General features: G+C 42.3%; 7 protein-coding genes and 8 non-coding genes across 21 annotated transcripts; 10 read left to right on the forward strand and 5 right to left on the reverse strand.

Annotated features, from left to right (window-relative positions):
- The first annotated feature begins 1,255 nt into the window (after nt 1–1,255).
- Nucleotides 1,256–8,163, forward strand: LOC128760151 (protein shisa-5-like). The gene is made up of 6 exons (XM_053867190.1): nt 1,256–1,321; nt 2,202–2,369; nt 3,461–3,611; nt 3,891–4,042; nt 6,564–6,770; nt 6,985–8,163. Exons 2-6 carry the CDS (start codon nt 2,303–2,305, stop codon nt 7,098–7,100), a joined length of 693 nt encoding a protein of 230 aa, XP_053723165.1. The 5' UTR covers nt 1,256–1,321; nt 2,202–2,302; the 3' UTR covers nt 7,101–8,163.
- A 1,818-nt stretch (nt 8,164–9,981) lies between these two features.
- Nucleotides 9,982–11,771, forward strand: LOC128760483 (protein shisa-5-like). The gene is made up of 4 exons (XM_053867915.1): nt 9,982–10,073; nt 10,237–10,381; nt 11,448–11,611; nt 11,683–11,771. Exons 1-4 carry the CDS (start codon nt 10,013–10,015, stop codon nt 11,769–11,771), a joined length of 459 nt encoding a protein of 152 aa, XP_053723890.1. The 5' UTR covers nt 9,982–10,012.
- A 5,968-nt stretch (nt 11,772–17,739) lies between these two features.
- On the forward strand, nt 17,740–50,209 carry itga7 (integrin, alpha 7). Of its 5 annotated transcripts, none has more exons than XM_053867120.1 (26): nt 17,740–18,163; nt 31,316–31,443; nt 31,519–31,598; nt 31,678–31,933; nt 32,174–32,305; nt 32,701–32,808; nt 35,472–35,679; nt 36,217–36,413; nt 36,484–36,572; nt 39,836–39,963; nt 40,042–40,137; nt 40,214–40,275; nt 40,357–40,526; nt 40,770–40,919; nt 41,102–41,217; nt 41,799–41,985; nt 42,052–42,126; nt 42,400–42,479; nt 42,547–42,624; nt 43,056–43,158; nt 43,240–43,449; nt 43,519–43,635; nt 43,796–43,909; nt 44,017–44,115; nt 45,004–45,129; nt 50,135–50,209. In XM_053867120.1, the coding sequence occupies exons 1-26, from the start codon at nt 17,946–17,948 to the stop codon at nt 50,150–50,152; spliced, it is 3,345 nt and encodes a 1,114-aa protein (XP_053723095.1). In that variant the 5' UTR covers nt 17,740–17,945; the 3' UTR covers nt 50,153–50,209. The 5 variants fall into 5 exon arrangements, with proteins under 5 accessions (XP_053723095.1, XP_053723092.1, XP_053723096.1 ...); XM_053867117.1 differs by lacking the exon at nt 50,135–50,209 and adding an exon at nt 46,718–48,537; XM_053867121.1 differs by lacking the exons at nt 32,701–32,808; nt 50,135–50,209 and adding exons at nt 45,259–45,414; nt 46,718–46,860.
- Nucleotides 37,380–37,452, reverse strand: trnar-ucg (transfer RNA arginine (anticodon UCG)). Its single transcript has one exon. It is a non-coding gene; the product is annotated as a tRNA-Arg (tRNA).
- trnar-ucg (transfer RNA arginine (anticodon UCG)) lies at nt 38,290–38,362 on the reverse strand. Its single transcript has one exon. It is a non-coding gene; the product is annotated as a tRNA-Arg (tRNA).
- trnar-ucg (transfer RNA arginine (anticodon UCG)) lies at nt 39,541–39,613 on the reverse strand. Its single transcript has one exon. It is a non-coding gene; the product is annotated as a tRNA-Arg (tRNA).
- Nucleotides 50,210–50,214: 5 nt separating the features above from the next.
- On the forward strand, nt 50,215–54,118 carry npffl (neuropeptide FF-amide peptide precursor like). Its single transcript, XM_053867214.1, has 3 exons — nt 50,215–50,358; nt 51,640–51,755; nt 54,001–54,118. Exons 1-3 carry the CDS (start codon nt 50,215–50,217, stop codon nt 54,116–54,118), a joined length of 378 nt encoding a protein of 125 aa, XP_053723189.1.
- Nucleotides 54,119–57,899: 3,781 nt separating this feature from the next.
- trnar-ucg (transfer RNA arginine (anticodon UCG)) lies at nt 57,900–57,972 on the forward strand. Its single transcript has one exon. It is a non-coding gene; the product is annotated as a tRNA-Arg (tRNA).
- A 657-nt stretch (nt 57,973–58,629) lies between these two features.
- trnar-ucg (transfer RNA arginine (anticodon UCG)) lies at nt 58,630–58,702 on the forward strand. Its single transcript has one exon. It is a non-coding gene; the product is annotated as a tRNA-Arg (tRNA).
- Nucleotides 58,703–59,405: 703 nt separating this feature from the next.
- trnar-ucg (transfer RNA arginine (anticodon UCG)) lies at nt 59,406–59,478 on the forward strand. Its single transcript has one exon. It is a non-coding gene; the product is annotated as a tRNA-Arg (tRNA).
- A 613-nt stretch (nt 59,479–60,091) lies between these two features.
- trnar-ucg (transfer RNA arginine (anticodon UCG)) lies at nt 60,092–60,164 on the forward strand. The gene has a single exon. It is a non-coding gene; the product is annotated as a tRNA-Arg (tRNA).
- Nucleotides 60,165–60,716: 552 nt separating this feature from the next.
- On the forward strand, nt 60,717–60,789 carry trnar-ucg (transfer RNA arginine (anticodon UCG)). The gene has a single exon. It is a non-coding gene; the product is annotated as a tRNA-Arg (tRNA).
- A 3,839-nt stretch (nt 60,790–64,628) lies between these two features.
- Nucleotides 64,629–85,074, forward strand: LOC128760155 (protein phosphatase 1 regulatory subunit 1A-like). Of its 2 annotated transcripts, XM_053867193.1 has the most exons (8): nt 64,629–64,746; nt 64,825–64,973; nt 71,915–71,975; nt 79,955–79,992; nt 80,114–80,177; nt 80,755–80,937; nt 82,775–82,900; nt 84,164–85,074. In XM_053867193.1, the coding sequence occupies exons 2-8, from the start codon at nt 64,893–64,895 to the stop codon at nt 84,226–84,228; spliced, it is 618 nt and encodes a 205-aa protein (XP_053723168.1). In that variant the 5' UTR covers nt 64,629–64,746; nt 64,825–64,892; the 3' UTR covers nt 84,229–85,074. The 2 variants fall into 2 exon arrangements, with proteins under 2 accessions (XP_053723168.1, XP_053723169.1); XM_053867194.1 differs by lacking the exon at nt 82,775–82,900 and having other exon boundaries at nt 64,657–64,973.
- Nucleotides 85,075–86,171: 1,097 nt separating this feature from the next.
- On the reverse strand, nt 86,172–102,932 carry LOC128760124 (dual specificity calcium/calmodulin-dependent 3',5'-cyclic nucleotide phosphodiesterase 1B-like). 2 transcript variants are annotated; one of them, XM_053867146.1, is made up of 14 exons: nt 102,757–102,932; nt 99,727–99,840; nt 98,032–98,214; nt 97,207–97,273; nt 96,967–97,083; nt 96,727–96,867; nt 96,475–96,575; nt 95,136–95,261; nt 94,005–94,106; nt 93,817–93,937; nt 89,440–89,521; nt 89,192–89,309; nt 87,759–87,895; nt 86,172–86,445 (listed from the first exon to the last, which is right to left on the reverse strand). In XM_053867146.1, the coding sequence occupies exons 1-14, from the start codon at nt 102,807–102,809 to the stop codon at nt 86,342–86,344; spliced, it is 1,566 nt and encodes a 521-aa protein (XP_053723121.1). In that variant the 5' UTR covers nt 102,810–102,932; the 3' UTR covers nt 86,172–86,341. The 2 variants fall into 2 exon arrangements, 1 of the variants encoding a protein (XP_053723121.1); XR_008414782.1 differs by lacking the exons at nt 86,172–86,445; nt 87,759–87,895 and having other exon boundaries at nt 89,240–89,309; nt 89,440–93,937.
- Nucleotides 102,933–108,485: 5,553 nt separating this feature from the next.
- Nucleotides 108,486–128,977, reverse strand: nckap1l (NCK associated protein 1 like). Its single transcript, XM_053867123.1, has 32 exons — nt 128,960–128,977; nt 128,542–128,703; nt 126,957–127,067; nt 126,519–126,611; nt 126,016–126,072; nt 125,790–125,932; nt 124,934–125,024; nt 124,708–124,845; nt 123,887–123,935; nt 123,538–123,694; nt 122,363–122,419; nt 122,191–122,287; nt 121,975–122,084; nt 121,699–121,831; nt 120,862–120,943; nt 120,450–120,508; nt 120,233–120,378; nt 120,036–120,168; nt 119,358–119,477; nt 119,132–119,271; nt 118,881–119,012; nt 117,049–117,267; nt 116,846–116,976; nt 115,763–115,860; nt 114,236–114,329; nt 113,828–113,910; nt 112,965–113,045; nt 112,128–112,221; nt 111,930–112,046; nt 110,372–110,481; nt 108,957–109,046; nt 108,486–108,784 (listed from the first exon to the last, which is right to left on the reverse strand). Exons 2-32 carry the CDS (start codon nt 128,629–128,631, stop codon nt 108,668–108,670), a joined length of 3,372 nt encoding a protein of 1,123 aa, XP_053723098.1. The 5' UTR covers nt 128,632–128,703; nt 128,960–128,977; the 3' UTR covers nt 108,486–108,667.
- Nucleotides 128,978–142,011: the final 13,034 nt, after the last annotated feature.

Raw genomic sequence — 142,011 nt, forward strand, 5'->3', positions numbered from 1 at the left:
GCAACTAAAATAGACATTCAAGGATAAAGCCTTTGACTGTTTTTTGTGGTGGATTAAAAAAAGCTGAGCAAGTCAAAGCTCTTCCTATTGACAGTGGGTGCTCCATAGTAAAGGTAAAGTCGGTCAAACTTTCTTTAGCTGCCCCCTTGATGCCTTCCTGTTGTGGTGTTCCACGTATGTCCAACTGGGAGACATCCTTAAGGCATGATGGGGAGAGAATGTTTCTCGTTTAACTGCCAGTGTTTCTCTGCATTCCCTCAGAAGACCTGTCGGATTTCAACTCTCAGTTCACGTTCAAAGATTGACATGGTTAAGTGCCTTGCTTTTAAGTCATCCATTCATGCACACACTGATGTGTGGAAATTGCTTCACAGTATGCCAACTGATCCACCACGCACTAGGGTTCTTGCTCAGAAACTTGGACATGACGGAACCAACTATCTGAGTCAGTGGACCCTCCACTGCTGCTGTCCCTGTGACCTGTCGGAATCAAAACAAAACAGATCCCCTTACTCATCAAATGGTAAGCAGAGTGCAATTTGGGAATTTTCCTTGCCACGTCTCTCAAAAAATACATCAGGTGGACTGATTTTATGTTTTATCCTGCAATAATTGTGTCCATGTACGCTGTTGTTTCTATGAATAAGAAAACATATTTCATTTAATTTCATTCTTAATATATACACATAAATAATAGAAACAGAAATTCCCTCACAGCAAGCCATGAACTCTGGGTCATGAGTCAGAACATGTTGAAGAAAACAAGCATCCCTGGTTGGTATGGATTATCTTAAGGTGCTTAAAACAGCTGAGGTGGCCCTAGCAACTCGTTTAATGCCACCTGGTCACCTTCTTTCAAAGGATCCACGTGCACTTTGTGATCCAACGTGGTCGGATGGCGAGTGATGTTCAACAGTCAGTGTTGACTGAACTTCTGACATAGCCCATTAGACGTAGTCTCATTCTGTCCCAGGATAAATGAGAACATGTATCCTACAGTTGCTGTAGTCCAATTCCATACGTGTGTCCTATTCATAATAATGTGCAACAGTAAATGGAATTTCTGTTGTGACATTTTGATGCATCTCAATCAATAAAGGCAATCTATCAAAATTCAAGTATTATGTACAAGTAAATCACAATAAAAAGTCCTCTAGGAAGGTCAGTAGGCCTTTATTTTATTTTCAAAGGCATTGCAGTGCCCTTGTTACGGGATGCTTTTTAAAGTGAGAAGACATTTAATAAGGTGTGATATCACAAATGATGGACAGGGAATTCAAGAAGGAAGTGGTGTAATGGTAGGCTGATATAGCTTGTTGAGGTAGGCGTAGGCTATTTTCTTCTCATTTGAGTACGCAAACAATGTTCAGTGTTCACCTTCTGTCAGTCAAACCACGTCATGGTAAAATGACATTGTCGTTGTTACAAAATGAATGAATAAACAAATAAATAAATAATGGTATTTTATTTTATGCATTTCTTTTGTTTGTTCAGTATGAGTGCAATGCAAATTTAACTCCCTTGTTTTATTTTTCTTTTTCTTCTTTTCATTCGTCTTGTATTTCCTATCCCTTAAAATACAATGGAATAAAAAAAAGTTTTAGAAACGTATGAGGCAAGTGACTCTTTAAATTGATTATATTGCATTGCTTATAATTTGTATTGTTACTAAAATGGTTGCCTTCCAAATAACTATTCTGGCTTACATTTGCATTGCGGTGATTTGCTGTCCTCTAGAGGTGATTCTTTTGAATGTCTTTTGTCTGTTACTGTGGGGAAATTCCGCATGTCACTTAAAACCTCCATATTGATAATCTTGAATGTATTTAATCTCGTTCATGAGATATTATGTGATTCTAATGTAATCTAATTACAAGAGAAAGACAATTTTTTTTCTTAAAAGTGTTTTAAATGTGTCTTTCCCCCCCTGTATCTGTCTGTATCCCCTATGTCTTTTCTTCACTCACAGACATATACTGTACAGTACAACTGTTATGTAGAAGTACATTAATAACACAAGGTAATAAGTCTCATAATGTCATCAAGTCACCATGGAAACATTTAGCATTACTCCACAATACTCTATCATAATACGGAAAAGTTCATATTTTGCAAGTGCTCGATGTTTAAGTTAAACCTGTAAGGCTGCATACATTCTTGTGTTATCTGACGTCACTACATTTTTTCGCTGATTTCGATAGTGTTTCCCGGAAGAGGGTGGCACTTCGATGACGTGACGTCATTGATCGCGTAGACCGTTCCTTTCTACGTCCAGACGCGCCGCTCAAGTCCGGGACCAGTCATGGCGTCAGGCCTAACCGCTGGTGTTGTTGTGTTCCTGTGTCTGGTTCTCGTTCCTGTCGTGTCCGGTATGTTCTTTTTCAGATGTTCTTTGTCACTTTTTCTTCAACGTAGTCTCTGACCGACGTCGCGGCGCAGCTCGAACACTCGTTGGCCTTCTTGGCTCACTGACTAGGACACAGTCGGGACAGTCTTAATGATACATTTTTAAGATTCACACGTCTAAATCTTTTTTTTTACAAAGTTAAAACGGCAGAAAACAAAGTAATTGAAGCCATGGCGCAACATGTTTTACACGCCCACCTAGGCAAGCCATTTACTGCTTTTGATAGAGCAATGCACAGTTGAACAATAGCTACAAAATGTGTTGCCGAAATAAAGATAATGCCTCAACAATGTAGGAGTCTGGAAAAGACTCATATATTAGCCCCTCGTCACACTGTAATGTTGTTAGCATCTAGACGGTTTTCTAATAATAGCGCAGAGAAACGCTAGTGACGACTTGTTATTGTTGGCTTGTCAAAACTTGGCTTGAAACCCTTCGCTGTAGTTGGAAAGAATTCCGGGGGGAGGCATGAAGTCTTGATAGTGTCCTTCAAAATCGTATGTTTCCGGCCCAGTCCAGTTTTGAAGTTCCTCCCTCCGCTTATTTTGTTTCAATGCAGAGTGTTCAAACCTCATCTGAAGGGTGTGAAATGTAAATGCTGCTGCTGTTAGTCTTAATGTGTCAGTGTGATCATGATGAGTAGGAATAAAGTATGTAACACATAGGTTCCTGCGATATTAGATCGAGTGATGGGTGTCTACAGCAAATAGCCAACGCGGGTGTCAGCTGATCGTTTTATTTACTGACGTAAATTGTCATCGACAAAATGCAAACAGTGACTTGGCATGGCTTTAAGTCAACATGCGGTAGGCGACTGAAAAAAGGGCCATCACTCGCTCAACTTCATAAAAGTACACTGTCATTTTAACATCTGTGTTGCGTGTGATCAATTTTAACATTATTTGCAGACTTTGTGACACAAGTGTCTGAATTAGAATAGTGTTGGTGGAACAGAACTGAATGCTACACAACGTACCAGCAGGAATGTATTTTGGACACCCCTGACTTGTGCTTTTGAGGTTGACTAACTCTTTGTACTTTTATGTCTTCCAGCTGATGACAGGGATTGTTTAGCCTACAGAGACAGAGCCGACTTTTACCATCACAGGAAGGCATGCCGTCTCTTTTGCTGTGGAACCTGCGAATTCAGATACTGCTGCTCTGATACCTTCAAGATTTTGACTGAGGACGACCAAGAGAATTGGTATAGTATTCTTTGTTTGTCAGTTGAAGTGTTTGTGTCCAAACATATTCTCTTTATGTGCGACTGCAACAGTGATGTGAGGATGTAGCATGATATTACAGGAAACGTTTCCCCGGTGTACAAGGTGACAAGTCCCCGTCTTCATAGAAACATTTAGTGGTTACATTCAAAGTTGTCTTCTTTGCTGATGTATGACGCTCTTTAAAAACCTGCCCCGGGCTGTAAACTTATTCCTCTCTCATGTAACAAATTTCATCCGCTATTTGTTTTTCTTTTCAGCAAAGCAATCATTTCCCCAGCCTTTGAAACGATTGATTCGTCGGTGCCCATCGTCTTGGTTGTTTGCGGAGTCATCACCGTGATTCTGATCCTCATCTGCTGCTGCGTGTGTCCCTGCTGCTTCATCTACAAGAATTGCAGAAAACCACAACGTAGGTTACTGTATTTACCAAGCTCTATGACTCACGCCTCGCTTCTGTACACAACTGACTGAATGTGTTGAGAGTGTGTTGGGAATGAGGTGAAGACGAGTGCTACAGACTTTTGTTCATTTAGAGAATAATGCTGGTTAAAATGTATGTATTTAGGCAGCACATAGCTGGTGAATTTGGGGCTGTATCGAAACATATGGTGCGCGAGATGACATTTTTGAAACTTACATTTTATGTTTGGGACGTCACAGATTGTTCTGTCACTTTTGTTTTGGGGTTAAATTTGGATGCGTCAGATGGTGAGTGAGAACGTGAGCGTGCTCTTGAGAATTATCTCGCTTTATGTTCGCTCACGAAAAACATGTAGGCGGTCACCTTAACGGTATTGCGCTGTGTGATACCCCAAACGCATCCATCCAGGTTGGGGGAGACCCTTTGCCTGGTGGAGGAGCTTGAGTATCGTGGGGTCTCCATCACCAGTGAGGGATAGCTGGAACGTGAGTTTCACAGATGGATGAGTGCAATATCTTCTGACTGAAAACAAAAAAAGAGCCAAAGCCTCTCCATTGACCAGTTCCTCTCACCTATGGTTACAAAAGTTAGGTATTGACAGAAAGGAGTTTTTGCTTTGGAGCTCAGTCAGAATGAAAGAAGGCAGTTGAAATGCCACTTATAATGCAACTGGGCGGAGGTCCTGAGGCATCCCCAGGATTTTAAAAGGCTGTAACCCTCTTCCGATTGGATTAGTATGACCCTGGGATGTGGAGTAAAGTAAAATCTACCTCACATTTCACTGCTGTCTGAATGCCAGCCATCTTTACACTGTGACATCAGTGAAGATAACCAGGACTTTTACCTTTGGTAAATATGATACAATACGAAATACTGTGCGATAAGTGGTCAACGGGTGTAGATTTTAGTCTGTGATTTGTGGTACAGATTTGGATACTAATTGAAGCACTATGGATATTTCCTTTTTTGAAAGAGACATTGTGACATAGTAGCACACTCATAAAGCAACATTGTTCCGTTTTCACTGACATTTGGTAAGCAGTGTGACCGGCGTCCCCTAGTGAAATTAATATTATCGAGAAAAGGCCGGGCCTCTTAAGTTTGGCTGCTGCCCCTGCAACCAACCGCTCGGTTTAGTGTAAAGGGGTTGTACGTTTTTTTTTTTACTTTTGGAAGACTTCACAGCTATTCTAAACCTGAAGAAATTACATGTATCTGGTGTGTACAGAAAGCTTTCCATCTATTTCTGAAAAGCAGCTCAGCACGCAGAGGTCTCTCGTCCTTCTGTGACTTTAATTCAGGCTGAACTTGACTTCCGCTGACTAATGAAATGAGTGTGGTGAAAGGTCGCTATCAGGATTCACATCAGATATTCAGATAAACAGTTTCCCCCAGATGAAGAAGATTTGAAGTCTGCTATTTTGTATGTCAAATGATCGAAACTAGAAAAGCACTCTGAGCACCAACCTCTGCCAAGTAGGGAGTTAACCAGTCCATATCTGAAAGTTAGAAAGCTGCTTCAAAACAGTCATGAGCATGGAGCATCGGTCATTTTTGTGTTCAAGCAAGGCAGCCATTTTGAATTAAATTTAACATTCGAAAAACATGTAAAATTGTATTTGCAAAGCTGCTCATTGAGTATGATAGATATGATTATCTATCATATCTATCTATGATTGACACAATAGGGCTCCTTTAGGAGATACAAATATATTAAAGCAGGGCTGTTGAGAGGGAGGTGGAGAAGCGGTTCACCTTTTTGGAAAGTGAAAAACAAGAGCCACGGTCTTTTCAAGCAAATTCTGACTTTGTTGTTTCATGCGTATGCATTACATTTTGGGCGAAGTTCAAAGGAGTCTTGTTGCTGTGACCGTGGGGTGTTAATATTTCACTCTCCTTGATGTGCTTCCCTTCCAGTGTACATGGATTGTTTTTGCAAATGAAAGACATTTTTAGATCTAGATTTCAACTAGCCTCTTCTCAGGAGCCATTTCAGCTAGTTTGGGTTTAGAAATACAGGCCACAGTTTTTGTCCAAATATCAACAGTGTCTGTCTTTTCTCCCTACAGTTACAGACGATATGTTGATTTATTAAGAGTGATAATAATTGACTTAATCCCTTCATTGTGCTGTGGTTTTCCTTTAAACACAATGAGGGACAATTTTTTTTCTCTCCCTCCTCAACGTTGGAATATCGGAACGACATCTCACACATGACTCAACGTTTCCATGTCAGCCACAGCAGGAAAACATCCAGACTTGCATGTGCCATTCCCAGGAAGTGGTTGGCGGCCGCGACTGACAGTGAAAATGAAACATGGCCTGGGGAACGCTGACACACGCCCATCTGGGCTAAAAAAAAGAGCTTCCTTTCACTCTAGCTCAACTGTTGTTGCAGAGTGTTTCGCAGTGGTGTCTCACTGCACCAGCAGATCATTTCCACCACTCTTTTACGCGCCTATACGATAGACATTTCACAATAATGAATATCCTCTTGTATCTCTTTCAGCCGTGATAGCCACCACCCGCACCACGGTGACCACGTCTCGGCCGTACCCTCTGCAACAGGCCTCTGCTGTGCCCTCCCCTGCCCAGGGTGCACCGTATCCAACCTACTATCACATGCCAGTCCAGCCTGGAATGGGATTAGGACCAATGATGTACCAAGGTCAGCAGCCAGCTGTACATGGACCGCCCCCTTCATATCAGGAAGCCAGTGAGTCAACTTTACTTTCAGTCATGGACATAATGTTAAAAGCTTTCATTTTAGCTTCGGCTAATGTGCTTTACATGAACTGGCAGTGTGAATAGATAGTCTTGGGTTTTCCCCCAGTGGAAGCACAAACCCTACACTGCAGTTAAACATTGTCGAAATGACACAAATTTGAGCGGTTGCGATGTAATGACTGTGTTCATGTGGGTTTTGGCAGCATTCCAACCGGGCCACCAGATGTACCCCGTGCAGCCCAACGCTTCCAGCTCCAGTGACTTCTCAGCACAGCCAGCGTACAACCCTGACTTTGTGCCACTGTCCAAGACTGGATGAGCTCTGCTGTCGCTTCCACCTGCTGTGGTCCTATGACACTCTCAGACTGATGTGGAATCTGTGTGTTGATCAGTTATTTTATGTAGAGCATGTGTTCTATTATTGAGATGCTAAGCAAGAATTTTGGGTTCCAACCACTTGGACTGGTCTGCTCCATCTCTTTCTTGCACGCAACTGTGTGAATTCAAACTAAATGGCATATTTTTGTTGCTGCTGTGATTCATGACCTGTCAAAGGCCATCAAACATGTGGGGACAGTGAAGCTCAGTTGATAGGTAGGGTGACTCAGGTTAGTGAGCTGATCATGTGAGCCCACCAAAAAGGGAACCTCCAACACGCTAACTGCTCAGATATCTATTTTAACTTTTCTAATTTTCGCTCGTTCTATTCATGTCTCTCGGCACACGGCAGCTTCGAATGATTCACCCAAAATGCATATTTTTGTCTGATATGCCTTCACCCAAGCTTTTACACATCCTCATGTGCCTTCGGAGCTTGATGAAGTAATATGTATATATTACTTTATCTGCCTTTACATTCTTTTGGAATATGCTTTCAATTCATTATTACATTTGAGAGTCTTTAGAAAGTATTTGTGACTTGTTTCAAAGTGTCATTTGCTCATGTGCCATTCTGTCTTTGACAGAAAACTCTTCAGACTTTCACCTCTAAAGCGAATTACAGCTTGACCTGTCCACTCATTTCACTGACTTGTTACGTTCTGCCGATGTATCAGAACAATGAACGATTGTTCAACTTCCTCTTAAGCCGTTGTGTTCGGTGTTCTACTCAGGCCCAGTGTTAATGTTCCTGTGTTGCGTTCAAGGCTAGTGAATATTTATTGAATAGAAGATACACAATTCTTCCCTGGCCTACTGTCTTGTATTTGAAGCTGACGCTGTGTGAGATGTTCCCAACTTTCATTTCCTTAAAAGCCTTAAAATGTGTCTTTCAATAAAAAGAAAAATGTTTTTCACAAGGTTCTTTTTTTCAAGCAGACTTTAAAGCCCTGGCTGTACAGAGGTGTTGGACATCAACATGGACTTGTGTTTGTGTTACAGTCATCAAAAAGACAGTGGCCAATCCCCTTCATATTTGGATAAATATTTATAATAATAAAGCATTGTTTATATAAAAATTGACTCATGAAAAGGAATGGATATATCAAGTGTACCCTCCCTTCTCTGATGTTGCTCGAGGTGTTAGACGCCAGGTGGGTGTGGGGATTCTAACAAGCCCCTGGCTGAGCGCCTGTGTGTTGGAGTTCTTTCCGGTGGACCAGAAGGTTGCTTCTGCGGCATAGACTGAAGGGAGGCAAAACTCTTCACTGTTGCATGTTGCAACAGCAGCGTTGCTGCAGCATAGTTTTCATAAAATAATGCTGTTTTCAATTGTTCAGTTTCCACTGGTCCACCAGGAGCTGCACTACTGCACGTTATGTAAAAAAGTTATTTTAACAGCAGTGATTTCAAACAAATTAAAAATCTGCTTTGACTTCATAAAATATGAAACATGATTCTATGAGCTGTGCTGTAAGGAAGTTGATGACATCTTACGCAATGACATATTTTCATATGTCATCTTCGCCTGTGCGAAGGCGCCATAGCTCATTCAGACAACAGTCTGACACAAATGTATTTAACTATGTGAGCTGATATTGCTTTGTAGAAGTGATTCTGACGTCCATGAAAAACAGGGCCAAATGTTTTTGCTCAAGCAAGGTTGCGTTAGTCTTGCGAAAGTATCCCTGCAGTTTTTGCTTCACAAATGTTGTAATTACTGAGGCGATCTCTCAATCTCATCTCTTTCCTCAACGACCCATGCTTCGACTCCATGACCCTGGTGTCGAGGGGCGGGGAATAATAGTAACTGCTCCAATTCACAATGTTTTTGTTGACTACACGAATCTTGGAAACTAACTTTTTCTGTGCTGTGCTGCTCAACTCAACTGTACTTGTTTCTCCATGCGAGCCATGTTCATTTCAATGCTGGTTATACATTCACGCATGTATGAACATGGTTTTAAGTAAAAAAATTGCTCTAACAAACTCTGTTTTGACACGCATACTGAACCCCATTGAAACTGGTTTACCAAGGGCAAAAAGGATTTCACTCACTTTGTCGGATGTTTGGGCAGCGTAAACAAAAACAATGTACCAGATTACAATTATAAACTACTATTTTGTATGTCATTTTGTACGTATATTTGTATGTCATTTTGAGTCAACTCCAAGTATTTAAAGTTCTCATGGGCCAGAAAAATTCACATGGCAGGTTCAAGGTTGTTTTTGGTGATCTGTTATAGTTTCTAGTTTGCTAATTTAGTGTGTGAATGTAATCAGTTTTAATCCCTTCCATAGAGTTTTTCGTTTAGTCCAGTTATGATCCTCAATAGGTCTGAGCATTTCATTCTTGTTTGAGTCAGTCATCCATAGGTATTTTTGTCGTCTTTTTTAGTGGACAAAAATTGTATTTCCATCTGTATCTACATCTACAGTCCCAATGTCTCATTTCCCTCACATGTTAGTGGTATGTTGGCGACGTTTTCTTGACAAAGCAACGTTAGTTAGACAAAAATATGGATATTACTGAGTGCCCTCTTATGACTACACTAAGTACTAAGTCACAAGTTTGCTTTTTTATACATAAAACCAAATTTGGACGGAGTAAATGAAGTTTTCTCTGGCCTGCTGCGAGTATTTGTTATGAGCAAACACCTTTTTTTCACTTATTAATGTAGTTTTCATGAGGAATTGTGGTGACAGTAGCAAACTTGCATGTTCCAACACTCAGTGCTAAGGTCATGGATGCCATTCATCCTGCCTCCTCATTCCCATGCTGTGAGGAATGCTGCCGGGTGGCTCACTTACGGGTGCGACGGTTACGAACACTTTGTTACTGTAAGTGCGGAGATGACGGTCTCGTCCGGCTTCGTGTGTGTCCTCTGTGCGATCCTTCTCCCCAATGTTGCAGGTAGGTTTCCGACTATGGCTGTTCAGCTCTGGGTTGTTTGGGGTCAGAAGCCAAAAGTGCTCAACAAGTCTCTGTCATTATTATATTTGGCTCCACCGTGATTCCACCTGCCGTTTATATTTGAGAAAAGGGTATTTTCTACGCTGTTCTTTTTGTCTTTCAGCGGAATACTGCTATGGATATTTGGACAGCAGCGGTGGATATCGAAGCGTCGAGGACTGTGGAACTGAGAGCTGCTGTGGGAAGTGCGACGCCAGATACTGCTGCAGCTCCGTATACGAAGCCCTCGATCAGGAGTCCTGCCCGATGTTTGTCATTTATTGTTTTTCTTTTCTTTTTAATCACAAGTTCATACATTAGAATCATGATGACATCACAAGTACGTTAAAAAACGATCAGTAATGCGACGCTATAAGACATTTGAGGGAGTTAACTTAAAAAAAAAAAAAACCCAAAAAAACCCAAATAGCATTAATAGGAGGCAAATCAATTACAAATGTAATATATTCATAATAAATGTAATTATTTGGAAACAGAAATATCTGAAAGAGGTAGTTATTAATTCACAAAACAACGACGATGGCTGACGGCGGAAACACAAAATGAAAGCGGAAGTGAAATGGCTGCACAAATAAAGATTAAATGAGCAATTGAAAAAAACAAACAAACAAACATGAGACGTGCGATAAAGTGAGCAATGGGTCACACTGACCTCAACCACTTTCAGGGTTGTAGGAAACAAGTTGCTTGGCGCTGATTCTGATTTAGGGACTGTTTCACCTTTCAATATAATAATCTCTTATATAGACTTACCGACGATTTGAAGGTTTTTAATTCATATACCCGTTACGGATCTCCTGTTTTATTGGAAATCCGCTACTGACATTCTCTTTCAGCTTCTCCCTTCAGGGGTGGCCACTGTGGATCATCTTCCTCCATCTCCCCCTGTCCTCTGATTCCTCTTCTCTCAAACCTACAAATGTCCTCCTTCACCACCTCCATCAATCTCCTCTTTGGCCTTAATCCCATTCTCTTGTCTCTCCTCTTCTCCCTCTGTCTATTGGCACGCCTCCCCCTTCTCATTCTCTGTCTTCCACCTACAGTAGTCCAATGCCATCAGCACCCTGCTGGTTACCAGCACCGATGGCGGTCGTTGCCGGTATGAGATACATTTGTCTGATCCGCATCTTTAGTTTGGCAAGTTTTTTTTTTACGTCTTCCTGGCACAACCCTCTGCATGTATTCAACACACCATATGTCAGTAAAATAGGTGAATCCCAAACCCACATGGTGGGTTAAAAAAAGAAATCCCTGCCTGGAGTAGGTATAAGCTGTAATAACCATTGGATCCACCACTATGACTCTGTTCGACAGGCTTGACTCAGATAGACCGCCGGTGGGAACATCGGCAGAGATTGCGGGCTCTGTGTTGGGATCCATTTTAACCTTTGCCGGCAGTATAATCCCTATCATCTGCTGTGTACTTCTGTGTTGCTGCCTCTGCAAAAAATGCAGGAAGAGACGCCGAGCAAGCCAGAGTGAGCCGCAGCCACCTTTGTGCTACACAAAGTTGACTGCAACACCTGACCTTCTTCTTCTTCTCGTCCAGCCGTGGTGCACACGATCATTCAGTCGCCGCCAACCATATATCGGCCAGATTATCCAGGATACAACTCGGTACCAGTCCAGCTGGGGTAGATGGATCCTCCCATGATGCCAAGCTCTCCACCCACCTACATGGAAGCGAGTGAGTGTTCTTTTGTGACATTACATTAAACTCGTAAAATTTAATTCATATTGTTTGAATTGGGCTTAGTGTGATCAGAAGAGCGCACTCAGAAATATCCATATTTTTTGTGTCTGATGTGAGGGAAACGAGACTGGGAGGCTGTCCGTACAGAAGTTAAACTTTATTGACATGTGTTGAATAGAACAGTGTCACTGAAAAGAAATGGAAGTACAAATTTTGTCCACTAAAACTAAACGAAAATATCCATGGATGACTGACTAAAGAGTAGCATTAAAATGCTCAGACCTATTCTCGACTATAACTGGACTAAACGAAAAAGAGTATTACAGGGATTAAAACGGATAAAAACTAAAATGACAGCTTCACTCAAACACTAAACTGAAGGTAAAACAGATCACCAAAAACAACCTCGGACCTGCCTGCCAAGTCAATTTATTCGGCCCATGAGAGCTTTAAAAAGTTGACTCAAAATTATTACATTACATTACATTTTATACATTTTATAATTATTTTATTTACGTCCAAAAAATTGAGTTGAGATTACAATTGACAGCAATCAATAAGGAAAACTCCATGTGAAAGAGAACATTATCTTAAGGACTGTGTAAGTGTGGTTCCGTCAAGTTCTTTCCAAACACAATTTGTTATGGAAGTCGAGCCTGTAGCTGACGCGTGTCTTCCGTGATGAGAAAATATCCGCAGTTATTCCTTTTGATACCATTTATTGGCTCCTTCATCTGGTGATAACAAAACAACTGCGGTATTCCAAACAAAAAATAACGATAGCACGATCAAAAACTTGTATGCTCCTCACGCTTCCATAACACTGTCTTACGTCAACACGCACACACGTCACGTCACGTTGCATAAGAGCAGTCACACCACTCATCCACCGTGCACAACACACAAGAATGACTCTGACAGACTGTGTTGATGGATTGCTTGTGTGGAGCCAGTATGATGGTGTTTCCATATGATTTATCACCTAGTGACCATCCACTGTGGCCAAAGCCTCTCAGATCGCCCACTGATCGACAACCTGCACTGCAACAAGAGTGCAGTGACTCAGGACTTTATTCCGAGCTGTAGCACACCTTGTGTTGCTGCTAATGGTGGTCACACATGCAAGACGTTTTCCTATTCACACCACATATTTCTTTCATGGCCAGCAGGTCCTGGTGGATTGTTTTTGTTTTCATTCTCCCAAATGTTGGTCAAAAAGTGAGTGAAATCAGGTGGTGCATTTTCAGTTGGGTTACACATACACTGATACATGTCAGCCAAAAATGTCTCAACAGATTTCCTTGAAGTCATTTTTGGCATTACCAGCTTCCAAATGAACTTGACTCGCATCTTGACTCACTGCAACAGTGCTATGTTCGGGAACAAGTTAGTTCCCAAGGTCTGTGTTTGTTGGAGCTGTAATTATAATACTCCCTTGACACCAGAGTCATGGAGTCGAGGCATTGATAGTTGAGAGTAGAGATGAGACTGAGAGATCATCTTGATAATTACAACAAAGCAAATACTGCAGGGATACTTTCGCAAGACTTATGCAACCTTGCTTGAGCAAAAACCTTTGGCCCTTTTTTTCCATGGACGTCAGAATCACTTGCACAAAGCAATATCACATATCACATCTGTTATAATATTATAAGAATAATAATAACATTGATAATAATAACATGAAATGATCTGATTCAAAAGATACCTCTGTCCACTTCTCATAGTTGTGACTTATATTTTATAGCTGGACCTCCGTACGCTTCCGCAGCGTTCACCCCAGGACAGCCCATGTACCCTCTCAGCCCGCCCGCAGCACCACAGCCGCAGCAGCATCCAGAGGAGCTGACCCAGCCTGCCTACAACCCCGCGTATGATCCCAAACCTTGGACTCCTGATGCTGTCTGAGGTTGAGAGGAGTCATTCACGAGTGAAGGCGCATTTGTACAGGCGAAGAAGACATATGAAAATACACATTGTAGTGCAAGCGGGAGTTATTGGGGAGCTGTTTAGTGTTGCTGAATAATACTATGTTTGTGATGTGAGTTCATATATGTATAGTCACTAGGGGTCGTGATCAGTGTAGATCCCCGAGAAGAAAGCCTGTGAATAAAAATACCTCTGGAAACCTCAAGATCGCATGGTGAATTAGAACATTACACACATCATTGTATAAGATGTCAACTTCCCTGTGATTCAGCACAGTTTGTAGAATCATGTTTCATGTTTTTATTTAAACAAAGGAGATTATTTTTGCTTAACGTCAGCTTCTGTTTTCTGGTTTGTTCAGTTACACTTATTGTCTCCAGTTAAACACTAGAGGTCAGCATAGAGTCATAGACAGCACTTTCGAGATATGAGGACCACAAAGCGTCAAGTGACGAAGACGTCTTCTGCTTCGCTTCCTCTTGTCTTCATCTCTCCTCTTTGCATGATGTCAGCTCCATGATCACAATCTCCTGAAGGAAAAATTGTAACCGCAGGTTTGCCAAGAGTCACTACATGGAATGGACCTGTAGAGGGGTGAAGAGACAAAGAGTTATTGACCTGAATATGTTCACTTAGACATCCAATAAGCTGCCAAAGAGCTGAGCTTGAAGGCATAACAGTCAAGCTACATTCCTACTGTCATCCATGACCACAAACTATGGATCGTGACCGAAACACAATGGCAGACGCAGGTTGCCTGAAGGGTGTATCCTCTGCAGGGCAGCTCGATGCTCCCATGCTGATAGGTAGAGCTGACTAGTCACCCAGGAATGACTGAGGTGACTTGGCAATATTTTCCATTGTCCATATTGTCCATCTGGTAGAAGAAGTAGAGAAGGTTTCCAGGGGAAGAGAGACATTAAGGCCTCAGTGTTCCTGATGAGACCTCCTTGTCCCAACCTTGGATAAGCAGTGGAAGGTGGCAGAAAGGATGACATGACCAAACCAGGGAGCAAAGACATGAGCCCATAAGCCTTCGCTTGTTCGGTGGTGGACATTTATGCTGCGATCCCGTTACCTCGGAAGTGGGAAGTTGGAGATGGGTCGGATGTTGGATGAGATCGGAGATCAACCCAAGATAAGGGGTGTGGGTCCTGAGAGGTCCCTGGCTAAACAAGGGCTAAAACACACGGCCGTAAATTCATATCCATAAGCCAGAACATCATATCATCACAATACAGCTACCACTGAAAGCTCTTGTTTCCATCTAGATGCTTGTGTTTAAATAGCCGGAGTGGGAGCGCCGGCTTTTAATCCAATAATAACCGGCGCCACGCCCTCGACCAGCATCCCGCACGGCCCATTAATCAATACAATAATTCTGCTGACTGAGGCTATATCGGTCGTGGAAGTGAGCGGAGGCTAAAACGGGCAGAGCGACCCTGCCTGCACATGCTGCTGTAGCAGGCCGCCGCTAAAATAAGATCTATCCTTGAAGCGTGGCTCAGACTGCTAATGAGCTCCTGTACTGGGATGCTGGAGTCCCAGACACAGTTGCCTTTCTCTTCTTCCATCCATCCTTCCCACTTACTGCTCTTTGTTGTCTCCACTGGCCTTCTGCCCAAGCAGCCATTACAATGTTGTCTCCAGCACCCACATCATTCCTCTTTTTTTTCTTCTCAATCTGCGGAATCTTTCTGGTATTTATATCCCAAATGCCAGATCTTCGGCGCGTGGACAACAGGCCTACTATCTGCTCCGTCTTCATCCAAATTCCTGATGGATATCTGGGACAGTGTGAGCTGCAGTTTCGTGGGAGGATTTGCTGATAAAGGAAGGGAACTCCCTATTTTTTTCCTGCACCGATGCTCCAGAGCGATACAAAGATTCCAAAACTTCCCACATGTTCTCAACAAACAAGGATTAGAAAAGTTAGGCTCAGAAAATGTTAAGCAGTAATGACCCGTCCTCTCATCGGCACTTCAGAGGTGTCGCTGGACTACAACACTTGCACTTCATACTAGCCCAACTTCAATCCAGCTAATTCGTAACGGGTCTGGCTAGAGGGGTTTTAGAGGTGTCAGAGTTAGTTTGTTTAGTCATTTCATCCATTGACCTAAATTGCCTCTTTCATCCCACTCACTGTAGTCATTACCTCCGATATAATATAGATTATCAAGGTTTTCTATTTCTTTATGTTTATGGATGTGAACTGCTTAATATTGACCCCTGAAAACACCACACCACTGAAGTTGTGCAAAACTGCTAGACTTTATGACAACATAGAACTTTCAAAGGCATAAATAAAAGTGTAACATGGCAAAAAAACAAAAAAATTAAAAGAAAGAAAGTAGACAAACCAAATAAATAAAAAAGACAACATGTCAGGCAAAGTGAAATTGAGCATTGAGTCGACGGGTTCTGATAACCATCCTGAATATAAAAACATTTAACATTACTTTCATTTCAATTTCAAGTTACACTTGATCTTAATTAATGGAAACAAATCGAATAAAAATATTATATGTTGCAAAGTGCTGAATTATGAGAAACATCTACCTTAAACAGACACTTTTCAAGCAACCGTTGACCTTGACAGGTTTTTTAGTTGAGTTTCAGGTTGAAGTTTCAAGACTTATCTCCATTGGGAAATTGATAAATTGAGTAAGTCACAAGATAAAAAGACAGTGTTATCAGAACAGCAATATTCAGTAAAAACACTGGGGAACTAACTATAAATACATTCATTACTTACTTAGATACCTATTCTGTACCTGCTAACAATGGTGTTGTTCAGAGTGACTATTCCAGAGCAAAATATAGACAGTATTAACAAGTCGATTTCTGGCTGACAGTTCAGAATACACATATCAATAAATAGATTATTTAGGGTACTGAAAGTTCCTGAATCTAAAGTGTGACCTTTAATTTTCCTCCCTATTTTAGTGCTAAGAGAAACAGTCTTGGCTCTTACAGTGACGTCGTGCTTTCTTGATTTCAGCTGGATGGAACTCTGGGTTTGAGGCAAACCTGGTTTATCCACACATATATGAGTTTTTGGGGACCATTTGGCTGGACCCTACAAAGCCAAGCCTCAATTTGAGGATGAAGATGTCTAAATAACATTGTCATTATCATGATGGTTAAGTTTAGCCGTTTGTTTTGGATGGTTAGGTTTAGGGTGAGAGGCTGGGGAAAGTTAAATTTATTTTCAATCCCTTAAATCTGTCGAGAAATTTCTGTTGTGTTTAAGTATGAAACATGGAATAAATAACAGATTTATTGCTAACTAGTCTCTGAACTAGGCTGCTAATGCTGGTCTATCAAAGTCATCACCTTCATTGTTTTCCTGAAAACCGCACTGTGTTTGACTGTTGTTGATGCACAACTGTTTGTGTTTTATCACGTGAAACAGTTGCGCAGACAGCTGCGCTCAAGAGTGCATCAGCTGGTGCCAAAAGAGCAGCTGGAAAACGCAGATTTTAAACCCTACGTTCTCCATGATTTAAGAGTCGAGGAGCTTCGCGGATACGTCTCCCACCATCTCAGCACTCTGAAGGTCTCTGATAAAATCCTCTAGGTCACTGCGCACATTGCTGCCTCTCCCTGAAGTCAAAAGTTGGAGCGTTAAATCCCAGATTAAGGATTTTTCTCAAGCTTATTTATCTTCAAAGTTTTCTTCACAAGTCGCCTCTTTCAAGAACCAGAAGCACCTGCAAGTGTGGAGGAGAAAAAGGCGCCTGGATGGTGTAAACTTAGACAGAACAGTTTGGTGTTGTTTCACCTCTTTTTCTATTCAAAAGCCTCCAAGTACCTTGACAACCTTGCCTGGTATTTTGGCAGCAGTCCCTTGAGTGTTGATGTCAGCTGAGAGGAGGGGGAGGCGGGGGGGTACTGAGCGAGGAGGGGGAGGAGTGAGCGGGCTATTCAAGGCACTTGTCCTCTGTCTCCCTGCAAGCAGTGGAGTAGGGGGAGGCGCATTAAGAGAGGACCACACTTGCACCAGTAGCCAACATGAGCACATTGTCGCAGCCTGTTCTCCACACTGACAGCAGGAGAGAGCTGTGAGGCAGAAGAGGGACACAAGGAAGGCAGAAGAGTTCAACTGAGGATTTCTCCTTTATCATTTACTCCTTCTCTTCAGGGTTTTGGGTTCTACTAGAGGATTCTGTGCTGAATCGGAACCTGCCATGGCTGCCCCTGTGGGACGAGGGAGCACTGTCCCACTCTCATCTTGCACCAGACACAGCTGGACTATCATTCTGTGCACACTGCTGACTCTTTTCAACCAGGTCTGCTGCTTCAACCTGGATACTACTCACACACTGCACAAACTGGGGGATCCAGGCACCTTTTTTGGGTTCTCTCTGGCTCTTCATCAGCAGCTAACGCCGGAGTCACAGAGTTGGTGAGTGTTGCTACCAGATGAGTTCCCATGCTGCGGCAGAGAATGTGCTTCATCATAGTGAGTGGAGCGGATCACAGAAGATCAGGGCAGAGTCTGAGAGCAGGTTGACTGAATCAGCCGGTGCTTCGCTCACAGGACATGCCAGCATTTTGGGACGTCCCAGCGCAGAATAGCTGTCCAGTTTTAAAGCTTTGACCTCAGCCGCTCGCATCTGACTCGGAGCGAGTCAGGATCAATCGCAAGGCTTGTTCAAGTCCCCCAGATACGATCATGAATAAGAGATGACACTAAATCTGTGTAAAGTGGCCTTAATTCACCTCGCCTGAAGCAAACACAGCTGAGGAAGATATCATATGTCTGAGTTACCAGGAGACGAAAAGTATATCAGATTCTGTTTGTAAAATGTAAAATGTAGCATAAATTATGACACATGAGACAAAGATGCAAAAAAAAGGCAATATGTTTGTGACCAGAATCATCACATATATATATATATATATATATATATATATATATATATATATATATATATATATATATATATATAGCGAAACATAATTTTTCAGTCACCACTGATCAATATTTATAAATATGTACAAATATGTAAAAAGTGAAAATGGATAGTCAAAATATATAAACATGGAATGGATATTCAAAAATAGCTGGTATGAAGAAACCGTATGTATTTTAGTTGTAAAGCAAAGCAAATATATTAGAAATATGAAGACATACAATCAAAACAACATCAAGACAAACTCCAAAATTATGATCATTTGTTCAACATTTGTTTTGACATTAGCACTATGTATTCAGTGAAGAAAATGCCAACAATAATAAAAACAATGAAAATGAATTGAACCATGAATAAACTGAAATGCACTGTGCAGGAATAATGGAGCTTTTTAACAGTGAAACACAGAGAGAAAATAATATTTCATTTATGTATGTCATAGAATTTATGACACTGATGCATTTTCCTCCTCATGAACTCCAAATTTAACTGTTGGCTCCTCCGTTTACATTGCGCCAGTCACACTGTCGCCTGGTGGGACCTGACCTATGACATCACAGACTTCCAGAATAGCCAGCAAAGGCTGAGAAAAAAGTAACTTTTAAAATTGCTCTGGAGCAAAAAGCTCACCAGCAGCATTAAACCCCTCACAGCATATGAAGACACAAAAGCCATTCTGACGTGATTAACTGAAAGTGGCTGCTGATAAACTGTGACATCACACTTATGAGAAGTGAATCATGCTGCCGACATCATCGTGATTTGAGTGCTCTATTAATAATTCAGTCTTTTAGAAGTGCAAGTCATACGATCATAAATGAATATAAGATGCCTCTAACAATGAGTGCACTATATGAGGTGGTTGAATATTACGGGGACTGGCTCCCTTCTGTGACTAAGGTAACAGCTCGCTTGTGTCAAGCTAAGAAGCTACAGACCATGGAATCTGAGTGGTTTATGATTCATTGCAAAGTCGATTTCAGCTTGTATTGGATGACACTTAACTTTCTGTCAGCTTGTGGTGAAGAGTAAAATATGTGGGATAAAACATTAACTCTGTTGAGAATTATTGTGGTCCAGAGCTGTGAGGAAATGGAGGCAAAGATGCTTCTTGGTAAAAGTCATGCAGCAATCTTTTTGTGGTTCGGATGTGTAGCTAGATTTTGAAATCCAAGCTTTTTATCTGGGGTTTATTTTTCTCTCTTTCTTTGTGCTGTCTGGAGCAGGATCTTAGGGGTAAAACCTGTACCATATCTGTGTGATTTTGAAAAATACACACCAAAATCTCTCAAACTTTGGTGCCTTCTGATGCAAGAGTTACAGCACTGGTTTCTTAACAGAAACTTTGGGTAGAATGTTTTCCATTTTTACATGTACTGGCTCAAAAATAAGAAGTCACAACCCACCTTACCCCAGAATGACTGTTTTTCTCTCTGACAAAGTTTCTGCTTTCTAGCTTTCCATGGCTGTGATCTTGTGTTCTTAAAACTCTTTGGTTCCTTGCGGCGAGGAGTTCATTCTCCAGTCTGGAACTTCAAGTAGACCACCCAGCTCTCAACATGGAGAGCATATTCAGATGGTCTACAGGATGGATGCCACACATCAATTCCAATCCATGTGTCTCTCTGAAGTTTCTGAGTCAGAGCTGGACGATGATGAAACATTAGTATCAGTAGGGTTTCAAATATGAATAAAAAATGGGGACTAAAAAAAGCATTTTAAGTTCATTTTAAGCAAAGTCGTGTGAGGCAGACTATGGAATACCTGTCAGTACACAGAGGTACACGTCACCACTACAGTTAAAGCGCTTTCATGAGGGGAAAAATGTTTCATGCATTTGCAAACATTGTCCCCCAGTGAATCGAGGAGTTCCATTTGGCATTCCACCATTGTTCGGTGTTTTATTACAGCAGAGGTCCGATCATCATCCCTGCTCACTTACCGTCTTACCCTCGGTGTCATGAAACGATTTGCCTGAATCTTTTTGTAACAGGATGCTTGTAAGTGACTCTTTGTTGTGAGCCTGACAGTGTCTGCGTTGCCCGTGGACTTCACTGATCTCATTGTCGGCTGTCGCCATTTGACTCAATGTTGAAAACGATATTACGGCTTTGATGATGTGATGGCTGCTTACTCACGACTGCATCACTCCTCGCACCGTGTGAAAGCGTTACAGTAAGAGCGCTCAGCTCCGTCACTGGAGGAGCTTCGCCCTCTCCGGCCTGGGTGTCACATGATTTATTGGAGGCACAAGGAGAGAATTATGAAGGATCAGAGAAGTGCTATGCAATTCATCAAAGGCAGACGTCTTAAAACCTTGCAGTGTTGTGGCAGATAAATGGGGCTTTTCACACAGCTGGAGTGACATGTCTTTGTGGTCGGTCTTACAGCAACCACTCTATACAAGGACACAAGCGAGGGTCAAAATACAGAACAGCTTTTTAGAGGTATGGTGTTGGAATCCAGACCAAACAAAGGTGCAACTTAAGTCTATGGTTGTCTTGGGAAGACAGGAGAAAAGTCTGAGGCGAGATCAAGTCTTTTAAAAGTGACTTGACAACTACAACTACAACTAGATATATTTTGATGAAGGAAAACGCAGAACTCGGCACCGAAGTTGGTCATTTGGTAAGTGGGAAGTGAACCCTTTTGTTTCTCTAAGTCTGTTGTCCCTCATGCTGCGTCCTGACCATTCCGCTATCGCTAGCCCCAGCCCTATGGGTTCTCGGCACAAACCCAATCCAAGTCGCTTCCTATGTCTTCATTGACCTCACTTCTTCTCACTGCATCACACAGAATGGCCTCCACTTGAGACCAGGACGGACTGAATCTGCTTTCACACAATGGGTCCAGACCCTGATGGGCCACAGTCCAATTTACCCCGCCCCATATTTTCGCTGAATGGCCGGGGTTGTTATTTTAACCAACATTCTCCAACAAATGCTTCATCTTCTTCCTGGGGTTCCACAGCATGTCAGCCTCCACCTTTACCTTCATCCTCATGGTTGGTCTCCCAATTCTTCTTTTGCCTGGAACATCCAAGATTCTTCGTCCAACATGCTCCCTGTCTCTCTCTCTCTGACCTCCCTAACCTAGTCTCCAAACTTCTCCACTTGAGGTGTCCCTCTGATGATCTGGTTGCTCCATCACTTCTCATACCAAACTCTTGCTAATGTGGCCAGAAACCTCGGTGTTTGGCTTGCTTTGTCGAGTTACGTTTGTGTTTCCGCCCTCCGCACAAATGCACATTAGACAACTTGTTCACTCAACAGGAACATTCTTTTGCAGCTGACATGTTTTTAAAATACTGCTGCTTACTTCAGCAGTGTTCTGCGTCCGATGCTGAGGTACCAGCTGACACCCACAGGAGTCACGTATCAAATCCACCTCTCCATAGACTGAGGTCCGAGTTGCCTCACAAGTTCAGAGTAAGGTAGACCATACAGAGCCAGTGCTTTCAGTCTCTGGACCTGCATCTTTCGGATACGTGGTCCCAGACTGGACTTTAAACACAGCTTTCACACTGTCTGTACGACCAAAACCAAAGTGTGACTTGTAGCAAAAGCTCAACCGAGTCACCAGTCCGTAACTACATGGCTTGGCATGCACATGTGCATATCCCGTGAGAGCGACTCCACGGTGTCCGGGCATGGGTACTACATCATATTCAATTCTTGTCGGTAATTTCATGTGGCTGCATGTCATGAGTTAAGTTTTGCAAAGCAATGCTTTTGAAAACAAAGGGGAAAGAGATTTGTTTGTACAGTTTGAGGCCTGAAGCATGGGTCTAGGTCCCTTTTAAAAGTGTTGACATCCTAGATTTTGAAGCAAAAGTGACTTTGTACTGGAGTTGTAGAAGATTATCAGAAGCAGTCTGCACACCAGAACCAATGTGAAGAACTTCTAGTCAAATCTGAAGTAGGTGTTGGTATGTTGCTCTCAGGGTGGGAGAAAGCCTCAAGACAGCATCTCTCTGACGCCTGCAGACATTATCTCTCTGGCTCGTTGTCGTCAGGCAACTTAATCTCAGAGTGGATCTCCACCAGGGCATTCGAGTCTGAGTTATGCGCAAACGCTATTAATACCGCGATGAGCGGTGCTTCCTCTAATAGTTCACTGACCTGTGGGGACAGGAAGTCGAGCTGGCTTACCCATCAGCTGTCAATCACAGCAACAGCTTCTGTGTGTTTTCATTAAAGAAATGGAAGCGCTATTATGTTTACTGCACTGACTGTGCTTCCACGTGCGACAGCTCTCGTGCCTTCTCAGAGACACACGGCCTTGTCTCTTGTTTCCTCACAGAAGGATGAAAACATGTCCTTCAAACACACAGGCTGTGTTCCGTCTCTGTTATGACGCTTATGGGAATTATAGTTTCCATGCATGCAGGTGACTTCCTCTTCCCCATCCGCTCTCTCTGGCATTTGCCGTGGAAGACTTGTCCTATCCTCCAGGACGCGGTCAAGAAACCATCAGAAATGAAGTGGTTTCGTAACCAGAATTAAATAGAGGCGTGAAAAAAGATCCTGCTATTTTAACAAGCCACGATAATAGAGAGGTCTGTGGCTCAGCGCCAAGGAGACGGGTATTTTAGGACCATCATGAAAAGAGGCTCCCCTTTTATTTTCATCTCAGGATTCACCGTTGACCACCTTTAGATTGTGACCATGTTTCCTTTCTTGTCTCAGACAGATACTGGTTTTTCAACCTCCGACTGTTGTGTGAGGTTAAAGAAAAAAAGCAGGAAATGTAGACTGGACAACTTGTGAATGTTCAGTCCACATCTGATCATTTGTTATGCCTCTGCATATTGAACGTAGCGACGTGCTGTGACATCAGAAATTGATATTGAGGTTCATTCTTAAGCAACTTTCTGTCTTTATCCAACTCATTAAAATAATTTATTTTCCATATAATGCAAGCACAAGGCACATGACGCATGACAGACATAAAAGTCAGAAAAATAATCTAAACAAAATTATATATATATATATATATATATATATATATATATATATATATATATATATATATATATATATATCTCACATTACTGGGTTGAATTTCTTCAGTAATTCTTTTAATTTTTTTTTTTTTTGTAATTTTCTTTTACATTGTTGCAGTTGAGTAAATGTGATCCATTTGCTTTCTTTTGTCTTTATGTGGTGGGTCATCAATCTAATCGAATATTTGCCACTCACAATTTTAACCACTATTATTTGACTGGAGCCGCTTCTTCACACCATTGCCTTGATATGACCTGTTTACAGATGGTAAAGATGATTCTAAAATTTGACACACTCTCAGATTTTATCATGAAAAATCTTTCTTGTGTATCTGCATTACACAGACAAACAAATACACCCGCCACCACTGTCACATGAATACACTGTCTTGCAATGATCTGCAAATCCAAACCAGTTATTGAGTTTTATTTGAGCTCTTAGGCACATTGTTTTTTTTAATTTAATAAATAAAAATGTGTTTGGCTAAAGTGTGTGTTTTGACTGTAGCCATTTGTGCCGCAACGCCAGAAAAAGAATTGTCATTTCAACCACATGCAGCTGCTACTCGCCCATAGTATCTAGCTAGTAAATGACTTCAGGTTTGTGTGTACTATTGACCTGTACATAGTGAGTCAGTGTCCACTTTCAACTTGCTTATAAAAACGATTAAATAAATGAAGGAAAATGTTAATCCTCAGCTTTCATCAGCTTTCCTAGTTGTTTCTATCACTCATAATCTATTCAAATAGGTTGTGCGTTTGTTTAGTTCCATTCAGCTAAATGTATTTTGTCCATCTCTGCGTGCCAACATGCAGTGCACAGCTCCTCTGCGCACAATGCCACATTACTAAAGGCTGATTTGCATTTAAATAGCCAAATAAAAGACACTTTTCCACCCCGCGCCACAGAGTCGAGAGGAACTTTCCCCCCCTCGCCCTCTCCTAATTCAATTCATGATTTCTCCTGCTCTCCTGGATTGTCCCTCGGGCTGCTGAACCTCTATGGAGGCCATTCACGTGAAAGCCTTGTAAATGCAGGCGCTCTTCAATCGCACTGCTTTTTTTTAAATACCAGAGATCAGTCAGAGCTAAGTGTATTGGCTTTAAGATTGAACTCTCTCCCCCTGGCTCTCTCGCCATTCCGCCACTGCCCGGTCCTGACCAGGACAAAAGCTCGGTGGGAAGCGCTTCAGCCTGGACGGCGGCTTTCAGGAATATTACTCAGTGGACCACGTGCTCGCTGAGAACCTCTAGAGCTGATGGAGAAGCTGCAGACATAAACACATTTCTGCTGCTGGTCGAATGATCCATCCCCTCCTAATATATGTCATTATCATGATCAGCGGAATCTATTTAAGAGTCTAGGGGTGACTCTGCATCACCTCGGTATCATATGGGGGGAGGGCTCGGACACAGACGCAGGCTGGGGGATGAATAAATCTTGGCACGCTGACCCTTAGATTAAATGTGTGTGTCAGGTTGACTGATAAAGACGCAGTTGAATCAATTAGCAGATGGAAAACTCACCACTGGCCTGAGGTCAGCGGACGGCCGTAAATATATCCGGATATTACATGCTTTTCATAACAAAGAAAACAGTAACTTGAATCTTGTAAATCAACGTGTGACTCGAATATATGTGGGATCACGGCTCCGTCGTGTGTGTAATTAAAAAACAAATGGATTCATTCTTATTCATCTGCTGCACCTGTGCTTCCTCAGAGAAAGTGAGGGGGAGGAATTCAAGAGCGAGAGAAGAACCTCAAGATCGATGAGGCGCGGGAGACGCGAGGAAACAGATGTGGATGTGGCTCTCCTTATAACATGGTCCGGAGGGTCAGGCATTACCATACGCCTGGAAATAGCTGCTGACTTGATCAATACTGAGGGAGCGGGCTTAGATGTGGGGTGTTTGGTTTCAAGATGAAGTTGGGTATATTTTTCTGCTTTTAGGGGTTGGTCGCTAGATAAGAAACAGATTTTCATGAAGGAACTGAATTCATGATGACAGGATACCAATTTTTTTTAAAATGGTGGAAGAAAATAATGCGTTAAAATGCAACATATTCACATATATAAAAGGGTTTGGGAGTTGTCTAAGAACCATGAGAACAAAACTGGATGTTTTTTTTTGTTTTTTGTATTTTTTTTTGAGGCATGATTAAAGTAAAATGTAATGTATTATGGTGAGACTACGAATGCAGAGTTCACATCCAGCCATCAAGCGACATTGTCAAGTAAAAAGTGCAGACACTACTCACACAGTCGAGGCCTAAAGTTTGAATCAAACTGCCAAGCGCTTGTATGTATGTATCAATAAAATATGAAGACACATAAAGAATACATGAAGAAAAGTATATCGAATGCCAGCACTTGATTTAAATTCACTTTTTTGTATTGTCTTCCAGTTTCCTGAAACTTTATGCAGAGGAAACACATTTCCCCCAGATAATTTCCCAACACACACTTGGAGACAATGAGCCAAACATTGGGACAGGAAGTTGAGTCATGCACTGTACGCGGGCAATGAACCACGCCGGGTCCCGAGGGCTCCGTGTCCGAGGGCAGCTGTCTCCGTCTCTCTCCTGTTGGCTTCGCCTGGCCAATTTCCACCGTGAGAGAAACTAAATGTTTGTGCACATGATGATTCACCTCATTCTCAGCTGCTGCTCTCTTGTCATAGAGAGAGCCAGGTGAAAGAAGCGTACGATTCTGGGACGTTTTATGAGGCAGGTTGTCTGCTCTGTCGTTGATCCTGCGTTTACACAGTTGCTGCGTGTCCTTCGCGTCTTCGCTCTGCGTCATCAAATCATTTTTCATTTTCATTTCATTTCAAACTATTCTTGACTCTCGCATGCCTGCACGCGTTGTCCTTTTGCTCCTATGTGTTTGTGTGTCTAGGTCAGAGGTCAGTGCTGCACAACAGAGGAGCTCAGGCTTCTCTCCCCCATGCTGATCCTATAGAGCTGCGGTCTGTAGAGCAGTGTGAATGGAATTTCATAACCTGCCGCACCACTGTGACGTCTCAGCGCAGACCTGGGCAAGGTGCAGCCGGGGGGAGCTGTGACTTTGGGTGGCCCATGGGAAATCAGAGTGAAACAATGAAACAATCTATCGTTATTAGTCATTACTATTTCCATTCTAAATATAGCTTGTGAAATTTTCCTTTCTACTTTTTCCTTCAGTGAAAAATAAGATTATTAAAAGACAGATTATTTTGGGATAATGTTCCTTGCTGATATTTACTACTTAGATAAGTAACTGTCACATATGTATTTATTTACAATGGAAAATCTGAAAAATACTATTTAAGTCAAATAAATCATATAACCATTAGTATCTTTATTTTCACTTTTATTTGCTTCAGCATTGATCTCTTTAAATACTTTTTTCTTATGAAGTTCTTGTTCCTGTATATAGTAGTAAATCGACTTCACCCTGTTTCAGACGGCGGTTGGGTTGAGAGTCTTCCCTACAGGCTCAATAAGACCAGCTGCCTATTGAGAGGACATTAAGAGCTTTTAGGATGAAGACATTTTGGTGTAGGTATGAGCAACGCTGTCCTTTCAGTTTCTTGATGATGGATCGATACCCATTTGCGGTATCATATTCCACACAGAGGGCAAGTCACTATAGATTGAAAAAACCTTTTTCCTTCCTATACTTGGGTGACCTTCAAGGCCCTCTCCCACTTTTCTGAGTCATGTACATGTGAGTTTTTCAGGTGCTGAGAACCCACCTCCTATGAGATTTTCTTGTGGTTGTTGCCGATATGTAGTGTGCTACCTAGTTGTCAGCTGTTAAGCAGGACTGTTAAGGAAGTAGGGCACGGTCTGCTTCCCTCTGTTCTACGGGTCTCGTTGAATCACAACATGTGAGGAACAATGAGAACTGAATTGTAAGATGTGAACATTCTTGTAGCAATATACTGAAGGCACTGACTTAACCGTGCATCCATAACACAACACAGGGAATAATGAGAAAGCACCAAACAAAACACAGGATTGCCAGGAGAAGGGCAGTACTGCTGTCCAGGTGATTTCACATTCTGGCATCTGACCTTTGGGAGACCCTTGTTCCTGGTGGCCGGGTGCTGCTCATACGGAATATTTTCATCTGAAAGCATAGATAAAGTGGTCCGCACCTTGTTGGTGTGAGGGTTGCGGTTGAGCAATGCTCATAAACACCCCACTCCATCAGTTTATGGTGATGTTACAGAGTGTAGTAGACACACAGGCTGTCCCTGGAAGAATGGAAAAGGGTCAGAGGAGGCTAGAATAGGTCTGAGAAATCCACAAACCCAGGCGACCACATGATGACAAGGGACTCTTGCTGGGGGCCGGTGCTCGACTTATCAGGAGGAGACTGTGATTTGAAAAAAAAACCAAAACAATGCAGCTAAACAACAAAATACAAATCAAAATAGATTCTGAAAGACAATATAAGGTTGACTTTGTGCTCATGGAGGGCAGACGGCGGGGCAAGTCAAGGGCCACGAAACCCCTGCTCTGATCGACAAGTTCAAAAGATAGGAAGCTGGTAATGTGTGGAAATTGACTGGTGGCATTGAGGAGAGTAACACAAGAGCAAGTTTTGACAACGCTGACCGTAATGCTGTTGCTCATCTCGTGCATGTTTCAGGCATGGATTTGAAGTTCCTCCTGTGTTGTATATTTAATGCACTTTGTTTGAAGGGGTGAGTGGTGGGGGGTCAGGCGGGAAGGAGCACAAGAGAGGGAGTGGGTGGGGGAGGGGAGGGAATGCGTGTTGGGGTCAGTGAACAGACTCCTCAATAAGCACATGCTCTCATCCATGCTGGGGTTATGGAATTATTGGGGGATCCATACAAGATAATATGTATATGATGATGGCGATAATCGATCATTTCTACACAAGAGACTGAGATTCATTAGAAGAAGCTCGCAATAAACTCTCAATTAGATACTTGAAATCTTAAGTCTTGGTGTAAGCTACATGTTTGACACCATATGACCTGTTGGACTTGTGCTTTGTGTCACATGAGGAAAGATGAGCTGGAGAGGAGCGATGACACATTCTGTGACTCAGTGCTACACAATGGTACAGCACAGGCGTTTGTGGCGGTGACGACTGTTCACCGTTGACATTTTATCTGTGTCGAATTGAGGGCATCTCCACAGTTATTCAGTGGTGAGTCACAGTCTATTCCCTGTAAAGTCAAGCAACTGAACTGGTGTATGAGCTGGTGAGGAATGCTAAGCTCTTCTCTACTTAATCTCTGTTGTTGAACTCAGCTCACCATTAATGTCGTATCATAAATATCAAAAGTATTTCACCCAGCAATAAAAATGGTGGCTATGTAAACTAAAGTGAGGGGATACACAGATGACAACTTGTTAGGGACGAGGTGAGAGGAAGGCGGGATTCATGCTTGGCTACAGTGTCGCAAGAGGTGTGTTGTTGAGAAAACGGAGGCAGATACAAAAAAAGAAAAGCTGAAGGTTAATGCATACTGAAGGAAAATATGCATAGTTGAATGGACATTGATGATATACAAACCTGCAGGAAAAAGTTCAAGATGATGATGAAGATTATGATTTGAAACAAAAACAGAAAATAAAAGTTTACATACCTGTGAGAAATGATTTGGATACAAACCTCCTTTTTTCTGTTTCAAAACTCATTCTAAACTTTTGATCCAAAACACGTAAAACATTCAGAGAGCGCAGACCTCCTCCAAACAAGGAGACAGCGAGTCTTTGGTGACTGAACAGACCACAGATATGCTTTCTCCAATTGCAATGAATTCCACTGAAATTCATGATCAATTTCTTGCACCTCGATCATCACCTTAAAGAAAGATGGACATTGGTTCTTACCTCATCTTCATGGTTCTTGAATTCTAGATTCATTTTTAGTTTTTATTTTTATTTTCGGCGAAACATATTTCATTGTCTTGCGATTCGTATGTATATCTAAAATGCTTAAAAGATTCAAGAGACTCCAAATCAGCCCAAATATTTGGGCGGGCAGATGAGCATTCTAAGGTTGCAGTCTGAATAAGCTCCACATAATGCACTGCAGCAATCACAACCATTTCAATCATCAAGCACAAAGGTCACTTGGCTGCTGCTGCTTCCCACTCCTGTTACAGCTGACTGAAAGTTGTCTGACCGCTTGTGTGTCCACATATCTGTTTGGGTTCCTCTGCGTGGCTATCCGCTTGCGTGGCTATATTAATAGGCAAGAATACTTCCCAGCCTCGCGGACGTTGAAAAGTCTTCACATATGAAGAAGGGAGGAAGGGTGAGATGGGCGTTTGAGCCGCCAGATATGTATTTACAATGCTCCACCAGTCTTTTATGACTGATGACTCGCTCCCCCTGGTCTATTCTGTTCCCCCCGGCTCCTGTGCATTAGCCGTGTCCGACACTGTGAGGTGGAATGTTCTGTTTTTAAATAGCATCCTGGTCTGAATCAGCCTCTCCTAATAAGGCAGAGGGCAGCAACTCCGGCCCTAAAATATCAGCAACCACCTCTCTGAGAATAAAGCGTTTCCTCCAGCCTGCATATCGACACCGGTGGTGAAAGCTCCGCTGATGTTTTCTGGAAAGATTGGGCCTGCTGAGACTCCACAGTGGGGTCCAGATTCAGTTTTAAATCCAGATAACGTCACCGTGTGTGCAGAGACTGCAGGTGGTCTCGGCAGTATTTTAGTAGACAAGTGCTGGCTGTGGCCTCCAGTTCCATTGGAGGCTGTCATGATGACAGCAAATGTATGGTCAGTTTTTTTTTGTTAGAAATAATGTGCAGGCCTTCAAGAAACCGGGAGAGAGATGATAAACATACTTTTCCTTTACAAAAAATAGTCTCAACAGAATCATGGCCTGGCTGCAGGCAGTTGCTAACATCCAGAGATTAGAGAGGGAGAGTTCATTCAAGATCAGAACTTACAGGATGCCCACACTGCCACAGAGCTTTTCCTAAAGTAAAGTTAAACAAGCCCAAAATGAATCGATGCAAACAAAAAACATGAATTTTTTTTCTTATGTCATCTCATAATGCACTGCAACAATTCAAGCTTGTTTGTTGTTGGTGTGATTGAAGTGAACCAGGAGGATGATGCGATGGCTACCTGACTGGAAACCCCGTAAAAGGAGGATCTGATTCAGACCTCCTTTTCTCTGCCAGGGTTGCAGATCGCTGAATCATGTTGCATTTCGAGAGACTGTCCATCAAATGTCAAATAACCACTCACATTAATGACCACGGCCAATTCCACAAATACATTCTTTTAAAGACGACGGGAGGAAATCGGTGTCCCAGGAGGGAACATGTTCGCGTGGAGAGAAATGTTACGCAGGAGAGGCCACAGCTCAATTTATGGATCCCAAATTTCTGTTGGACAACCTGACAAATCCTTATTTCCTCCCACTTTTACGTGCAGATGAATTGTTTAAAGCGAGTGGCTGTCTGCCCCTCAATGACCTCTGCGATAGATTGCCATCCGGGTGTCTCCTGCTTTCTCTAAATGAAGCCGGTCTGATGTTAAATTTGGTACTGTCCACTAAACAAATTGATTCTTGCCAGGAACTGTCCCACTGGGACTTAAAGCACAAAGCAACCATTGTGTTTAATATCACTGATGCCTTCTCAGGATCCTGGTGGGAGCGCCGCAGGCGGCAGGGCGAGGGTTGCTGCGGGGGACCAGGCCAGGAGCCTTGTTCAAGTGTCCGATCACGCCTGAGGAGTACGACTGCGAGCGAGTGGACATTGATGGAGATGGTGGGTCTCCGGATTTGTTTCCCCAACTCCATCAGATTTTTAATGTTTAGCTCACAAAGACTTGTGTCCCCACAGTGAACCTGAGGAGGGAGAGCAAAGACAACCAGTGGCTGGGGGTCACGGTCAAGAGCCAGGGCATCGGTGGAAAGGTGGTGGTGAGTACCCACATTGCAATGTTATTACACAATTATTATTATTACAAGCTGATTAAAAAAAGTCTCTGTTTCGGTCTAGACCTGCGCTCACCTGTACGAGCTAAGGCAGCGCGTGAATCACGCCTCAGAGACCCGAGACCCCATCGGCCGGTGTTACGTCCTGAGCGAAGACCTGACGGAGCGAGACGACCTTGATGGGGGAGAGTGGAAGTTTTGCGAGGGGCGACCGCAGGGACATGAGCAGTTTGGCTTCTGTCAACAGGGTCTCTCAGTCAGCTTCACCCCGGACAACAACTTCATTCTGTTTGGGGCTCCAGGAACATACAACTGGAAGGGTATGACATGTGTTTCACTTTATTATTATTATGCCAATCCATGATGGAAAACAAATTCACTCAGTCAATGTTGCTATCGCACGTTGCAATGTTGCTATCGCACCATGTGGGTCTGTTGAGCTTAAAAAAAAAGAGTCCCAGGCAATGTTGAGTGAAAATATTTGGCCTCCCAGTTGTCATGTGGCACCTCGGTGCGTGTTGATGATCGCTCTGTTGTTGCCTCACTGATTTATTTTGCAGGTGAAATGCGCGTTCAGCTTCTGAACCAGACCCTCCTCAACCTGGGTTTCTATGACGACGGGCCCTACGAGGTGGCAGATCAGAAACAGCTGAATGCCAAGCTGATCCCTTTGCCCTACCACAGTTACCTGGGTAGGACTTGCCCTCCTCGCTCACTGCTGCTCGTGCACAGGAGAGGACGAGGGGGCCGGTGGAGGACGACACCCGGGCTCAGACTCCGCCCCGAATATCACTGAGCTTCAATCCCAAACCGAGCCATTCTCAAAGTAGCGGCGATTGGTCAGTCTGAGCCCGACTTGCCGTCACTCCACCAGGTGTGGAGCGGTTCTGCCGATAAAGCCGCTCCGTCACCTGAAAGGCGAAACACCAATCAGTCACAGCTTGTCTCACCTGCACCTCCTCTCCCCTTGTTTCCCCCTCTTTTCACCCTTTCCCTCCCTCACCATTTCACCTCCCCCTCACTGCCCTACCACTACCATCCATCCACCTCTCTTTCCTACCTTTTTTTTTGCCTCATTGGGCCACAGGGCTCTTGTTCATGGCTAGCCCCGTTGAGGACGCACTGCTGTACAAAACTCTGGAGCCCTCCAGTCGGCCCTCACCCTTTGAGGACGTAGCTCATAATAGCTACTTAGGTTTGTAGGCGTGAGGTGTTACTGTTTGAACCGGACTGGGCTTGTAGTGGAACCCTCCTGTCTGTCTTCGTCTGTCAAGTTTTTGTCTAACTATATAGATTCATGGATCTATATTCTCTGTCAGACTTCATGACTGTCAAGGGGCAGCTAGTGCATGTGCTTGGTTCTATCCTGGCACTGACAGCTGTCTCCTTCCAGTTTGTCTGTCGTTGGTCTGCCCTTTGCATGTGAGTGTTTCTCTGAAAAACCTGGGTTTACTTGGTGCTAATTTCCTCCTAAATAGAGTCAGTGGTTTTGAGTAGTCACTGGTTTAACTAACAGTAGTAGAGTTGCTAGAATATTGTGACTTAGTCAAAATTCATAGCTGATGTCTTTCCAGTGACGTGTGTCTGCCGAGCTTTTTAACTCTTTTTGACTTTGTAGAAAGTTTGCGGTTATTTCTGCTCACTGAGTTTGTGGACGAAGAATCTCTCCATTCACATACCTCTCTGCCGTCTGACCTTCTCCATATAGAGCCGTCTCCTTGACAACGCTAATTCCCTCCTGACGTTTTAGCCTTCATTCACCTCTCACATGTTTTCATTGATCCTTAACAATCACTTACACATTAGCATGTTTACTGAAATCTGACCTCTGACTAATACTTCTTTGATTCTCACACAGAGTGCAAACGGTCCACTGGTAAACAGTTTTGATCACAGTAATACAGTATGTGTTTTTCAATTCCGACCAAGCAAGTTCTAAAACGGTGCCAGCTTTCACTGGCAGTAAAAAAACGAAAACAAAACACATATTGGCTGGGAAAAAAAAATAAAATTAGCATCAAAAATGGACACCACAAAGATGTTGAGAAAAGGGAGGCAGATAAAAAAAGAGCTGAAAGTTATTGCATACTAAATGAAAATATGCCGAGTTGAATGGACATTGATGACAATCACCTTGCCTGCAGGAAAGAAAAAATGCACGCCAAATAGACTAAAACATCATCATCAGTGTTCATCTTTCCATTTCTCTTCAAGCGCTGAGGGAGTCTAAATCAAAAATTAAATTGAATAAAAAAACACAATATATTTAATGTTGTAGAAAAACAAAAAAAAACAAAGATACAGCGTTAAACAGATAAAAAACAAACAAACAAAAAACCCTCTAAACATAACAACAACTACAAAAACACTTGGCTGAAACCTTTTTGATTTCAAGTTGAAAAAGCCCATGGTGATGCTAAATAAATGAATGCAAATGAAATTTTTCCATTCCAATATTGTTTTTTCATCCAGTATTATCCAATATTCCAATTCAGTTAAAAAAAATTCTCTGCCAATGTAAACTACTTGTTGAGACAGTGTTAAATGGAATTGGTCTTTTTCTACACTGCCTGGCCAAAAAACAAAGCAAAAATAATAATAATAATAATAATAATTAAAAATAGAAAAATGAAAAAAAAAAATGGGTCCAGAACTTAGCCTTGTTGAGAAACATCGGGGTGCACTAGAGAAATCATCACACAGTCCCCGGATCCTTCCATCATCAGTACAAGATGCTGCAAATAAAAAACAATATTTATGTCAGTCCAAATCATAAAAAACGAGTGCAGGAATTTTTTGGGTAGGGGTAAAAAAAAAAAAATCCAAAATGCTGGTACACTATCTATTGAATTTCAGAACACATTTGAAGTTAGGTGGGCCAAATATACAGCAACATATGCAGCCTCGGTAAAAAGTTACCTTTGCAAGCTAAGCCCAACTTTAGGCTGAACAGTCCTCTTTGGATCTTTAGTTCCACTGTTAGTGCCTTGAGCTGGCAAAAGAGAAATTTGGACTCAACAAAACCGCACCTTCCCACTGAACTTTATTGGCAAAGGCTAATTCTATAAAGTGAAAGCAAACAGTTTAACGAGTAGGTGGACCCAACCTTCTCCACCCCCCCCAACTTTATGGTAATCTATGGGTGACTTTTCCCATTCAGGTTTTACTGCGTCGAGCCTCCATGTGTGGCAACAGTTGCACCTTGTCTCTGTCAGCCGGGTTTTACTGCAGCCCTGATGTCGCATTCCACACCGCCACCGTGGAGCTGTTTGTCTCTGTTTTGTCTGCATGCTGGAATTAACCAACTTATTTGGATAGTCTTTGAAAACCTATTTGATTTTTGCATGTCTCACCGAAGCCAGATGCATGTTTGCTTCTTCTGGTGTGAAATGTTTCGATGTCGTGTCATTTATCACAGCTGTAAAAGGGATCTCACTGCACACACGCAAACATTTCCACAAAGAACACACACCTCTCCAGTTGTCTTTGTCGCCCATTGATTTATCAGGGAGCACATTCTTGCACTCACACATAGACAGACACACAGAGTGGGCGATGCTTTGGGCAATACATGTGATGAATGCCTTTGTTGCTATGTTTACATTCTCGTCCCGGATCGAGTCATGGACTCGGGAATCTCTTGAGTAATCAAGTGTAACCTAATAGATCTCCTGTAGTTAACATCATAACCAGACACCAGTCCCGAGTGGGACACTTACACCATTCATGAGCTGGACACAAAATCAATAGACACTTTAGACGTGCATTTCATTAGGGAGAGGATGATCAGCGCACGCTACACTGAGAGGATTCTGACGTCGACAGCGAACCCTCACCCTTCTCCTGTCCCGGCTTCAGGGTTCTCTGTGGACTCTGCCATGGGGATAATGAGCCTGGGAGAGTTGACCTTTCTGGCAGGAGCGCCTCGAGCCAACCACACGGGCGCCGTGGTGCTGCTGCGGAAGGATAACGTGTACCGCCTGGTGCCGCAGCACATCATCTGGGGGGAAGAGCTGGCATCTTCATTCGGATACTCAGTGGCAACCACGGACCTCAACAAAGACGGGTGAGGATGGCGTGTCAGCTGCTAACATATGGAAATGCTGAGGCCCTGACTTGCTGCATCCACTGAGTTCTTAGAACCATCCGCCCCACAGTGTATGCATATTCATGGACCAGGAGTGGGGCTGGTGATGCCACCAGTATCAACCTAGACACATCATTAGTGTCATATCCCATGGGTCCTTGGGTGTAAGGGGTCTTTCAACATGACAGGTCCTCCCATGAGAGACCCAGCCAGGGATGATCAGTCCCCAACTCGTGCCTCGGCAGCTTCTATAGTTCACGGATCGCCTCTCTTGAACCATCTCCACGCCTTCTCAGTAGCATTATCCAGCAGTATCCAGAGTGGAATGAAGGCCCTACAAAGTGATAGGCCGATGACCCCTTGGGTTTTCTTGGCATTCGCCCTCCAGCGCTTCATTTGAATGCCACCTCCATCCGGTTTTCCCCGGGCATAGTCTATTGCAGCAGGATTACTTGCCTTGTTATTTCACTGGGTTGTTGCTGGGATGTTTGACGTTGGGTTCTTATGTCTCCACAGCTGGACTGACCTCATCATTGGAGCGCCAAACTTCTTTGACCGCAAGGCAGAGATCGGCGGCGCTGTGTACATTTACCTGAACCCGTTTGGACATTGGGACGATCAGGCTCGGCCCATTCGGCTCAACGGTACCTACGACTCCATGTTTGGAATGACAGTCAGCAACGTTGGAGATCTGGACCAAGATGGATATGGAGGTCGGAGTTCAACGCAAAAAAACAACGGAGCTCAATAAATCATCTTAAAATAATATGTTTGTTTTCTCAGATATTGCTGTCGGGGCTCCGTTTGATGGAGATGGGAAGGTTTTCATCTACAGAGGCTCTGAGTCTGGAATCGAGACAAAACCAGCTCAGGTGTGTATGAAACTAGTGAACTCCCATTTATGCTCCCTTAACATACAAAATTGTTCCCGTCCGTTTCAAACAATGTTACCGTTGCTGACCATGTGTTGATGTGTTCTTTACGTTGGTTTGGTATTGGTGTTCACCCATATATCCACCAGGGGCAGTTGCCCAGAGTCAAAAGTTTATGACGACAAACTCCAAAACAAACATGCAGACTGTGGAAAAAGTATTGATTTTGTTTTTGCACAAAGGAGGAAAACTGAGGCAGCATTGCAGGAGGCTGTTAAATACATCACGACTAGAGGACAGAGAACTTCTGCCATTGTTATATCTTTTATCACTGCCCCTATGGTTTTCACTGGTACTCCTCTGTTGGGCACATATTCGTCGTGGAATCTTGTGTGGAATCGTGCTGAAATGGAAACAAATTGAACGCAGAGCACAGACAGTAGGCTCCGTCCGTATCCAGATCCGTATGTAACGTTGAGCAAAAATGGGCCTGAAATGGGCCTTAAATATTTCATTATAAAGAGCTGCAAACAATTGTTGTGAACACAGACGTGTTGTTGGCAGGTGAACTGCAGGTTTGTATTCCAACTGATTAAGCACACAATGTTTAACCAGTGAGGCTTCAAATGAAACAAGCAACACCAGACAGACAATCAACTGGTGACACCTGATAGGTGAAAAGGTGTCGTCTTGATTTGTTGGAACAAAGATCTGGAGCCACTACTGTCCTTTGTGGAACTGGTCGCCCAGCACTGTTGAGACGTGAGCTGGCAGGGGTGCTAACTGGAGAAGCCATATAAAGAGATTCGACCACGAAGGGACTCGAACCCTCAATCTTCTGATCCGAAGTCAGACGCCTTATCCGTTAGGCCACGCGGTCACATGCTGGTTCCTGGTGATCCGAGTGAGACTTAAGACTTAGAGACCCATTTGTCACATACTCGTCCTTGTGAGTTCATTTTTGGCAAAGAAAGAACAGTTACATACCAATGTAGTAAAGGCCCATTTATGCTCCCTTTATGTACAAAAAAAGTGATGGTAACATTGTTTGTCCCTTCCAAACAATGTTACCATCACAGATCACATGCTTCCATACCTTCTTTACGTTGATATCGCTTTTACCAATATATCCACCAGGGGGCCTGCCCAGACTCCATAACAAAGAAGTATTGATATTGTGGAAGAAGTGTTGATAACGTACCACTTGCACAAAAGAGGAAAACTGAGGCAGCATTGTTGGAGGCTGTTAAATATATTGCAACTGGAGGACAGAGAAGTTCTGCCCTTGTTATATCTTCTTTGTGTCTCATTAGACATCAGTATTGAGTAGTAACAGCAACACTGCCCGCATGGTTTACAGTGGTACTGCTTTGTATTCGTAAGCTTTGTGGAGACTTGCAGAAATACACACAGAAGGATCTGTCCGTATTATTATACGGATCTGTAGGTCACAATGGTCCTTAATGCTCATTCTGCAACAGTTTCATGTAAATTTCATTACAAAATGTTCAGATACTCCATTATTGAGTGCACAGATGTGCAGCGGACAGGTGAGAAGCACTGTAGGTGCTAATTGGTAAAGCAGCCGTAAGAGATTCAACCACAAATTCATTCTAAAAAGCAGCAAACGATCGCAGTGAACAGGTGAGAAGCAAGCTCTACTCAGGAGAGTCTACTCAGACGCTCACGAGCAGAAGTGCTAACTGGAGAAGCCATTCGACCACGAAGGGACTCGAACCCTCAATCTTCTGATCCGAAGTCAGACACCTTATCCATTAGGCCACGCAGTCACATGTGGGGAGCCATTGATCCTAGTAAGTCAATTTTTTTCAAAGTCAAAACTATTACCAAAACTATTTGCTCCCGTTACGCAGAGCACAGACAGTAGGCTCCGTCCGTGTCCATGTCAATATGTAACTTTGAACATAAATGGGCCTGAAATTCCTTCTAAAGGGCACCAAACAATCGTCAAAGAAGCAAGTTCTACTCCACAGAGTCTACTGAGACGCTAACAAGCAGAAGTGCTAACTGGAGAAGCCATATAAAGATATTCGACCACGAAGGGAGTCGAACCCCAATCTTCTGATCCGAAGTCAGACTCCTTATCCGTCAGGCCACGCAGCCACATGCTGGAAGACATTGATCCTAGTGAGTCCATTTTTTGCAAAGACAAGAACATTTATAGACCCAGTTATGCTCCCTTTATTTACAAAAATGTACCCGTCCTTTCCAAACAATGTTACCATCACTGATCACATACTTTCATACCTTCTTTACATTGATATCGCATTCAACAATATATCCATGGGGCCAGAGGCACCCACCCAGACTCCAAAACAAACATGGCGACTGTGGAAGTAGTATTGACAACATATCTCTTGCATAAAAGAGGAAAACTGAGGCAGCGTTGTAGGAGGCTGTTAAATATATCGCGACTGGAGGACAGAGAAGTTCTGCCATTGTTGTATCTCCTTCGTGTCTCATTAGACATTAGTATTGAGTAGTAACAGCAACACTGACCCCATGGTTTACGCTGGTACTGCGACGTTGGGCCCGTATTCGTAAGCGTTGGGAAACTTTCAGAAAAACAGACAGATCCTTCTATCCGTATACGGATCTGTAGGGCCTGGTGGTCCTTAATGCTCATTCTGCAACAGTTTCATGTAAATTTTATTACAAAATGTGCAGATACTCTTTCATGATTGAGAACGCAGATGTACAGTGGACAGGTGAGAAGCACTGGAGATGCTAACTGGTAAAGGTGGTGGTTTACGGTGGTACTGCTACGTTGGGCCCACATTCATTATGGAATTGTGCCAAAATACAGACAGTAGCACCATCCGTGTCCAGGGCCGTGTGAAACTTTATAACATACATTAAATGCGCCTGAAATTCATTCTAAACAGCTACAAAGAATCAAAGTCTACTGAGACTATAACTAGCAGAAGTGCTAACTGGACAAGCCATTCAACCACGGAGGGAATCGAACCCTCAATCTTCTGATCCGAAGTCAGACGCCTTATCCATTAGGCCACGCAGTCACATGCAGGATGCTGTTCATCCTAGTGAGTCCATTTTTGTCAAAGACAGAATGCTTGCCACTCTTGTAAAGGCCCATTTATCACGTCACATACTTCCACGTGTTCTTTATGTTGGCTTTGCTCTCACCAATATATCCACCAGGGGGCAGCTCAGACTCCGAACTGATGACAGTCTATAATCTATAACATGTGTTGGGGTATCAACTGTCTTATTTTGATCAGGTGCTGGACGGCCGCGACTTTGACGTGAGGCGCTTTGGGTACTCCATTTCAGGAGGTTTGGATATAGATGAAAACCAGTACCCAGATATTGCTGTGGGCTCACTCAACAATTCAGTGGTTCTATTCAGGTAATTCTGTCACTCAACGAAAACACAGAAAACCTGGCTCTTCCATATCAGGACTGACCAAATGTTGGGTGTCTCCAGGTCTCGGCCAGTGATCAACATCCGCAGAGAAATATCGATTGGCCCGCAGTACATTGATCTGGAGCAGCACAACTGCAAAGGAAGAGATGGGGTTTGGTAAGAAACGGCTGCCCAATTTCTTTTCCTGGAACAAAAACCACCAAGTAAAACTCTCACCCGCTGGCTATTTTAGTGTGGAGGTCAAGGCCTGCTTCCTCTTCACAGCCCACCCAGAACACTACTCTCCACACATCAGTAAGTCCTCCCCAGCACTAGCTCAGGCCCTTCTTTAGATCAGCAGTGTCAAGCGAGTTCTTCACCTTCTCTCCTCTGCAGCTCTCGTGGTCCACTTTGAAGCTGACACTGAGCGGAGGAAGCTGGGTCTTCCTCATCGGGTCAACTTCCTCGGTCGCAGCTCTCTGGAGCCGGAGTACACTCAGACGGAGGAAGTGGAGCTTCACAACCAGCGAGTCCCCGGATGCACCACTGCAGTGTTCCAGCTCCATGTCAGTGGCCTTTTTAAAACATAATTATAATAACAATAATATTAATAATAAAAGAAGAAGAAAAATAACCTTCATCGTTTAATAAATAATATATAATCATTATATATATATATATATATATATACTCATATGTAAAAAGTGAACATTGTTTTAAACCATTAAGATGCTGATAAATATGTAAATATATTAATCTTGCAGCTACTCTCATACAGTTTTGTTTTTGGACCGCCCCTCTCTGCGCAGGAGAACATTCGGGACAAACTTCGGCCCATCACTTTAGCGATCACACACACCATCAAGCCGGTACCGCCTCGCCGTCACTCCAGGGTCAAACGCCTGGAGAAACTTCCTCCTGTGCTGAACATGTCTGTCTCCAACACACAGCACTCCGAGGTGAGACTCAACACGGAAAGTCACTCGCAAGATTCCTGATAATGTCATGCAGTTTTCTAGAGTCAGTGTCTGTTGAGCTCCTTCTGATTCGTCGCTTCTCACTTCGCAATGATGCATATTTTTCGTGAGCTCTTAGTGTTTGGCAGCAGCTCTTTGACGAACGTCTCATTGACCCCCTGAAGGTGAACTTCCTGCGAGAGGGATGCGGTGTTGACAAGAGCTGTCAGAGCAACCTGAAGCTGAGCTACCGCTTTGGAACACGGCCTCTGACCTCTGACCTCTTCACCCCGCTGCCAAAGTTAGTAACCGACGGCCCATTTTGTGCCAGCAGCTGGTTGGGATGCTGTTAACTGTTGCCTGTGTGACTGTTGCTAGGTGACAAAGACCTTATTTGCAATGTGGTGAATAGCTTTTGTTTATGTCTGAACTTGAATGACATATTGTGTATGTCTTCACTATTTTGAATTAGTCAATAGATTCAGTGATGTGGAGTAAATCAAAACTTAATATGAGCTTGGAAGGTGCTCAGCAAGACTACATTTAATTTAAGTTAAATACAAGATATTTTGATGCTTAAAAAACAACAATCTAAAAATAATAAATTGACAATTAAATAAATAAAAAATAAGAGTGAAAACACATTTTTTAAAATGCATTTCTTTTTCATAAAATGTTAAAATCAATTGTAAATATAAAAAAGATTCTGAAAATAGGACGAAAGATACTACATACAGCTGCATTTTAAAAACTAAAAAGACTATTAAAAACAAACCTGCATGGGAGAGGAATCTATGTACAGAAATGACTGACTAACAAGTGTAATAACAACAATAATTATTCTTCATCTTCAAACCATGAATGCTATTTTTTGCGATGCAGAGATGAGGACAACGTTCAGGTCTTCTCCCTCAAAGACCAGCGGGTGGTGGTCCTGGAGATCACCGTCACCAACCTGCCCTCTGACCCCGAGAGGCCGGACGAGGACGGAGACGACGCCCATGCAGCTCAGCTGCTCATTTCTCTTCCACAAACTCTTTCATATGCCGGATCCAGAATCCCTCCTCAGGTCGGGATAAACTGAGACGCCGAGTCAGTCAATGTTCAAGACGTTTATTCTCAAAATTGGTTTCAGATGAGGTGTCAAGCAAACCAGAACGGCTCAGAGGTGGAATGTGATTTAGGCAACCCCATGAAGAGAGACTCCAAGGTAATTCATCCTCGCTGTCAAAGGAAACTTAAGGCACGAAAGGCTTATTATATATGTGCAAGGTAATGCCTGTAAAAAAATCTAATGTAAATATTAAGGGATTGGAACAAATGAAAACTATTGTTAATGTCATGATTCAGTTTGGTTAAAAAAAATCTACATGATAAAAATATTTAGTTTCAAATAATGCATTAAGTCAAAACTATAAAACAGCGTCTCTTTTTTTAAATTCGACTTTAACATTATTTTTGCTGCATTTTCCAAACTTTCCAGCTGACGTTCTCCATTAACCTGAGCACGACCAACATCACTATCGAGACAACTGAATTAACAGCCGATCTTCTTCTGACCACGTAAGTTTTTTTTTTCTTTAAAAAGCTGCGCAGGTGCGAGTCTTCAACATCCGTCTTGTATCCTCAGCATCAGTGAGCAGTCCGACCTGCTCCCGGTCACAGCCTATGCTAAAGTGGTGATTGAGCTCCCCCTGTCGGTCAGTGGGTGAGTAGCGTTTCATATTTAAAGTGGAATATATTTGATTCATTTATAGATTAGTCTTTTTCAAGTTTCTTTTAATCATTTTCTACATTTTTTTAAATGAAAAACAATTTTCTTTTACTGTCAAGCGTATAGCATGCAAACAATTTTGCAGGATTTCATTTAATTTAATGTGGAATTTATATTATATTTTCCCATTTTATTATATTGGAAAGAATATGAATCATTGGAAATATACATTTTTATTTTCATTAAAAGAGCTATGCGATGTCACCCTCCCTATAAATATTTTTTTTGTTCTAATTATTATTTGCTTCGAATAGACCCTTTGTTTTTTAGTTTCATAACTGTATTTATTTTTTAATTTTTATTTTAATGTATACATTTTTTGTTTGTTTGTTTACCAAGTGGTTGAGTGTTGTCTTTCCATGCAGACTGGCCAACCCTCACCAGTTGTTCTTCAGCGGGGAGGTGAGGGGTGAAAGTGCCATGACCAGCCTGGAGGACGTCGGCAGCCCTGTGAACTTCGAGTTTGTGGTGAGGGACGGACGACTGGATGTTGTTACTGAAGTGTTGAGTCGTGCAGGAGCCTGAACTGTTTGTCATCTTCTCTTTCAGGTGTCTAACCCGGGTCAAGCCCTCCAGACGCTTGGGTCCGCCTTCCTTAACATCATGTGGCCACACGAGTTAGAGAATGGAAAGTGGCTCCTGTATCCTGCCAGTCTGAGCTTCCAGGGTCAAACTGGCACTCAGTGTTTTCCCTCCGGAGCTCTGAATCCACTCAAGCTGCCGGACTCTTCGCTCCCGGCCCCACCAACGTCAGTCCAGGTGAGCAGCGGGAAGAAAAAGTAGTAGTTCTCTGGCAGTGCTTGGCTTCAGAGTGTCACACTCTCAAAGGAGGGACGAACACGGCGCTCGCACCCTGATGACGAAGGTCAGGTGACAAGCAGAGACAGTGATGGACGCACGACTCCAGCGGTGGCGGCGTCCGAGCGGAGGAAGTCGCTCAAGCTGGTGAGTGACATGAGAGATGGAGGGAGTGAGGCGAAGCAAATTCACTTCATCCTCTTCTTCTTCTTCTTATTATTATTAATTGAATAAATAATGATAAATTTAAACAGGTCAGTAAAGATTATTTTAACTGGTTTTGAGCTCATCATTGTTTCGGCTGCAGGACTGTCTCCTGGGATCGGCACGCTGTGTCCTCTTCCAGTGTCCACTCCACAGCTTCTCTGGTCAGGCTGTCCTCAAGATCCACGCCAGACTATGGAACAGCACCTTCATTGAGGTAAAAGATCCACTCTGGTTTTTAGAAATCACTTTGAGAAATCCCTCTCGGGGAAGTGCTAGTGACAGCTCACATCCCAACAATCATCTCCTACCTGTATGTTTTAGGAGTTTCCAGCTGTCAGCGCACTGGAGCTGTTGGTCCGAGCAAACATCACTGTCAAGTCCAGCATCAAACATTTGGTCCTGAAAGACGCCGCTGCTCAGGTACCGACGCGCGCTTGTCACACCAGCATGAAAATCCAGACGCCAGGTTAACCCTTCAGCTGCTGCACAACCAGAACTCCAGACATTTTTTTAGACTAGTTCGGAGGTCAGAGGTTAGTTAACCTGTATGAGCCACCTCTGCCTTTCAGTTCATGTGTGAGAATATTTTTGGTAATAATAATATTATAGATATATCTACAAAACAAATTAGTAAAATACCAAAGATATTTCAATGTTTATTCTTTTATCTTTTTTATTTTATTAATTTGTTTTGTTGCAATGGTAGGTAGGTATTTAATTCTGCCATGAAAGCTACATCAATTGATATTACATGAAAAATTAGTGCTTTATTTCAAAGCTTTATGTCATATCACAATCCAAACTGTCTTTAATGTATGCAAGACAATATAAACATCTAATAGAAATATAACTAATGATTAAAAACAGCGTGAAAAAGAACATGAAAATCTGCAACTCTAATTTCAATCATTTCAATTTCAATTTAATAGATAAATAAAAGTGAGGAAGAAACTTGTGAAAGATAATAAATAAATAAATACATAAATAAATCAGTTATTGAGGTTATTAAGATAATATTTTTTTTAAATAAATAAATAAAATTAATGGCCTGCAGGCAATAAATCAGTTATTAAAGTGAGTAAGATTAATCCAATAAATTAAAAATAAATAAGTTAATCCGGCCCCACCATATAATTATAAATGGCCCCCATCTTAATGTCATTATAAATCATAATCCCACCACTCATGTGATACGTCCCATAATGCACTGCAACAGTTGCAGTTAGAGACTCATTGGTTACTGCTGAACTCCATTTTTCCACCTCACTGATGTGACCCCCTTCCCCATGTTGTCATACCATACAACAGGTTCCAGTGATGATCTATCCGGAGCCGGGTCTGGTCGACCAGTACTACATCCCCTGGTGGATCATCCTCATCGCCATCCTGGCTGGAATCCTTCTGCTGACCCTCCTGGTCTTCCTCCTGTGGAAGGTACCGATGATCCTCTCCTCCCATTCATCTCTGTCTCTCAACTGTCCTCTCATCCTTCTGTTCCCTGCTCTAACGGATCTCATATCACTCTCCACCTCTCTCTCTTACGTTTGCCCGTGGTCGCCCCAGTGTGGGTTCTTCAAACGCAGTCAGCCGCGTCGACACTATGAGACGGAGTACTATCGGGCCCATTTGGGGGTCCAGCCCTCGGAGGTGGAGAAGCAGGCGTCAGAACTATAATAGCTGAGTCTGAGTCAGTCCGGCCTGCTCTCCCCTCCTCAAGTGGTAAAAGCCCACACAGTTCTGTTGCTCGCGCTGCCGTGGTGTGTGACTCACTGTTGCCATTAACACAAGACCATGGAGGAACTGAAATGATTGACCTCTCTGGATATATTTCACTGATATTTTAAAGGGAAAACAACAACAATTAACCTGATGTGCACAGGTTCAACTTTGATCATACTGCTAGCAAATATTAAAATGTTATAATTCATTTTAAACCCTGTTATTTATTAGATTAATTTCACAATTCAGCTGCAACTGAAAAACAAAAAATAATAATATTAACATTTATTTGATTTTGAAATATTGTAGGATTTTTTAAAAGATTTGTTTTTAAGATTTTAAGTGATAATCATTGCGTTATTGTATTATTACAGTGGTTATTATGTCACAGTTGGACTTAGGGCAGTTTGATATTTAGGGATTTAATTTTTTCATGTTAGTGTAGGTGAACATAAATCTTCATTATTTCCCATCCACACTATAATATGGGTCACTGTTCAATACTGATCAAAGATATTCGTCTGTAATGTATGTCAAACCATCTTGCAGATTTCAAATACAAAAAGTTATTTTCTATCATATTTGATTTTAGGGATCGAGCTGATGGATGAAAACATGGATGAGTTGGGAAGTCACACTACTCCAGATAGTTCGAGTTCTGTACATTGTGTTAGTATTTACAAAAAAAAAACAACAACAACAACAATAATAATAATAATATAATATATGTGTAATGATATAAATAATCCACACAAAGCATTTTTCATTTTTCAATAGATCATGAAGATTATTTTGTGCAGTAGTTGTTAAATCACAATTCAATATGAAGTCCACCTGTTTCTCAAAACGCATTTTTAAAGACTAATATTGCCAGTTTATTGACAGATCTTACAAAGGAACATGTAGGAAATTGTTCTGTTGCCTTTTAATAAGAGAGAATTTCACTCTCAATTCTGAGGATTACATGTTACATGTTGCATGTGAGGTGGCGTGTGTGCAGGTGAAGCAGTCTCTCATCCAGTCTGGGGCGTCTAAACCATCTGTAGTCGCTGTTATTCATATCACCATCTCTGGTTATAGAGCTGACGTCACGTGCACCGCTTCTGCTCAGTCACGGTTGAGTCTCACTATATGACACCATGCTGAGAGTTTGAATGTGTTTGCTGTGAAGTGATTTCTCAAGTTCCACTCATCCTCTAACTGATCATGAGAAACAATAATTTTCCTCTTGAAAGAAGGATGAAAACTGAGTCATATTGGCAGATGAATGGATGGCGCTAACTGCTTGCTCTGACTCCTCCAGTGTGGCTTCTTCCGTCGCGCTCACATTAAAGACAAGCTGCCCCAGTACCACGCGGTGAAGATCCCGCGTGAGCACCGCCCCCAGTTCCACACGGAGAAGTCCGGCGTGGTGCACAAGAAAGAGTGGGCCACACACTGGAGCGACGGGACCTCGTAATGCCATTCTGTCTCCTCGTGAACTGGAACACACTAAACTCTCTCGCGCGCACACGTCTGTGTCCGCACCGGCCAGCAGGGGGCGCCAGACTCTCCAACACTGCAGCCTGCTGACGGCTTGGGGGAAACTTGTTGAACAATATCGCTGCTTGATGTGAAATGATGTGTCGCGGGCGGATGTCAGCGGGTCCGACTGAGCGACGACATGCATGAGCGCACAATCACGCCGACATACACTGTATGACCAAAAGTGTTTGCTCGCCTGCCTTGACTCACACATGAACTTAAGCAGTGAAGCACCACTGCTTTACACCACGGCACTTTGCATTGCACTTGGTGATGTTTGGCTTGGATGAAGCTCTCTGTGGCTCATCTGAGGGCCACATGAAGTCTGGAGCTCTGTAGCAATTGACTGTGCAGAAAGTCAGCCACCTCTGCACGATGGGCCTCAGCATCCGCTGACCCCTCTTCGACCACTATGTGGCTGAGTTGCGGTTCTTCCCAAACTCTTCCATGTTCTTTATAATAAAGCTGACAGATGACTGTGGAATATTGAGGAGCGAGGAAATGTTACAACCGCATTTCTCCTGACTCTGATCATTTGGATGAGTGAGCAGATACTTTTGGTCATACAGTGTAGCTGAACACCGGACGTCGCTGGAGACGCGGCGGCCTGCAGGAGACAAGGCAACTTCTACAAGACGGACAACACTTTTTATATCCACAACTGATATTTTGGGGTTTTAATATAGCTAGCTAGCAATGATGAGGAACGACTACGTGAGAAAATACACAGGAATGTGTCGCTTTGTGGCTGAAACGGATGTGTTTTTGTATATTATGGGAAGATATTTTCATGACCTTTAAGTCAAATGTTCTGTTCCAGAATACTTGATTGTAAAAGAAAAAGAAACGCCGTGACTGCAGGACTGTTCTAGCATGGAAACCAAATTAAGTAAACATTCAGAGGAAATATGAGCAAGTCAGCATGCAAATTATATTCACTTGAAAAAATTTAATTTGTTGGGGGAAAAAAACAAACTTTTCTTCCCTGTATTGTTTGTTTAACTAATTATATTTAGACATTAAATGATAAATGATTAACATTTTTTTAATGATTTAAAAAATATTTTTTGAGAAATAATAGCTTTCTTATTGAATTAATATTTGGATTGTTATTTGATTATTTTTGTCATTCAAGTGAATGTAATTTGCTGGATAATTTCAACAATCTGACATGTTTTGATTCCCAGCAGTACTTCTACCACCAAGCGTTTTAGTTTTTGATTTTAGTATTTTTTTAGTTTTTGTACATTCATCGAGGCTGTTGTTAGAAATTGTTTTAGCGACTTAAAAAGTGCCTTAAAGCATTTGAGAGTAGAGGAGCGGAAGCTACTGACGAACAACTTGAGGCAACTTATTGAATCCTGCTGGGAGGAACACTGAAGCAACTAATGTTTAAAAACATGAAATATTGGGGTCAATGACGCACGAAGAGTCAACGTTTTACTAAAGTTATTGCTGGACAATCTTGTATTAGCTGCATGGCGGTTTCGTTCCCCGGTTTTCATTGACTCAGTGTTTTATTTATTTGTCTTTGTTGCGTTGCACTGTTTTAACATTGTAAATAAAAGGAGGAAACACTCGTCTCTGATGACCGGGTGTGGTCACTGGGCTGGTCAGTCATGCAGCTCATGTAGTGGCCGACAGAGAGAGACAAAGAAGCTGGTTAAGGTTGAAAAAAAATAAAAAGTTAAAACCCCCAAACTCCAAAAACTACCATTGAAAAATACTTTAGACATGAATTAAATTTGAAGTGCAGCAGGAATTGCTGTTTCAAGCATCGATGATTTCAGCAACAAATTCATAAAATTAATATGTTAAGAAGTATTAAAAAGTACAATGTGAGGTCAGATAAACCACCTTAACAATTTTTAAATAATACATATTATATTTTGTGAAATTCAAATGCAATGGAGAATCATTGTATTTATCAATCTCGATCAATTTTGAAGCCATTTTACTAACGCTATTTATTAAATATATGTGTGTGTGTATATATATATTTTTAATATACATTTTATTTTTTAATCTTCATGGAGAGCATTTTTTACATTTTTCTACTTGAAATGTCTGGCATTTTTGGTTGGGTTACTTCCCAACATTGATATTAGTTAGTACAGTATTAAGAGTTAGTATGTCATCTAGTTGAATCTCCGGTCGATGGAGACAAGCGAAAGGTTTTGAGAATGAAAACACAGGGTCTGTGCATTTGTTTTGGGATCATTGCTGGAAGGTACAAAGTACAGTGGAGGTTTAACAACCGCATGTCTCTAATGGCAGGATCAAAAACGCGAAGTGGAGTCTGACTTGTTGCTTCCGGAACACCTTTTCCATGTGAACAAATGCTGACATGAAGCTGTTGGACGTCGCTTGGGTTGTCATGGCAACTAAAACAGTTGGTGTTAAGCCGATTCTGACCCATTAGCTTCTTTGACGAGACAAATCTGTTGATGTTGCCTCCATTATTGGCCGCAGTGACTCATTGTAACCTAACACACACAGGTTTGTCGCACCATCTTTGCGAGGACCTGTCACTGCCCTACTGCTTTCCCCAGGCTCACACCTTACGCCCAACCATCCGAACCCAATGACCCAGTTATTTTGAATTCTTATTATCTTATATGCACACATTTGTTTTGCTACATTTTTCAAGACCTGTCATTGATATAACTCTATCGCTAACCTCTCACCCTTAACCTAACCATCCAAAACAAATGGCTGTCCTTAACCGGGACACTTTTGCACAACTATCGAACATCTAACATCTACTATCGAAGGTGCTTCAACACCAAAAGTTTCGGGACCTCTTGTTCATTGAGTGTTTGGTCCATAAACAAATGGGAAACCTAAAACGTTAATGTCATCTTCAAGTTACCAAAAAGATCTGTACCGTTCACATTTATTATTAAGTAGTCCAACTTCCTTCAAGTGCCAACTGCAGTTGGGAGATGAACATTAGGAATATATGTTGCATCCATTCTGGACCAGACTGGTGGCTCGGCGACCATTTGCAGGGATTTATCTGTTTAATAACTGGAAGTCTAACCACCCTGAGGACCCTCCTAAGGACCCTCCCTGGAGCTCAGTCATCACTAATGTCTTGAGTCTGCTAAATGGCCCTTTTCTGTTCTCCATCCTGTCCCTTATTCCCGGTCGTACCGTGGCGTCCTTCTCCCGCTCTCCTGGGGCCTTGAGCCAGCAACTGAAAGGTGTATAAAAGGCCACTGGAGCTCGCACCAGGAGGACACATACCTGCAACCCTAGAAGCATCAACAGAACATGGACACAGCGGCTGCCGTGACTCTCCTCGCCATGATCGTGGCTCTGGCAGGCGCCAGCCAGGCGCTGCATGCTCAAAACACTCCGGACGAGGTCCTGCCGAGCAGTTCGGAGGAGAAGGTTCTGGACCGCCTGCTGGAGATGGTGAGATTTCCTCATGCTTCGATCTTCAGTCTTTAGTCGGGTCTACGTAGCTCAAAACTGCCAAGCAGAAACTGCCTGAGAACTAGAGATGGGATTCAAGGTTTTCTATCAGGACCCCGATCTTGACTGCACTTTATAAAAAGTCAATCAAAAAAGTTTTGAAAAAAGTTAAGCAAAGACTGGTGAGATTTTCATTACCATTTTGAGTCAGGACCTCTGGGACAAGAGAACATTGCCATTGTTTACTTAACAAATTGTTTGTTTAGATTTGCTCTCAGGACGTGTCGGACGTCCTTTACTTTGGATACAGATCATATATAATATTGCGCCTGGGACGTCCCTCAGTTCTGAGCTGACCCTTATATTTATTCATATTTAACAGTGAACAGAAAACATTTTTATCAATGGAAACAGCCGCTTCTTTTGAGGGTTTCTTCAGTCACGAATATCTCCTCACTCACACGGAGGTGACTGCTGCCCACATCTAGCCGTCGTCATGAGAACAAACAACTTGACTGAGGTTGTGAAGTGACTCAGAGGTTTGGACCCATGAAGGCAACACAAGAAATTTGCATGTACGAGTGGCTCTCAGCGAGTGGCTGCCGGAGTCGACATCGCTTCTTCTCAGAACCAGACTCAACACCGCCACTAAGTCTTTCATGGAGTGGAGGATAAAAATGGTTGAGTTGACGTGTGAGAAAAGAGACAGGCGATGAAGCATTTTGCGTTTAATGACAAAGATAAGACTGACGGACGCAGACGTTTTGAACATTTTTGTCATTGGAGCCTGTGTGACGTTGAATGTAAATCACTACACACATTAAGAATTCAGAAGAAGCTGCTCTGCATGCAACACTGTGATGGATTCAGGTCATGAGACGTGAGAGCATGAGGAGCACAAAACTCAGTGTAAACAGAAACTTGTTCCAGGCTGAAGACAGACAGACGGACGGACTACCTTGTTAAGCCCTCAGGGACGCAGCCTCTGACACCAGCCGCTTCAGTAGTTCATGCTGCAGCCTGACAGGAAGATGGTTCCGGTTCTGCTTGAGACAACTCTTGACCTGGGTTCATTCCTTTTTGGAGTTTGTATGTGCACTCTGGTTTCCTCCCGCAGTCAAACATGGGTGAAAAGCTGCTGAGAAGCTGTTCAGGGTGTCCTCTGCCTCTCACCCCTAGTAGCTGGGACAGGCACCAGCCACCCTCCATTAGGGAACCAATAATAACAATGCTTGGAGCTTCTCTCCTGCAGACGTCACATGCTCTGCTGTGTGTTTGCAGGAGAGCGAGAACACAAGCGTCGACACCTACGACCGCCTGCTGCCCTCGCTGCTCAGAGCCCTGCTGCTCGGATCAGAGAGAGAAGCCAGAAACTCTGTTCTCCACCAACCCCAGAGGTCAGTGCCATCATCATCATCACTCTCATGTTGAGCATCATTATGCTTCCGTTTGTCTTCATAACACAACTTTCCAAAAGTACACGTCTCGGGAAAAGTTGATAATTTCATCACTTTTGGGGCACCGGTGAAATCTATCATTCCAGGATTGGAGTGATTCAATTCAGAGCAGCCGTCAGAGAGCGAGGACTCAGAAGCACAGAGGCAGACTGGAATGTGCAAATTTGAGGGAAAGTGGAGAGTTCTGCGAAAGAGGAGATTCAAAAAACACAACTTGAAACATCCATGTTACACCAGGATAAAATCCAATTTAAAGTGTTGATACTGAAGAGAACAATGAGACGTGGAAATGGCTCCCGAGACCTGGGGTTCTTAACCTTTTTGATCTCGGGGCCCAACTTTCCCAGAACCAATGGACCTGAGGGCCCATTTAAGTAAGATTTCATTTGTGATCCAAAACCCATGTTTAATCTACTTACATGTAAACAAACCAAAATCTTGTAACCTTTTCAAGAACTTCTCCATAGTTAACTATCACAGATTTGCAAGTCAAGTCAATTCAGTGACACACTACTGCCACCATACATGGCTACTGTATTAAAACTGTCTTGTGGCTCTAGCAGCCCTCTGGGAGGCGCTCACGGCCCAACCATCGGCCCCAGCCCTGTGGTTAAAAATCACTGTCTTAGAGGATCAGGACACTGAAAGGTGAAAAAAGGTGGACAGAATTTGATATGTTTCACTAAGAGGCCACATGGTTAATTGAGTTGGCAAATATTAAACTGTACTGAGCTATTTGCAGATATTTGGTTGAGATATACAACACAACATACAACACTGAAAAGTAGCACGCAATATTAAGTTAAGTCCACGTGGTATTCAGCTGGTCTGATTTCAATTTTACCGGTTCCTCAATGGGGAAAATGGACTGCTTCTGCATGCTTAAGTTAAACAATTGTGAAATGTATAAAAATGATAAGAAAAAATATATATCTAAAAAACAACCCTTTTCTGCGCGGGGCATCAAACCTCATTTTAATGCCGCAAACTGAGCCAAAAAAGGGAAATAATAAAAAGATTATACTTTTTTTTAGCCCACAGAGCACATTGCAAACATAATCCCACTCACATCACTCACAGAGAGTAAACAGCAGCCGAGAGGAACCTATTCATCCTGCGATACATGCTGGGACAGCAAGTTATATTTTAGAGTACTGAGAGTACTGAGGCTGAGTCACAGCCATCTGGTTATGAACGGGAGTCAATAGAGAGATAGTATAAACACAGAACAGGGGATACATTCTTATGCTGTGGCAGCACTGCTTTTTGAAAAGTTACTTTAGGTTTTGTGTGGTATGTAGTAGCGAAGTATAATGCACCTCGCACACGTCGGCGACTCAAGTGAAAGCTAGCATGCAGGTCAAGCTCTACAGTGTCACGGTTTTACAAAGTCAGCTCATGTGAGCTATCTTCTACCTGAGATAGTTTAGTACCTTTAGTGCCTTAGTGCCGGAGCAGTTGGAGTCTGCTGTGACGCCATACATGCCACGTTTGATTTGTAGTCCTAACACGTGTTTCCACAAGCAAATAAATCATAAATCACATGACAAACATAGTGGAAACTCACGTCATTATTTACCATATTATGTTCCAATGAAAGCAGCACATGTAGTCCAAGCAAAGAGGTGTCACCTGAAACAAGCAGCTCCAGTCTGACAATTTGCTTCAGACATCCTATTGGGTATCCTCCTTATTAGTTGAAACAAAATACTAAAACAACAAAATACAACAACAACAAAATACACCTGCTGTGGCCCTTTTGTATATTACTTTGAAACTCCAGCAAACACAGCAGAACTGAACAAACAGCCAGAATCCTTATGGTTACCATATGACGACAGTTTTCTCCGTCGGTCTGGTCTAGAATAGAAACCGCCAACCCGCCCAGTCTGAGACCGAGACAGGTCCTTGCAGGTGTCAAAAATGACCAATGGATTTCAAAACCATGATCCCAGTCTGGTGGTGTTCCGGATCACCATCTGGATCCAGGAATCTTCTGAATATATCCGTGGTCTGTGCGGAGAGTGCTGCAGCGGAGAGTGCTGCAGCGGCGTGCTGCGTTCTGGCCTATTTGCCATCATTTTATTTTGTTTTTGTTCATGACAGCACATTATTCCAAAGCACTTTCCTCGCCGGTGGGATCCTCACTGACCATGGCAATAACGCTGATTCTGATTCTGATCAGATTTGGACGCAACACCAGAGGTCAGGTACCCGAGGAGCAGATCCATTCCCGTAACTTTGAGGTTCCTCCTGGTCAGATCTGGAGCATGGCCGTGCCGCAGAGATTCGGCAAGAAGTAACCAGGGAATGGAGCACCAACCAAATAAGAAGAGAAGCCTATGAAAATGAATGTGGCTAAATAAAGAGAATATTGTTCTACCTGTGACTCGCCACTCTCTTCTGTAATCCTTCGTTTTGATCTGAGGAAAACACCATCAATAGTACACAGCTATTGACTCAGAAATCCTCATGAATACTGATGATAATTAAGCAAGGTGGCTGTATTCAATGGCAGCGGTAACTACAAATTGTTGTGGCAATTCAACATCTGTTCAGTCATTTGTGATGTAAATTCCAGCAGCTGCTCAGGTTCAGCATGAATATTCATGACCGACACGTGTGGCTGAGACGATATTCACCCATCGTCTCCAACATCAGACTGAGTGACGGAGATAAAGCTTCCCGTCACATTCTTCCTTGGCTGTTTGTGTTTGGATTTAAAATCCAAAGGGGGAAGCAACACACAAAGAGCTGCGGCGCTAATTAAAGACCAGCAACCAGCAATTACTTTACACAGCCAGTTCCGCAGCCAATTGTCGGGAGGGAAGACGCGTCAATCTCACAGGAGGAGGCTCTGCAGTCTTCTCCCAGCTGTGGCTGAGGAGTCGTCGTCGTGCAGGAGCTGGCTGGCGCACAGTTGGGCATGATTCAAAGCCATTTCAGGTGCTAGGTATCTAAACTTCCACTTCAACAAAAACAAGTCCATTTCAATCCCTCAACATAAAGCAACCTCTCCATGCCAACATGACCTGAGGGATCTGAAAACAGCATTTTCCTGCAGCTTTTTTGATGCATGTTCTTTTAATAATTTCTAGATTTCACCTGGAGTTTAAGAAGACAAAGACCCAGTTGTGATTGTTGAGCTATTCACCTCTGACACGTATGTTCTCCATGGTCCACGAAGTTTCCAGATTATTTTGGTTAGTGCAACGTATTTTTGTTTTAGGCGGCCATGTTTGGTAAACATGACCCTCACATTGGGTGATGTCTGAATATCACCAGTGTGATGTGCACGGCTCTTTTTGTCGACCCCAATTTTGAAGCTCATCTGAGGTAAATTTAATAGGGCCACTCGCATCGGAGAGGTTGCTGGTTTGCGGCTGTTTCACAAAAAACTCATTGCTGTAACAATTTGAGACGGGAGACCCATGTGCTGCTGGGAGGAGACGAAAGTGCAAAGAAAGTTCCAACAAATTCAACAAGACAAACTCAAACACAACAAAACTCACCCTCTACACTAGAGGGACAGAAAGTGCAAACGAAAACAAGACTCAACCTCGACAGCAAGAGGGGGACAGAGTCCAAGAAGCAAATTCTAATTGTCCCAGCGGGTGGAATAAAACAAGCATCGCAATGCACAAGCAAAAGGTAAAACCAGTGTCCAAGGCACGGTACAAAGTCCAATAAGTCCAAAGGATTGGGAGGAGAGGAGCAGGCAACAGACACACGGCAAAACAAAGGGGGACAATTAGAAAACTTACACACTCAAAAAGCTTGAGGAAAAAGTGCAAGGTGTAGCAAAGTTTCATCAACACGGAGCCCAGAACACGAGCACAGAGGGTCATGCCAAAGTGAGGACAAACAGACACACAACAAACTGATGCTGGTGGACTTGAGGCAGGTGTTCAAATACAGACAGTGGGATTGGAGAATTGGGATCAGGTGTGTGTGTGTGTGTCTGCGGCGCCTGTTTGGATGGGAACAGCAGGAGACGCCTCCAGTCCTGGAAGAGAGGAAGAGAAAACAGAGGGAGCAGGAAGTTGCTCATAAAAGTAAGACAGGGCGATGGGGCATGTGTCAATCACTCTTAAAAACGTCAGGTGGCGGACAGAATTGTAGCACTTTATATTACAAACAAACAAAATAAAAACAAATAAAACATCAGCTCCAGACCATAGATGTCCTTTGTGAAGCCGTCTTCTTCTCATGGACCAGCCAGGAGCATGTATGGCAGTATTTTTTTTTTACTTTGCTTCATTTATTTGTGGAAATCAATATTCATATCTTTGAAGAAACAACACACTGTTCAGCTAATGTTTAGAGTTCCATTTACAGAGCTGGCTGAAGTCCGTCTTAGCTACACAGGGCGAGAGGCATGTCCTGGGGAGACCCTGGACATCACCCCAAGTCTGTCTCTACCCATTTTGTCTCTACCCGTTTGTCTATAGGATGTTATTGGGGGAGGAAACCAGAGTGCCAGGGTAAGAAGGGTAATCCTAGGCAACAAAAGGGAGAAAAAAAAATCACACAATAGCCTCACATCTGCACACAAACGCATAGATACAGGGCAGGGACGGTCAGTCCTGAGACCCTGGACAATGAAAGACCTGAGGGAGCAGGAACTAGTGTCAGACAAAACAAAGTCAGTCACTATTTACGTGTTTCCATTGCAACAGTGTTCGGTAAAGAAGCTGCCACACAGACCGTGAAAAGAAAACCACTTTGAAAGGAGGTGTCATGATTTGACAGCAGTGTAATGAGCTGTTTAGACAAAAGGGTGCGGGTGGAGGTGCAGCTGCCGAGCACTCGGATCAATGCGGTGTCAAAGAAGGATTCATTAAAACTGCATGAGTCTGCATGGGTTCGACAAAAACATCTGTGTGCTGCAATTAAAGCTGTCCCACTGACACGAAGAGGTGAGGCTTTTGTGACCCACAGGAGTCTAGGTCTCCTGGTTCCTGTGCTCTGGAAATGTCCCGGAAACCGACCTAACCAGAGAGTCAGGGAGCGAGTCAGGGTACTGGTTTTCATCTACATCCAAACCTCCTGAAATGGAGTACCCAAAGCGCCTCACGTCAAAGTCGCGGCCGTCCAGCACCTGATCCAAATAAAACAGCTGATACCCCGACATATGATAACGTTTTTGTTTAAAAACTGTAATAAATGTGGAGTCTGGGCTGCCCCCTGGTGGATAAATTGGTGAGCGAAAGGCCAACATAAAGAACAAATGGAAGTATGTGATCAGTGATGGTAACATAGTTTGGAAAGGATGGGTACATTTTTGTAAATAAAGGGAGCAAAAATTAGGCTCCAATTGTTCTGTCTTTGACAAAAACGGACTCACTTGGAGAGGAACTTATGTCACCGCGTGGGTTAATGGATAAGGCGCTTGACCTTTGATCAGGAGATTGAGGCTTCGAGTCCCTTCGTGATGGAATCTCTATATACTGCTTTAGCACCTCTAGTGCATCTCACCTGTCCACCACACGTCTGTGCTCTCATTAATGAAAGAGTATCTGAACAATTTGTACTGAAATTTATGTGAAACTGTTGCAGAATGAGCATTAAGGGCCATTTATGCCCAATGTGACCTACAGATCCATATACGGACAGATCCTTCTGAACGTATTTCTGCAAGTTTCCGCAAAGCTTACGAATACGGGCCCAACGGGGAAGTACCACTGTAAACCATGGGGGCAGTGTTGTTGTTAGTAATATGTCAGACATGAGACACAAAGAAGAAGACACAACAATGGCAGAAGATATCTGTCCTCCAGTTGTGATCTATTTAATAGCCTCCAACAACGCTGCCACAGTTTTTCTCTTTTGTGCAAGGGGTACGTTATCAGCACTTCTTCCACAGTCGCCATATTTGTTTTGGACTCTGAGCTGCCCCCCTGTGGATATATTGGTGAAAGTAATATCAATGTAGAGAAGGTATGGAAGCATGTGATCAGTGATGGTAACAGTGTTTGGAAAGGATGGGTACATTTTTGTATGTAACGGGAGCATAAATGGGTCCGTCATCGCTCTGTCTTTGCCAAAAATGGACTCAACTACGATCAATGTCTTCCCACATGTGACTGCGTGGCCTAATGGATAAGGCGTCTGACTTCGGATCAGAAGATTGAGGGTTCGAGTCCCTTCGTGGTCGAATATCTTTAAATGGCTTCTCCTGTTAGCACTTCTGCGAGCTAGCGTCTCAGTAGACTCTACTGAGTAGAGCTTGCTTCTCGCCTGTTCACAACACATCTGGGTTCACAATTCACATTTGCAGCTCTTTAGAAGGAATTTCAGGCCCATTTATGTTCAACGTTACATATGGACATGGACAGAGCGAACTGTCTGTGCTCTGCCTGCATTTCGGCGCGATTCCACAATGAATGTGGGCCCAACGTAGCAGTACCAGCGTAAACCATGGGGGCAGTGTTGTTGTTACTACACAATACTGATGTCTAATGAGACACGAAGAAGACATAACAATGGCAGAACTTCTCTGTCCTCCAGTCGCGATATATTTAACAGCCTCCTACAACGCTGCCTCAGTTTTTCTCTTTTGTACAAGAGATATGTGATCAATACTACTTCCACAGTCGCCACGTTTGTTTTGGACTCTGAGCTGCCCCCCTGTGGATATATTGGTGAAAGTAATATCAACGTAAAGAAGGTATGGAAGCAAGTGACCAGTGATGGTAACAGTGTTTGGAAAGGATGGGTACATTTTTGAATGTAACGGGAGCATAAATGGGTCTGTCATCGCTCTGTCTTTGCCAAAAATGGACTCAACTAGGATCAATGTCTTCCCACATGTGACTGCGTGGCCTAATGGATAAGGCGTCTGACTTCGGATCAGAAGATTGAGGGTTCGAGTCCCTTCGTGGTCGAATATCTTTATATGGCTTCTCCAGTTAGCACTTCTGCTTGTTAGCTTCTCAGTAGACTCCACTGAGTAGAGCTTGCTTCTTTCACGATTGTTTGCAGCTCTTTAGAAGGAATTTCAGGCCCATGTTCAACGTTACATATGGACACGGACGGAGCGAACTGTCTGTGCTCTGCCTGCATTTCAGCGCGATTCCACAACCAATGTAGGCCCAACGTAGCAGTACCAGTGAAACCATGGGGGCAGTGTTGCTGTTACTACTCGATACTAATGTCTGATGTGACACAAAGAAGACATAACAATGGCAGAACCTCTCTGTCCTCCAGTCGCGATATACTTACCGGCCTCCTACAACGCTGCCACAGTTTTTCTCTTTTGTGCAAGTGGTACGTTATCAACACTTCTTCCATAGACGCCATGTTTGTTTTGGACTCTGAGCTGCCCCCCTGTGGATATATTGGTGAAAGTAATATCAACGTACCAGCATGTGACCGCGTGGTCTAATGGATAAGGCGTCTGACTTCGGATCAGAAGATTGAGGGTTTGAGTCCCTTTGAGGTCCAATATCTTTATCAAAGTAAAAAAGGTATGGAAGCATGTGATGGCAACATTGTTTAGAATGGACGGGAACATTTTTGCATCTAATGGAGCAAAGATGGGATCTTTGGCAAAAATGGACTTACTAGGATCAATGTCTTCCCACATGTGACCGCGTGGCCTAACGGATAAGGCGTCTGACTTCGGATCAGAAGATTGAGGGTTCGATTCCCTTCGTGGTCGAACATCTTTATATGGCTTCTCCAGTTAGCACTTCTGCTAGCTAGCATCTCAGTAGACTCCACTGAGTAGAGCTTGCTTCTTTCACGATTGTTTGCAGCTCTTTAGAAGGAATTTCAGGCCCATGTTCAACGTTACATATGGACACGGACGGAGCGAACTGTCTGTGCTCTGCCTGCATTTCAGCGCGATTCCACAACGAATGTGGCTCCAACGTAGCAGTACCAGTGAAAACCAAGGGGCCAGTGTTGCTGTTACTACTCAATACTAATGTCTAATGAGACACGAAGAAGACATAACAATGGCAGAACTTCTCTGTCCTCCAGTCACGATCTATTTAATAGCCCCCAACAATGCTGCCACAGTTTTCCTCTTATGTTATCAATACTACTTCCACAGTCGCCATGTTTGTTATGGACTCTGAGCTGCCCCCCTGTGGATATTTTGGTGAAAGTAATATCAACGTAAAGAAGGTATGGAAGCAAGTGACCAGTGATGGTAACAGTGTTTGGAAAGGATGGGTACATTTTTGAATGTAACGGGAGCATAAATGGGTCTGTCATCGCTCTGTCTTTGCCAAAAATGGACTCACTAGGAAGTACAGCACTCTCTAGGTGACCGCGTGGCCTAATGGACAAGGCGTCTGACTTCGGATCAGAAGATTGAGGGTTCGAGTCCCTTCGTGGTCGAACATCTTTATATGGCTTCTCCAGTCAGCACTTCTGCTTGTTAGCGTCTCAGTAGACTCTAGAGTCGAGCTTGCTTCTTTCACGATTGTTTGCTGCTCTTTAGAAGGAATTTCAGGCCCATTTATGCTCAACGTTACATATGGACCTGGACATGGACGGAGCCTACTGTCTGTGCTCTGCGTTCATTTCGTCTGCATTTCGGCACGATTCCACAACGAATGTAGGCCCAACGTAGCAGTACCAGTGAAAACCATGGGGTCAGTGTTGTTGTTACTACTCAATACTAATGTCTAATGAGACACAAAGAACATACAACAATGCCACAAGTTCTCTGTCCTCCAGTCACGATGTATTTAACAGCCTCCTACAACGCTGCCTCAGTTTTCCTCCTATAAGCAAGAGATATGTGATCAATACTTCTTCCACAGTCGCCATGTTTGTTATGGAGTCTGGGCAGGCCTCCCGTAAGGCCCTTCCTGGCTCCATGGATATATTCTTGAAAGCGATATCAATGTAAAGAAGATCAACTAGGATCAACAGCATCCAGCATGTGACCGCGTGGCCTAATGGATAAGGCGTCTGACTTCGGATCAGAAGATTGAGGGTTCGAGTCCCTTCGTGGTCGAATATCTTTATCAAAGTAAAGAAGGTATGGAAGCATGTGATTGCAACATTGTTTAGAATGGACGGGCACATTTTTGTATGTAATGGAGCAAAGACGGGCAAAAATGGACTTACTAGGATCAATGGCGTCTTACATGTGACCGTGTGGCCTAATGGTTAAGGTGTCTGACTTCGGATCAGAAGCCTCATGGTTCGAGTCCTTTCGTGGTTGAGTGTCTTTATACTGCATTTCCAATTAGCACCCCACCAAGGGAATACCAGGAATTTAATATTAACCATCTTCCCTGTTTCTGAGTGAAAAACAGTGAAGTGGTTCTATTCAAAATCAAAAACATTGGCCTCATTTCACTGCAGTGTCCTCAGTGTGTGATAATTGTCAGATTAAATGGAGGGAGCAGAGCGGAAGAGTCATAAATGAGAGGTGGGTTTGACGGCAGCAAGTAATAATTAGCTCACATGGCTTTTCTCTCCTGACATTTGAGCAAAATAGGGCCTTGATTGGAGTACAGGAAGTGATGCGCTGGAAAAAAAAGGTTTTAACACACTTGGAGCAGAAGAGAGTAATATCCTCGAGTAAAATGTTGACAAGACCATTGGCATAAAACCAGCCAGAGACATGGGTGGACTAACTCAAGTTAAACACTGTGGTTTCATTGCAGCTGCAGTTTTATTACTACAATTATTGTGACATGTCTGAGTTTATTTTGTGAGGGTAAAAATGTTCTCTGAAAAAGTAACTTTTTTCCTTCGTCCAAGTTACATCTTCAGTGTATACACTTACTAGACATTATTGAGTATTTACAGTTTAAATGGAAAATGAAAACTATTTTTTCTTCTTCCTTTTCTCTTCATTACATGGTATTACTCTCAAATTACATGAATAAGCAAACTGAGATGATTCCTTTGAACATCATTCACTTCAGGACTTTTATTGTTAACATTATCTGGCAGTTGGCAAGTCGATGTCCAGGTGTTTTTTTCGCTGGTATGGTATGAGAAAAGAAAAAAAAACATAGGAAAATATAAAATCACCCTAATTTTCTAACTTAACAGTCATCAACTTGCACTGAAACAAATGGGGGTTCTATGTTATGTTACTCGGACAAGACCTCCTCCTCCTCCACAAAAAAACATGTTACTGGAGCTTATAAAATTGATTTGACCTTTTTCTATCGCATCTCTGGTTTATGATATCACCAAATGAGACCTTATTTAAAGGGTGTATTTGTATATTATGAGTGAACTGTGTGTTTTTTGGAGGCAAGTTGCTGAGTGACCGACTGGGTCTGTGCTTTGCTCTTGAACTGAAGAGAGTGGTTCTACCACTCCCTGAAGTGCTTGTCTAAAATACTATTATTGCAGTCTTTTATAATCCGTGTCTCCATTGTTGCATAGCGACTGTGCCCAGGCATGACAATATGAGACATGACTTCACAATAGTTTTTTTTCTTGTGTCGCCCAGTACATGGCATAAAGAAGCCTAAAACCACCCCTGGCAGCAACAGCACCGTCTCTTCGTCTCGCTCCCACTTGGTCAGTGTGTTACACTGAAAGATTTGTGTCAATACAGTGTGAGAGGTTTCCACCCTTACTTGCATTGAGAGACAGACAGATCACACTGTGTTCCTGTCCCTACCTGTGCTCAATTTTGTGAGGGATTTAGTTCAAATTCTGCTCAGATGAGAACAAGGGCTGATGTTAAACTCATCTGAAGATGAAAAAAGAAAGATAAGATGATGTATATGATGTATTTAAAATGAGACACCGGCTCAGATTACAATGATTCTCATGAAACTAACAAAAACAAAACATATAAGAGGTGAATTGTTGACTGTGTTTTGAAGGTCACGTGATCACATGATCTGGGCCTCATGTATGAATATTTCTCTCTCAGTGGTGAACAGCACAGATGTATGCTGCTAGTCATGTGATCTGAGGATGAGACACGAGGATGCTTCTCTGACAAACATTCCTCCAGGCATTTGTTTCTCTTCCCCCACCTGCTCTCCCTCCTACTGCGATGTAGTTTTAATCGCAGCTTTAAGGGGAGCTTTAAAGTTTCAAGTGAAAAGTCCCACAGGCCCTGACAGAAATGCAAATGAACCAAGCTTCTGATATTCTGACTTTCATGCAACCTTTCATATTCTGTTTCACCTCTATCACAGTCGAAATTTGATTCTGCCGTTGTTTAATGGTTTCATATTGTTTCGGGAAAGTAGGTCAACGTGACACATCAAAGCCACTTCTGAGTCCCACCTGGAGCTGCTCATGCTGTCTTGCCTCTGACAAGCAGGTGGCGCTACACAACCCTGCCATTGGTTCCTGCACATTTTCTCTTGAGTGCAAGTGAGGCTGCGATTTCTCCTCCACCCAAATGTCACAGAACAAATCACAAAAAGTGTTGCCTCTGTTAGGACAACGGCTTCTATGAGAATTTCACGGGGTCACATGCCAGATAGTGAGCCAGAACTATAGAAAGCCTCTGTGAAGTTTCCATTTTCAGTCTGTTCGTCCGGCGACTTCGATATCCCAGACCATCTGTTCCGTGGTGTCCAGGATCAGAGCCCAGTTAGACGTCTGGACACTCAGGCTGAGGACGGGATCAATGAAAATTGAGTGTCCAGGTGGCGCTGAGAACAATTGACAATTTGGTCTCCAGTACTTAGCTTTTAAATAGCTGCAGAAATACAGTCTGGAACGCATGAGTGCTTAAAGTTCGTACAAGCCAGTCAGGTAACATGCTTCAGCAATTTTTGGTTTTATCGCCTGAGATGAGATTTTTGAGATTTGTCTGTCAGAGCACTTTAAAAAAAGATTTCAATTAAAAAAATATATAATGGGACAAAGACACATTATAGAAAACCCAGAAATATTTTGAAAATGTCACTTTTTTGTCTCCTACTGAGTATGTTGATAAGTGAGCTCTGAGACATTACTTCCACCTGCTGTCGCATTGAGCTCATACGTATCAGCAGTATTTCAAACACCAAAAAGGAATGAGATTATATTGGTAAAATACAAATAGGGCAGCAATATTGGGTGTATGTGATGGACTATATACTATAATAATAAAAATAATCAACGTTGTATTATGAAAGTGGTGTGTTTAAATCAACGTAATCTTCCTTATTCAACATGGTCAGTTTCAGAAATGAATTTTTTTTTTTTGTTTCTGATTTGATTTATGCCTCATTTTTACTGCCCACTTTTACTGCAATATATTGGGCTTATTTCTGCTTGCTTTTTAAAGTAACAGCCAAATAACTGATAGACACACACAACACAACATAAAGGACATGACAGACACAAGCACACACATTTGGTCGTGCAAATGATAACTGTAATTACAATGTATTAGAGGTGATTGAGATAAACGGTCATTTAACTGTAAACAATAAAGATGTTTTTTCATGTTTTCTCATATATTTGAATACATGCTTAAGTGTTTAACTTTATAACTCTTTCATTGCAAACAATCTCCTGAATATCTCCATTTTATTACATAAAATATTTAAACACAAGCTTCTCATTTTCTTGTCATTTTGCTCTTGAAGTGAACAATACAGTCTTTTACTCACTAAAAATAAAAACAGGCTGTTTTAACATTCAATATGGACACAAAGATGCCTGAGGTGCAAGTCCTCACAGTACAGCAGTTGTGTGTAGGAATGTGTGATGATAAATACTCCAAAAAGCAGAGGAGTAGTCACGCATCTTTCCTACACACAGAGAGAGATGGAGGGGGTGGTGTACTGGTCTCCCTTGCTTGCTCATCTGCTGCTGCAGAGCAACTCACACACTGACACACACAGGGAGAGGAGGTGGGGCCAGTGGTGGAGAGGGAGACATTCACAGCGAATGGGAGCAGAGTGGAGGTGTTTCTCCCCCAGAATGTCCTTGATTCAGCTCCGGGAGCCAAGAGAGACACTGAACGGAGCCAGAGCAGTCGCAGGAGCAGGTGCGGTGAAGCTTCAGAGAAGAAAAGTGCCAACTGGAGAGCTCAGGAGCTAAAAAGGAGGAATCCTTTTCTTTGCAGTTGGACCATCCTTCATTGGATAATTTGCTTCTCCTCTACATCACTTACTGCTGGGAGACGAAGCCACCATGGAAACTGGAAGCCCGAGAAAAATACAGTTCACCGTCCCCCTGCTGGACACTCACCTGGACCCGGAGGCAGCAGAGCAGGTAAAGATGAGGAGGAGGAGAGAGGTTGTTTATTCAGCTGTTTTTACCAAGAACATGTGAACATGTGTGACCACATGGTGATGGTTCCACAGTCCGGCAAACGCGCACACATGCTCACACACAGATCACCACTATCTTTGTGAGGACTTTCATGCCTTCCTCAGCCTCTCACTCTAAACTCAATCATCTTAAATAAATAACCAACCTTAACCAGGACTCTTTACAGAACTTAAAGAGCTAATGCTCAAGGCATTTTGACATTTTATCCCTCAAATTGAGGCTTAGCCTTGTAGGGACAGGCAAAAATGTCCTCACAAGTGAGTGTTTTTCCAAGAATTGTCCTCTACAAGCATACTTAAACACACACACATAGTGTATTTCTTGAGCTACTGTAGAACTGGGCCGGCCCACCTAAACTAGTCATCACGTGCCTCAGAAAGCACTTTGGACCTCTCTCATTGGTACTTACCACTGCATAATAAGGGCGCCACACAAGGGCATTTGTGGGGGGATGAATTGCCTTTTATCATGTGACATTTTTTTCTGCTCCCACCTAGCTGGTAAAAGTGTTTACTCACATGTCGATTGAAGTGGTCTTGAAAAATAAACCACAGACCGAGAGGATGGAAAGGACGAGGAAGGCAGAGAGACAAATGGGATGAGAAGGTGTCAGGGAAAGACAGTGCCTAGAAAAGAGAGGCTCATAGAATAGTCTGTTTTTTCCGTCACTATTTATGAATCAAAATCACCAGTGAACAGCCTCAGCCAGAGCTAAATGTTCGCAGGTGTCACTACATTGCCGTGAAGGTTACTGTGAAGTAGAACACTGAAAGGCAGAGAGGTATTTAATTCACATATCAAGTAAAACATCACACAGCAGAACAAAATACTGTTGTAGCCTGAAACTGGCTGGAAATAAAATCTGAGTTGAGTTTTTGCAACCAATTACACTCATCTCTTGTTTGGGTGTCGACTGCTGCAGTGCATCGTGGGACTTGTGGGAGTGCTTTATGAAGTGGTGGACCAAATAAAAGGGATGAGTACGACCTGGGTTTGGCACATATGACAAGAAATTGAATCGCAAATGAGGACCAGGAATATGTTATTTATTTACCTGAAAACCAATTGGGCTGCTTGTGCCAATGATATAGATGTGAAGTGCCCAATAGACAGATGGCAAGCTACCAGCACATCGTGACGGCAGCTCAGCTGGCACATAATAAAATGTAAGATACTCAAAAAATCCCTTTAACCTCACACACGTTTGCTATTGTGAAGCATTTCAAATTCTACTTCAAAATGGAGGGATTATATCAAAGGTCACAAGCCAGGATGTGGTCACCCCCCGTCAACCACTGAAAATGATCCCATCACTCAAGAACACGAGGAAATATATCAAAAGCAAAGCAGGAACAGTGAAATGCGTAGAAGGTCTCAGTGAACTGCAATAAAGGATCAGCTGCATAGACTCTGCTACATCAGTTATCACCATGTTGATTCAAGCTCCTGGTTTGTTATGTCTGCATTATGTTCACATGCGGTTGACCTTCAAATGTAGCCACAGAAGAACAGCACATGTAGCTCAAAACGTCATGGTCCTTTGCATTGAAAGATATTTCAGAGGAAGTGACCCTGATTAACCGAGTGTCTGGTGCTGCTGGGTCACATTCTCCACATTTTTATGAATATAACATGAACTCGACAGCCCATTTAAAATGAATGAGATTCAGATGAAGATTTGTGAGTCTGACGACACCCGCCTCGTGTCTGGCTGCTGTTCTTGCCCCACTCTTTCCCCCACTGGGTCCTGGGATGAGCAGGGCGGGAGGTTTTTGGCTGCTGCGTGCAGCACGGAGGCTCTGCCCTCGTCTTGTGTCGCATGGATCTGAGCTGTTTCTGTTGCTCAGCAAAGGAGGTCAATGGGTTTTCACGAGGGACCGTGTTAGGAACAGATGTAACACAACTTTACATCGCTATAAGGTAATTAAAGTTGCTGAGGATCAAGGGCTGCACAACGCAACGCTCTGGGAATTTCTTTTTCCCCAGTTCAGACTCAGCCTGCTGGCAATTCTCACATCATTTGCAGATACTGTTTAAAATGCTTGGCTGTCCTTATGATTCCAGTCAGATTGTCTAGCACTGGTGCAGTCTTGCTGCTATGCGCTCCATTGCTATTTTATCCCTCCTGCTTATACTCAGAAGTGGCATGATCTTGTCTTCATCTCAGAAATGTGGTCCCACAAAGTCTCATTCATCCTCTGCCTATTTTAAGCTCGGATCACAGTCTGTCTATCTCCCTCTGGTGAAGCTGGTTTAATGACAGATGGAAAGTAAATCAATGGTGTCCACAGTCTTTCTGTTTGTAAGAAGCCACGTGAAATGGCATAACCTGGAGGGGGCAACAGAGAGGCCCAGAGTGTCCCTTCTTCAGAAGCCTCCACAGATAGTCTCCCCACCGTGTCTCAGTCTCACCACACCAGGGACACGTCCTAAAAAGGCGCCCGCTTCAACCGGCGCCTGCAGTCTTGGCTCTATTTTCCGCTTCTTTCTCAGCTGATCTCTGAGTGAGAGTCTAACTCACTTCTGCCCAATTGGATCCTTGATCTTTTTCTTTCGGACAGAGCTGGGAGTAGCTCACACTTCCCTCACTCAAGAACAAGATCCTATGATACTTGAACCTGGATCAGTCTTGGACAGTGCTGGATCTGACCAACAGATATTGCGATGATCACATGTAAGCAACATTAAAAGGAGGAAGAAAACAATGCCAATAGCTCTGTCAGACATTTTGTACACAAAAATCCACTTGCATTGTTTAAAAAAAAATCGCCACACAGTTGACTAGGTATGTCATTAGAAAAATGTAATGGATTTGTTACCCCTCCCCTTGCTTGTTACCTATAACATAACGTCAACAACAGCAATGTGGGACTTGTTTTGACTTGTACTTTTGTCCCCACAGACTGTAAGAGCCCTAAACTCAGACCCTGCACTTTTGCACTCTTGCAAAACTTGATGTTTATTCAATTTATTTAACTTGGTGCCTGCTTTTAGGGAGAACACACTTTTGTTTCTATGTACACAGTGCCTTCAAATGACAAATAAAAGCTTTTAAACCTTTTTTTTAATTAATAATGAGGTCAGAAAAACCAGGGGTGAGGTCAAGAGGTACCAGAGGTGGAAGAGAGTGAGATCAGCATCAGAATCAGAATCAGAATCAAATTTATTGCCATGGTCAGTGGGGATCCCACCAACTAGGAAAGTGCTTCGGAGTAAAGTGCAGACAATAAAATAAAATAACAATAATCATAAACAGACATGAAACATTATTGAACTAAACAAAACAAAAAAGAAACCAAAAATATGATATGTGATATGAAAAAGGGTCGAATGTGAAGCTGACTTTCAAAAGTAGATCAGGACAGGCTGCAGTGACAGAAACTGACGGCAGTATTTATAAAACCGCTGCTGGCGACCAACGATGCTAATGCGGCTGGAGATTGTAATTCACGCTAATGCAGTTAGTGTGTTCGGAGCATCTTGGTGCAAAGAAAATGAGTCGTACTTTCAGTTTCAGATCATGTAAGCTGAATGTTAAGCTTACAGTTAAAGCAGTTGTGATATCCTCACACACTAAAGATCTGAGTCGGAGTAGCGGTTCAGAGGCGCCGTGTGACTGAAAAAATGCTAATAAAATAATCGATTGACCATTTGACATGATAGCGAGACAAGAAACGACATTTCCCGCCACTGTATTTTAATTTCCGAGTCACATTTTGAATTCATCGCTGCTCAGCATCCCTCCTCTTTTCCACTGACAAATCTTGAACTGATGTTCTCCTGTTTAATTCACAACTTCCTCTGACTCAGAAGTGCTTTCCAGTTCAGCGGTTTTACTTCAGCTGACTCATTTTTAGTTCATTAACTCAAATAAATTTGAGAATGAATTCAAATCTTGTTCAGGAGAGTCCTACAGACCCGTGCGCCCCGGCGACATGCACGCGTGACAAAAGCCTGTCCGCAGGTGTGGCTGTCATGCTGAGGAGGATTCACCCCATGGTTCAGTAAACTCTGCAAGCTGACACCCAGGAGAACAGTGTGTCAGTCAAAACAACCTCCCTGAAGCCTGAGCAGCTCAGCTGAAGCTCCCTTCCTCTTATCTGCACCTTCACGCATCCTTATCATGACCTGTCACTGTGTACTGTACAAGTGCACACTGTGCCTACCGAGATCAAGACCAGCGGTCAAGAGACCCCATTTGACTCTACATATTAAGAGTTAAAAGGGTGGATGAAATGAATTAATTCAGATTAGATAAAGATAGTGACAGCCTCGCAAGCATCACCATCTCTAACAGATATATAATGAAGTCCTTCAGTAAGAACAGGAGATGAGATAAGGTGCTCTCTTCACCGAGGTCAAGCTTCTTTGTCAGATCAAATACGACAAGAGGGAAGCTAAAATGTTTCTTTAAATCCAGCCGAGCTAGTTTGAAATGCTCCAGAATAAACCTGAAAGCCTTTATCTCTGCATCATCGTAGTGAAGAGTGACAGAAGTGTATTTCCAGTGGAGACTAAAGACAGCGTTGAGGCGGCTGCATCTGTGGGTGAAAGTGCTGGGATTTCACTCAGAATAATCCTCTTCTGCAGATGAGGAAATCCTACAGAATCTTCAACATAAACTTCAGAGAATGAATTCACAATGTCATAACGTAAACTTGAGGCAGGTTTTAGTCAACACTACAAACTAGACAAGCACTCAGAAGAGTGGCCGCGGCACGTTTGTAACTCATTCTGCGACTTTAAATTTAAAATTTAAAACCCATTTTTGATCGGCTGTCGTACTTCACTGAGCTACAGCAAGTCTGGAACACTACTGCAGAGTTGGAACGTTGGAGTTTTGACACGGTGCTTTCATTATTTGACTGTCTGAAGGGATTTTTAAAGTTATTATTATCAATGATTTTTTCAAATCGTTCTGCAGAACAGAGATGGATGTGAGCCAGAGGGGTTTTACTGCTCAAAGGTTGCTCTTCCACTGCTCTTGAGATTCTCATCTGAGGCTCATTTCAGTTTCTCAAAAATTGCTCCCAAAATTCACATGGAGTGAGGACTACATGGAGTGATCCACGAGACTCTATGACACTTAAACAGCTCAAGTCAAAGCAAGTCAAATTGGGTTGGATTGTCCCCAAAAGGAACCGAGCTATTTCTTGTCATTGGTCATTAAATCCCGGTGCACTGAGAGGTTGTGAATTCTTGGCTCACAGCAGTAGTTGAGACCGCAGGCTGTGATACTAGAGACCATTAAGTTTAAACTTTGGATGTTGATGAGACAATATTCCAGAGTCGAGTTCTGAAGTTGTGATCTCTTCTTGAACTTGACAGGAGACCTGAGTGAAACTTGCTGCTCGGGAGGAACACAGATGTACAGAAGTAAATGAACATTGTAAAGATGTCTTTTCACATTTTATTTTTTGATCAAGATGTGAAAAAAGGACTTCAAAATGTAGCCATCAGCTCCGTGTTACATTAACATTTCCTGAAAATATCGAAATCCATCGACAGCTTTTCGAGTTATCTGGACAGAAGTTAGTTAGTTAGTTAGACATAGTTAGCACTGTATTTATGAAGTCATATTATGTCTGCATCATTTTATCATGACATTTAGTTTTACTCTCCATTCGTGAGGTTAGTGTGAGTGTAATAACGATATAAAACAAAAACAAAAATCTGAATTTAAATGTTTTTATTTCCTTATGTTCTTATTTTCTATATTTATTTGCATATTTTTATTGGATTGCTTTTCAGTAACATGTGTGAAAACAACGTCCCTCAAATGACCATGGCCACCCTGCTGTAACAATGACTCCAGTAGTTTCATATGTCAGTTATTTACTTTTGACTGGATGGCGAGCTGTCCAGGGTGTCCCTTTCCACATTTCCGGGAGAGCTGCTGTCAACTATGTGGAGGAAGGTGCATCTGTGACTCTGTTAAATAAAAGAAGCTGGAATCACACTGTGTCCCTGAACAGAGTGGGAATGCTTTAAATGTTAAACGCGGCTCTCAGGAGTTCCAGCTGGCTCTCGATAGCGACGCTCCTCAGTCTGTATCTGCATTACATGAGATCACATTATGCCTTCATATAAAAACACTTAGAGGGGATTCGTAATGGGAGGACGATTTTTCTATCCATGAATCCTGGCTCAGTGTTTGTCTGTGAGGAACACTGTGACTGTGGCACCGGCAGCAGGAGAACACTGAAGTGGACCGAAAGGATGTGAGCATTAGTCAGCACTACTGTCAGCGCCGCACTTACGGTCCATCTGTGTCTTTGCGCATGCTCATGTGCACCCTGTCGTGAAGCTGTCAGGCGCAACTCCAGCCCATTTGTTTCGATATGAAGTCTCTGAAATATTGGTTGTTAGAGAACACAGGGTAGAAGTAAGACTGGAAAGTCCCGCCTGTTCCACATGGTGAACTGTAACGAAAACAGGGAGAGCGATCATTTTCTATCTATTTGACGGCAGCTTTGATCTTTTACTTTATTTTGATATTTGTTGAATTGCTCTGCAATATGCCTCATTTATTTACTTTCCTGAAAACGACAAGCCACATTACGTATTTGAATCAAAAGGCAACAGGAAATAATTTGTGTAAACTCCAGTGTGACTGAAGCTCTTAAGAGGATTCCGCTGAATGAAACTTGAAAAGCGATGCCCCTAACTGTCCTCTCTCTTCTCAAGCCGTCCTTAAAATACTCCACTCATCTTCAGAAGAAACATTAAACACTTTGGGTTTAACTCTAAGGATGGGACTTTGTGTCCTTGGATTTGTCCTTGTTCTAAGTTAAACAGCTTGAGTTAACAGAGACTTGGAAGTGTTGGTATCAAACAGTGTTTTGGGGAAAAACAAATGAAAAATGCTCTGTTTGTTTCAGATCAGGAGACGCAGACCCACGCCGGCTACTTTAGTGGCATCGAGTGATCAGTCGTCACCCGGTAAGAACATGACAACAGAGAAGGACTTCAGACCGCAAATCAAACAGTGTCAATGTGGGGAGAGGAACAAACACTGTGACCTTTAAATATGAGAAACAGAATAATATCAAAGGGCACAATAATAAAGTTGCTTCAGTCGTGGAGGTTCAAGCAAGCCAATGTATACTACTAGTATTTCCACCTTCATTTTCACCGGTCCAAGAGTGCGTGTCCAGCAGAGCTTGTTCAACCTGTGAAAGCCTGGAGTTATGACCCGTGCGTTGATCAAGCGTGTTATGGCTGTAGATCAGTGCTGATGCAGGAGACAGTTTGGTGCATGGATTTTATGAAGGAGATAGTTAAAGTAATGGAGACATAAAAGGCCAGACCAAAATGCTATACACTTTTATGTTCAGAAGAGGAATACAATCTTGTCGTTCCTGCTGCGTTGTGTCACTCAAAAGTTTATTCATTAGCTATTTCTTGGACTGGATTTGGCGCCAAGCCTGTGACCTTTGCATGGGTTTCCGTCCTGGCACTTTCTGAACTTAAACCCGAAGATAAATCATCTTGGTCACATCTTCCCTGAAGATGTCTTTGTAGTCATTCAAATGTTCACTAGCATCATCTTTGCAGTGTTTATACGATCCAATATTGAGCCTGGATTATTGAGTGTGATTCACCAAACACCTCTTCACTTCCTGTTGCAGCAGGTCTAAGCTGGCTGCAGATGTGTGTTTGAGTATGAGCTCACTGGAGATTTTAATGATCAAACACAACAACCATCCCCAGGAGAGTTGTGTTCCTGCCGCGGCTGTTTGTGAGCGAAGTGTCTTCGCCCACTTCAGAGTGAAAGGACGAGCAACAGGGGGGTTCAGGAGGACAGTTGCTTCCACCTGAAGGGAAACATAAGGCCGCTCATCAAAGTTCAGGGTGAAGAGTGACGTAGCTGAACTCAGCTTCAGGTCCGGAACGCTAACTACTACTGTGAACAGCTTTTTAAAAACTGCACTCTGAATTTGGCCATTTATATGCGAGTGCTACGTTCTGCTCTTCTCATATTTGATCTGACAGATGGACGCTGTGCTGGAGTCGACCTCTTTGATTCCTGCTGCAGATCGAATTGACACAGATGCTCCCTGCTGACTGAAACAAAGCCAGAGCGGGAAAACCTGAATTTTATAGCTGCAGGTCTGGAAGTGCTGTTCTTATAGTCCTCTCAGCCAAGCGGACTACTCTCTTCAGAGCCAATAAGTCCTGTTTAGTGCAGCGACCCATCCAGAAGTGAGATGAAATAGAAGCTGTAGAGGGGCATGATGGGGAGAGAACTGTGGAGGCCAGATGAGAAGATATAAACAAACACATGCGCACAAATCTGTGGAACAATTAAGTGTGATGAAGAACGGAGTGAATTGGAAGTGAAGACAAAAGTGTGTGAGAGTATCATTTGCATATGAAACTGCAACAAAGGCGGCTGCTGTACAGGGAGGCTCCTCTGGGGGAGACGGCCCGCAGCAACACCATCTACCACTGAGCCTTGGTAGAGTGGTTTGAAGGAAATATACGCCCATATTTCAAGACAATAGTTAACCTTGCCATTATTTTATCCACTGTGGTGCATCATCCATCCCATGAACCGTTGTGTGTCACATGAATGAGCGAACCAGGGAAGAACAGTGTGTGTGTGTCGGCCTTATTTTTAAAACTAAATTACATTGAAATGTGTGAACATTTCCACTTCTGTGTCTGTTATAGTGACCTTCCATCGCGCTAATACTGTAGATAACTCTTAAACAAGTAAGCATTGTAGGCTCCCTTTAAACTTGTTCAACAGTTATGATCCAAAATATGTGTGACGTTTAATGGAATGTACCAAGAGATTTCCATCAAAGACATTAAAGACAAACACTCAACATTAAAGATGCACATATTGTAACAGTACACATAAAGCGGCCACATACTGTATTGCGGAAAACAAAACAAAAAATACACATAAAATATTAGACAAATACATTTCTCTTCCAGCTTCTCCCTTCAGTGGTGGCCACAGCGGATCATCTTCCTCCATCTCACCCTGTCCTCTGCTTCCTCTTCTCTCAAACTTCGTGTCCTCCTTCACCACCACTTCCTCTTTACCTTTTGCCTGGCAGTCCCAACCTCAACATCTTCCTACCAATGTACTGTCTCTCTCTCCTCTGTACATGTCCAAACCATCTCCATCTAGCCTCTCTGACTTTGTCTCCTAAACTCCTGACACGTGCCGTCCCTCTGATATACTACAAACTACTAGAAAGATATAATAATAATAATAAAAAGGTGAAAATGAGGAGTGAGGTGCGATGTGTTGAGATCATTGGGCCTTGCGGACATTATGAAGATAAATCATATTTTGATCTCGGATAAATAAAACATCTCTTATAATTTGGAACAGTGTGTAGCTTTACAGTGTCTATTCTACCCCAAGTCTGAGAGGCACTGAGAGTCAGGGCTGGACGTCACCCTGCGTGACCTATTTTGACTTCTCTTTATAGACTCTAGTTGTGCAGCCGGGCCGCGGAGGGTTTTCATCAGCAGGCTGGAGAGCTGTTTTAATCTTGTTTGACCAGCTCAATAAATCATGCTTCTCCCTGCTGAGAAAACTTGCTTTTGTTTTCTAATTCATGAAACGATTTTTGGCTTGCTCGTCTTCTTCTCCAGTCAGTACCCAGTGCACCGTACAGTATAAACACCAACAACAATACACTTTAGGAAATAAAAGTTATCTTGAAGTTTTGTCACAGCATCATCCACATCACTGGCTCTTGATGTCTTTTTGATACAAACTTTTTTATTTTCTTGAGAAAAACTCCAGTTGCAGTGAACAAGTTGATAAGAATACATTTGACTTTGTACTGTAGATTACATTAGATTAGATACTGAGTTCCATAATGGCCCTAACATCGAACCCTGAGGTACGCCTTTCACAAACTGTTGTATGGTCAAAACAACTAGTTAAACTTTTGTGTCCATTCGAAAGGTCAAGAAATACTTGACCAAATGTCATCTCCTTCATCAATCCTAATCTTTTAATTTTAAGTTTTGTTTAGCAATTTAAAAAAAAAAAAAAAAACTCAAATATTTCGGATAAAAAGTGGAAAGGCACCTTAAAGTAGACACATTTCTGATTACCTCTCTGTTATACAGAGATTCATAAATAGCTTCACCGCCTTTCCTTAATAATAATTTTCATGCAGCTGGGGTTTTTTGCTTTTATTTGAATTTCAAAAACAATCGCCATTTGGTAAAGTTGTGGGTTGAACAACTGACGCATCAGTCAAGTTCTTGTGATTGTGTTCATCACTCCTACACACAACCCAAAATGTGTGGCTTGTGGTTGGCACCGCCTGAAGAAACAGAATGAAAAATAAGGACAAATCTTTCACTGATCTTTAAAAAATAAATAAATAAAGCAGGGTTTCAGAATCAGTCTGCTTCCACGCAAAACCACTGAAAAGATGTCAGACGTAGGCCAGGCCTGTATGTAGCGCTGCAGCGCTCTCGTAAAAAAAAACATAGCAAGGCAAACCACACAAGCAAAATGGAGTTAATGTGAGTGACTTTCAGGGTGAAAGAGTGATTGGAGCTATGACATCATTTTCAAAAATCTGGCATGAAAATTGTGTTTTCAAACCTATCCACGCCGGGTGGCAAAAAGTACTGTTTCCAGTAGCAGAAATTGTTGGACCCTCTGAGGCCTCTTCCTATGGGCGGGCGCCTAGTCATCTAGCAGAGACTCATAGCAGATCCACTGCTAGTCTGAAAAGTTGTTGGCATTTCCCGACTATAACAAATGGCCAACTTGTCCAACTGGAAGCTGACCAGGCGGAAAAAGAACCAGGTAGATGTTCTCACTTGCCAGAATCCTCACTGGACCACATGTCGAATGGGATGTTAAACTTGTTGAATGAATGAATATTTTCCCATGTTTATGCGCGTTTATGTGTACTGTCGTGTACTGGGGTTGCGCTCTCCCGTATTTATGTAACGCAGAGAAGATTCGATTGATGATGGATGTTGCAGCTGAGATGTCACTGCACATGAGTCTGCAACCTTCTTCTCCAATGCAATAAACTCATTGCCAATCTAATTTGCCTTATTCCCCAAGTGTTTCTGGAACTCCCACTCTCATCAGAATTGTGCCCCTGGTGCCCTGTATGAAGCTTTAACCCAATAGAGCCAAACGTACACCGCTGTACACACCGCAGCAGCATGACCTCTTTTGCTTTAAACGAATGCGCTCGCCTTTTTACAATTCCACACCACGGAGCGTGAGGCGTTCAAGGCAACTATGTCACGGGAAAAAAGTTGGCCCTTTGAGAGCAGAACGTGGAACCAGACTATACGAGATAAAAACAAAATGAAATCAGACGCAATCGGAGGGAGTTTTGGGAGGGCGAGGGAGGAGGGTGAGGGGAGGAGGGGTGGAACAGATATGATGATGAGGGAGAGGAGCTGGCGCAGTAATGGTGTGTGTCCCACATCACACACACTCCTGCATTATTGAATGCTCTGCAGATCGTGCTGCGCACCAGTGACACAGTCATGCAAGACGACTAAAAACAGCCAGAACGCTCGATAATGAGAAAGCAGAAACCGACACCTGATAGGAACTTCCCCAGAGATGGGCGGGGAGGATGAAACCTGTCATATTTCGCTGGCTTTATGATGGAAAATTGAACTGGCTGTTGGTTTTTGACTGAAAGTAACAAAGTCAATGCCACAATTTTCTAAAATAAATGTCAAAAAGTAGGAGCTTCAGCCGTGACTAGTCAGATGAGTTGGCTAATGGTGCATTTATTTCTTGTATTTGTTTTTTCCATCTCCTGATAGGTTAGAATTTGACTGTCGCATTTAAGCTATTGAAAGAATCTGTGGTCTTTATTTATTTTAAAAGAAAGGAATCCTACTGTTAAAGGACGGTTAAAACCCGTGATCCTCAGGTGTGTTACAAGTCACTTTATTTTCAGATTAAGGAGACATCTGAAGACAGTCTTTGGCTGTTGGTCAGACGGACTGTCAGCTGGTCGTCTCAGCAAAAGACTCATCACAGCTCGAGTGGGCTTTTATTGGCCTTTTTCTCCGACTCCAGCACAGATGGCTTTCGCCAAGATAGCCATCGCAGTATCTGTCATTTGGAAACCATCTTGACCCAAATAACAGAATGACTTCTTACTACAGTCGCTATTCAATTTCAGCTGGTCTTCATTTCCAGTGACCCCCTTGTAACCGTAAAACCAAAATGACATCTGATACACCTGAAGCTCCAGTTACATCTCATGAATACCATTTGTGGTAAATAGACGTAAAAAATACAGTTGAAATGATCGATACATTTTCATTTTAAGTTGTTTATTTTTATGTATTTTGATAATTTACATTCAGTACTTTATTTCACATACATTTTAAATTAAAACTGCTTTATCAAAGGAAAAGGCCACAATATCAGTCTCAGGAATACTAATATAATAATAATTTGATAGATCAATTTGATTGAATGGTGGAGGTGCAACAATTATATTATTTATCATGTTCATGATATACATCATGTGAGAATAAAAAAATGGCACTCTTGTCTTTCCACAAAATTTAAAATCTCTAAAGAACAAATTGATATTTAAGATGCTTCTATTCAGTACATGTAAAAAACAGAAGGAAAAAAAGAAAAAGAAGAAAACAAATAGAAATAAATAAAAGACAAGGAACAAATTCCAACATAAATAAATTATAAGGAATTGCTATAATAATACTGGAACAAATATTCATTAAAGAAATATTAGTCGGTGGATTTTTTTTCTTTTTTTGCGATCAGTCACACCAATTGCAAATTAATAAAACCGAAAACAGTCGTACCTCCCTTCACCGACCACAAAGAGCAGTTGGTAATGCAAGGACACGAAGAATGCAGTGTTTTGCTTATTAGAATTCAGGAAATCCTCAAGTACAGGTCAACAAGAATGCATCATTGATAAAGTTCCGTCCTTGAAATGACCTTGGTGTGAGTGAAATAGCTTCGGGAGATATTTATGCAAATTTGTGGAACAGGCATTTCACAGTCACACACACGTTTTATTGTGATTTTTGTGAAGTTTCTCATTGCCATGACCCTTTCCCCAGCCTCTCTACCTTCCATCCAAAACAAATGGCTAACCTTAACCAGGACTCTGAACCAAACGTTGGTTTGTACTGTTCAGGACCGTTACTGACTCCACATGAACAGAAATAACCCACCAAACTCAGAGAGTTATGAAGTGAAGTTATGAATGTCATTCAGTGTGTTGACCGTGCGACACAGGGAGTAAATGCAAATGCATTCCGTTCAGCTTTGTGTCTGCCATCGCTGGCATTTACTGAATGTTTAAGTAGGAATAATGCTGGCTCATAAGCACGGTCATGGACGTAAAGGTTGCCAGGCAACAAAGCAGTGATCTAGAAAAAGACAATCAGGAAACTCTGTGCATAAACTACGATTGCACTGTCAAAGGGACGAGTAACATCTGGACCCAGGAAAGACTTGTCTGACCCAAGTGGGAGGTTGATGACCTATTTTCATTTCTTATAGAGTGATGGATTTTGTCTTGTCTATGGAGACAATCTAAAGCAGCAAACGGAATTTTGACTAACAAACGCAGCAGCAAGATATATGTCATTGAGGTGTTTGTTCCTCCAACCACTAGCAAACCACGAGCTCTAATCTCAAATATCATATCAAATGAGCCCATCGATATGGAATTAAATACCATGAATCTGACGCATGTTGAATGAACAGCGCATCAGTGTCACTTCTTATACGTTGTATTGCTTCGTGTGGGCTGCTTCCTTTGCTCCGTTCTGACTCATGTCCTCCTCTTTAAACTAACCATCCACGCTTATCTTCTGCTTCCGACCCATAATAGTAGCAACATGGCGAGAAATGCAGCAGTAGTTTTTGGTACTGGCCTCCAGAATCAGCGTACGCATGCACCTTGGCTTCTCTCATTCTGCCTTGTTTTTGTGGAAAAACTGGAAAAAACATTGCTTCCAAGCGCAAGATTCATTCATTCAAATGTTGCCTATAATAGTGCTTCATCCAGCCAAAACATCACGCAACAAAAGGTTTGAACGTGGCATACGGGCGACAAATGTTTTGAAATTGACGATGCTTCTTCATAAATGGAATTAAAAATGGTTTTATGTTTATTACTGGTCAAATATAGGCAGATATCGCTCTGCTCTGTGAGCGTGTGACATCAGACTCAGACCAGACTCAAATGAGTCACCTAAATTACAACGGACTCACAAAGACAATAGTCAATCACAGATTACGGACTCAGCTGCTGTGTGTTGCTGCGCCATGCTGGAACCATTTAATCCACGGAATTGTTCTGACTGTGCGAAAGCAGCTGCACAAGATAATACAAAATAAGGCATGATTAGATGCCTTTGTTTGTCGAGCAAGGGGAACTTTCAAATTTACCGCAACAGAAACAAACAAAAAAATAGAAATACAAATAGGATGGCAAAGACTATAATGACACTTAAAAAAAATAATAAATAAATAAATGCCACAGCTTTACATGCTTGGAGAATTGCATATTTTTCATGTTGGTCTTGTAGGATTACCATGAAAACATGGCGGAACATGGCCGACCAGTGTGCACACGCATAGGTTTTATCCGTCTTGTATCCACGGTAGCGTAGTGACGTCCTCACCTACCAGCCCCTGCCTGGGCTTTGCCTGTGCCTAAAATACATTTTAGCTCTCAACTCCACCTCAAAAAAAAAAGGCAATTGGGTTATAAGCTGCTCATAAATCAAGACACTATTGTACTAAAAAAAAGAAAAAGTCCCTTCCGAATAATAAACCTGTGTTTTGAAGTCTCAGTTTTGTTGTCGAAGGAAGAATACTGAAGCAATGAAATGGTTTAATGATCCCGGGTTAATTCATCTTTTTTATGGATTTTATGTTTTTTCCGCTCTCACAGAAATTGATGAAGATCGACTCCCAAACCAGTTGTACAAGGTAATTTGATCCCAGCGATATTGATGAGTGAGAATAGAGCTGTGTCGATAACAGCGTCTACTTTCATTCTAAATGAGCGGATTTAACAAGGCTGTGCTGAAATGAGTTTGATGTTTTGCAGGCAGCTTTGTTGAACTCTCCTCGGCAGCGGCGGAAAGGGCAGAAGGGGACGCCGACAATGAAAGGTAGGGTCGGACGTGGGATTATGGGGCGTCAGAAAACAGATGTTAAACACGTCTGAAATCCCTTTATCTGCTCGCCATTACAACTCAGCTGTGTTAAACCTGACTGGCGGTTGCTTCCGGTGACACTCGCAAATGACTGACATTTCATTTTCGGGCAAAAGTTTCTGTCAAATAATTTCACTGAGCTTAAAAAATACCTGTATAATTACATACAGAAAGAGTAATACAGAGGAATGTCAGGGAAATAAAGTCCCTATTCCCACTGCGTCTTGCTGTCGCCTCGCTGTCCGGTGTCTCGGTACGAGCAATAATGTAACATTGCTGTCTCCAGTTTTCAGACCCAGAACTAATCTTTATTCCAGACCTCATTATTCCAGACTTTTCTGACAGCAGCATCGAGGAACATCCATTCCCAGAGCACAAATTGAATGTGGGGTTCACCCAGGGTTGTGTTCCAGCTGACATTGGAAGTGACATTCAAGATACATCTGCAGTCGCTGGGCACAAAATGATGAGGTTTCTTGACTCACACTGCTCTCATGTTTGTGTGGCCTGACCCATGTGTTGTTTGTTTCAGAGCTGCAGTTCCTGGTGGAGCACCATTTGTACAGACAGCAGCAGGGCGGCGGCGACGAGTGCTCGTCTGAGAGCTGCCTGTCAGATAGACCCAGTCCAGACTCTGTTCCTGTCGGGGAGGATCTTCCACATGACGATGAAGCCACAGCTGAGGCTTTTGAGAAGCTGCGCTGCCAAATGGAGGGTATGTATGAACGCAGGCAGAGACAGGAGACTACTACAACGTATCTATCTTTCAGGGAGAAATATTTATATTTTAAATAGTTTTTTATTATTTAATATGTAATACATTTTAAAAAGTATTTCTCAGGCATTTGCATCAGTTCAGCATCTCATAGTGTTGTTTTCAGCTCATGCGAGTGTACCTTCTGGAAATACAAATAAGCCCAAATTGAAGGTGGGATTGCAGAAATAATGCAGCGATGAGCACAACAAAGATGCCAACGGGCCTTGAAGATAAGAAGGTCACGGCTGTGAAATCGGATGATGGGCAATCTCTGGATGGAGGACCATCAATAGAAAATGGAAAGGCGGTGAAACAGATTGTACGATGCGACACGCGAGTCAAATTTGATGGAAAATATGATTAAAGTGGAGCTCACAGAAACGAAGGAAATATTAACACCTCCAAGGCGCTGCGATGAAGACGCTGCTGGGAAATAAATACACATATTTATGGACTGTAACATGATTCCCTTTCTGATTCAGCTCAGGTCTGATCCGTAGTGATCTTCCTCAGCTAGATGAGCCAAAGATACTGTTTATAAAGCGCCACTACTGGTGAGCAATACAAATACAACGTCCGACTCACGACCACGGCCAGAAGATGCTTTTTTTTTTTATTCAATGTCGGGTACCGCAGCACGTAGCAGTACGACAGTACAGCACCACAGTATCCCTCACACAACGTTCTACCACTACAGTAGTACCTATAACCCTCGCCTCGGCTATTTTGAATGTTACTTGTACATAAATGAATGACTAAATCTTTGTTTGCAACATTTTTTAAAAAATTATATACTGTCTGCTTGCTTTATTCTCATGGCAGCATTTTCCCAAAAACCATGATCAACAAGTTTTTTGATAACTGTGGAGGAAGAAACTAGAAAATACTCTGCTGCCATAAAAAAACAAACAACCGAAACATACGAAACATCAGAACTGAACATTCATTCATAGCACTGTGGGAGCAACAGTCTACTGGCGGAAACACCTTAGAAGCAAAAGGTTTACAGAACAGCTTAGAGACGCTCTTCCATGTGGGCGGAGCCTAGCTTCAAAAAGGACAGATCCATATTGCATTCTGACTCCCGAGGCGTCAAGGTGCGACTAGCTTCAAGTGACTTTAGCGTTCCATTTCGATACTGAACTCAGCCCTCCGCATAGAATGTGGATGTATAGATGCTTCAATAGTGTTGCAAGTTTCCCCTCCTGTGCGACGTCCCAAATGGAGGGATGGGGATGCACAAGGGGTGAGGACTGGGAAGCCTTTTTTGCTAGGAGTAGCAATACTTGCAGTAGTATCAGCAATAGGCTGATCTCTCACTCCTTTCACTGGATTTATTCGGGCTGTGAGGTGATTTATCTGATGGTCAATAGCTTTTGATCCGCCTGACAAGAGCATGAAAGTCAAGCATCCTCATCATAAATGCAATTCTTTAATGTGAGAAGGGTGACCTCTGCTGATATCATCATGCTGAGCACTCGCTGAGCCGAGGTCAGCTGTCCGGTGCAGGAGCCATAATTCACTCTAACAGCCTGTGAGTAGACCCTCACCGCACATGCTGTCCTCCTATTTAATTACTCAGCACTAATGCGTCGTGAGTTGGCAGAAACCAGCACTCAGCAGACAGGAGCCAAAAACACTGCACGTTTTTGTGCCGCTGATGTGGTAAAATAGCACGAGGAGGACGCCAGGGCTTCGACTCGGTACACAGCGTGTATCCATGACCATCGATCGGCGATTGGATTATCTCCGCACCTGTCACCGTCTCACCCTGCCCTTCCTCTGGTCTGTGCAGAGTTCTCAAGGGGAAGTCTATTAGAGGCTTCAGGAGGTCCCGAGCGGCCGCTCTCCAAGGAGAAAGAGCTTTGCCCGACCGTTGTCATAGCAGATTCCTCATCGCAACAAAACACGGCACAAGCAGGTAGGAACACACCGTCAATGACCCACCTTTTAGTCACTGCAGCGCCTCTTTGTTCATGTGTGTTTCCACCCCTCCATTTGTGGTCCAGCACTTTCTCAGCAAACATCAATCACTAACCACTGTGTCAGCAATGACCGGTTTACCACTGAAACACTACATCAATCACTGCCTTCAGCTCTAACACTATTAAAGAATTGTCATTAAGTCGTTTCATAAACCTGCCACCCCGCTCATAGACTCCTATTGGCTCATACTAAACAGCTTTTTAGAACAGGAGCGAAAGTGCCAAACACTAGTAACCTCAGATCAGGAAATATACAGTACATTTGTTTAGTTGCACATCTGAATCTGTAAACCAAACATCACACATGTAATCGAATATTTACATTTTATTCTGCCAACCTTATGTTTATAAATGATGAAACACAGATGCTTGAACCTGCTTGTCTCCATCACAGTGCAGAAAAAAGTGACCATTTGCATGTACTAAAACATGCAGAAACCTGTTTGTTCATAAATAAGAAGAGGCGCCACTTATTGTGTGTGTAGATGTGACCACCGGTGTGTGTTCTTCTACAATACAAGTACAATAAGTACTGTGCGCGGTTATTCAACCAATTGGAAGGTTCAGAACACTAAAAAGATTTGTGGTAGTGAAACAAAAACTAAAATAAAGACACTTCATTGTCACGTTTCAGCAGGAAAAAGACACACTTTGGCAGTTTGGTGTGAAAATATAATAACCTAATCTTTGTTTACACCAAACACTTGGCGACAATTGTCGCACAACTGAGTTGTTGCTGGTTTCCAGCCACCAATATGATTTCCACCTGTCATGCAACTCATGGTAACAAAGTTGGTCAGTCTGCTGGGTGTGGGTCTAAAGTTAGAGGACAGTCAAAATGGTGGGTTGGAGTGACAAAATTGTAGCCCTTTATCAACAGCAGAAGTAGATTAGAAGCAAAAAAACCCCCAAAACAACTGGATCAGCTCAGTGTGACGTGAATTCCAGCGACTGCTCTTTGTCTAAGTCACAGACCGACCATTTTGCCATCTGAGCTATGTCACCCATAAGTCAGCACAAACTGAGGAGAGCCCATAATGCACTGCAGCACTTCACAACATAGGACAACGTGATGTAAATTCACAAAAAGTCCAATCAATGTTCAATCCCCATGAACAACAGGCATCAGCAGAACCACAGACCCAGTCAACAGAGTTAAAAATAAAAGCTGATGAATATTCCGTCTTTTTTTTCTGCAGCACGCGGCGAGACTCATCTGGCAGACAACCAGACAAAAACAGCGAGCCAGGAGAAAGAAAAATAGAGTCTTGACAAGATGCTGCTCAGTCTGCTCAGCACAGCGACGGAAGATTGTGTCTGCAGATCTGCTGCCGCTGCGAATCAGGACTCCAGTCAGGCCTTGCTAACCAGCTCGAGGTTTCACTCAAAAGTCTCATTTAACAGGCTTTAATTCCAACATCATTGTTTCTGTTAACAAGCATTTGTCATCACCACATCATTACAAACCACCACCGCTCACTCTTTTAATGTTATACTAGTTCATCTGCTATCAGGTACGTGCCATCGGTTCTCAAGCATCTGCCAGGTTTAGGCTTCTAACCAGCACATCAGGTTGGGCATTCACTACTGACGCTCTCTGGAATTTGCCAGAATATTGGTTTACAATCGTATTTTGAACAAACAGGGTGACGAATATGTTGAATTTTATTGACTTTATCCTGAAGTATATTTTTTTTCTTGAGTGCAAATTTGAATCTAGATCAACATGCATGGCACTGAATGTACTTTTCTAGGTTTATTATCTTTGCTTGTCTGTATTTTCAATTTAAGAACATCCATTGTAACAACATCCCTACCATTTTTTGGCCCTTGTTCTTATATTCTTATGATCTTTAGGGTGTGTTTTCTCTGAAACGGAAGTGGTTTTATTTGGTAGGTCATATGACAATCCGTCCACGACACTGTTAAAAAAAAAAAAACTTAACTCCGTTTAATTGTTCCGCAGTTTACCATGAACATTGAGAAGTCAAACATTCCTGTGCAAACCTTTTTGTTCTGTTGTGTTTCGGACTTAGATATTGTAGTAATCTTACTTGAATTGATTGATGATTCACATGTGATGGATGTTTGTTTTAATAAAGAGTTTAAATTCGTTGTATTTTGATGTGTGTGCGACTTTCTAGGATATGGGGGGAGGATTGATCTGAAATAGGGTGGGAAGATCAGGTTTAACACGAAACAAAAACTGCTGACTGGCTTGAAAAAAAAAAGAAGGTTTCGTGAAGTCATTTCTTGGGGATGACTTTGGGAATATTTCCTAAAATAGCCACTGCAAATAAATAATTCAACACTATGTGTGCTGTGAGCATAAAACACATACATTTTTCATACACTGTGCTGCTTTCTAAATGATAAATTGCGACCACTTTCCGACTCACAGGCCTCCATATGAACCACTTATAATGACTTTAAAAGTCATTAACAGCTTTTAGAGTGGTTAGGTGGTGACTGGGGGTCACTGTGTGGCGGAGTCCTGCCCACATCTGCAACACAATGAGTGGGGTTTTCAGACTATCTGACAGCTACTTTGACTCGCAGTCTTCCACAATATAAATTCTATTTCCTTATTTCTTCACGTGATTGAGTTGGCAGGAAAGAACTGGCTCTCTGCTCCTCCAGTAGAGGGAGATGTAGAGCAAGGATACAAAACAACATTGCCTTGAGGATGAAGATGAATAAGAATATTTTTCCACACACTGGTTTGTTGCACCATATTTGTGGGGTCCACTCATTGCCATCATGCCTTACCCAGCCTCTCACCCTAAACCCAACCATCCAAAACACATGGCTCACCTTAACCAGGAGTCTGAACCAAACTTGCACCCCATTATGATAACCCAGTTATTTTGAACTTTAAATCCTCAAATTGAGTGTTAACCTTGTAAGGACTGAGAAAAATGTCCCCACAAGTAGGTGTATTTCCAAGAAGTGTAGGTTAACCAAGTACAGACACACATGGTGTCTTAAATCGATGCATAAACAAATAAAAATAAATAAATATATAGTCACTCAAACTCGACAATGCATTCTGTTCATTTCTCAAAACTGATCAGTGGTGCCATGTGTTTATGTATTTACATTAACAAACTGAAAATAAAACGCTTGTCAAATGAAACAATATTCATAAACAACAAAATAACAACAAAAAGTTGGAGTAATATTATTTTAATGGGTAAATCACATACAATTGCCAGAAAAGCGGAAGACTGCTGCCAATTTAAATAAGCTAGACACGTACCACGACCAGCATGTGTACGCTGCCAGATTTAAAACAATATTACTGAGCTGCATCTTACCTTGGGAAGATTATTTTATTTTCTGACACATCCTAAATCCTCCATATTCTAAACAGCACATTAATCTAAAGCTTGGTGACCCTCCTGGTGCCTCGCAGGGTTTTTCTCTGAAGGCTCCTCCGGTCTTGACCTGTTTTCCTTTATCGTGCTGGGATCAGACAATCCTGTACGATGTGAAAAAAAAAATAAAACAAAATTGGATGAGGCCCTGGAAAATGTTGCTCAGCTTAAAAGGAAATTGCATTTGTATCAGTTAATCATCATTGCGCATGAGATCACTCTGAAATTACAGTAAATCAAATCAGCGGGATTAAGCACAGTCACTGAGCAGACTGGCTCCATTTCTGCCTCATCCGTCATGAGGCTGGACACAGTTCAGCGTTGTACGATGGTGAGCAGAAGGTGAGCACTTTGGGTGGTGATGCACCCGCTAAATATTCATTCATCGCTTACTCATTCTGTGCTTTATTTATCCTGAAATGAACGGCCCAGTACCTAGATGGCCTTCATGGTTTTATCCCATGAAGACATTTCAATGACTTTATAATACTGTAAAGTCATTTTAAAAAATGACAGTTCCGATGGTGTGCTGCGTCGCAGCCTACTGCCGTCAGTGTGTGAATGGGTGACTGGGTGACTTAGCTTCATTAGCATAGATAAATACTGCACTTGTTTGCTGGTCATCCGTGGTTTAAATTGTTTCACTAGGGAGGAGGATGGTCAGTACAATATAGCATTGTATGATGTGTCTTAAAGTAAAGCCTTAAATGAGATCCACTTCACTGAAGGAAAAAAAAACCCATGTAGTACACATGACAGGCCTGTAGGTGATGATGGAGATTTTATGCTAATGTTTCTCAGCTGATGGCGAGTGAGCACCACTCTGAAACGTCGACACATGGGCCAGTGACGTCATCGAATTAAAAAGGAGACACAGATCTGGTGTTTCAAAATATATTCACTCTGGGACCTAGTTCCATGAAATGCTGTATCCAGAGCCAGCTATTATCCAAGCCGTTGCAACACATCTTCACTCCCATGACGTCATATATTGACGTTGAGAAAGTTACGGTAAGATATGGCATTGGGCTCCATTCCTTCTATGTTTGAAACGTGCCAGATTGCTATTTAAAGGCCATCAAACGTGGGTTTTAGTGACAGTACTGTCACTAAGGAGGAGAGCCACGTATGGGGTTATAAATAGCAACTGATATCCAGTCTCCTTTAGAGAAGATAGCTTCAGCATCTCTCCCTGCGATGCTTGCGCATTGCTGCCTGGAACTCGTACCTGTATTTTGAGTCCATTGAAAGACCTGAAGGCTGCCTTTTTTGTTAATATAGTACGTAGAAGTCCACTTTCCCAACTTCATTATGTTACACCATGATAGTGAGGTAAGTAAGCCGACAGAACTGGTGCTGATGCGCTCGAAATTGACACCTGAGATGAAGCAGGTTGATCATGAACAACATTACGAACCATTGGAGCTGCTCTCTTTCCATTTAAGTTTGTTGTCATCGGTGATCCGAGTCCACGTGGATCTGAAGCTCACCAGCTCAGCGGTGATGTGGGCCAGGCTCCACTGGAGACCTCTGGAGCTCTCCTTCCACAGATTACTGCAGAGATAGAGCGAAGATCAAACGGCACCGTAACTGACTGTTATTAACTCTGTCCAGAGGTATCTATGAATCTATATAGCAGTTCAGAGGCATTGTTAAAGCTTCATCGCTTCTTCTCTGAATGTTATTTTTACATTTTAAGAGATAGAGGCGACACACTGTGTGGTGTGTAGCATTTTAGACAGAAATGTTTTTTGAATTGGTCTTTCATTTTCCTCTGCTTATTGGTCAGAGCCAATGTTATCTAATATCTATTTTCTGATGGTAGATTGATAGTGGACCGTTTCCCCCTCATCCTGATGTTGACATCGAGGTTTTCTCAGTTTATTAAACCCCCGTTCCCCGCCTTTGCCTTGCCTCAGTTCAAACACAAGCCCTTTTGCACCTCTTGAACTTGATTTCCTTTCCAGATTATAACACTTCTGACAAGAAAAACTACAATGCAGAGCATACACAATGACATCACACCAGCAGACTTTCATACACTGATGTCAGGAGACGACAAATCCTCACTGTTCATGTGCCTTAGAGAAGAATGATGTACAATGAAATAGTAAAACGGAGTTGGATTGAACTCAAGGAAATGAGTTCAAATCCTTGTGACCTACCAGATGCAACAAACTATGTATGCATATTCTATAAATCCCAAACTCTAATGCTTGGTTTGCTGTGCCAGACGTCTCCTGCTCAACTGCCTTCAGCAGCTGTAGGCAGGAATGTTTTCATTCCTGCCTACAGCTGTTTTAAGGCCACCGTAAATGAAGCTACCTGTGCTACCTGCTTGAATAAAAGAAGAATATGTTTCTTTGACACGTGACAGCCTCTGGGAGCGCACGTGTATAGCTCAGGTTTGCTTTCACTGCCTTTGGTCATTTCTTTCTCGCTCTCTCTCGGTTGAATGTCCTACACTATTGAAAACAGCCTGGGTTACAGTGGCTCACAGGATTTGTCCATGGTGTAGACGAAATGATTGTAAATTGACGTTTATGGCAGATACAGTATATAAATAACATTTCACCTTTTTTTTGTGGATATTTATATTTCAGGGGCACTAAATACAGTTAAAAACAGTGTTATTTCATAAGGAAAACATTATAAGCCCCTTGCATCACCATCAGTAAGTGGCAGCGCGCAACATGAGCCAGATCGTAATAAGAACGGGTTCCTCGTCCCGTCAGAAACTGAAAGATATTTTGGTAACAGAAACACAAAACTCAGAATTTAGGTCACTCATATATCGTATATTCTCAAGTGATGTGTTTCACATTTATTTGTTGGATTGTGTGATCAGACCTGTGTCTGTTGCAGGGGTCCGGTTGTCCAGGATTCTCCTCCACCAGGGGGATAACTATTTTCTCAGCCATGTCGGTCAGTAGTGAAAATGTAGGATATACGATAAAGTCGATGAAACCTGTCAGGAATAAAGAAAATCACAACAATATCATTACATGTTGAGTAGAACAAGTTTGTGTTACAGGCTATGAAAACAAAATTGTGTTTGAAAAGAATGGGGTTATTCAGTGCAGACTTCTGAATCGTACCTATCTGTGACTCAGCCACCAGGGTGGAATTTCGATCGCACAGCGGCGAGAAGGGCAGTCCGAGCTCCGCTTCTCTATCACCCTCACCATGAAAGAGGCAGAGAGAGAAGACTTCTTAAAGGCCATCCCACACGTCATCTGAAAATAACTTCCAAAAAGGTTATAGACTTCTTCGATCAAAACTTTATGGAGTTGAAAGAATCAGACGAGGGATATTCAACTGCACAGTTCAACGTGCCTCAGAAAGCAGTTGCGTAGGTGAGCTGGTTTGAATGTTGCAGTCAGAAAAACAGTGTTTATTTATTGAGGAGCCTTTGGTGAGAACATTTTTAAAACAGAGGTATTCAGTTGCAACACACGGCTCCTCAGAAAGCATCCTGAATAAGTGCTTAAAAATCACTAGATTATCTGTGCAAAGTATCAGCTGAAAAAAAGTGTCAACTTCAGCTCAAAAGAAAGGTTTTTGTCTATCTGTATTGCAAGCGTGGAACGTTCAATCTCTATTTGCTTGTTCTGTAGTCTTTTGTCTGTGTGGGTCACGACGTCAACAAGCATTGGGGCAAGCTAGTTTTTGGTGCACTTTACATTCCCGAGTTTGAAGTTCCATCTAAGTATTTTAACTGTTGTGGGCCACATAAAATGACTTGGCGGACCGGATATGGCCCACAAGCCTGGAGCTTGACACACATGAAGTCAATATGATGCCGAACCCAAGGAAGAGGAGTAACACAACTTTTAAAACAAAAGGACTCCTGAAGTGACTTCAGCTTCAGTGAGCATCACTAGAATATTGTGGATGTCAACAGCAAAAAAAAAATCACAAAATATCCACGAAGAGAAAACCTGACACGATGGAAAGGAATCCAAAGAATGGGAAGTGAATCTATGTTTTGGACACAAGGAGAATTTTCAGCCAGAAAAGGGAATGAGTGAAAGTCTCACTTGTTCTAGTGTTTGCATCCCTGGTCTATTTTTCAAGTGAAGGGAGGACAAAAGCGGATTTGATTTCAGGGCTCTGCGGCTCTCAGGGACCAGGTTGACCGCCCAGACAGGCAGACTCATTTAGGTGGAAGTGGTCCAGGCATCTGGTAACAATATTGTTTTCTCAGGGCAACGCAGAGAAGACAGTGGATTAGCTAAGGAGATGATTCAGCCGGCAACAGATGTGGCTCAGGATGACAATAGTTTGTCTGGATGAGATCATATTTCCAACCTGGATCCAACGTGAAGTGAGAAATTTCTGGATCAGCCTTTCATGATTTTCTTCAGCAGCTACAAACAACCTTTTCTGGCGCTGCTGATGTGTCTCACAGCGGAGGGTGTAAGATCTGTCCCAGATTTGATGATTAAAAAAAAAAAAAAATCAACCTCAAAGCTTCAAGTTTCCTTTCAACTCTTCGACACTGTGATTTCTATCATCTTTAAACCTACTGAAGATTTCTTTCATCAGCTGAACGTAAATCATTCATGAACACACCCAAATATTTGGGTAGTTAAAGTAGTGGTGGAAGCATGACATGCTTCCATCAGCGTTACAATCATTGAAAAACAAACAATCTCAATTCATATTGAGTTAATATTCATCTCACACTTATGAATAACTCAACACTTTCCACCCACTGCCATCAGACGTTAGGACACAGGACAGCAGTCCACCTAAAGAGAGCCAGGCTTTCCTCTTCCAGGGGACTACCGTGACGTTACCAGGCCAACCGTGAGATTTTCCCCAGCTGGGCCTTGTTCAGCAGTGGGACACTTGCCTGGACAACACAATCTCACTCCCAAGGTATGAAATCTTAAAGGGATTTTTGAGGCCTATGTTAAGCTTTCAGTTGAAGCACGATTCATTTAGCGCGACATATTCTGATGCTGTGCCAAGAATGCCTCCTAAAAGAGACACTCTTGGCCCTTGCCTGGAAGATCTGACCATGGCCAGACTATATTAACTATATTAAAGGGAAAGTCCAGATACGCAATGGACTAAACTCATGATACAATTTCATTCTCTTGATCTTTGACCGTCTATACCCACCCATGACAATTTACTGGCCTTTCAGTTGGACAATTTGGCATCAAGAAAAATTTGTCAGACTCCAGAGTTTCCATTTTGAACAGCCTTGTGAAGCAGTTTCCCAATTGCGCTTATCATGTTGAACTGTGTGACAGAATAATCATCCCAAAGGAGAAAAAAAAAAAGCAATTATGTTGTCAAGAGGTTGAAACTTTGTGATCACCAGAGGTGTCCTGTTACATTCCCAGGGAATCAAAAACACATTTTTCACTGGCGGCGTCCTTCACAAAAAAAAAAAAAAAAAGAAATCTGCGCAATAAAACACCTGATTTCCGTTTATTTATTGGCGACCGAAGCATGTGGTGGTGTTGCAGTCCAGGCTGACATTTGGAAAGAAGAAAAGACATAGCAAAACACACCAAAGCAACATGCTAGTCAGAATTCCCAACAATAACAGGATGGATTGTACAAAACATTCACATTCATTCAAGGATTCATGCCAGCAGTGGGCTTGGTCTCGACATGGGAACAAGGAGGTATGAATCCCATTGAAACGACCAGTGTGGAACTGGGGCAAGGCCTGTAGCACAACATCCATTGTCGAGTGAATTCATCTCTTCTTTCTCTTTCGGCTTCTCCCTTCAGGGGTGGCTACAGCGGCTCATCCTTCTCCTTCTCACCCTGTCCTCTGCTTCCTCTTCTCTCAAACCTACAAACCTCATGTCCTCCTTCACCACCTCCATCAATCTCCTCTTTGGCCTTCCTCTCCACCTTCTGCCTGGCAGTTCCAACCTCAACATCTTCCTACCAATGTACTGGCTCTCTCTCCTCTCTACATGTCCAAACCATCTCAGTCTAGCCTCTCTGACTTTGTCTCCTAAACACCTGACATGTGCCATTGTCACATAAATTTCTTGGACAAACTATATACAAACCCTCAACTCGATTCTTAAAATGCCCACTTCCTGGATTCCTCTTCTTCCTCTGCTTTCTTTATCAATAGCTCCACCACCTAAATGATTCCAAGATGACTTCTGTCACATGTGCTCTCAGCTGCAGCACAGCTGTCGAAATCTCTTTCTGTCACTTGAACAATGTGGCAGAACAATAACGGATGTAATAATGGAGCGAACCACTCTGTTGACAGGATGCCATGGATTGCTGTTGTCAAGCCACAGTGTAGCCAGGGTGTTGCTTCTTCAGAGAAAAACCCATTACAGCTCAGAGCTTTGTGATTATATGGATCAAATGTTCATAACAACAATTGCAAATTAATTAATTAGCGTCATATTTATGCTAATGTGCAAATGGTGGATGTCAATCTGTTGTGCTGTTTGAGCACCAGCATCAAGTTAATGACTATTCATGGTTTGAAGATGCGAAGAAGAGTGAAAAAGAATGACACTGGAGAATGTTCCCGGCAGAAGAATGAAATAAATCCTTGAGACTTTGGAGGGGTTTGTCTTGGACAAAAGGTGAAAGGTTGGACAAAAGGTGTGAACATAACTGAACTGTCTGAACTGAGGTGGACCTCTCTAGCAAGTGTGGAGGTTCGCTTGTAACTGAGCTCAAGATGCAGGAAATGGCCGGTGGATATCAATTAATTATGGCTATAACAGTGAGGTTTTAAGCCACGTGAATCGCATTTATCAGAGAACTGTTTTCACTGAACAGCAGAGATTGCATCTTCTTTGTTGTCTAAATACAGGTCTGCACATAGTGTCCCCATCTGGCCAGAGTATGTACAGAAATAATGTACCCAGCTCAGAAGGCCCCCTCATGACACCAAGAACAGGTCACTGAGAACAATTGTGAGTCACCTCTGTATGTTTTTGGACTGTGGGAGGAACTCAGAGTGCTGGAGTCGATCCTACAACCCTCGTGCTGTGAGGTTGTGAGTACAGTGGTGCCTCGGTTCTCGACCTCAATCCGTTCCAAACGGCTGTTTGAGAAGCGATTTGTTCGAAATCTGAATCGATTTTTCCCATTACAATGAATGGAAAAAGAAATAATGCGTTCCAAGCCTTAAAACAGGCTTTTGTAGGAGTGAATGTAGAGTGTCTGCTGCAGGTGCGCTGTTCCTCTATGTGTGTGGCCGCTGCATGTGGGAGGGGTTGCCGAGTGAGTGACGTCTCTCCAGAAGTGAAGAGGTGCCCGGTGTGTGTCCAGCTCTGAATGTGCGCTTCTGTGCAGTTTGGCTGTGACAAAGTCATAAACCAAGTCACGCTCTGTCCCAGACTCGCCTCATCCCTGTCCCAGCTCCAGGACAACAGGACATCAAACCCTGGAGTGAGCGCTCCAGCCTCGGAGGTGTGGAGAGCGTTTGCATTGAAATTTATCAACCAGCAACAACTGCCTTCACCTACCTGCCTGAAAAACTCCTCCATCAGCGCTCTAGTCCACCGAGAGTGAAGAGTCCAGGGTTTGGAAGGGTGACTGATATCAGCCGTGTGCAGTAACAAGGACAGAGCTTTTGACTTCTCGATGCTGTCAACAACAGACATCACTTTTGGACACGACCTTATAATTCGGTGACACTGCGCCTGTGTGTTACCGTTCTTGCTGCTGCAGACAGGACTTCATGGCTTTGACCTGGAGCAGGTGCGAGGACATGTCAGTGGCCAACACCATCTCGATGACCAGTGACCGCAGCTCCCTGACAAGACGGACAAGACACCAGTCAACCTCATCACATGCGAGTCAGCAGATTAAAACAGGCCAGCTGATGGAACCAATGGAATGATGAGTGTGTACCCATCTTTTGTTACCATGGTAACACTGACTCCAAGAGACACCATCATGTCAACGCATGTTCAGTAGATAAACACATGTAGTGTTTAATTCGGCACATTTTATCCCCAAGCATTAAATCAGACAATAAATATAATCATATTTATAATGCGCAAAGCTGATGAGTGATATCTAGCAACTTATGCCAAATCTTGCCTCATGACTGTGCCTGATCAGATTATCGTGGCTAACTACCTCACTGCTCCTTATCAGCAGTCTGACCAGGCTTGAACCAACCAACCTCCGCCTGCCTTTTGTTTTGTTCAGACTTGTCCTGTGACCCTCTTCTCAACTCACACTCACCCATACACCCAGCTTTTTTCTGTTTTATTATTATTATTTTTCTATTTCTTGCATCCTGTCTAATAATAAACACTGTGGCAGCCAAATGATTCTTGAACTACATGTTTTCAAATCTCTTGTGGGCCATATAAAATGACATGCTGGGCCAGATTAGGACCCCAGGCCTTGTGTTTGACACATATAAACTCCAATAGAGGATCAGCTATAATCCCCTGCATCTACATTAACTAAGATTTTTACCATTTTCTCCGAAACTGATCACATTTTATACTTTATGCAGACATAAGTAAAGTCAAAAACACCCAAGATATTAAAAAAAAAAAAAAAAAAAAGATTGATCTGGTCGCCCACTTGGTGCCAACACCATCAGTTGGGTAGGAGGTTGTGGGTTCGACTCCTGGCTGGGCAAGCTGATTGGCTGCTATGTTAAGGTTCCTGGCAATATGTATCCATCTTTGTAGCGTGATGTGTCACTGCAGTGTCAGTACATGTTGGAAATTATTTTGAATTTTATAACACTGACTCTCTTAAACATAGATGAACTGTAGTTATTGTGTACAAGTCCCTAATGCTCAAAGGAAAAGGCGCCTACATCCACTCCTCTCGCGTCAGATTAGTAAAGATGTTCATCCGATCGTCCTGCAGCAGGTGGAAGGCTGCGCTGAGGTGATGGCTCTCCTGTACGGCTCTGTCGTTGTAGATCAGTGCCAGCTCTGACCTGCACCAGACAACAGACACCAGACAGGGACAGAGGCGGGAATGAATGGACACAGATGGATGAGCAGGTTCCCGTGCTGCTCGTCGATTTCAGGTTGTCGTGAGGAACGGTAACGTGTTCAGTCCGTGGGGAGCTATTTTCGCTCCCACACGCAGAGGTTAATGAAGAGGGTGAGATTGAATGTGAGAGATTTAATGAGTAGATGCTTATTAACTCATTTGTCAGCCACCCTTTTCCACATGTACGGTGTCAGTGTATGTAAGGGTTAAAATTACTTTGGAAACTGAAATGAAGATCTGTAGGTATGTGAGCTTCTTTTGAGGAGAAGAAAATATAAACACAGAAACATCAGTACAAAACTCAATTGCAAAATTGTGATATTCTGTCTTATGCAGCACAAATAATGATATTAATATGTAAAATGTAAAGATTTTATAGAGAATGTTGCTTTTGAAAATATAAAATAATAATAATAAATTAATAAAATAAAATGTACAAAATATATTATTATTATTATTATTATTAGTAGTAGTAGTAGTACTAGTACTTCTTCTAACTACTCGTGAAAATACGTCCAAATTTGACACCATTGAAAACTACTAATTTATTGATTTAATTCCAAAAAGGAATAAAAAAAGAAGCATAATATATTGAAGGTTTACATTTTTGCCTAGCAGCTGCCACCAAATTCACACCGTTGCCTTCTTGTTCTCAAAAATCAGCAGTTAAAAATGTTAAAAGTTAAAAGTAAAAAAAACAAAATAAAATAAAAGCAAAGGAATAGTCAGGTGTATTTTTATTTATTTATTCTCATTCAAGAACATTATAAGAAATAATAAAATACTAACAGAACAATGTGCTAATTATTTGATTAAAAAAACATAGAGCATGTGCATGGAAATCACTGTATTTTATAAATATTATATAAATTATATTAAGTATTTTATAATATAAAATTCATACGTGGCTTTTTTTTTTTCCTACTCCATGAAAACTATTTTTATTTTTATTTTTTCTTATTTTGTCTCCACATCCTGCCCAGTTAGGCACATTGTATTATTGCAACCGAAGAGTTTCATCCTATGCTGAAGACGTCTCAAAAAAGGAATGACATCTCATCTGAGAATGCTGTCTCTCTCTCTCCTGTCCTTACAAAACAGGCTGCAGGATGAGACAGATTTAGCTCCAGAAAGCGTTGATATAATACACCTACTTTGTGTGGATGTGGAAGTTATTTGTAGTTCCAGTATGTTCGAAGTCGTGAATGGCTGCAGCAAATAAAGACGCCAGCACCTCCAGTTCTGTTAGCCAGTGCTGCAGCACACAAAGGAGAGATTCACCCGCAATGGAGGTATTTCAGAGAAGGAAACATAAAGCACTGTTATACAAGTGACGTGGACACAGACACGAGGGCCAGGGCGACTGCATGCCACGACATAATCAGCAGGAGATAAGTGGAAAGTACCACGAGTCCTGAGCGCAGGAGTAAGCAGTGCAGCGTCTGCGTCACGTCGGCCGCATGGATGTGGTTGTGATACGGGTTGTTGTGTTTGCAGTATCCTCTCTCCACCGCAGACAGGAACTCTGTTAGGCATGATATCGGGATCTGAAGAAACAAGACAACGTTTGAAACTACAGTCCTTCTACTTTCAATCTGGACTGAAAAAAAAAAAAAGCTGAAATCCTCATTTTCAAAGCTGCTGACCTTAAAGCGGCTGTTGAGCTCGTATCTGGTGATCAGCTCGAAGAAGAGCGTTTGGAGCCCGTGGTCCGAGCTGGCTGAGTTCAGGGCGAACACGTCGAAGCTCCAGCGGTCTACATCCTGCGACGACGGAGCAGAGACAGGCTGAACTCGGTCCCCCGGCCGCGTGGGTGAGCCTTATTTTTGCTGTGACTGATTTATTGCATCAACACTGGCTCAGATTTACTGCCGGTGTCAACTCACCCTCAGGCAGGTTAAAACCGCGGCAGGTTGGTCTGGCATGGCGGCGGTGTAGGCCCTCTTGAACATCCTGGAATAATGAAATGTTTATGTTGAGTTCAGCGAAGGGTCAGATGCTGAGAATGTGCAGCAAACTTGACTTAGGAGCTGTTTATACAAATCCTCTGAAGGCCCCGTACCCCTTTTGGAAGGATGTTTTAAAGAGTAAAGGACGGCTGTGTTTCCCAAGCTGGAGCAGCTGTCGTCCCATGCTGGAGCTGCAGCTATTATGGGGCAAGCTCAGTCTAACAGAGCTTACGTCAGTTTTAAAATACTTACTATTCGCACACTTGTTTTGTTTTTGCGCAGGCAAATGGCAACAAAATAGTAGCGTTTTGAGTTTGGTGAAGAGTCCACATACGAAGAAGACGTCTCATGTGGAGGTGCCCTGCTACAAGAGGATCCTTTATGTCCAGATCCAACTCAGGCAGCTACAGTGTCATGTCATGTCAGATGGGAGGCACAGCATGTAGTGGAAGACTGCTTCTACTACATGCTGTGCCTCCCATCTCTTCACAAAACGTGACTGAACTGGAGTCATACGGTGCAGCAAACTAGAAGTGACTTTTTTTTAAATTACATTTTATTTTATTTTTTCTATATTATGTATTCATGGTACATTTCCCCATATATTATTATTATTATTATTATTAGTCAGTCGTATCTTTAACTTGCTGCTACTGGTGTGGTTATTTTTATAACCATTGAAAAAGCATTGTTGTTGTTTTTTGTTTTGATTTCTCATGATAGTCAGGTGAGCTACAGGTGTGTGTCCCTAAAGCTTCGTACCGCTCCACAAAGATACCGGCCTGCACCGCATGCACAATACTACGGAACTTGGGCTTGTCATCAGGACGTCGTGGCGGTCGGCGAGCTCTGTGTGTAAACGTTGAAGCCAGCCAATCGGTGACCTCAGAAGGGACGCCGTCCGACTGCAGCTGCTGAAGGTCATCCTCCGACTCCAGACTCTGTCTATACATATTCAACAAAGAGGACAGACAGAACCTTTCTTCACCTGATGCTTTGATCCTCGGTATCACATCACATTATATCAATGTTTTCGACTGAAGCAACCCATGTGTCAGACATGTAGTTTATAAATTCCCTTGTACAGTAAAGCATTTATATTCATCCTTAATAAATCTATATCACATTAATGAAAATAATATCACATTCTTCACTACATACTTACCCAAGACATTCAGGAGCACGACAGATTAAATAAATAAACAATAGATACTTTTTTCTGTCCAGCCATTCGTATAAATGCCATAAAAACTACTGTACTGTTCAGCAACTGCTGCTAGATCTTTGTACACACTTCCTAGTCTTTCAGCATTTCCCCTCCTCACTACCCACCGGTATCAAGATGGGTAAGTGCCCACAAGCCAAACTTGCAGGCTGCAAGTCCCTCATGGTTAGTTTCACAACACCAGACAGTACAGCTGCTACCGACAGTTGAAGACTGTTCAGGGTAGTTTCACTTGCATGTTGTGTGCTGTCAAATGCAACCTAAGTGAACTCATATATCTCATTTCACGTCTGGCAATTTACACATGCAGTGTCACTCGTGGGCACCAGATGATACTATGGAGGATTACAGAACTTTTAAGGCAGAGTAAATATTTCTGCAACAATGGGCGCAGATGTGCTGCAACTATGGATTGCAACATTGCATGATATTTGGCGCACTATGGATATTTAAAGGGGACAATAAACATTTGTGGGGATACTGTGTTATTTGAGCGTCCTCTGGACACACTGTGTTCATGTGAGTGTGTCTCAAGTGTGATATTTGTATTTGACCACTTTCCTTGAAGTCTGTGGAATTAAGTATCCAGTGACAATAGTGACATTGACTTTCTGCTGATGTTGATGCAGATGCAGTGTTTTACTTTGAAAATGAACCAGAATCCTCAATGGTTTTCATCGACCGACTCCTTGCCTGAACGATTGGTACTTTTAGCAGACAGTATCTCCATGTTATCAACAATAAAAAAGTCCTCCTTTATATTTTGTGCCGCACCACGCCACTTCTAGGATGCTTCATGCGACGGCACGGAGAGAAACACTGCCATTGGACAGAGTGGATCAGGTGCCACGGTGGAGGGAGAGCGGAGGAAACCATTGATGGAGGTGCGTCATGTGTACGAAGCCTCTCTTAGTCAGACCTAAATCTGGTCTATTTACCTCCATCCTGTGATAACATGATGGCAGCATGACATTGGCATTCGTGGGAGTTTTCTGTTTGGACATGATGAACTATGTGAAGATGAGAAAATAATCTTAGCAGTGACATATTTTTCAGATATCTGAAGCCAATATGAAAGGATGTTGGTGTTCACATGCCCAAATCTGTGCTGTTTTCACTAGGCTGTGACGCCTCAACAGCATTGTCACTGCAGCTAATGCTAAATCAAGGTTCTATCCGACACTTGATCCCTTGCCAGTGCAGGCTACATTTGTGGACCAAACAGGTTCTACCTGGTTCCGTCGAGGTACACCGCCTCCAGCAAGGATGCTGTCATGTCCAGATTCCTTTTGATGTCTTCAAAATCCACTTCCCTCTCCTCCAGCTGCTTCAGCATGCTCCTCAGCCTGGAAGAGAAGGTCCAGAGGTTATATATACGTCAAGATGTGCCACTTTACAAGTCACCGCGGCTATGATCTTCATCATCTCAAGCACACATGATGATGCTAGAAGAAGCGTCTCGGCCAGAGCGGAAATGTCTTTGTAAACAAGGGTGACTGTTGAAATTGAAAGCACTTGATAAGATGTAGTGAGCGACTCAGTGTTTAGATTGTATCACAGCTTCTGAGATCTTTCGGGAGAAACTTGGAAAAGATCGAAATGCCAAATCGTCCAAAGAGAGCCAGTGGTAAAAGGGCATCATGACTGCCAAGGTTTCCATGCGGGGGAAACTTCCCAGGGACGTCTTATGTAACACTCAGTTAAGACAAAGTTGTCTGTGAAAGATTCTGGAGTCAACAATGTTGCTTCATCTGTGTTTTCAATCTTAAATTAGCGGTTGCATCAGCATGTTTTTCACTAACATTCAGCTTCAGCCATTTGATGCACTCCGCGTTTGGTTTGATATGAAACGCACACTGTCACTTGAGATGCATTTTTAATTTTTTTTTTTTTCATTCAGCCGTGTCTGCAACTACTGTGATCAGATTTTGCTCCACTGCTCCACGGTGACGACTCCTGCAGATGAGACGCACATCGCTTTTTCAAGTGTTCATCACGCCGCCAGGAGCGATCAAAAAACCTCAGCAAAATAGCGCACTACACTCGCTTTATTCTCCTCAACAGCTGTTTATGAGACAAATGATGGTTGCTGTTATCAGCGGGAGTCACAGAGGCACGCCGAGTGATGACTTCAGATAGCAGTTTCTGTAATTGACAACAACCACCGACCTCAACCAGTTCTCAGACGTGACTCCCTGTGTTCTCTAAACAAAGCAAAGAAATTAAACACAGCTAAGATGTGTGAGACCTTTGAACACTACTTGGTGCGATGCAGTAACTCAAATAGTCACATGTGAAAGATGACACTTAATATACTAAGTTGTTTGTTAGATGTCACTCTACTCAAGCTATAAACTTTTTTACCAATTGAACCAACATGAGGACAACTGGTGACACACTGTCCACTATTATGTAATGAAATGTGTCCCTCAGCGCACCTCCATTTGCGGTTCCCCAAAGTACGGTGGCCTCTGTAGGACATCAGTCAAATCTCACAACACCTGCGTGAAATGAACATGTGCCAAGGAACACACCAGGATCACCAACAAACAAGTTACGGAAAACGCTCCCCAAACATGATCATATTTGAGCCGATATCTGATGTTAGATATGAAGATGCATCTACAGTACAGGCACAACCAGTGGCACTGAATACGATGGAACATATTACAAGAATATACTTTGTCATATTCTTTCGGCATGGGATTTTTTTAATTTTTATTTGGCGTTTTTAAAAATGACAATGGCTCTTAGTGCCACAATAGAGAAATGAATCTTATTATCAAGATCGTGAATGGGACATCGTCCTCCTGCTCCTGCCCCACTGACCACGCCTGCTCTGTTGGCATTGGTCAGCGGTTGAGAGCGTCGACTCCAGCGCGAGTGCTGAAAGAACGGAAGCAAACAGGTTCACGCCTGTCCACATGAGTGTCAATCGGAAAACCTTGTCTCGGTACTAAACTCAGACATTGCTTGATCTATTTCAACAAAGAGCAATTATCATTTTCGTCTTATATCTAAAACCAGAAAAGCACAGAGGAGCACAGGCTCTGCCAAGCTGCTAAATATTTATTTATTTATGTATTCAGTTTTATTTTATTTTTTAATATTGTTGATAGCAATGAGCTCAATGGGGCAGCTTGTGGCTGTAGCGTTCAGGAACTCAGCGTGAGGACAACAGCACCATCTGCAAACCACTGACTCTTCAATTGATCTGTGGATCCAGGCGGTAATTCCGCACCAAAATCGAATCGTCTGCTCCTTGTCCTATTAGCTACTATCCTGAGATGTTCAGAGTATTCCGGTCATCTGTGTCCGAATCTCATACGTTCTCTGTGAAGTTCTTGTAGCAGACCTCCACAGTAGCAAAACAATCAAACCAGGATTTCCTCATGATGCGGCACCTCTGTACAACAAGACTTCAACCCATTCAAAAGCTGGAAACAGAGGACAGAATCAGCCATGAAGTGCTCCACCACCCAAGTTCCCCAAAGTTCAGGGTGGACCCAAAACAGACCATCCTTAGTGACATGTCAAAGTATTACTTCATTGGAATCGTAACCTGAATGAATGTTTGTATGTTCTTCTTGTCAATATGCAACGCCAGCAACTTACTTATGGGTGTAATAATATTAATGAATGTGTCACAAGTAACAACATCAGTGAAGAAAGGTTTTATGCAGGAAGTATTGATGCTTCATGTTGAACAGGACGTGCGTCCTAATAAGTTTACAACCTGCACCTGGTTAAGAAAGAACGTTTCTGTAGGGTTCTTATATAAGGCTGTGCATGAATGTTTACCTCCACTTTCTTTTAATGATCATCAGGTTATGTTTTGTTCTGGTTTTTTTTTTTAATTGGTTTTATGTTGAGTTTAATTCAATTAGTCATCAAAAGAATAACAACTCAAATTGAACCCTCACTGTTTGAAAACTGTCACAGCAAGCGATTGTAGCCGCATTTGTAAAATTTCTGGTGTAAAAAAAAAAATCCTGTCTTCGTTTTTTTTAACCTTTGACACGCTGCTTAGTCAGAGGAGCAACCAAAACAAAACCACATGCGTGCTTCTCTCAAAGCAACATATCCACAAATGGTGCTGCACTTTGAGCATGCAAATTCTGTTGTTTTCCACGCTAACCTCACAGCTACGGTGGTTTGAAGTCTTCGTTTTACAGCTTTAAACCAGGTAACAATGTCAATATTCGCGCAGGTTTTAAGGGGACACGATTTCAACATCAACAAAGCTTATCCGCCTGTCTTACCTAGAGATGGGTATCTGCAGACGTTTCTTACGAATTCTCAACAATTCAGCCATTCCACACTCAAGTCTTTACAGGGAGTTTTTGTTTTGTTTTTTGGAAAAAATGCAAGAGGATGCAAAATAATTCAGAAGCAGAAGTCGGAAGAAAAGTTCCAAGCCACCAAGGCAAACTTGTGTGTCCGGAGACAGACTTCTGTTTGAACCAGCTCTCCCACCCACTGCTGGTGGGACCTACTCCACTTCCCTCTGATTGGCCAATAAGGCCCAGACTATGTCGGTGTGCGTGTGTGAGTGTGTGTGAGAGTCTTTGTCAGAGATTGTTTGTGTATATGCGTACACCCCGGTGAAGTGTGAGTGAGCTGACCTCACTGATGAAGTGTTGACTGCCAGGCTTTCAAATCCCAAATGAGAATTTTCCACCACAGCCACAAATCGGGGAACCACAGAGGGTTTCTTTCACTCAAACCCACCAGAGTCACCCCGACTGAAAACACACAAACAAAGCCTGTCCTCCAAAGCCACCCACAACAGCTCCAGCGGGGTGCTGGTCTCACTCCTGCTGCGGGGTCACTCTCTCTAGAGGCGGGATCCGTGTGTTTATTTTCATTTCCTCATCTCTGAAATGAACACTGAGGTGAAACATCTTCTCAAGAAATTAAAAAAAGGAACTGGAGCTGTGTTCTTGAAATCCAATGAACGGAAGATACAGCTGACAGAAATGAAAAACACCATTAGACACAGTTGGTGTGAATAGATGCCTCACGCACGTTTGAGCTGATTTAGATTCCTGCACACAGATGACTCATTCAACCTGTAACTTGAGGATGGAATTTATTTAAGTGTCACCAACGCAACAGGAAGTTAAGACGCTATTAATATTTAATGCCACTTTTCAAAGCTGAGTGAAAGATTCCACCTGCTCATAACAAAACTTGCATTCACGACCCACATTTTTTAGGCCAATGCACCATTCTCACTGCCAGTACTGACCAAATAACGATACATACTCAGCATAAAATGCATGTATTATGAGGTTTAAAGATCGCAATCGCGTTTCCCAGCGGGAAAACCTATCAGGAACTTCTATAACTTCAGCAGTTGCAGTGCATTGAGGAGTGCACTTACAGTTTAGTGCTTCTCACAGCAAACCATTAACAGGAGAAATTTGTTAGGTGTCATGTTACTGTGCTTTTATTTTGGCATTTCCTGGTTGTGTTTTGTTCTGTTACCTGTCCTACCTTGTCACACGTCCTCCAACTTCACAGCAGCACACCTGGCACTTATCCTCCAGTCGAACCATATGGATTTCAATACTTTGGTGCCAGATGGTTACTTCGTGTCCACAGGTAAAGATCTTCCTCTTGTGCATTTGTTCCAGCGTGTTTGATAACTTTTAGATTGTGCGTGCGTGCCTTATCTGCCACCTTCCTGGTTTTGTTTTCTACCTTTTGCTGCTAGCTGTGTGCTTCGTGTAAGTGTTTCTGTAACTCACCTTCTGTTTTTCTTGTTAGCTTTCTTCCTTGTGTCTGTTTGTAATTCCACCACCGAGCGCTTTTTGTTCTCTGGGCCTTGTGAGTTGTTTCGAGTGCGTTTCTGTTCTCCCCGATATTTAAGGGTTGACTTTTGTTCACCTATTTTCTGCTACAGCCTTTTTTCTTCTTCTTTCTCGCTTGTGTGTTTACCTCGCTCTAAGTTTTGGTGGCGACGTCCTTGGTTTCCTCGTTTCCTGTTCGTGTCCTGTTTTCTGTGTACGAGTAACATCCAACTTACGACTGGGATCAGTTCCAACCAACCGGTCGTAAGTCAGATTGGACGTAAGTCGAATGCCATTCAAAATAGCCGACGTGAGGGTTATAGTTACTACTGTAGTGGTAGATGGCTGTGTGAGAGTGAGATGCTGGGATACTGTGCTGCCGTAACTGTCGTACATGTTGCTGGGCTGCTACATGCTGGCCGTAGTCGTAAGTACGGGTGGACGTAAGTCGAGCCGGTCGTAAGTCAGATGTTAGTTGTATTTGTATTAAACCTCTGTTGAACTTCTCCTCGTTGTTTCAAGTCCTCTGTACACTGTAGCATTTATGATAGACGCGTCATCACACTACCTTAGTTAAAGAGTCGAGAGTGAGAGTGCTGACCTCTGCCAAGCATACACTCACTTTGTGATTAGATTTTTGTGATTTGTTTTTTTTATCAGTGTCAGTTTTAGCATTTTATATATTGCTGATAGCAATGAGCAATGTTTGAGTTACTTTGGGAAACAACAGCCAGATACAATACAAGCAATCACCTCCTTAATGGAAGTAAAAATATGAATCTAATATGTGATTTAGTGATGTCACGACAGTTAAATGGGATTTGTTAAATTCATATTACATACATGAGTCTTTTGAAGTGCCTACATATTCCTTGTTTGACGTCGTGTTACACTGATACATCGCTGGATTTCACACTGCCGTAATGATGTCTCAGACTGTTAAGTGTGATATGACGTTCAGAGTTGATCGAGGGCTGTTCGTCTGCTATCTGCTGCGCTTGTTAAGATCATTGTGTGGGATGAATAAAAATCAGCTTCATCTCATTCTCATCAGGAAAGTCCTGATAACTGGCGACTTGTTTATGACTACAGGGGCTGTGACTCATCTGAGCTGATCACAGAGAAGGTGCAGAAGACAGTGATGCATGTGCTTTGAGTTTCCGACGCTGGACAGACTCCCTGAGAAACTCGGCCCTCTACGCTCTGGCTCCCTTATGTCGACACAATTGTTTTATATATTTGGATTAACCGAAGCCCGCGTGGCCTATGAAATCATTTGTAAAGGAAAAAGAAATTCTCATAAGGAGAACATATATATTGAAAGCTCTTACGTCAATGTGGTAAACCAACTGCTTTGTGTTTTATCTCACTCAGCGTGCTCAGCGTGCAGCAGACAGACAAGTGTTAACCTGAAAGGAACCTGAACCGAGACGGGTTTGCAAACACAGTGACCAATGTTCAAACAAAGTTTAGGCTTTCAAGGATACGGTAAGACATCTTTTCAGATTTTTTTTATTTCAGCTAATGTCACAATCTCTTTTTGAGTCATGAATCTGATGAATCAGCTGGACAGTTTTTCTCAGATTTCTAGAGGAAACCACTTGTAGACGAAGGGAAGTCAGAGATTTCCTGATTAAACTGACGTGCCACTGACCTGTTTTGGATAAAGATAAATTGATTCACTTCTGACACAGAGCAGAAGAAACAAAGACGTGTAGCAGAAAGACAAGCTAAAAAAGGAAGCATCTGTTCACCGAGACACCTAAAAAGGAGATAAACCTCATTTAACATGAGCTCTGATAAGACAATTATAAAAAAATCCCCTAAGCATTTTTACAGTGCGGGGCTCTAAATTCATCACTCGTCTTTTTATAGAGTAATGTGAGAGCGGTGCTCTGCTTGGGAAGCCCCCACTGTCCCCTCCTCTGGTACCCCTCCCCTCTGCCTGCTGTCCATCTCTTGTCTCACTTGTCCTGCTCTGGCTGTCGGGTCAGACTCACTCTGCTGCTCCCATGCTCTTTGACACGGGACAGAGTGCAGAAATGAGGATTTTTCAACGACAAACCTCCATTGATTCAGTGACTTTCGTGCGAAATAAAGTCATGTTGACAAAGTATAGATGAGTAGCCACTTACCCTGGACTTCATAGATGTAAATTGCATTTGAGATTTCAAAAGAACAGACTGTATTGTCGGCCTGAACAGACTGTGTGTGTGTGTGTGTGTGTGTATATATATGTATATATATACACACACACACACACACACAACAGTTTGCTCTCCAGCCAACAGGGAACCTTTGTAAGTGCAGCAGTAACTGGTTCACATATCACACTGATGCACAAGACACGTGGCAGCTAGGATGATAACAACAACAACAAACATGGAGGAAGCCCTGAACAAAAGCAAACAAAAGCTTCTGTTTGCTTTTGTTCAGTGATGTTTTTCACTACACAATGTTCAGGGTTTCCACTACTCTGAATCTACTTGAAATTCTTATAAAATTGAAATTCTTATGCAAATATTTTCAAGACATTAAAAAATCTTTAGTTTAAATAAGATATAAAAACTTGAATATAGTCATAGAATATAGTTTGATCCTGTTTTCTTGAGTGATCTGTTATTTAAGTAACAAAGATTGTTGTAATGAGTTGAAGCAGATCTGCTGATTCAGGTGCACCACTATCGATAAATACAGCTACAGAGTCATAAAAATGTTTTCCGAATTGTTATTGTTTTCTGTGACAACCATGTGGCAACTTGGTAGATATTGCATATCATTTATATAGCACAGTCTATGAGGGTATATTGTACAATAGGGTTTCTATTATAGCCAGTTTATATTTGTATGACAGCAGACTTTTAATTTGTTAAGTGCCACATGTCTGATGACAAATATATTATTGAATATATGTATTTATTCAAATTCCTAATATTTTGACCATTTAAAAGTAAGAAAAAAAAAAATTTCTTTCTGTTTTTGCCGTGGATATCCATTAATCCTCTTTAGTGTTCTAGTAAACTGATGAAACAAATTGTATTTAATTTTAAATTACTTCCAAAGTCTGTATTTTTTTTCCAATTTTCCAATATTCAGCTAGCAGTCAAGTAAGTCATGTATGTGAGCGGATAAACGGTTGATAACTTCCAATTTCAGAAGAATAAATAAGAATTTAGTCAATCATTTTAGACGAATGTTGATTTGCCTTGTAAGACCATTTGTCATCTCAGCCTGATACAAGTGTGAAAATGTTTATATATGTGTAGATGTCACCGTGATGTGTTTGCGGATGGCACTGCTGCCAGAAAAACGAAATGCACTAATCCACCTCTAAACAATAAGGCCGACATGTTCAAAACATACTGCAGCGTCTAATTCAGATCTGATATATATGACGTCATTTCAGTGAAGACAAATCGAGTGTGTGGTTTCGTGCACAACTGTGTGTTTGACAGGAGGCGTTTCGTGCACTTCGCTCTACCTGGCATCTGTGACCGTCCAGCGTTTGAGTGTGTGTATATACTGCAGCAGTGTGGGCTGGTCCGTGTTTATGCAAGCACTTTCAGTTCTTTCCTCAGTGAGTTGTGCAAGTGCGTCTTGTTCTCACTGTCCCGAAGCAGAAGCAAAAGTCAGTTGAGTCTTCACATTCGAATTAAAATTCCACCAGTTGCGACCTGTGATGTCTTCTTTTTATCATTAGAAAAATTAATTACATTGAAGTTATACATCCTAAATAGTCACAGTTTCAAATAAGGCAGAAATAAAGCATAAAGCTGAAGTATTTCACCATAAATAATGAACATCTTACCTGAAACACAAACAGAGAAAAGATTCCTGGACGACCAATTGTGTCTATATTAAATAGCAGTAAAAGTAAGAAAACAAAAAACCTTTTTAACCTAAATGTTTTATTACTATTTAGAAATGTAAATAAAATAAATAATAAAAATGGGGGTCTTCTGGATTACTATCTGGACGCACAAATGCTGAATTCACCGCGGTGTGTCGAGTCAGTTCCACTAACTTTCGTGTGTGAGTGAGTTCTGGAGCAGCACTGCCACAATGACCTCATTTGAGTGTGTTGTCAATGAAATATAAAATGCTTAAAGAATGTATTCAACAATATATAAATAACATCGGGTGAAAATCACAACACAAACTGCTTGATGGAGTTCTGAACTCTCTGAGTGCTTTTCAACTTTATTTATGAATGGAATATTGAATTCACAAAAAAAAGGCTCAAGAGAGTTTTTATTTTAAGTAAATACCATATTTTAACAATCACACACGACATGATACTAGCAGGAGCTAAAGCAGCCACAGAAGAATCTCCTCATCCCGGCAATGGCAGCGACTATCATGATGAACGAGGGCACGTTCACCCCAGCAAGATGACATTGGACCTCAAGACCTCTCTGTAGGCGTTTCGGAGGAGGACGTATGGGAAACAGCTCTCAAGCATGTCTTGGCTCAAGAAGGGAGATTCTTCCACAATCTAGAAGACATGAAAGCAGAAATGAACTTCAAAGCTCGCAGCCATTTTAAGGGCAGCTTGTGAGGAGGAAAAAAAATGAATTAAAGAAGGACACCTGCTCCTGCATTCATCAAATATCAGAGGCCAATGCTGTGAATTCACTTCACATATAGTGAGTCGGGGCAAAACTCACCAAGTGCAGAAGCAGGTAGACAGCCTCTCTGTTTTTGCTCTCCATTCTCTCCTCGTTCTGCCCGAGCTGAAGCAGGGCAGAGGACGTCAGCTGAGGAGTTAAAAAGAGGAACATCAAACAACTGGAACATTTCTTACACTCATGCGTTTGACCCCCCCCCCCCATGGAGGGAGACTGGCGAGGGTCCTCCGGGCTTCTCTAAAATAGGTTTAGGAACTAAAGCCTGACTTTCTTGGCTTAAATAGAGACTGTTATTTTTTGTGCCACTGTCAAACTAAATCATTGGAGGATCATCTTGGGGTCTTGTAAAACGGGTTATGATAAGTCATGTGGTCAAGGTCTGAAAGAGCTGAGCCAAAAGGCAAAGCTCTCTCACTTATGGCCATGAACTCATGATGGATACAAGAAGCTAACATCTTCTCTGCAGGGTAACTAGACTGCAGGGTGACTGGACTCTTTATATATATATATGTATATATATATATATATATATATATATATATATATATATATATATATATTTTTTTTTTTTTTTTTTTTTTTTCCCCAGTGGCCTGCAGACATACAAGGGGTAGGTCAAAATATTATTATTATTTTAAAATGTATTTATTGTAAGTATATATGTTGTGTATTGTTTTGCAGCTCCAGACTGTTGGCTCTTTTGATTGTAAAGGTTGCCGACCCCAGTCCTCCTTGGTTCCGAAGGTCGTGGTCACCCTTTTGTAGAGGGAACATTTGTCAGTGAAAAGATCTCAACAAAGCTCCGCCCACATCTTGACCTCTCAAAACATCTGCCTGCTGGACTACAGGTGCGTTATAGTTGCGTTCAGAAATTGCGTGATCCCCAGCAGAGTTGCCAAGTTGCCTGATCAGGAGAGCCTCTTCACCGCGATGCTATATGCCTTCCCCAAACATAAACAGGAAGCAGAAGTCTTGACTCAACGAAACATGCCACAAGGTACAAACACATTTATGTTTCCTCTTCATCTGGTGGGTTTTGTACTTAGATAAAATGTATTTATCCGGAAGTTGCTTCTACCCAGTCGATGGATGCATGAGAATTGCTCTCATGGACGTCACTATCTCCTTTTCTGACTTTGATAACCGAACTTGGCTGTGACATCATTATAAGCCCCGACTTCTCACTTCTGAGAGAATGCACCATTCGAGGGGCGTCGTATCAGGTGACCTCAGTCAGGCGATCTGCTTTAGGAAGAATTTTTGGTGAGAGATCTCCTTCGATTAACTGTGAAGAGCTCTGTCATCAGAGACTCAGAGCAGAGCTGCACTAACTTATCCATGCAAAAACACTTTTCTATTTCAAAGGATGTCAGGGGTTAAAGCAGGGGCGGTAACCTTGTCTCAGCATTCAGTTCAGAGGACGCCGTTGTTTTGCTACACGGTTCCAAACTCACCAGCAGGAACTCTTTGAGATGCTGCTCGATGTTTTTGTTCTGAGTGGTGAACATCGCGGCGGCCAGCTGGTTGACAGCCGTAGCCAGACAGTGGATGTTGTTGTTGTGGCCTGCGAACGCCAAAAGGAGAGCGTGATGACTGAGTGCTGTCAATGCTGTGACTTTAAGAAGCAGGAGTCGTGCGTTTCGTTCCCCCGTGTTTAAATAAATGTGGTTAATGAGTCGTTACAGTTAAGAGGAAACACACTGAGCCCACTTCCTGGAGCTCAGAGGCTCTTTCAAACATGTCAATGGAAAAGAAAGGCAGAGAAAATAATCAGGATTGCCACCAAGGGCTCTGATGGAAATCACAGTCATTTGCTGCTGCTAATCTTGCAGTGCAGGCTCGGAGCCAACAGTTTGGGTCGGCGGGGCCACATGCCAGGAGCAAATGTATTCACGCAAGTTATCTGTAAACACACGTCTCTCAGCAGAAACGTGTTTCTTATCAAGCCGCAGACTTCGCTCGAGACCACGTCAGTGAATTCACAGGCTGCTGGCCATCGCTGCGCGCTCCGTCATGATCGAAAATATCATGTCGGCAAATTATATACAGACTTGGGATTTTGCTTCCAGCGTCACTGAATCACGCAACATGCGCTGCCAGAGAGGAGAAAAAGAGGGTTGGTTCTTGATATTTAGACTTTCTGGTGAAGAAGTTTATGAGAATGCAGAAATCTGTACTTAGATCATCAAAGTTTAAATACTACAAATACAATACAAGAATGCAATAAAAATGTACTTCAAACGTCATGTACGATAGAAGCCAAAAGTAATTCTGTGTGGTAAAACAGATTCAAAATAGATTATTGTGACAATTTTATAAACACAACTAAATTACATATGTAACCTGACATAAAACACACAAATGCAATGAAAAATTATACTATATTATATTTTTAGAAGACATAATAATAATAATAATAATAATAATAATAATAATAATAATAATAATAATAATAATAATAATAATAATAATAATAATCACGTAATAGGCTTACTGAATAACAAACTAGAAAGGCACTGGGACAGTACACGCCTCCATTCTCAGTTGTGTTGCACTGGAACAAACCAATGCTGTTGAATATGAAATGAAAAACCTAAATCGTAAAATAATGCACGGAATGCTGGGAGTTTTTGTAAACTGGAAATAAATAAGGGAAAAGCAACAACAATAAATGTGTAAATATACATTTAAATACATTTAAATGGAATTGTAATTTCATAGACACAAGAGTGCCTTGGAAATAAATATGGAAATAGTGAGCACAATAAAAGGGAAATATTTATTTGTATTTTTATTTGCATGCATTTCTACTAATTGATTCCAACATTAATTCCTAGATTTATTCATAAATTGTGTGAAGCGAATGTCGAACAGTTACTTTACAATTAGTCTTACGAATGAATGACAGTGAATGTTGTTAGCAGTTGGTAAATATGTGTGATTCATCAATATAAAAAGGAGTGTAACACAAGGAATAACCAACAAAGACAGCCTTTTAACACTGTACCATACCTCCATGTTCACTGTTGTAGGTGGAGTTGGGATCCTGGGCCAGAATGGGCAAGGACACGGCGATGTAGACCAGCAGCAAGCATGAGAGCTTGTACTCCTCTTCAATAGACGTGTTGTCTGCCAGGAAGAAGAGCAGGAAATAACAGGGTGGTGAATAAAATAGGAGATTAAAACTGCTGCAGACTGTGTGAAAATCACCTGTGTGTAAACTGTTTATGGATGCGACGAGAGCAGGGTCGATGTCACACGGCACTCCGGCCGCTGAGGCCAACTCAAAGACGCTCAAGGTCACCTGGAATTTGGCAGGTGATGGTGAAGCGATTTCAAAACAAGTTACAGTTTAGTGAGTGATACAAACTTAAACGAAGCACTTACTTCTGAACTTTTTTTCCTTTGCTTCCTTTCTTTTTTTACTATAGGGAGGGTTTTGGTTCGTAATTCTGAAACCATTTTTGAAACCGCATGTCCTCATTCGATTGTCTACATGCGTCAAGTGTGACACTTCAAAGACCAAACGCACTGCACACGTCCAGAGCAGCGCTACACGAGAGGGGGGCGTCTTTGTCTGGACACTGTTTTAAATCTCGCCCTATTTCTGGTTCCTCGCATGGTCGACCTGTCTGGCACAAAGTTTCCACTGATGTGGATTCAAGTGCAGCGCTGCAGCGGCCATCAAAGTCACTCTCACCCAGGAATGAGAGAGCTGCTGACGTCTTTGGGGTTATCCTGGCCCGAGCTGTGGCAGAGCTGTCATGCCTCACTCAGTTGTTAGACGTAAGTAGAGGGGGGGAGAGTTCATGAGTCACATCTCAGATTGCTCCTCGGGGACATGAGGAATTTGATATCATCAGCAATTAAAGGAACAGCATGGTTTTCCACATTCAAAATGTATTTAATGGCAGTTTTTTTTTAGGCAGACTATTATAGAACATGACTGTATCTAACAATGGGAAGCGACTCAAATCTATATTATTACGAAAGTTAAACCGAGCTAATCTTCAGCAGTTTTACTGTGTCAATGAAAACAAAAATTACCTTGATGTCTGTTTCAGGGGTAATGGCATCCCTCATGAATTCAATGGGCCCCATCAGGTAGGGACAATGTTTGTCCAGGTTCTGCAGTTCAACACAAAGCAGTTTAAAGACGTAAACAACAATTACAAACATAACTACATGACAATCTGCCTTCTTAGATTTGCAATTCTTCTGCCGCCACTGATATAACAATAAAAACAAAACCTTACATTTCTGTGCACTCAATAAAGGATATTTCATCGGATCTCATTTTCACTCAATGTTATTGCCCTACACTGATTTTAGCGGCATATTTAGCACAATAAGCACAAGCGGGCAGCAGGAAGCACTGTTTTGACTGGAGCTGGTCATGTGACCAGATGAGCTTTTATTCTCATAAAAAAAATTTAAAAATCAGTGGGGAATCTTAACATATTAAATTCCAAATGAACCCCCCGAACACTCACCTCAAAATCACTTTCTGACTCATTTGTAAGGCAGGTGTATTTGTAATGAGTTATGTAAGGATCATTCCTCTTGCGTTTTACGGAGCCAGGTCCAGCATCAAGGCTGACTCATGAAACAAACTCGACAATGTTCTCAACTTGAAACATGAACTTGTCACATCCTTTATTGACATTGAAGCGCTCAAAATGCGCTGTTTACGCCCACGTGTCGAAGCGCATTCTGAGCGCTTTAAGGTCAATATAACACCGGAGATTTCATCGGTTTGATGTGAAGAGACTCAATATTTTGCCCTGTTAAAATCCATATATTTGTCGTTGTATAAGATGGATACATTCATAAAATTGTTGTTATGATAATGTCAGTAAAAATCGGTTAACAGTTCTTGAAGATAAATATCAAAGTAAGATTTGTTGGACCTCTTTCAAACAGTCTTGGGCCATGGATCTGAAGGACAGAATAACTCCGATGATGGCCATCCTCTTCAACAAGCTCTCCACACCTGCACAGGAGTATAGAAGTAACAAAATAGATCTTTTGTCCTGTTGAAACAAACTCTATCGTTTCATAATAGCATGATAATGTGGACCATCACAGTGCTAAAATGAATTCCTAACACGTCGTGCGTTCCTCCTCCTCGGTGCAGCAGGTCTAATTATGGCTTCCTCAGTCATTTGTCATGTTCTCAGTAAGATCTATCCTCTGAGGTTTTCTTTTTTTTGTCTTCATCCCCACAGACTCAATCTACCTGATTGATTTCCTTTCCTCCATCCTCACCACCTGCTCCTCCACCACCTCTTTTTGCCCCGACGCTTTCCACTTCTCACCTGTCAGCCTCTTCTTCAAATGGACCATTTCCTCTGGCTTATCGAAGTTGCTCCTGATCTGCACCAGGACGTCCATGTTCTCGATCACCAGTTTCTGACAAGAGGGTGGAAGGGAAGATAAGTGACAAAAGGAGCCATACAGGTGGAAGTCGTAACGGCAGGAGGTCATAAATGTGATGAATGCGTCTGTCAGGCGGCGAAGAGATGCAGGCGACTGCAGTTCTTCACTTCTTTCAAACAAGACTTGATGACAACTGATGTGCGCAACTCCTCTACCAGTTTATGTTTCAAAAAAAAGGATTAAATAAAGGTGACATCTACTTATCCTTTATACTAATATATTACTAACCAGACATCTGAACAGATTTGCAGGGCCGCAGATGTTGTGGGAGTGAGGCTCGCTCCCTCTTTATAGCAACATTGTGCAGTAACCAGGAATTCTTTTTAATGTGCATATACTGTCTTTTTTGTGATCTATTCTTAAATATCATATTTTACTCTCTTTAATTCTATATTCTCATTTAACCTTGAGTAGGGGGTTTTGTCACAAAAAACTGTTATATATATAACAGTTTTATATATATATAACGCCATATATATCTATATCTATAAATATAGATATATATACATAATAAATACATATATTTATATATGTTTATTTATATATATGTAATGTGCATTATGTTTGATAGTAAAAATAGAATAGAATAGAATAGTCTTTATTGTCCTTGTACAGTGTACAACAAGATTTGAGCGCTACTCCCTTGGTGCAAACAATACACAATTATATTGTGCACACACTACAAAGGTTGAATTGTACTCCATTTCTGGTAAAGTATTTACACTCACATAACTACAGTCATTTCTACTTTTATAATCATGCATTTTGGACCATTTTGTTTACACCTGAATGTTGCGGTGGAGTCATTATGGAGTGGGAGGTCAAACTTGATCAGACAAGGGACCAAAATTGCGAACACAGTTCTGTTCAAATTTACCTAACTAAATGAGTCAGTGTGCTACTGTCTCTTTTAATTCTTATTGCCTGATTACAGAAAATACCTTTCATTTTGATGTTTTTTAATGAAATTCTCGTCCTCCTATTTATTTTATTTTTTTTTGTCAGTACAAATAAGTGCTTCCATCACTTATCTCTGCTCCTAAGCTTAGCCTCAACATTGACCTTCATTGACTGAGGTTCTGAGCCAACCATCTCACAGGCTCTTTAAAAGCCATGGTGGGCATTGAGTCTTGACAAACACGTGTCCATGGCACCTTTCTTCCATTCATCTTTCATGTTACTGTTGTCTCCATAACCTCAACAGAAAGTTGTCGATTTTGGCCAGAATTTCAAGCGAGGGAACAGGATTTTCCCATTTTCAATATTTGGCTTTTCTCTAGAATAAGGAAGACGGTTTAACAATACCACCATTAACATTAATTCTGGAGTGCTTTAATCCATCTTTTCTCACTTGAGTTCTACTTTTTAATTCATTTCTAAAGCAGCAGGAAGAAAACTGGAGTTACCTTCAGTTCACCGACTTGAGAGGTGATGTGCCACATGAGGTTCTCAAACATAAACGACAGTCCGTATGGACCCAGAAGTTCAGCCAGGCCCTTTAACTCTGATCACAAAGACAAACATCGGTTAAACAAGGCATTGACTTCTTTCATTGGTAAGTGCAGCAGGAGGGAAAACATCATGCGTAGCTTTCAGGCCTTTCACCAGCTTGGAGAAGGACATGCTGGTTTAAAATAAGAAGTGGTTAATGGACGGATGAGTGAGTCACTGGAAGCCTGTCTCCACGCTAAATTTAGAACTCAGTGATGGCATTGTGAGGGGGTGTCTGAAGAAGTGAAGTGGTCTCCAGCGTGAGTGCTCGGAGAAGCACAGGAACGTAGGTGAGTTTGTGTGCTCGTACCTACGCAAATGTTTACGATTGAACTGAGACTCGGCTCCTATGGTGCAGAGGTGGAGAAGGAAGTGATGCCGCAGGGGGTTGAGAGATGATAGTGGTGCCGGTATGAGTCGGCAGGAGTCAGCTGCTCGGACAAAGAGTGGGAGGGGAAACTGGAGTTTTACCAAGCTCAGCAATAGTCCCTGGGAGGTGATGGAAACAAACTTGAGCTTCTGATGATAATTTAATGGCGCTTATCCATTAAACGCTTGACTCTGTCGACAGTTCGTTCTGGGTTTGGAGCAAACTGAGGGCCTTTCTGTATGTTCTCCCTATGATTACATGGGTTTCCTCCAAGAACTCCAGTTGCCTCCCATGATCTGTAAATGTGTAGCGTTAAATCTTTGACTACATTTTACCGTAGACATGAGTAAAGTGTTGCGCACTACTTGTTACTTGTTGCAACGTTTTGGCCGCCACTGCAGGCCAACTGCTACAGGGCCAGAGATCCTTGATGGTTATGGCCAAGGTCTGAAGCTGCCCATTGGAGCATAGTACTAGCTCGGCAGTGAGGTTCTGTTTGAGTCAGCAGCAAAGGAGCCTACGACAGAATTCCATGCAGGATCAACGATGTACTCAACAATATAAGACAAGCCCTTGACACCCGCAGGGTAGAAGTAGTTCAGTAGTTCAGATAATCTTTGTATCAAACCTGAAATATCTGAGTACTCCTCTGCCCTGACAGCTGTCTCAGTGTCTGTAGCTTGGCTGATGAAGCAGTGCATGGTGGGACAGTGGACGATGAGGGAGTTGCTGGCTTGCCGCAAAAGGTTCTCCAGGTACCTTCCGGACATACGAAGAGCTGTGATCATGATGGTCATGACTGCATTAAAAAAAAGCAATCTTTCCACACACCAGTTTGTGTAGATGTGTGTGAGGGTCTGCGCTCCACGGGAGTCCAGCGGCTGAGTTTGCTGCAGCAGGACCGTCCTCACCAGCCGGCTGATGTCCACGTTGACGTAGCTGGAGAGGGTGTGCAGGCTCGCTGTGTAGGCTCGTATCCCTGCCAGCAGGTCGACGGGGCGCGCGATCTCATGGGTGGTCCGGTTGTAATTAGCCATTCTCACGATGATTCTGGGGAGAGGACCAACATCAGTTATTAGTCAACCGCAGTGGTCTGGGAGAGGACAGATGGTACCTTAAAATGGGGTTAAACCACCCATACAGGAAGTGTGAGAGAGATTAGATCAGCACAGTTCCTGCCAGGGGCATCACAGCCCTCTGATTCTATCTGTGGTTTAAGATATTTGGCAGCTAATTGTTGGATGACAGCGAAGATAAGCAGGCGGTAAGATGAGGAGACTAAGCAGAACCTGTTCGCAGAAACATTAGGTTCCCGTGGCACCAGGCTCCAATCCAAATAAACAGTTGACACAGTGCGAGGGAAGAGCATGAGCCACCTTGTGAGAGCGCAGCCTGACATGAGCACATAGCTTTGCCTCATTCTCCTGATCTACGAGGTAATTCAGAAGCTTCTCTAATTTTATAGATGGTTTTAAAAGGAGCTCAAGAGCCAAGATCCTCTTTCACCTCCTGCCATAGCGGCACATTTGATTTGCCTCCCTAGTGTTTCCCATCTGCTCAGATCTCCGATCGCAACGCGTCAGAGATATCCCTGCTGGGTGATTACATTTATGATCATCCAAGAGCCTCACATGCTTCTCTTCCTCTCCAGGCTTGCAGCCTGCTCCCGCCGACAATGTGCTATTGCTTTTAAAACCATTTTTAACAATATAACTAACCATGAGATAAACAAAGAGCAACATTTCAGACACCTAATGTACTTAGACTTAGACTTTCTTTATTGTCATTGCACAAAACATATCACTATATTATGGCAACGAAATTTCGGTCTGAGGCCTCCGGTTTCCAAAAACAAAACCATACGTCCAAAAATAAATAAATATTAGATAAATTCTAGCCAAGAAGATGTACAAATAAACAAATGAACAGTATGGCAGGTACTGTCTAACGTTCAGCAGCCTTACAGCACCAGGAACGAAACTATTCCTGAATCTGGTGGTTCTGCATTGGATGCTACGGAATGTCTGCTTTTGCCTTTTTTTTAAGCTGTAATAACCATAACATCGCAGTGGTAAATGACGCGATGCATGATCGATGTTTTCAGTGTGCTTTTTTGGTATTTAATAAATGAATACTTGGATATGTTTGTGTTATTGACCGCAGGGATAGGCTCCAGCACTGGGACTAAGTGCTGGTTAACTGAAGATGTGTATGGATGCATTTTGGTTTCCATCTGTTTCCCTAGCATCAGATCCTTGTAAAAAACATTAAGGTCTTGCGAGCATTCAAGCCCTGTTTGGCTAACCATTACGACGATTGAATCTGAGGTTGTAAGACTGGCGTCTGCGGGAAGCAAAGACAAGAGCTGCGCCATTTGTGAGATGTGCTACACGAAAGTCACATTACTCAAGGATCACAATAAACCTACAATATCAGCGCTGCACCGGTGTCACATCAGAGCAAACAGCTGACATGGAACTAGTGGGTTCTACATAGAGAACCAAAATAATGGTGCTTGAAGACAAATATTACAATCTCTTGCTGTAAAAGATCTTATCGTCAACTGCTACACAAGATATAGAGCATATATTTCTACATATACTGTGTTGTTTCTCTATAGTGTTGACTATGTGGAGCTACATGGTTAGGTCACCAGCGCCTACTCTGTGAGCCGTGACTCCAGATGAGCCAGGAGAAACTCAGTGGGAACGACAATGTGATCATAGATGGTGAAGTCACTGCTGAGGCTGTAGGTGGAGCAGATCTCAGTCAGCATCAGATGCATCATGTCCATGCTGTGAAGGGAGAGACGCAAGAAATGAATGGAGTGCAAACAAATAGTAGTCATGAGATAACAATGTATTTCTTAATCCGTCGATATTCATGTGATGTGAAAGGGGACCATAATGCTGACTTGGTCAAGACGGATCGGTCTTTTCTTTGGCTCTCCTTGCCCGGTTTCTCCCTCACGACCTCTCCTTTCTTCGGCGGTGGCCTCTTCTGTTTACGGTGTCGAGCTGCACTAATGGCAGCAGCTGAGTGTCTGGGCATGAGCTTTATGACGAGAAACACAAACCGAGATGTGTATTTCACAAACTAAGAAATGGATTTAGGATGACTTGCGGTGATGGAACGTTTACCTGTTCGTCCAGGTTACACTGTTCGGAACATATTTCCATCATTACCTCGGCGGTCACCTTGGCAATGTGCGTCAAGAAAATGGAGCAAAGCTGAAGACCTTTCTTCTCCACCACCTCCCTCTGGACGTGCCAACAAGTGTGACACATGCAGGGAAAAGATTCAATCAATCGAGTGCCACTTGCAATTCAGTGGCTTCTCAAACTTCAGCTCAGGCATTTGCAGTTTAGAAGATGTCAGTTTCACAAATACACAGGGACATTAATGTTAGGGTTTTGATGTTGTGAGCTGTCAAAGACCTTACCACTTAACAGTTCTTCCTTTTCCTCATCTGCTGTGGTTGTAAAGTGACGTCATAGCAGTTGCTTTTGTTCCGCCGCATGTCTTAGTTTGCCAAAACTCTTATCCCTCACAAGACTTCTCTTATGAAACTGGATAATATATGGAGTGACCTCTCACTTTCCCCTCAAGATCGTCTTAACTTTCCATGTAATTTGTATTCAAATCTTTCAAACTTTGCACATACAGAATACCAGAGAAATCCAAGGTACTTTATAGAAGCAAGGAATTGATCATTTTATGAGAAATTAGCATTTCAACAGAAGGTTGCTCTACTTTGTTTGTGGCGCTGGTGGTTCTGAGACAGTAGAGCAAATTCAAAGTCATGACAGAACACTGACCTCTTCTGGACAAAGGGGATGTCCACAAAGACTGAAGTGAGTGCAAACAGAGGGGAAGGCCATGAGGTAGCGCTTCATGTTCATCTCCTCCATGCTCTGAAGAAACATCTTCTCAAACACTCGAGGGTGGAAGCTACATAAGAGACATAAACGAATTAATACCAAGAGGGTCAACAGTGAGGATCAAGGGAACTCACCACATGATTGACAAATCTGATGTTTCCAGCAAAAGCTCCTCTAAATTGTCCACAAGTCTGGTGTGAAAGTGGATCATGTTCATCACTTTAGCCAGATCGAGATAGTCCTTTAACGGCAGGGGGGCCTTGTTGACACTCGTGTAAGCCTGGGAGAAGATTGTAGTCAGAAACACCACATAAAAATATGTCTTTATCTGTCTGCTTTTTTAAAGCCAACCTGCAGCCTCAACCAGTCCAACCTCACGGCTCGAAGGTCGATCTTCTCTTTGTTCTCCACTGGAGGAAAGGTTTTTTGATGGTTATTAGGCTTGTTGTTGAAAGCAGACCACAGAAAGACCACGACTATCAGGGCCATGGACCATGAAACCCAGGACAAGGGGGCAAGAAAACTATTGAACCAGGACCCACTAACTCATGGCCAAAGACCCGGACACCTGGTATCAGGAAGCAACAAAACCTAGGGCCAAGGATCCGGGTCGCACCCACCAGCAAAGAGCCTCAGAAGAAGAGAAAGATAGAGACATCTATCATCTGTTTAGCATCTGTCCTCATGTTCTTGGCTGCCCATGGTCACTCTGAAATGTTGTGTGTCAGTGGTCATAATGTCATGACAGGATGGTTTGATTTACCGTTTTTGACTGAGAGAGCAGACAGCGTTGAAACAAAGGAAGTCATGAGAACGGATTCTTCCTCCGGACAGACATACATATTCTGCAGAGTAATAAATATCACAAACTTGGTCAGAAATTTCACAACTTAAAAACAATTTCATTGGTTAGCTCCATTGATCTGCTTCATCCTCGGCTTCAATGTGGTGAGCAGAGATATATATATTTAATACTGTGTATTACATTAGGTGCATGTGGAGGACAAAGCCCGACTTGGCTAACCTTCAATAGAGTTTCAATGTTAAAGCACTTGCATCACTTGCCAAGCCACTTTTTTGTCTATTCCGGCGCATTTGTGCCAATATTCTAGATATTTAACATGGCAACACACCATCAAGGATGCAATGTTACATTTGCTCAAAGCAATAACTCCAACTCCTTTCTTAGACCATCAGTTTCATACTATTCATGCCATGTGCATGTGTTTGAAAAACACTATGGTATTTTTGGTGGATGATTTGGACTCATTAAACACCCATCCAACCATTTTCTGTCATCCAACGTGTTGTTTAATTTTTATTAATGCTATTACACCAGCAAAATTGCAAATATTTTACAGCACCAACTCTAGGCTTGGAGCCAAACCTGGTTCACTGGAGCTTGCAAATTATTTTGAAGGCCATCAGTGGTAACTGACTCTTATCAAGATTGAAAAGCTTAAACTTGTGACTTATGGCTTTGTATTCAGGCCACTACACATGTAAATGTCCACATGTTCCCTGAGAGGAGTAACAGAAGGGTGTTACACACTGTGTTCCATAGACTTCACTGTTCAACACTCAAAATACAGTCACCCACCTGGATTGTGTCATTGAGGACCAGGGCGTCGAACTGTGACAGATACTGAATGTGGTACCGTTGCACCACAGAGCTGTACTTTGTCAGCAGCCCTCTGAGTTTCTCCATATAAAACAGCAGCTCAGCCATTTCACTTGAGAAAAAAACACATGAAAAAGGTGCACAAAAGTACTTTGTTAGCACAGATGTAAACCTCCCCTCCTCCTCCAGTGTATAATATTTCATCTCCGCTTGATATTTCCTCCATGACTGACTATCAAGTTGAGCACGACCCACTTGTCGATGTAGTCCTCAGGAGTCTTGATCTTTGGCATGTTCTCAGAGTGTCTGACAAGCCAATGGACCTCGTCGCGGGAAAAGGAAAGGGCCATGAAGACATATAGGACCTGTGAGAGAAAGGGATGTCGAGCTGCTTCACTATAGCTTGAACCCATGTTTCAATCTATAGTGACTGACATTTCCCAAGTTAAATTGTTACATTTCTCTCGCTACCTTTGGTCCCAGAAGTCCTGGTTCATCCGCGAGAACATTGAATAATTCCTTCAGGGCGGCTCGGAGAAAATGTCTCTTCTCTCGGTGCATGGCCCCGCTGTTAAAAATACCATTCCGGAGATGATTACCCCTCATTTTTAATTCATGGAACATAGTTTCCAGCCTGACTCACCTGTTGGCCAGAACCTGCTCACGACACTCTTTGATGTCCGCAACCCGTTTGCTGTATCTGATCAAGGAGCAAAATGTTCATTTTAGTACCTTTATTTTTAACCCGCATTTATCAGTGTGCCTCTCGGAAAAAGAAGTGAAACAGATGATTTCTGGAAACGTCGCTCATGGGACAAGATAACTCTAGCATGGTTCTTGTTACTGGTTTGTTTGAGTGAGTTCTGAAACGTTATTCGTGCTGCTTGGGAGAGGTTTGGGCTCGCATGCCAGACGTTGTTATTTGGGTTGTTACCTTAGATTTTTGACACTGTTGTTTGTCTAACTGTGAGCAGCAAAACAATGGAAAGCTCTTTGTAAAATTTTCTGGACATGTCAGAAATGGGACAATGAACAACTGATTCAATATTAGGGCTGTTCCGGATCACACAGGAACAGTTGGAAGGATTCATTTCAATGGATTTAATTCTTTTCTATTGAGATGTTGGTTGGACTTGTCACTGACATGCCATCTGAGGATGTAACACATTGTCACACAGAGAAGTTTCAAATTAAATGTTCCTGCATATATATATATATATATATATATATATATATATATATATATATATATATATATATAATTTTTTGGGTGTGATTTTGAAGCCACGTTGCAAAGCAACAGTTTGTAGTTATATTGTGGAGAACTTGGGTCGCTTTAACATCAGTAACAGAGGATATTGTTATTTGGGTTGTTACCTTAGAATTTTGACAGTGTTGGTTTGTATAAGCTGTCCTGAAATTTTTACAAAAATCTTTCCATTGTTTTTTGAGTTATGCTGCTCACAGTTAGACTGTCAAAGTGTTGGTTTGTATATAACTGATTGAATTATATTTTTTATAATTCAAACAATACATTTTAGATTTATACATTTATGTAAATACAATGCACCACTATATATACATTTTAGGTTTCTTAAATGAGTGTTCCAATTTGTCTGTATCGCTTCTATTCATTTTTAAATTGTAAATATCTCATGTAAATGTACTTCCTTAAAAATACATAATTTATTTCGCCTTGACTTTATTGTTGACAATGACAAAATATGAAAGGAAAGTACGGTACTCATTTCTCAGTCAGAAATAAAACCATCCTCTCAGTAGTTGTGGAATTCATGGCGGGCAGTCTCGGATAAATACCCTTTGATGTTGTCGAGAACGTCCTCAGAGACTTTGTGTATGTTGAGGAGTTCGTCCCTGGTGAGGGTGGCGTACAGGCCACTGCGCAGAGCCATCTTCCACAGCTCCAGGGAGGCCTGGTTGCTATTCAGGCTGCTGTGGCACAGGAGGAAGCCGACTGCAACCACATGACGCAGTAAAAGTGTTCTTCAATGATCAGTGGGTCAGACACAAAAATGGATTTCCATTAGCTTGTACTAATGTGCTTGCTAATGTCATTACTGTTGCAAGAAATGGCTGCTCATTTCACACAATTTTATTGAACCGAACTGAATGATGAGAAAGTGATGAGATAATAAAGGACACGTACTTATAATCCAGCGCTCCATTACCTCCACAGACAGGAATTCACATGTCATCTGTGGAAAACACCAAAAATAATTAGCTGCCATTGAGGATGAATGAAGGTTCTTAACTGCACAGACGCCCACTGAGGAGGTGAAAACATGTCTCTCAAATCAGTTACGTGTATCAAATTGTTGTGAAGCTAATGTCGTAAGAATGTTGCCGATGTGTTGTCACACACAAACTAAGAATTCAGCATCGTTCTGTGATGTTTTTTTAATCTCTGTTCCAGGAGATTGATGGAGGTGGTGAAGGAGGACATGAGAGAAGAGGAAGCAGAGGACAGGGGGAGATGGAGGAAGATGATCCGCTGTGGCCACCTCTGAAGGGAGAAGCCGAAAGAGAAAGAAGTTCCAGGAGATAGTTTGGAATGGATTTATATGAATTGCATTGCTCAATAATGATTTTATAAAAGCATGTTATTTCACCATCCTTTTTGGAAATTTTGGTGAGACCAATATCTGCTAGTTTTTAACAGGGAAATTCAATAGTTTGTGTTCTTCATGAGGCCAAGAACACAATCCTCCTGATATATATATATATATATATATATATATTTTTTTTTTCCAATCTAACTTATTAAAAAACAAAACAACAACTAGTAATTTGTTTGACGTAGGATGGACCAATGCAGTTGATGATGTTCTCCTCTCATTCTGTGGGCTGCAGTACAGTGTGTACAAATATCACAAACATGGTTCCCTATTCTGTGTGTCTCTCTGGGCCGTGCTCCTTCCTTCCTCATTTGCTCTGCCACTGTAACTGTAGGAGAGTTGACAGGCTCACAGTGTCGCAGCAGGCTGGGTCCAACATTGTCGCCGGAGCGCTGAGCAGACTGAGCAGCTGGGCACTTCTCCACTGCTCTGCTGGCAGGTTCCGGCGCGGGTAGATCATCTTGATGGAGAGTAGAGCTGCTGTCACCGACTACAACAGGGGGATGACGCAGAGAGGAAACACTTTGTATCCAGGGCCCTTGGACTGAATAGACATCTATAGAGTGTATTGAACTCACCCTCGTGTGAGGTCCGAACTCTTCAGTTAGCTTCTTCCAGGGATGCTCGTACTCCACGAACATCTGCCCGAGGCGCGGGTAGGAAGGGTCGCTAAAAGATCGACAACAAGATTGCTAGTGTGTAGCTTGTGTGTACTACATAGTTGCGTCTACTGTTGGGAGGGTTGCTTCTGAAATGCCATTTTTTAAGTCACAAATTCTAAATGTAATAGCAGTGTAACTACTTCTATTACAATATCTGAGTAATGTAACTAGTTACATTTTTTGTAGTACACATGTCAGGGCAACAAGCAAAGGAGACAGTACACTGGAGGCTTTAGCGCTGTGCTGGCTTGGTAGCATAACAAACTGAACATGGGAAAAGATGGTGTGGACTTGAGCTATTGCTCAACTATGAATCTACAAAGACATGAATGGTTGGCCAGGGATGTGTATTTCGGATGTTCACTGATCTGTGGTCACGCTACGTCAACTCCAGCAAGGAATTTTAGGAGCTACATTCTGAGCTACACTCAGTTCCAGTTCCAATGTTTTAAAATGTACTTACTTTGGCACCTGGTTTCAAAATATATAATAAATATACAGCGTCTGAAAACACTGGATCTGTGTGGATGAAAGACAACCCCAGAACTTGTGTGGCTACGACCCACTCTCAAAGTGAATTGAAATTGTAATTCTGAACATTTTCATAACTAACTGTTGTATGTTTCAGTTACATTTGTTTTGGAATTAATTTCCATAACTCCCCAACACTGGTTGTAAAGTTAAAAGCAGGCTTCATATTAGACTGCAATAGTTGAAGCACATTGAAATTCAAGGTCCAGTTTGTCACGAGCCTCTTCAGGTGTCCCCTGACCTGCTTCCTTTCATCATCTCGTGTGCTGCGTTGTACATTCCCACCAGCGTTTTCTTGTCATCGATGCGTGAGAGCATGATGATAACCGAGGTGTAGGTCGTGATCAGGTCCAGGTAGCTCTTGGTGAAGTCAAAGTTAACACTCTGGACACACAACATTTCACAGACGAGGTGTGAGCATATTTCTCGAAGGCGATAGCAGATGTGAACTCAACAGACACACTTACGATATCAAAGAAGCATTGACTGGCATCCATGGTGTTCAGAAGCTCATACACATGGTCCTGAACCAACAGAAAATCAAGTTATTACAATGAAATTGAATGAAAGCCACACAGTATGTGGACCTGTTCACCTGATAGTGATCACACCTCGGCCTGAATTCAACATCGAACGTGCAAATTGTTGCCCTGGCAGCAACACTTTCAGAATATGCATTTGGGTCAAAAAACAAATCACTTCATATGCAAATGTACTCTGTGACATGTTTGCAAATGAAAGGAAAGAGAATTGTGAAAATGTCCCATGATCTATATTTTACATTCATCGCGTTACCCTCTGCTAGAAATGACACGGTTATGTACGCATGAGCAGCCACCATACATTCAGAATCCTTATGAAGACAAAATGTTCAATATCTAACTCACTTTGAGCAGTTTGGCAGATTTCATATTTCATATTTCAAATCTTAGGCAGCTAAAGACAACGTCATGACAGAAAGAGTTATTACCCGAAACTCAATGACGTCCAGGAACGAGTCGTAGTACATCGCCATGGCCTGCAATACTTCAGATTTTTGCCGCTGGATGCTGGTAAGTTGTTGCTGGGATGGACAGGAAATGTGTTAGGAAAGGTGTTAGCAATGAGCCACCACATTATGATGGCTCAACTTTTCACCCTATCAATGAACTTGTATGTTATCTACTGAGTCTGCAACCTCAGAAGGCAACAAATGGATTTGACTGAGTTTATAAGAGCAAAAACTTTCCCATTTGGCCATGACAACAAATAAAGAAGTGGTCTTCAAATGTATAACATGAATTCGGAAAATAGATTATTGTAAATAAAACTATAACAAATGTATCGAAATAAATTTGACTAAATAACTCAAGTTTCCAAAAGCAAGTTAAGATGTAAAATTGTTGTGTACCACACGATTAGTACTCACAATACTTCCTTTAAAGTCAATGTTTGGGAATTTTTTGTTGATGTGCTTGATGGCAGGCTCCATTGTTTTTTCAGTCAGGATGGATGGACGCAGCTTGGCGTCCGCACAGGTCTGAAACACAAGGTTGTCGTGTCAAATGTAGATCTCCCGTGCAGCATTCAGTTCATACCCCGCCTCACTGTTGGGTTCGGAAATTCGGTAGACATAAATATTCAAATAACTCAGCAGGAATATTCAGACTGAATTTGAACACATGAAATTATCATTGCAGTCAGCAAATGTAGTTTTTAAAGACAGAACTTCTTTGTGCATTTTCTTGGCATCAGCAAACAGAAGGTCGAGGGTTCACCCTTATCAGCCCAGTCTTTTTTTGACTTTTTTTTTTTAATTTGAATTATGACCGTAGAATGAATTAAATGACCAAAAAAACAGTCTCTTGGTCAGGGTTTTATTTTTTAAATTTAGTTGCAACATCTGTGACTTTATCATTTAATTTTATCTGAAGCTAGCTATATAGTTTATGCGGACTGAACTAATAATCTACAGATGACAAATCAAATTTAAACCTAGATATAGCATATTTTAAAATATACCTTACTCATTTGAAACATAGACTTTTAAGTGAATCAGCAGGTGAAACATTAATCATCAATAAGAGCAAGCGCACTTCCTGTACTAGCTCCGTTGCTTGTGGTCCTCCATCACTGTCTGGTACTCTGCTGAAACAAACACTGACCAAAGAGTATGTAAACTCATTCCATTGATTCCACTCTCCAACTAGATAACTATACATTGTCCTTGACTTGTGAATAGCAACAAGGCAACACCAACTACAAAATCCCATTCAAAATGGCTGGTATAGAACATCAGGCAAAGAATCATGTTTGTGTCATGTCAGAAGTAACATTCACTTGTTACATGATAGTTCCTGGATATATACTGCCCTAGCACCATGGTCCCACGCTTCACAATTTTCCACAACATTCAATATGAGGTTTCGATTTAACAGATTTATTCCATTAAATGTAAAACACAGGGTAGAAAAATCATGATAAGTAATGCGTCTTGTTCTTCATTTTCTTGTGACAGTCAACAGGTCAAACCTGGACAATACTGTGAGGCAGATCACCAGATTCAAAAAAGGGAAGTGAGCAGCCTCGGTGGTCTTGTTTCTGTTTCAGAAAAACTGACATTTGAAGTGCTTGACAGTTTCCTGTCTGCACTTCCTCTTTGCTCATGTATTCACAGCAGCTGGGGGAAGAATCAACATATAAGCAACGGCATTCTACACTAACTGCAGTGTAGTTTTAATAAAATATTATGCTTTTTTATCTTTAATCCAATGGAGTGCAGAGAATAAGTATAGTCATCTTTTCATGTGATGATGTAGAAATACATGTTTTTCTCAACCGTTTTGTAGCGTATTTTGATGCAAAATATATAGTAGATTTAAAAAGCTTTTTACACAACAATTTGAGTCTTTCAGATTAAAATGCACAAACCCAGTGAGACACTAGTCTAGTTCCCTATTCCCTGTTGGTATCCGCTTGTCATTCTACTGGTTTCTGTAATTCTTCTCCCTCACCTTTTTAATGTAGTTCATGCGTATCAGCACTCCATTTCCTCTCTCATTGAGGATGGTAAGTTTCTCTGCCAGTTTCTGTTGGTAGCTCATGGCTGCACACACACTTTGACAGCACCTCCAGTCAAGCCTTGATCTCCAGTTCCTGTGAGTCGCTGTCTGTCTCTGAAGCAAGTGCCGCAAGGTCACATGAGGCTCGTAAAGTAGGTGGAGAATGAAGTGATGTTAAAATCATCCACAAACACCTATACGAAAAATTAAATAAACAAACTATCTCACACATAAAAAAGTAAAATGTATCCATTATATATATTTTTTAATTTTACTTTCAAGCATAACTCTATAGCAATTTTAAAAATATAGCAATATTCACAAAGAAGTGAATAAAATATCAAACTATATGGATGTTTTTTCTACTCACTCGTCACATGTCCTTTATGAAATGTTGCGACTTCCTAGTTCCAAATAAAATGCAAATGAGTCAGCAGTGAATCGAGTTGTTCCGTCCATATATCAGCGCAATTGTTCGTGTGACCACGCGATGTCGCAATTAACCAACTCAATTTTTACTCTCGTCTGCTTCGCACAAAGATGCATGAATGAAGAGATGCATAGAACCAGGTCAAACTAAACCTCCTGAGACACAATGACAAAAACAAAAGTGAGCATTGTCATTATTCAATTACAGACTGGGTTTTCTAATCCCAAAACGTTGTCTTGTTTATTTTCTCAAAGATAAATGAGTCACTTTAGGACTTCAGATCACTAAAAATGCCTCGATGGAAAGCTGTGTTCCAGCAGCATGAATGCAGCCAGGTGACCTCTCCAAAACAGGGCCAGTCACCTAAATTAAAACAGGATTGTTCTTCAGCCCGTCCTGCAATAAAAGGAAAGACGGAAAGATTTGTTTTGTTGCTTCCGGGGACAGATGTTTTCAGGAAAATAGACAGCTATTGGACTCAGAATTGCACAAATAAAAAGTCACTCCAACTTACACTAGCTCACAGTCAAGACACAAGTCTGAGAAAAATCACTTTCCTTGGGTAAAAAGTACAGAACAGTGGACCATGAAGAAAATATGCATAAAGTTATGCTCATTTTTTAAATTCTCCTTCCAGGTTCTTGAGGTGAAGGGGTCTGACCGTGGCACGAACGGTGGGAGACAATTGCATGAAGTACCAAATATTTGAGCCAAATCAGGAGTTGTACCAAAATTATATTTATTGAGAAGCATTTATTTAGAGGCCTATTTAGTTCCTTCATGCTGCCACACCAACATCTTTCATGGAATTCTGATCTGTAATGCTTCTATAATGCTCAAACCCTTGTTGAGCTGGTCTTCGGTGCAGGTTAGAACTGAACTATCCTAGAGATCCTGTGGCTCACTACATATAACAAATTCTAGCCTCAGGGCACCAAGTGCTTGGTAGCATTGTGATCATCTAATTCTTCTTATGATGTTGAGATGGGAGAGCGGTGTTCAGGCGTGATGTCGTTGTTTTATTTGAGCATATCTTTTCCTCCCAAACTCTAGACCTGCTTTACATCACAAACGCCAAGACTTACTCACTGAAGCAAGCCCAAACACGAAGCAGCAGCCTCTTAAAGAGACAGGCTCTAAAAACTGTGACAGTGGAGGCAGTGTCCTCGTTTTACCCGGTAAACACATCTCCTCGTCTAATGAGTGAGACAAAGACTTTCTCAAGCAAACTATAAAGTCATTTGGCAACTGAGTGTCGGCTTTTGTTTTCCAGCAGGAACTCATAACGTGTCCAGGAATTTTGTAACAGGTTCAGTAAAGTGCAAATTGAAGAGTGCACGCTACTGTAGAGCTCAGGAGGGGGTGAGGGGAATTTTGTTAATGAGATTCCACCGCTGGAAGAAGGACTCTCGGCTGAGTTAGGAACCATAGATATACACCTTTAAATAGAGTCCCATAGAAGCAGCAGCTCAGGGCAATAGACACACAAGAAGAAGACAGAGAATGAATGTATTCAGAGTATTCTTGAGCATGATTCAGAGGAGCAGTTATTACACGATAACACACGTAATATTCAGGACTAAAAGTGAATGTGGAAGTTGAAATGCAGATTGACTTGTTGCTATTGGACCTGACCAATGTGGCAGAGGAGCGGGGGTGTAAACCTGTGAAGACCCCAGGGTTTCCTGAGTCTCAAAGCAAATCTGTAGGAGGAGACAGTGATAATGACAGAGGAGAGGAGGGGATCTACAGAATGCCCCCAGCCCGGCTGTCGCACAGATGTGTGTCGGCAGTGACGGCTTAACATATGTGAGGGTCCGCTAGACGCGATATAGGCGAGAAAATGGTAGATTCAAGATGCAAGACTGAGAGTCATGAAGTTCCGTGAGTAGTATAGCATCGTGTGGCGCAATATTTGTGACAGAGTTCAGTTATCCAGGTCATCGTGCAGCAAAGGTGTGAACGAAGGCAAACGGACAAACGTTGGCTATTACCTGGGCCAGTTGCCTGGATTAAGGCTGAAATACAGTTGATTCAAACCTGGTGCCATTGTATGGTATGGTGTAATGTAGTATATAAGTATAGAATACAATAGTGTGGTACAGGACAGAGTGAAATAATAATATGGTATAACATACAGGAGTATAGTACTATAATTTTGTGTAGCTGAACAGACTGTAGTATAGTTTAAAGTAGTATTGCATAGCACGGTGTAGTGTTGTACAGTATAGTATAGTGTAGTATAGTACTGTACTGTACAGTGATGGGTTGTCGTATGGTGCGGTGGTGTTTTCCACTACTGTTTTTAAAATGTTTTTTAAATCTGCCTCTATTGAATTACCTGAAGCAAAGACAAACTGCATTGCTTTTTTTCTGTTTGTCAGTGTTCAAAAAAAGATGGAAATTCATGGATGGATATGGAAGGAATCTTTTTTAGAAAACATGATTCAAAATGATACCTTTTTTACGTCTCGCGTGTTACTTTCCTTCAGCAGTTTCATGATGACATTATTCAGTGATGTGTTCTAAAATCCTCAGTGTTTATTTGTAATGTTACACTGACATGCCACTGAAAACTCATCATCAGAGTCCACTTATGTTTTCCGGCAGGTGTCTCACTCTGACTTCCCTCTTTGAAGAGAAGTGAGAAAAGCTGAGCCCGGGGTTACAACATTTCGCACAATGTGTAATTACTCATGTAAATGTTAAAACAGATAGCAGTTGAAAGAGATTCTTGGGCGGCATGTTGTAACACGGTAAACAGACTGAGAGGAAAGCTGACAGCCATCACAGCCGGAGCTGATATAATTGACAGTTCGCAGCAGCGCACACATTTACCATCACCTGACCTTTCTCTGGTAGTTCTTTGACACTGTAAATTGAGTATACTGTACAGCAGTATCAAGTACACGAAACTACATGTACAGTCCGGACAGATTTATAAAGTGCTTTAACTAGTCACATTTATCTCCGCACCAGAGGTTTAGGACTATCAGACCCCCTGCACCTGTGCATGACTCTGTCTCTGAACCTCCGAAACAGGAGGAGAAACCATGAGTCACACACACCAGACATCTCATGTTGTACCAGTGGCCCGCTTGTTCTGATGGAGCAACATTCACAGACACGTAAATCCCTAAACCTGGCAAGACTTCACTGCAGCAGCTGAGACAGACGCGACCGGGCACAGAGGGAGAGGAGGACGTATAGAGTCGGACATGGAGGTTCAGGGCGGGAAGAGGAGGTGGGGGCGGGGGGGTTGTTATTACCCCCTGAAAAATGAAGTCAGACAGTAATCCTCTGACCTGGCAGTGGCTCGAACTGTGTATTTCACATTCTGATGGGAAAGTCACCTTCACTGTCTGGTCAAGCTCCGTAGTTGAAAGAGAGGGTGTAATAGGGAAAATAAATGTCATCCCATTATATCTTATATTTCATCCATCACTATACAAGACTTCCTCCACTTATTTCATACTAATACTAAAAGGTTTTCAAAATGCAATCTATTATTTAAGAGTATCTGTTTTGGCTGTCAGTAAACTCTATATACAATATGTACAAATATAAAAGACCAATGAGTTGAATATGTAGACTCCGTTGACCGTGATGTTCATTGATGATATAGTGATTCATAGTGTGAATCAAGAAGCTGGAGAGGTGAAGGTGCCAGGCAGAGAGGCCAGCAAAGAATGTCAGTCAAACCAAACCTGTATAAATGTTTGTACATGAGGCTGGGGGAAGAGTGAGGATTGGGGGGAGGAGAGGTTGTGAAAACAGTTCAAGTATTTGGGGTCAGTCATCCTGCGTGATGAACAGAGATGAATGGAGGTGAAGAAGAGAGTGAAGGCAGGGTGGAACAGGTGGGGATGGCTGTTAGGTGTGCTCTGCAATGTTTGGTTTAGAGAAGTGAAAAGACCAAGTTAGGGACAGTGTTGGACGATGAATGTTGGAGATGAAGAAGAGGAAGACGACCAGTGGAGTTCATCATGTAGAGGATGATGAAGATAAGAAGATATTTTGTAGCAAGAGAAAAGGAGGATATGGATCCAAAAGGAAAACCCGTGACATGCGACACTACAGTTGAAGCTCCAGGCTGATGGAATATTACTTAGAGAAAAGTGAATTTACAACATAAACACTCTGAACTGGGCGAGATATTCCTCGACATTCCCCTTTCTCCCTCTCTCAGAACCAGCCAGGGCTCATTGAGCCGGGGTGTGACTCTTTTCCAGCACATTTATAGAGTCAATTTAGCTGCCAGCCATGAGCCAGTTTCCCATAGATTTTCCTATTTCTCCTCATGCGGCCACAATCGGCTCGAGAAAAGATTTATCGACAAGACTAGAATATTTCAGTCATGGTTTGGACTATACTCAAGATGTGTTTTGAAAAATATTAGAATAAGGGATTTTAGGAATGCAAACGGTCCACACATGGCCGGGCCTCACGTCAGACCCGGGTCAGCTGTCTGCCAAAAGCTCAGCTGGTCGCACAGATTCAATAACAGCTGTCTTTATTTTCACGTATTATTATTTCAGTTTTTCTCAAGTCTAAGAAGTGTTCATGATCGATGACAAAAAAAAAACGGGCGTCAATATTCACTCAGCTGTGCAACGTTTTGTTGCTCTTAATGGCAGAGAACAGAACAACCACAGCTTCTGGTGTCATACTTGAAGTGGAAGGTGCAGACAAGATAAAAACAGCTGATTGCTACATGGCAGAAAGATGAAGGTGAATGTTGAGAGTGAGAAAGGAGGAGACAGAGAAGAATTCTGCCACTGATGTAAGGTTTCCCTTCCAACAAAAACATGGAATGTAGCAAGTGCCTGAAGCGACATTTGAAATGTGGTTGTGTGTTGGTCCTGATATCACAAATTGCACCTGTTCATTCAGAGGGAACACCAAACAGAAGATCAGAAAAATGCTCTGGACATTTGACTCAAACATTATAAGCAAAATGTGCTTCTTTCAAGTGCAGCTAGCTACACGGTTTCCTTGTGTTGTGCTACTCAAGAGCGGTCAAGGTCTTGGTTTTGTCCCAGGCTCAACGTCTTGGACTCATCTGGCTTCGCCCATGCTGGATTTTTTTTTCTCATGACCAGAGTTTCTGTGAATTATGGAGTTCTTGTATAACTGTACTTTGGATTGGATTGGATTGGACTGGACTAGGTTCGGTTCTGTTTTGGCTCATTTACCTTTATTCTACTCTCGACCGGCAAATTTTGCATTAAAGACATACACAAAACAACAACCCATCAAAAATGGAGAAACAAAGACAGGGAAAACATAATAATAAAAATGGCCAAAATTCCCAGCATGGTTTGGTGTCAACGTTGTGCTACTTGCCGCTACTAATAAAACAGATATGTCCCTCCTTTGCTCATCTTAAGGTCAACAGAGACATGATCTTTGCACCATGTTCCAGACCTCCTTCCAAAGCATCTTGTCAAGATGAGACTGGCTTATTATGTCTCTCGCCCATGCTCCTCACCCTTGCTCAAAGTGGAAGTCCACATATCTGTAAGGGCTCAACTACAGCGCTTGATAGGAACTAGATCTTCTGGTATATTGTCATCTCTTTCTTGCCCACGTCGCTCTTCCTGTGTGACTACCTTCAAATTTAAGAGGGTGGAAGTCTGACCGGAACACAAGCGGTCTAAGGCAGAATGATTTTGGATGCTCAAGCTCAGAGAAATGAAAACCCCCTGGTCTGGTGCTGAACACGGTCAAATACTGTTTAGCAATGGAATTCTTTTGAGCCGACAATTGGCCTATAGATGGCGCAGTCATCCCGAGCCGTAGCGAGGAGAGCTAGCCTGTCTGGTGTCTATGAGTCCATTGTAGCAGCGAGGTAAAGATAGCATCTCTCCGTAGACATCACCTCGGCAGACAGAGTGTTCAGTGTTCAGGTCCAGTGGGCCATGAATAAGAGCTAGCTATAAGAGCAGTCGAACGCAAAAAAAACCACTCTGACCCTCTGACAAACAAGCCTGTCTCTCTTCAACTTTTTTTTCTTTCAACCCAGTGCCTAACTTTGCTGTTAATTTATATGAATTATCGGTGACATTATCAATTCACATAATTACATGGTACCATCTGTTTCCATGGCAACTGTGGTCAGACATGTAATGAGATGTCATGGCGTCAGCACAGCAGCAGATGAGGTAGCTGTGGGCGGGAGGTGACGACCGGCGAGGTAATAGTTTCTGTCTGACTGACCTGATCTCCTCTGCTTTCCACACAATCTAGCAAGACGGCTTTCATTTAGGGCGTCATATATCAAGCTGATGAAACTAGACAGAAGCAGACTGATGTGAAAATGATTTACATTGAAGTTAATTTATTAAAACCATAACCCCAAACACTGTTATTACTATTTAAAATCAAAATCTAAAAAACATTGATGCTATTGTCAGAGGAAGCTCAAGAGACTCTTTTTTTGTAGATGTCAATAAATATGTTTGGTTCTACAGTGGTGAATCTGCCAAGTACAAAATCCAGCCATTTTTCATTGTCGTCTAAATGAATATTTTCGTGTGCCAAGATTCCATCGATGCTGTAGTCCTCATGAAAAGGTGCTCTGTTGTTCATCGCCAGTAGAATAACTCATGTCAGCGCAGGACCGGCTAACTACTCTCCGTCATTCCTCAGGTAATTTCTGGGACCCCACCCAGCTGTACTCCCCCCGACACACACACACACACACACACGGCAACACCATCCACTCAAATTACCACATTCCTGGCTAACCTGGTCTTTTCAAGCTAAAATGATGCTTGAGAAGAGTCACAAAATCCACAGCAAAGGAAGTGAAAGGATGATTGATGTACATATGTAACACAGTGGTAATAATCTAGATGAGCATAGATGATGCTAATGAATAGATAGTCAAAGAAAAAATAAATGGAAAGGTTGTAGATTTGAAAAAGCAGCAGAAACAACATTTAAAAAAAAGTAATTCACAGAAATTGCGACCAAAATTCCAAAAAGAAAGCAAAAAAATAAGGCATGAAACAATATAAATAACTGAAATAAAATCCAGACAACAGCTCGAAGCATTGATGGTTGAATTCAAATCCTTAAAAGGTGTTCCAATATAACGCTCTATGTAAAGCTGGATTATTTCGCCATTGTCGTGACAGGTCCTGATAACCATCGTCATCATGTTGACTCACTGACACACACAGAGAGGGGCCTGATTACTAGCCACGTCCTCTGCATCCCACAACAGACACTTCTGAATAATAACATCAACATTTGTGGCCTTTCAAGTGTGTCAGTGGGCTGGACCCAGGCAGAGGGCGGGACAGAGAAAGTCCAGGAAACAGGATGTCCTGACTCCATATTTGAGGTGAACTCCCCCACAAAAAAAGAAGAAAAAAAAAGAAAAAAAACCCAACAAGGCACTTTGATCAGCAACTTCTAGTGTTGCATGAAGTAGCTCCAAGCAACCGTTGAGGTGTGAAACTGGTTGTGTGCTCATGAATGTCACTCACCAAGTTGTGATGGTTGTGACCACCTGTGAGTCCAGGTTTGATTTTCTCCTCTTAGTAAGGAGTAAGCAACAAACGTCAAATCAAAAGTGCAGTAAGATAACATGACTGAAGAAGAGAGCCGGCATGTTGTGGTTTCGTGTTTTCATGTATGTACAGACCATCAAGATCACCGTCTACCATTGCTCACACACTGAGTTGACGTCTTTTCATACAGTAAATACTGCATGCCATAACAACATTCTGACCATTTTCACAAGTCCCATAATGATACGCATTGTAATAATATTGTTTTAACTGAATCTCGACCATTTAGCATCTCTGTAGTTAGCGCCAAAATGCATCGCTGACGCTCTTTTACCATGGACTGCACCTCACAACGCAAAACACGCTTTCAAAATCCCTTTCTAATCTTTCATGAAAATGACCATTCATCTACATCAACTTTTAAGTTTCAGGAAGCGTCCAGACTAATAGCCTGCATTCATAACCTGTGCGTGCAAGAAAACAGCCTGTTGAACGACGAACCTTGAACACTGGAGTCTGTGTGGTCACAATATTTTCATGCCGTGGAAGTGACGTGGTTAGGGATGAATTTTCAACAACTATTGAATTCTGTGAGCTACATAAAATGTCGTAACGGACTGGACCGTCATTTGGGTTAGAGCAAAATCACCAACATTTTTTAAAAGGGAGTCAGTTTTATTGTTTGTGTGTGCCTGCCTTTCATTAATTGTGTTTGATGCAGTGCCGCTGGTCACACCCTTTAAAGCCAACCACATCATCAGCATACAATAGAGTAGTGCTAGGCCAGGAACCCAAAAGGGGTTCTCGAAGCTCCTTTCAGCGGGACATGTCCCACGGAAACTTCAGCTGTGATTCCAGAAAAATGATCCATTTTGTGATATTTGAGGTTCAAAATCCACTTTTATTTCTGTTCTGTATTTTGTGTACCTGATACAGACACTTGGTAGCAGTGATGTTTTGATATTTTTCATGACATGATAAGAGCTCCTTAAAAATGCACCAAGCGACTCCACGGATTTTGACTCACTCGATCAAAGCACTCAGTCTGGTAAAACCAGGGATTATCTCAACATTTCTGTGACTTTCACATTTGGATCTTTCGGAGCATTGTTTATCTACAGAGCGCTTATGGTTAATCCTGCTGTACTGGCTATAGTTTGCGAAGAATGTGCTGAAGTTGACACATGAGAGATGAAAACATACTCTTTCCTTTTCTTCATCAAATGAAGCTGCTCAGCCTGAAGGACTGAGCATCCTTTGTTGAGCTTGAGCTTATGGGTCTTACTTCTGCTCAGACGGCCCCATCTGGGATCACAGCCCTACCAGCCCCGCCTTGTACTTCTGTGTAGAGCGATGTCAAGAGAAAACATCGCATTAATTTCAATAAACTCAGGATCATTTTAAAGGGGACGGAGAGAGGGGTCAGTGTTTGGACGGTTCATGTTCAGGGGAATGCGGCGGCGGTGGTGGTGGCGGAGGGGGACTAGTTTGGACAAAACCAACATGAAGACCATCTTACAAAGCAACTATTCATATTCACTCCCTGGTAATGGAAAGCAGCGTCTCCCCCTGCACTGAAGAAAACAGAGCAAGGGGCAAATGTACAGGGACAACAGACGAGGTGAAGGATAAGAATCTGCTGAAGTCACTTTAACGTAAAAGAAACCAGGATTCTGAGAGGCCTCATCACATTTCTCCTTTTAGTCCAGACCCTGCTAACTGCTAACAACATTAGCCTGGCTGCAGCTTTAGCATCCGCTATATAAAAGTGCTACGATGCAGTGTTTAATTTCTTATCTGGTTAAAGAGCAGCTGAAATGATTTGTTGCCATGACAACTGATTATAGAGTGTGCTCCCCCTGTAGCAACATGTCTCTTTGGACTACAGAGCACATGAAGACAAGGTACAAAGGACACGCTAGTGTTGTCAATTGTTTTGAATTGCTGTTTGATTTGATATTAAAACCTGGTTTAAATGCATTACCTTGTTTTCAGCGGTCTACTGTTTTGTCTTTTAAAGCATCATGTCAGGAAAGATGTTTATACCAAAGAGGACAGGGGAGGACAGGATGTGCATGCTATTCTATATTATCTCTGTTTATTGACCCAGTTACAGTCCACGGCATCATGAAATACGTGTGCGCAGCTTGGCTTTGGAAGTACAGTGGTACCTCGGGTCTCGACCTCAATCCGTTTCAGACGGCCGTTCGAGAAGCGAATTGTTGGAAATCTGAATCGACTTTTCCCATTACAATAAATGGAAAAAGTAATAATGCGTTCCAAGCCTTAAAATAGGCTTTTGTAGGAGTGAATGCAGAGTGTCTGCTGCAGGTTCCTCTATGTGTGTGGCCGCTGCATGTGGGAGGGGTTGCCGAGTGAGTGACGTCTCTCCAGAAGTGAAGAGGTGCCCGGTGCGTGTCCAGCTCTGAATGTGCGCTTCTGTGCAGTTTGGCTGTGACAAAGTCATAAACCAAGTAATGCTCTGTCCCAGACTCGCCTCATCCCTGTCCTAGCTCCAGCCCACAACAGGACATCAAACCCTGGAGTGCTCCAGCCTCGGAGGTGTGGAGAGCGAGCACCTCCCCTGTGACACTCTACCACGGTCCAGTGTGGAGACAGGAAAGGTTTTACACCTCAACATGAAGAAAAAACAGTCAGTAAATGTAGCATTATACACAATAACAGAGCGCGTTATGGGTCAGCTGATCGCTCAGCGCACGTCATGTTTTTTCCAGCTTTTTTCGGGGACATTCGAGTTCCGAATTTTCGTTCGAAAGCCGAAGCAAAAATATCTCAAAATTTTTGTTCAAATTCCGAGACATTCGAATTCCGAGACGTTTGAAAACCGAGGCAGCACTGTAGCTTGTACCTCCTTCTATGAACTGGGGAAGTGTGAGTGAATGAATATTTTAAGCACTACATTTGTCAAGCTCTTGCATGGTCGGATGTCAGAACGGGTATTGTAGCTGTGGACCTAACTTCTGTAACCATATGAGTGAAGTAAAGATGGACACTCACTGATCAGTCCGGGTCTGGGAAGAGGTGCATCAGGAAACGCCACGGAAAAGAAAGAGTATGCATCAATAAATATTTGGGTTTTTTTCCCCATAAGTAGTTCCATGAAAGTGAGTCAACTATAGCCTAAAAATAGAGTGACATAAAATATGGTTGAAAACAGCAGCAGTATGAGAGTGGCGGAAGATATGCAGGAAGCAGTAAAAACCACTGTCAATGAAGACTCACAGATCATTCAACACCCAGTAAACCGATGACCTTCTGTAGCAGGGTCCGTGTACAGACGGGTCACCAAAAGCGACCTCAGTTTGTGGGAGGGCCTGCTGTATCCACGGATATTGCTTGGAGAAGCACGGCCTAAGTGGTGAGAGGTTAGACGGAGATTAACAGAGCACAGGGTCAGTTTGTTTGGGATTCTTGTGAGGAGATAGCCCTTCACAAAGCCTTCCTAATGGGAACCAGCTGACCACTAATAAAGCTCCAGCCCGGCTGTGGCTATTTGCTTTGGTTGTGGACCTTCGGACGAGAGCTTCTGTTTATTGTACTTGATTCTCCCAAGACCCTCAAATGTAGGCAAGAGAAACTTTTAGACGGAGTTTGCTTTGAGTCGGGCATGAGGTTTTACAGGCTGGTAAATTTGCTTAAGTGGAGGCACTAAACTGCTGACCTCTCCTGACACGCTGCTCTCGACAAAAAAATCATTTCTGGGCTCCTCCGGCGGGTATCCCTGAGCACCAGAGGGGTGAAGTGTTAACATAACTTTCATTTTGTACTTGTACTGTCCAATAATAATTTTGATTAAAAATCCACAGGACTCTGTGGCAGACATGAAGATTTTCAAATGCCAAACACCAGAGGTGGCTTCTGTCCGGAGTGTGATGAGGCAGTCACTGGACAGTCCGTCCAAGTCTTTGACAAGCTTGTTCTGTATCGTCCAGACTTCTCTTTGATTTTTCAAATATGTTATTGTTTCTGTCAAAATATTTGTAATATGTGCAGGTATTCATTTTAAATAGAAAATTCAATTCTGGATCATTTTCCTCATTTTCCTCACATTCCTCACGTACTGCTGGCTCCACTGTCATGTTGACGCTTCAAGAGTAAAATGTGTTTCAACGTCTACAAATAGGGCTGTATTTTTTAAACTTATGGGACTTTACTTTTATCGCATGATTTCCTGCCTGATCGATCTTCTGAATTCCAACTTGACAGGCTAAAAATTTGTCAAAAATAGAAGTGAGTTGCATTTTAGTGTCGCAAAGGCAGTGAGGCATCAGATTTGTTGTGAGTGTTCAGATTGACTTGCATCTATTTCATTTGCCACAGTGCGTCAGTGTTTTGTGGGAGTGTGGGGTTTGGGTCGCCACAAGGGGACAGAGGTCGAATCGCATTTGTACCTTGAAGTATGACATCACAATCGTGCTCCGGTGTGGAAGAGTGTGGAATTCCATTCGACCCCATTCTTACTCATGGAATGAAAACTCACTGTCCAAACTAACATTGAATAGCGATGATCGACTTAAAAAAGTACTTCTACTACTTAATACAAAAAAGCTTCAAAGATGTTAAACCTTAAATTCAAGATAAGCCATAATGATTCAAAACAATTGAGTGGCAGACTCTTCGGAACAATGAATTTTACCTTGGTGTAATACAAAATATGTAAGCTCAAAATGTGCCTTGTTGTTTCATTGTCGATGTGAATTTAGTTTTCCAGGGACACCTGAACACTTGTATGTTGCTTTTCAACGCTTCGATTTTAAGCAGCCTGGACACTTCCATACATTTAAACGTAACTTATTTCCGTGGAGGCATTTCCTCTTCAGTTTCCTGTGTCCCACCTAGACTAAGCCCAATCTGGCACTCGCTTCTTGAGAACACCCAACTCAGTTGACACAGTTAAAGCTGCAAGGGTGAATGGCAACACTTTGTAGGCAAAAACCCCTCATATATGGTAATGTGGGACAGATTTATTTTATAATTCTAGATTAAACCAAGCACGCTGAAAGAAGAACACACTTATATGTTGAACCTTTTATATGAGACTATCACTAAAATCCCAAACTCAGAGCAAGGGAGGGATTTTTTGACTTGTTCTTATAATTATTAGGTGTAATGTAGGAATGTGACGCGCGTGTTAGTCTCTGTGTGACATGCATCACCGAGCCAAGGACAAGATAATGACTAAATAAAACCATAAATCAGATGGGTGAAAATCATGGTCATTTCAAATATTGCTTCAAAACACTGAGCTCAGGATTCGGTGCAGCCACAAACAAACAAAGGAAGCAAACTGTTCTCTTTGCTTGAACACAGTCAGAAGAATATTCCTATTGTCTCCAGCACTCTCCAGCCTGGATCATGGGATATGTTCCTGAACTCTCACTGGAAATCCAAAACCAAAGAGAGGTCACGTTTCATTTATTCCTTTTGGCAACAGATGAAAGAATTTGTTTG

Source organism: Synchiropus splendidus, chromosome 6 (genome assembly GCF_027744825.2).
Source record: "Synchiropus splendidus isolate RoL2022-P1 chromosome 6, RoL_Sspl_1.0, whole genome shotgun sequence".
Taxonomy (NCBI): domain Eukaryota; kingdom Metazoa; phylum Chordata; class Actinopteri; order Syngnathiformes; family Callionymidae; genus Synchiropus; species Synchiropus splendidus.

Bases quoted from the DNA above. Each gene is read 5' to 3' on its own strand.
- LOC128760151 (XM_053867190.1), top strand. From the start codon at position 2,303: ATGGCGTCAGGCCTAACCGCTGGTGTTGTTGTGTTCCTGTGTCTGGTT. The intron at 2,370-3,460 runs GTATGTTCTTTT...TATGTCTTCCAG, and splicing joins TCTCGTTCCTGTCGTGTCCG to CTGATGACAGGGATTGTTTA. The intron at 4,043-6,563 runs GTAGGTTACTGT...TATCTCTTTCAG, and splicing joins GAATTGCAGAAAACCACAAC to CCGTGATAGCCACCACCCGC.
- LOC128760483 (XM_053867915.1), top strand. From the start codon at position 10,013: ATGACGGTCTCGTCCGGCTTCGTGTGTGTCCTCTGTGCGATCCTTCTC. The intron at 10,074-10,236 runs GTAGGTTTCCGA...TTTGTCTTTCAG, and splicing joins CCTTCTCCCCAATGTTGCAG to CGGAATACTGCTATGGATAT. The intron at 11,612-11,682 runs GTGAGCCGCAGC...CTTCTCGTCCAG, and splicing joins GAGACGCCGAGCAAGCCAGA to CCGTGGTGCACACGATCATT.
- itga7 (XM_053867117.1), top strand. From the start codon at position 17,946: ATGGCTGCCCCTGTGGGACGAGGGAGCACTGTCCCACTCTCATCTTGC. The intron at 31,934-32,173 runs GTATGACATGTG...TTTATTTTGCAG, and splicing joins AGGAACATACAACTGGAAGG to GTGAAATGCGCGTTCAGCTT. The intron at 36,573-39,835 runs GTGTGTATGAAA...TATTTTGATCAG, and splicing joins TCGAGACAAAACCAGCTCAG to GTGCTGGACGGCCGCGACTT.
- npffl (XM_053867214.1), top strand. From the start codon at position 50,215: ATGGACACAGCGGCTGCCGTGACTCTCCTCGCCATGATCGTGGCTCTG. The intron at 50,359-51,639 runs GTGAGATTTCCT...GTGTGTTTGCAG, and splicing joins TGGACCGCCTGCTGGAGATG to GAGAGCGAGAACACAAGCGT. The intron at 51,756-54,000 runs GTCAGTGCCATC...GATTCTGATCAG, and splicing joins GTTCTCCACCAACCCCAGAG to ATTTGGACGCAACACCAGAG.
- LOC128760155 (XM_053867193.1), top strand. From the start codon at position 64,893: ATGGAAACTGGAAGCCCGAGAAAAATACAGTTCACCGTCCCCCTGCTG. The intron at 79,993-80,113 runs GTAATTTGATCC...GATGTTTTGCAG, and splicing joins TCCCAAACCAGTTGTACAAG to GCAGCTTTGTTGAACTCTCC. The intron at 80,178-80,754 runs GTAGGGTCGGAC...TGTTTGTTTCAG, and splicing joins GGGGACGCCGACAATGAAAG to AGCTGCAGTTCCTGGTGGAG.
- LOC128760124 (XM_053867146.1), bottom strand. From the start codon at position 102,809: ATGGCTGAATTGTTGAGAATTCGTAAGAAACGTCTGCAGATACCCATC. The intron at 98,215-99,726 runs GTAGAACCTGTT...GAATATGTATAG, and splicing joins GTGTACCTCGACGGAACCAG to ACAGAGTCTGGAGTCGGAGG. The intron at 87,896-89,191 runs GTCTGATCACAC...CTATCTCTGCAG, and splicing joins GACCCCTGCAACAGACACAG to TAATCTGTGGAAGGAGAGCT.
- nckap1l (XM_053867123.1), bottom strand. From the start codon at position 128,631: ATGAGCTACCAACAGAAACTGGCAGAGAAACTTACCATCCTCAATGAG. The intron at 123,695-123,886 runs GTACGTGTCCTT...ATGTGGTTGCAG, and splicing joins AATGGAGCGCTGGATTATAA to TCGGCTTCCTCCTGTGCCAC. The intron at 117,268-118,880 runs GTAGGCGCTGGT...TCCTCTCCCCAG, and splicing joins CTGGAGTCACGGCTCACAGA to AATCATCGTGAGAATGGCTA.